Source organism: Brienomyrus brachyistius, chromosome 23, assembly GCF_023856365.1.
Source record: "Brienomyrus brachyistius isolate T26 chromosome 23, BBRACH_0.4, whole genome shotgun sequence".
Lineage (NCBI taxonomy): Eukaryota > Metazoa > Chordata > Actinopteri > Osteoglossiformes > Mormyridae > Brienomyrus > Brienomyrus brachyistius.
The window spans coordinates 19,872,088-20,013,179 of NC_064555.1; the positions used below are offsets into that span (position 1 = coordinate 19,872,088).

Below are 141,092 nucleotides of genomic sequence, written 5' to 3' on the forward strand. Positions count from 1 at the left end.
ACATTGCCCTGCTTCACGTAGTCATGCATTGAACGAGAACATGATCTATGATTGTTGCTCTAATTTAATTTTAAATTATAGCTCTTCTTCTTGGTCTTCCTCCCCGTCAACCACCTCTGACACGCACGCTTCTTACTCTTCTGTTGTAGCGCTCCGCTGTTGAATTCACTCACATCACTCACATTCGGCTTGGCTTATATCCTGTTTATTGATTGGGTTCCACACATCACAGAATGGACACGTGGTTAGAGTAGTAGTGTGTTAATGATGAAACCTGGGTGTTTGTGCGTAAATCGAGTCAGAGGTACAGAGCCATTTGGTTCCAAGTGCACCCCACTGCTTAAACGTGTTATGTGAATGAGAATGTGTTTAGAGAGTTTTGCTAGATGAGAGATTCAGATTTGCAAATTGTCTAACCAGATGAAGTGTTTAAGGTTTTGCCAACTGTGAGATTGATTTGATGGAGGAGTACTGATAGACAGATTAATTTTTAAAATGGGGTCTAGTGTTTTAGAAATTCAGAAAAACTGCAAGCAAGGAGACCAGTATTGTGTGTGTTTTGAGGTCATATAAATCTCTTAAAAAGCAGATGCTGTTAAATAAATTAGCATATATTTTGGCCTGTTAATCTAATATCTATCTGCTTGGAGACCAATAACAGGGAATCACAGCTGTTGGCCTTGTTACTGCGAAATGTCACTAATCGTGAATGTAGAAAGTTGGGGGAGGTATGTGACTGCTGTGCCTGTAATCAGAAGGCTTTCGGTTTCAACCCTGTGGTCGGCAGAATAATGTCAATGGACCCCTGAACACAGCTTTTAATCTCAAATGCCCCAGGGGCTGGTTGACCTTGCTGAGCCCCATGAAACAAGCAACACTTTCCCTGTATTCTTTAACAATGATGCCCTGGCTGGCTCTGTAGGCTAAAGCTATACGGCCAAATAAAGTTATGCAACAATTCACTGTCAAACTGGACTTTTCATTGGCGGTAATATTTTTTTTTTTATTACACAAATCGTTGTTGGGCAGACCAACATACAAAAAGAACAGGACTGAAGATGTGTCACCCATTATTTAACATGAAACATCGATTGTACAGATTAAACCAACACCAAATGTGACCATCGTGTGAAGGTTTCTGCATTCAACAAAAGTTACAAATGTGTATTACAACTCCAGGCAAACAATACACAAAACAATTTACATATAGCAAAAAACATCAGGTCTACACACAGAGCATGGTACCTGGCTATAGAGCTTAAATTAAACCAATACATCCAACTTGAAATACATCAGACCTTAACTGTGGACCAGCCTAAAGGCCCCGTGTGAATACTGTCTCATTCTGTCTCTTTGTGACTGAGGTTAAAAGTAAATGTTAAACCTACAGTTAACCAAAAGACACAAACAGTAATTTGGATTTCCACTGCGTAAGGTTCTGAGGTACCATCAGCTGAAGTGCCTTATCTCAAGGTGTACGGCAAACATAGGCTTCCGACAATGGGTCCCTGTGAGTTGTGCTGGATCACCTTTGCCTACCTCCTATAGGACTGGTTAGATTTCTACGGGTACCTCTTGCTGAAGAGTGATTGTCTGTGCCATGAGAAGGCGGGTCACAGTATCCCGGGAATAGGACCCATATAAATCTGTAACAGTTGTCAGAAGCTGGAGAACAGAAAGGAAGAGGATGCGACATCTACAGCTGCGGAGGTGGGCAAGGCGTCACCCAACAGCATGTTCAACAATGTCCAGTTTCAACATACACTGCATGTGGAATATTCATCAATTATTCAGCAGGACAAAAAAAAAAAATAAAGCTTGAGGTGTTACCATAGGGACACGTTTCAGCACCGATTTCCTTTTTTTAAATAAAAAATTTGGGAGGGAACAACACAACATCTCTAGAACTGTATATCAAGTTATTTCATAAGTACGGGGGGACACATTTTCAGGAACTCCCTTACAGACTAATATACGGCTTAAAAGGCACTATATAAATATTTACAAACACATGCATACTCAACTCACGGCAATACACAAGAGTACGTAGGGCACAGAGTACACATTCTTAATGATGAAGCTGCTTGTATGTATGCCAAAATTCACCACGTTGCTCCAGGCTGTCTCTCTGATTATCAGTCTTGGGGTCTTTCCACTGGTCACAGTCCAACAGTGGCTGCTGCATGAACCTCTGACCACAAATGTATTGCACAATAAGACTAGATTTTATGCGTCTTACCACCTTGTTCCTTACAAGCATATGCCAATGTATGGGGTTCCAGTATACAAGTGTCCACTCTGAAATATGGCCATTCCAGTATGAAGAGTTCCCAGTCATCTCCCCCCCCCCACCCCCGGACACATGAATGACTATTTTCACTAATAGACATACATTTTAAAAGGGTCCAGAACAGAAGGAGCATAAAAAAAAACACAACATGCATTCAAATGTCATGCGTAATCTCAGACAGTATCGGAGGAGACTCCGGGAAAAAAAAAATCACAGTCAGGGCTTAAATGCTGCAGTGTCACGTCCTGCCCGAACCAGAAAACCATTTGGTCACAAATCCAGTTCTCTAATTACCACACCACCTACTGCCTTGCTAACACAGTGCAACATGGTACTAAGCTGTATACATGGACCTGCTTTAGAACCAGGCATTATGGAAATGATTCATAACACCTGGCTAATGATCTGGCAGAAATGAAGATTTAAAAAAGAAAAAGCGTTCACATTCATCATCAATGTACTTCTCATAAAGTCTGTAAAAAAAAATGCATACATCCACCCATCCATATAGATATGATGGCACGCTTTACAAATGGCAGCCTTAAGCACGCCCATCAGTATTTCATGACCTGAAGCGCACGGTAGAACACTGCCGTACCCGGTCAGTGTGAAACTTTGGTCAATCCCCAGCACGTGGCGGATCACAGCGAGTGTGATCCACCACCAGCCCGCATCAGGGCCATGCCGCCAGTAAGAAGCTTCCGTCAGGCAAGTGTCCAGCCTCCTCCAGTTCAGTCCCAGTCGTACAGTCTGCCTGTGTCAGTCAGCGCGGGGGCCTGAAGGGGACTGTCATGGTGCTGCCCCTACAGGAAGTCCAACTCCAGGGCTTGGTAAAGGGAGATGAGGTCCCCATGGGCAGAGATGCGCCAGAAAGGCATGTTATGCTGCAACAACACAAGAGAAACATGCAGGAAACCAAAAAGGGGAGCCATCAGTCAATGGCTGAAAGCAAACCTAACAGGCACATGCTCCCTGGTGGCACACGCAGCACACCTCACCTGCTTGGCAGCCAGCTCTTCATCACGCCCATCTCCGATCACCACATAAGTGACCTTCTTCCCAAAGCGAGACACGATGCGCTCAAAGCAGCTCTCCTTCCCTGTAGGGTGGGGAGTGGCCCCAGCAGGGCGTAAAGGTACTTTACTCAAATGAAGCCATGACAAACAGCATCATATAGGGAAAAAAATAGGAAGGCAAACTAGCTTCCTGTAACTGAATAAGAAACATTCATTAGACTCATTAATAAGAGCAAGTTCACTGCATCTATGTTTAGCAAGCTTAAATTTAGAACAGCTCCTTCCTAAATGAAAAGATGAAGGTTAGAGACTATGCTGGAGGGGGTGGGCGCTCACCTATCTTGGTGGCACTGTAGATGTTCTCGATGGGGAAGATCTCTCCAAGACCATACAGCAGCACCTTGGCCAGGGCAGGGACCAGCTGTGTGGTTGTGACCAGCACGTTCATGCAACGACCCCTGGACACAAACGCAAAGGGACAGGCACATCGTTATGGGTCGCCGCGTCCACACGGGCTGCCTCTGCACGTTCGCCATCCTCCCACACGCACCGGGACTGAATGAGCAGCAGCGACTTGAGGGCCGTGCTCATCCAAGCATCGGTCACTCTCTCAATGTCGGTCTGGAGCCTCAGTAGAAGCTCCCTCTTCATGGGGCTCAGCAGGCCTGGGTGGGGGGAGAGAGAGAGGGTCTGAGCATTGCCTGTGCACCCCCACACTCATATTAATATGTGGCTGTCACTCACTCACCCCCCACATTGCCCTTGTAACTGTTGTAGATTTCCCGCAGCCTCCGGTACCGGAACGCGAGCTTGCGCATCCACTCTACCCCACCCTGCACACTGCCAGAACCTGGACCTGCACCACTGCCATGGCCTGCGAAGCTGTCTGCCAGGAAGTTGTAGTTGCTGTGGAAACGCAAAAATCCAGAGTGGCACAATGGTGGGATGGCCTCAGGGCCCCATGCGGTAGCAGGTTACTAACAGTTTCCTATAGACCAACATAAACCCCCATCACACGGCCCAACTTAAGAAGCTTGGAGAGCGACTGACATACATGGAGGATGCGATGTGCACAGGTGCCATGGAGCTGAGACCGACTTACCTCAGGTCCTGCCCACTGTCATCCGAGGCAACGTCTTCCACATGGACTTGATCACACTCCTGGGGAGGTAAACAGTAAGGCCAACCAGACAACAATCCAGACCCTTCATCCCATCGGGTCAGTCAAGACCACCACCCTATGATGAGAACTCAAGCTGAAAAATCAGCACGTGCAGGTCAGGCTGACCACACCACAGGCAATGAGGATGTGACACTGTCTGTATTTCTGTAGGAAACATTTGTCATTTGTCTGTATTTTGGAGAAGTTGCGCAATTTGCTCAATTTTCAGTTTTGTGACATTACAAACATCAAAGAAAGATGCATGAGTCTTGACTTTTAAGAGCCGGGTCACAGATTCTCAGATTCTTGCCCAACTGAACAAATCTATTCTGCCTTTTATTTGCAGCAACAGATTCCCTATTTAAATTCCAAACTTCCTTAAGGTGATGTCTGCGTGTCTCCCAATAGATGCTAATGTTCTTCCCAGTTTCATCGCCACAGACTCCCCCACATAAATAAATGACAGATTTTTAAATATGTTTACAACAGGCTACAATTATCACTGCGGATACAACATCTTTATTCGTCTCTACAACTGGGCACAACTGATGCTAACCTCCAGGTCATTAAAGAATAGATGTGTGTCAGCCAACTCGAAGATCAGCTCCTCCATCTGCAGGCCCAGGTTCAGCACCACAGTTGGGTCCTGGAAGGGGAAGGTATAATGAAACGACTGAACAAAAATATGAATGTAGGGAGTGCATTTTCACCAGTGAGCTCTTAGATGACCTTGCCAAACTTCTGAGCATAGGAGCCAGTGAGTAATGAATGGAAGATGATGATAGTTTCATCCAGGTCCCACAGAAAGATGCGCTGCAACAAGGGGGATAAAAATTCTCATTAGGACAGAAGTTCCTATAATATGGATGCACACACGTCATAGAAACACATACCTCCAGGTCACTGTCGGTCGAGTGCGAGTTCTCAGACTTCCGGCCCTTGCCTTTCGCCTTGCCTGTACTGTTCCTGCATCCTCCCTCCTCACGCTCCTGGCCACCTGCAGGGGGTGCCACAGCCACTGGGGAATCTGCAGGAGAGAACACAAAATATATAGCGTATTGTCCATTCAGCTCATCCCTCTTCTGTGAATATGTATTAAGCCGATTAATTTTACAAGGCACACAGCCCCAAAGTTCAGGCACCTTACTCATCTTGATATTTCTCTCCAAATAAGATTACAGGCAGCCCCTGAGTTAAATGTCCAAATTATGAATAACTTGTACTCATGAATGGACTTCCATAAAGAATCAAAAATTTGACTTAAATACAATGGTTTTTAATAATTAACACACATACTACTTTGTGACACAACTCATAAAAACACTGCGAGACTTCAGCGGATTCAAGGTACAGTACAGTACCGAATGTACTTTCATAATTACTGTGTTAGTGCTATACAGATGTTCCTCTACTTAATAACGACATACAAACATTTCAAGTTACGAACGGCCGTTTGGAATGTCGTTATTCAACATCATCTTAAGGGTATATGCAAGTACAAAGAACTAGGATGCTGGGAGCAGGCACGCTGCGCCGCTGGGAGCAGGCACGCTGCGCCGCTGGGAGCAGGCACGCTGCGCCGCTGGGAGCAGGCACGCTGCGCCGCTGGGAGCAGGCACGCTGCGCCGCTGGGAGCACGCACGCTGCGCCGCTGGGAGCACGCACGCTGCGCCGCTGGGAGCACGCACGCTACCCTGCTGTGCTCGGGGAGCCTAATGAACACAATCTGGACTTACAGTGCTCTTTGTTCGTATGTCTGAAAGTTTGTAAGTTGAAAGTTCATAAGTAGAGGAGCGCCTGTATTATTGTTCCGACTTACCTACAAATTTGACTTAAAGACTGACTTAAGGAACAGATCTTGTTCATAACCTGGGGACGGTCTATTTTTAGATAAATGTCCTTGGCCATTAACCATCTTGCTGTAATCCACAGAATGCAGACATCAAGCAGGATGGCTAGAGAGTGCAGCTGGTTGCATTATAGAATCTAAACATCCTTGGCTGAGGTTTCAAATCCCATGCCTGCTCTGTGTGTTTGGATACATGTTCCATCACTGCGTATTTCTGCCCACTGTGCCCCATGACGAACTGACATCCCATCAAGACAGCATTTTGCTTTATTAAAAGCCAGGTGGATATGACTAAGAGGAATGGCCATAACAAGGCTGATATATGTCCATTATGGAACAATGTTTGTTAGTCACGAGATAAAGTATAATTTCTACAATTTTACCCCTTTTGCATTAACACGGCACTGGTACCGGTGCCGGTGCCAAGCCAGTGTTTGGAACTGGTTCCACGCTTCCCACTATCAAAAAGAATGCATGCCTGAAAAACTGGCTCCAGTTCAGCTCCAGAGAACTACCAATCTGAAACTGCAAACCCGTGACATCAGCATGTGGGGAGGGGCCACAATACACTAACTTGTAATACAGCAACTTCTGCATACTTGTCATACTTGTTATAAACAGCGTTTGATGTTTTGTTTGATTTTAGTGTTTGCTGAAAATGTGCTGAAATTAAAGCAGCGCAATTCTTCATAGTACGAAGCAAATTATTAAATTTTACAAAGTACAAAAGACTACTGAAAAATGTTTTGAATAATCCCAACTTAAACAGTGCTGAAGTCAGCATTAGCCTAAACATTCTCCATAAAAAAATTATTATTTAATGAACTCAAAAATGTTACATGTCTGTCGTCAGATGAGTAAATCACCATCAGTTACAAATGTTGTTCTTAACCAGTGGAAATGCGGGCTGGTGCTCTGGTCATGCCAGCTGAGCACCACCTGAGAACCAGCTCCTAGTTGGCACCAGCACAACTCTAAAGAGGTATTTATGGGGCCAAAGGAAGTCCTTTGGTTTTGATTTGCAACTATAGCATACCACAGAAATCAAATATTGATATATAGAAATTTCCCATAAAGGCAGCAATTTTAAAGGGTTTCCCAACACAATGTCTTGCATAAACTAGTTCAGACGCACAAAGACAGACAACTGGGTGCTTAGTGTGGAGACCACACCTTCAGAATAAAACCTTAGCCCCTACAGATTCCTATGCTTGAATGCATGAGGCTCACAGGATTTAACATGATTGGTGAAGCTATCCTGTATTTGACATTTGATTGGTGAATCCAGGCCATCAGCCCCTTCCGATTGGCTAAGTGAGTGAACCTGTGTTGTTGGGCAGTCTGGCTGCGGTGGTACCCTCGGTCTTGTCTCCGGTGTATCCAGTCACAGCCACGCTCTCACCATCTCTACCGCTACTGGGAAGGCTGGCTGGCGTGTAGCTGGGGGGTGGAGTATAAAACTGGGGGAACTGGCTCTGGCCCAGTGTGCTGTAAGTAGAGAATTCCTGTAAAATGGAAGGGGAGGTGGGGGGTAACAATGCAACAGGGGAGAGAAGGGCCCAATTAGGTTGGGCAGCAGGGAAATGGCTCACACAACTATGCCAAGCGACCAGCCCCCCCCCACCTCCCCACCTGAGGTGCCACAGTGACGGAGGCAGTGGAGGGGGCTGTGACCGCAGGGATGTTGGCATACACACTGGAAGTGGTGAAACTGGACCCTGAGGAAAGAAAAAAACTTCCTGTTAGCACACAATTCTCAGGGGACATGTCACCACATGCCCCCCTACCCTTCAAATGCTCATGGAATTCGGGAGAATTTGACAAAGGCAGGTGAGACTATCATTTGATAGATAAGATCTATAAAAAAACATTTAACTGTAGACAATCACGGTACTATTGTCACCCTCATCTGCCACGTTTATGTGGCATCGAGCTTGCCTAGTGCCACATGCCTTGACTGGGGTAGGAGTAGTGCATCTGGCCAGGCTGAGATGAAGCATAGGATGTGCTGAAGCTGAGGAAACCAGTTTGACCAACAGGGGGTGCCTCAGACAAACTAGTCTCCGTTTTTATACCAGGCCACATGCTACCTAGAGTGGAGACAGAGAGAGGTAGGAACAAGGGAAGAATCAGGGAAAAAGAAGAATGTATTCAACAAACTGCTTTGGAAAACTGGACGCACGCCGCAGTAATCAACGGTAAATGTGCACAGTTTTGTCTTATACAAGCAATCACTCCATGAGACACGCACAGAAAACAGCCCAGAAACTGTCACTTCACATTTAAATATGCATGAAGCAACTGGGCAGGCTGTGCCACGATTGGTCAATCTACCAGGCAGAGTTGTGAGTTAGGGTGCGCTGTGACTGGTCAACTCAGCAGAATGGCACATAGCGGGACAAACCAAAGGGTGGGAGGCCGTAACCCTGGGCAACTGGGGGGAAGGCAGAGTAAGCGGGCTGCTGCGTCAGGGTGGGGAAGGGAGTGACAGCCGGGCTGGCAGTCGGAGTGGTGGCCTGAGGGTAGGACCTGTAAATCAAACATCAGTCAGTCAACCTTACTGGACGCACACAACATCCATGCGACCAGTGCAACTAGCACACAGAACCTAGAGCCGGTATCTATCTTTCTAATTTACAGAGTGTAATAGAGCATAATTGTCCCTGAAGTGCATCTCTAAAGTTGGGAGTCAAAAATTCATGGCACTTTACTCACTTGGTTCCATGGTATGCCTGGGTAGTGTAGTCATTGGCTGTGGTGGGGGTGAGGCCCTCGCAGGTGACCTCTGGGGAAAAAAATGTATAAAGTGCATAGGGGGTTTACATGATTGTACTGATGATCAGTGCGTTGTCCATGTCTGTTCATTCGTTGTGTAAACAAACATGAGCTTTGTGCACACGGACGTTCACGGCAACATACCACTGTGGCGGTAAGAGTTGAGGGTCTCACTTGACACCTGGTTCTCTGACGCAGTGTCTGTAGTCTGCGGATCACTGTTCTCTGGTGGGAAAAAAAGAACTGAGGCTATAAGACCCAGGCCTTGAACATAAAATACAGTTGACATACAAGTCTTAGGGTGAGGATACACAGGGCTTTTTAAGCAATAGTGCCGGATAGTGTTGTTGACCAATACTGCTTGGGTACTCTCCCATTGATATTGGGCAACAAATTTCTATTTGGAAAAACTTCGATCAGCAGTGAGCAACTTTTCACAATCATCCAGATCCATGAGTGGCCCTGTGTCTCACCTGATCGGCAACTGCCCAGCAACATGCTGCCACCTACTGGAAATGCCTAATAAATTACTTATTCCTCTAGGCATAAAAATCTGGGCTACATGCACACCAACCAGTCATCTGCAGTGAAATTCATGTCAAGTTCCCTTGTCTGCAGCCGAAAGCACATGCGGAAAAGTATCAATTGGCCTTAAGTGGCACTGCCACCCAGTCTTGTCCACAGTTGCCGTCTCCACTTTTGGTTCAAGTTGTGCTTGATGGTACCAGAATTAATAGTAATTTTGTCTCTTAGGGACATATCATAACTGGACTGGACACAAAGCGATGCCGTTTCCTACCATAGAAACTGCTTGTATCTTTTGGACTCACTAACCTTTACTGAGCTGGGGTTCCGGAGGTGGGGGGTAAGAATTGGTGTCACCCCCTGGTGGCGGGCTGCTGTCATTTGCCACCCCAACTTGCCTGACACACAATAAACTGATGATGAAACAAAACAAACTACAGAAGTCGCTTTAAATGCATGTAAATGAATCTCAGCACTCTGCTGGCCCCAGGGCCTCAGAAGCACAGCATCTCAGGGATGCGAGCTAGTTGTCATGAAGTAGGACCAGAGTAACTGAGCAAGGGTTTTCAACAACATTACTCATTTTTCATAGGCTTTGTTAGCACATCCAAATAACCTGTAATCAGATTTTAAGATGCGACAGAAGAGTGACTGACCTTGGCTCCTTCTCCTGGACAACATCCAAATCATGCCGAGCTTTCTTTGTCTGCAATGAGAGAGACATTTATCGATACCAGCTAATAAGCGTCAGATGCTGGCACCCGCTAAGGTAAAGGCTAAGCCTCAGAGGCTGGTACATGCTAAAGAACGGGAGGGTGATATGGCCAAAATGTTATCATACGATTTATTTGGATATACATATTACGATCCAAGATATGGATTATGATTTTTTGGAAAGTATGTAGAAATGTTAATTAACCAGCAACCACTTTACTGTTAGGATACCCTCGCTGGTTAACTTAATAATTATGTTTATTCTGTATTTGTGTGTGTGTGTATATATATATATATATATTATATATATATATATATATATATAAAAAATTGGACTTTGTAGCAGAAGTGCTTTTCAATTTAATATTAACATTTTAAAAATTGTGTACAAATGAACATTTATCAATTTTTTATCAATAACCGCAATCTTCTGAACTTTACAATCAAATACAAACAAATAAAGGAGAAAAAAAATAGATTTTGAACTTTTGTGCCAATAAGAACATTTTGCTTGTTTGACTGCTGCAGAACATGTGGGAGACGCTGTGGCTCAGAACGATGCGCAGACGCATAGCCAAACATTCCGTGTGTTTTGGCACTAATGTTTCAGGTGGTTAAAAAGTGTTGCTGTGTTGCCACCTGTTATTTAAACAGTATCTTTGCAAAGTTTGCAAGCACAATCAAAACAGATCCTGTTTTGGAACCTCATCAGCCATGCCAAACACGTTTTGACAGCATAGCTGACCTACCTATGGATCGTAGCTTACTGGTTAAAAAAAAAAAAATCAATTAAGTTTTTTTGAGTCAAGATCTAATCACTAAGATCTATCTAGTATAAGCTTATATATCTATAAGCTTTGCTTCATGTTGGACTGTTTTTGTAGTACTCTTGTAGCCTCTGAAAGTGCAGGCATTGTATGACAGGCGCTTGCAGGTCTGTTCTGTAGTTATAACAGTAGTGCTAAGTGCATTTGTAACTAGGCCTTTATTGGAAGCTCAGCTTAGTCGACTCCTCAATAGCACATAATGTACCCTTTGCCTTACTATGTATATAACTTTCGACAAGTGCCTACCAAATTAAAGTTAATCTGCTGTACAGTGGTTCTTGCAGCAAATGGTATTGTGGATACGATTGTAACAGAGTATGATAAAATATCGCCAAACTAAGGTAAATAAACCTTTCAGGCTGATACTCGCTAAGGCTGTCCTGGATAATTATATTCTGTGGAGGGTCAAATCTGAGCTTCACCATGCCAGCAGGCGCTTTTTAATAACTAAAATTAAAGCTACAGTATAGAGTTGCACGATATCACATTGCGATGTGAAATGTCCACAACTAATATTGCAATACATACCTCATAAAACAAAAAATGACCCAAAATAAACTATAGCCAGATACAACTTAAGCTGTGTTCACACTATCACGCTAAAGTGACTCAAATCTGATTTTTTTTTTTTTTTGCCCGAATGTGACTCAAATCTGATTTTCATCAGGATTGTGTGGACATACAAATCCAATATTTTCAAATGTGTGGCACCAGACTGGATACGTATCCGATTTGTGACCATGTGACATGGTTGTGAATGCTCAGGTCAGAATTCATGTCGTTTCTTGCATGCGGTGAACATTTCTTTGTTGTTTGTGATGCAGATGCCTTGTGCAAAAATGTATCGATGTGCAAATGAGAACCGTTTCGGAGGAGAGATGGATTCACATTGTGATAATGCTGGAACGATATATTGTGCAGCCCTACAACAGAAGCTTTTTGGAGAGACTAAATTTGCATGTCAGTGTTGAAGTAACAGTTGTATTCGTGATTATGCAATAATTAAAACATATATGTTTTTTTCCCCCATTGTAATGATCAAATGGGCCAGCTTTTACCCAGGTCTGTGTTGAGATAAAGTGGAGTCAATGTGCATTGCACACTGACACCTGCTAACGCAAAGGAGTTTCATGACTATTCCTACTGCCATTTGGAGCTATAGAAGCAGAGAGAAGCTAATCAGGGCTAGAAGTCACATGAATATTGTTACATATCTGTTAATGGGTTTGTATATGAGGCACACGTTGAAACTCACCGGTAGTTGGGCCACGTCCTGTGATTCGTCCATACTTGGAGGGAGCGACTGGGCCCGTTTCCACGGAGCTGGAGACCTACAGGTCTATTCTCTCTGTCTGTAGATACACAGCACCCAGCTTTAAGCACGTTCATCGGGTCCACATCACAACCTAGTACCACCACACTGGCCCATGAAAGAAGCATGCCACAGGAAGCAGTATCCTTGACGAGCCTCCTAACATACATTCTGTGAGCATTAATCCAGATATTCCTCCCTCATTGAATGAAGGCTTCATAGCCTGAGGTACAAACAATTATTTCAATAGATCCTATAAGGCAGGGGTGGTCCTAAGCAAAGTGGTCTATGTGAGCATCACCGCTGGAAGACCCCCCCATCTGTGGCAAAGGGAAACTGGCTGGCAAGTCAGCATCCCCACAAAAGTTCATGTCCAAGGGGGCCGCCCACAGGATTGACCGCTGTAAGAATAAGATGCTATGGACCCTCAAACATTTATGTAACAGCACTATCACAAAAGGGGAAAACGGTTCAGAACATTAAAACATAAAAACACTGACAATAATAAACGCGAAGACAATATACCAACCTATTTTTCAACTGCTTATCCAGTACAGGATGACAAGGTAGATTGTAACATCTTATATTTATTGTATTAGCCATTATTGGACCTTATAAGACTGTTTTCAACTGGAAACCAAGGTTGTCACAGCAAAGTGAGCAACCTAATTTATCTGAACAGGAGGGAACTACAAGTCATGTTAATATCTTTTAATGAATTTATAGAACAGTAGGGAGCACAGACACTAAGGAAGTGGATTTATGATGGAGTTTCCAGTCCCAGAAGAGCTCAGCTGAAGCCTTTTTGAGAGACTTAACCTGAATTGATTTAGTAATTTGTTCTAAATGGATGAAGTACAAAATGTTAAGATATGGGTTTCTGAACTGAGTCTATTTGACAGATATTATTATGATTATAATGATAAAATAATTAAAATAAACCAGTACATGAACAACAACTCTGCATTATCATCATAGTACCTGCAATTTTACGTAAATAGTTTCAGACATTAAAATGATAAGTTTCCCTGAATGCCTACATCTCTAATGTCTCAAAGTTCATTCACGATTGCTCATCCTCTGCTCTGAATCCATACTATCAGCATCGCATGGACATTGACAAACACCTGCTGCTAGGTCTCCTAGCAACTCCATCTACCCGGAAGTGTGAAGCAAAAAATAAAAAATAAAAAAAACGTATGCAGAGAGACCCAAACGGCCTATAGCTTGTGGCAGTATATAATCCTGTCTGCAAGCATGGGCACGTTTGTGTGGACTACTGAAGGCTTCCCACACCTTACACATCTCATATCAGCCAGATACACATTTGAGAATAGCATGACATAATAATCACATTTTCCACTGTTGTCCAATAAACACCACAACTTCTAGTATTACCGTGCTGCCCTGATTATTGTTATTTATCGGTTTGGACAAACGTAGCTGAAGAAATGAATCATGACTGGATAGCCCTATAAAGGCTGACAAGACTGCTACAAGCAGATTCATTCCAGATTCAGATTCATCCCGTTTGGAGAGCAAAAACAAAGGCTACGAAAAAGATAATTATTGAATAGTTACATCTGTAATAATGGCCGATTATAAATACAACTGAGCTGTTTAATTCCTGCTAATCAGGCAGATTTGCTCGTGCAATGTCATGCTCATGCCACTTATTTGTATAATATATTGTTTCTGACGTCATAAAATACCTATATTTGTATTGTGCTGTTATGTTAGTCGGAAAAAAAATACATTGTCAAATAAACTATAAAATGCAATGTCTAAAAAATCTTTACACATATGAACAACTCATTACAAAGATCTTACAATAAACCGATATCTGATTTTATAAACGAATTCAATCTGAGAATATGGGTTAAGTAACAGAGATACAGACACGTTTCAAACCGCTTCAGCAAGGGACAAGCTGCGGATTTCTCTCAAAACCAAACGTCCGATTGTCCAAAATATGAAAGCACACTTCACCTAAACACACGTACACCAGCAGGAACTTGGAAAGCAAAGGCGTGTTATAGACCATCAGAGAGCCGTACTTCTGCGCTGCCGGCTGGCGGCCAACAGTGAAGTCGGACGTGCAAGCAGGGATTCAAGGACGGGGAGTGAAGGTGAAACCCGCCGACCTCGCCGGTCCGGACCGGACCCAATTTGCTTTAGCCTTCTTTTTATGTCAATAATTCAGCTCGGCTTACTTTATCATCCGTTATTCACGACTAGCCACAAAGATTATAGGAATAAACTTTTAGCGTTTAGCGTACTCGGCCAGACTCATTGAGGCGGGTTAAAAGGCAAGACGTCGTCATACAGCAGTACGGAGGCACGAATACACTCAGCTAGCTAGTTAGTAAGCGATTTGCGACCACATATCAATCCGGCCAACGTACTGGGTTGCATTTGTATTGGCATGTATTCTTTGGACTGACGCGGCATTCATTTATTTATATAAATGCAACAATACATATATGCAGTTACAGAAACAAATGTGCCCCCCAATTATTAAAATGAGCATAACCGGGGAGAAAAAAAACTTTCCACTGTAGATCTAGCATGACAGCAAGCTTGCTAATGTTACCCTAGCAAGCCGACACACTCTCCCAGTTAATACAAAGCGGTCTGGCCTTGCACCTAATTAATTAATAAGGACTCGTATGAAATTTTTTATATGTGCGGAATATCAGATAAACTAAAGGAGAACTTACCATTAGTATACGAGGTTTTATTTAGGGTCAGCGCGCTCCGGTTTTTCGTAGTAATTCACTCCACTCGCCTCAGTCTGTTGTTAAGGAGCACTATTTAGCAGGAAGTGCCGACGGCGCGCCGCTCACCGCGCATGCGTATGCACAAGCGCTACGGGTGTCCGTCAGCTAGCTTCAGTTGAAGTCGACGTATTTCTCCGAAGTATGGAAGTGCCTGCGACAAACAGTGAATCATTTCTATACGAAAACAACAATAACTGTATGGAGTATTCCGTAAAATGTACATTAGTGTGCATAGTTTGGAAATGGGATATTCAGCGCCTTTCACCTCCACACACTTTCTACATTTAAAATGAACGATAAGTTGAGTATAGATTGGTATTTTAAAATTATGGTATTATATCCAAAAATATCCGTCCATCTTCCATATGCTTATCCAGTACAGGGTTGCAAGCAACTAAAATATACCTGCGGTAACAGACAAAATGACATGTGCAGACATCCACTGCAAAAAAAATATATATTTCAGGGAGGTGGATGGGGGACAACCAGGAGAGGGAGGGTGCAGGCTAGGCCTGGGCAGTATTACAGTAAGCCCCCCCCTTCCAGCCACAGATCCGTCGGTAAACTGGGAGGTTTTATTGCATCTTATGTTGGTCCCACAAAGATCACAACTTTTCACTCTGTATTTTATAATTTTATTGTTCTTGGCAATTGCTTTAAAAGCAGCATTTATAATAACAAATTTAACATGTTAGTTGACATGATAAAAATACAAAAGCAGATTGAAACATCTCCATATATTTCACTATGGAGGCTCTTCCTCAGCCTGAGCTTATGGGCACAAAAGTGTTTTTTTTTAACTACTAGACTGAGGAATCAAGCTAAAAAAAAAATAAACCAAGAGGTATATTGAGGCTTTGAAAAGCCACATTGAAATAATACATGTCCCTCTTAAATAAATCCCATTGGTTTAAACAACCAGACAGCACAGTCTTATTGTTCCACCAGAGAAAGTCGCACGAACAGAAAGCCTCAGTGAGTTATAGTGCTCTGGCTGTGAAAAGGTCGCTGGTTCGGATTCTGTGGCCAGCAGAGAAACATCACCACTGGCCCCCTGAACAAGGCTTTTAAACACAGCTGATCCAAGGATACTGACTGACCGTCACATTTCTGTCAGTTTGGACAAAAGCATCTAAATGCATCCGAGGGCTTGTCATTTCTAAATCAAAGTGTGCAGATGACAGTTATTATGGATTTGACCTCAATCACTTAGCTTCATTTAAGTTATGTTATTGCTTAATCTCTTGTCGATTCTCCTTCAGAAAAAAAGTTAATCAGCATTTTTTTTACAGCACTATACAGTAGCATGTGTGTATTTATCAGGGTTGTAGTAATGTCACCGTAAGTCAGGAGTGCCTGAGTAGTGAGTCTGAATCATTATATACAAAACTGTGTTTGTCATATACACATTATACACAGTTATTATACAGAAATGCGCAAACTCAGACATATGTAATGTACAACATAGGAGTGTACTGGTTTTATTAAAAGAATTTGTACAATAAAATAGATTTTAGTATTATAGTATCTAGTGTTAATCAGAAATATGATACCTAGCAAAGAACTATTTGTATGCATGAAATGTGAACCATTTCATGCATAAGCATTAATGGTAGGAGACCCCCCTAATGTGATATACCCATATTTGTTTGTCGGGTCTATCAGTAACTCTGGAAGTAGGGGTGCTGAGAGTGCCCCCCCCCCCCCCCCCCTTCTGGCGAAATTCTCTTTACGCCTCCATCAACTTGCTCAGTGTGGGTGAGAGCAAGCTGGTTGTGAAGGGCAGCCACCTATTGCAGCACCCAGGGAGCTGGGGGGTTAAGGGCCTCGCGGGAAGGAGCCTCAGATATACTGAGAGCAGGCTTGAACCAGTAAGCTTCTGATCACAGGCACAGAGACACTGAGCCACACACAGCCCCTAATACTATACTGCACTGTACTCAGTACCCTCACAACTGAGTATTGTAGAGCAGTGTGCCCATGTCTATAGTTTTTGTCAAAGAAAACATTTGTGTACACAGTTTTAATAATAATTTCAAAACAAATTCCGTTTTCCTGCTGTTCCGAATTTCCGAACCATGAAGCCAGCAGACAGCCATGCTCATGTTTAGGTGTCTGTTTACACAATAGAATCCAAAATGATCCCAAACTGAAGTCTCTAAAGACACTTTGTTATTGATGATAGTACTGTGTCAAACTCGCACATATCAGTCACTTAACAAAAGCGGGCAGTGTGCAACTGGGCAAATATATTAGTAATATGTGAACAGCATAATCACAGTAACTTACATTTAATGTGATACTTAAAAATTAATATTTCTCTCACGGGAATCTAATACTTGCCGCCGTGAAGAATTGCGATTTGTACCTGAATCCTTTTCTCCCCATACCCCTAATAAGCACTGGTAGACACATTTAGTAGGATAGTAGAATTTCATGTTTTAAAATGAACTATTAATGTATATTGCAGGCCTTAGATGTCTTTTTATAATTACAAATCACAGTGTCAAAAGCAACTGAGTCTAAGTGCAAGTCTGAGTCCCATATGACTCAAGTCCAAGTCACACAAAAATGCAACTCAAGTTGGACTCAGATCCTGGACTTGAATAACACAATCCTGATACATATATACACACACAAAATACGGTTGGTCCATAGTTCATACATAATCATAATCTTAGTCAAGCATTTCATTGTGCGAACACATTTAATGCAGCCAGGCTTGCTGAAACTCCAGTAAAGACAGACACTCAAGCTGCACCAAATGCAACTCAAAAGGGAGGATGTGAGATCCAGGACGTGAGAGGGAGAGGAGAACATCATTGTGATCTAGAATATGGAGAAAGCATGTTCTGTGTTACCATTGCCTTTAAAAATCAGCCATGGCCACCTTACTGTGTGTAATACATGAAATGTGTCTAAAATTGCTAAACTTCTATAGAGTGCATTAGCAATGAGTTTACATGACATTTTATATAATATATATTTTGCAATACAATTTCACAAAACAAATTTGGAGTCAAAAACAGGTCGTGTGAATGGGCATACCCTGGGTGAGGGTAGTTACAGTGACGTACACGGGCTTGTACTCTGGCCCTGGAAATCTCACATCCTCTGTTCACACATTCCTGGTCCACTGACCACAAACACATCAGAGAGGTCGCACTTCAAACTCTGTTGCTGTTTAGACATGAAGGTGCCGTCGACCAAACCACCCAGCAGACTGGGAAAGAGGTAGGTCCCCCCCTAATCTAAGGCCTGGTCAATTGAAGATCCATATGAGAACCCGGGAAAAGCACCGGCCGCCTCCCGCATGCTGCTGGTCACTGTGCTGCTGTCAGGGTTGCACAGGGAACCAGGCACTGGGAGGTGGGTGAACTCAGGGTCAAAATGCCTCAAATCGGTAGGCCCAGCCTGTGGGGCAATGGTAGGGGATAACATGGTACAACGTGTCAACACAGATTCTTTCAACTTTGGTAACCTAAATTAGTACACACCTCAGCTGGGCTACTCACCAATGGAGGGACAAAAGGAGGCTGGGTCTTCTTGGCCATCAAGTCATCCCAGTTGATGGGTGAGAAGAAGGCGTGGCTTCTGACCTCCATCTATAGGGGATAAGACACACGGATGCACCTCAGCCCACACCTCTGGAATTGCCGTTAAACCCAACCTGATGCTGTGCAGAAGGCCAGATGAGTACACAAGCCTTAGCAGAATGCATTAGTGTGTGTGTGTGTGTGTGTGTGTGTGTGTGTGTGTGTGTGCACAGTACTCACAAAGTCATTGCGTGCCCCCATTCTCTGAGTTCGGTCTTTATGCAGCAGAGCCTCCAGCAATGCTCGACCAGCATTAGACACATTTGGCTTGAGAACTGGGTCCTTGTTCAGGATGTTGTTGTACATTTCATCTGTATTGCTACTGTAAAACGGAGGCTGTAGCAAATCGAAAGAGTGACAATCCTGTGTTAGCCTTCTCCATAGCACGCATGACGACGAGTAACCAGCTTTCAGACTAAGCTTGTGCCACAAACATTCTATGATCCTCTCTTCTCAATTTTTGTTTATAAACACAATTCAACGGCTAAAAAGTGTGGATAAAGTGTCTCCCACAATTAACCTCTTATATGAATCTATAAAATCAGGGCACCTGGGGCAGTGGTGGCCTAATGGTTAGAGAAATGCACTTGTGATTGAATGGCTGCTGATTTGAATCCCCAACCAGGACGATACTTCCCCCAAAGGCACTGAATTAGCTGCCTACTTCAGCCATCTGTACACATAATAATCACCTCTTAAGAATGTAGTCACGTATCAGTACTGATATATTTTTTAGTGACAACTATACGGTGTCAGGTGGAACTAGAAGTCTCAGAATGCAGAGCTTGGCTGTGTGGGAAGACGAGCTCTCTGCTCACCAGGCCGTATAGCATCTCATACAAAACAGCCCCCAGGCACCACCAGTCCACTGTGCGGTCATACGCCTGCTTCTGCAGCACCTCAGGAGCCAGGTACTGAGGAAGGGAACACATGACGCTAATCAGTCATGGGAGGTCTTTTTTTGAGGATGGTTAAATTGATGGTAGTTGGACTTACTTCTGGGGTCCCACAAAATGTAAAGGTGACATCATCGTGCTCCAGACTTTCCTTGCAAAGGCCGAAGTCCGTCAGCATGATGTGGCCCTGTGAGTCCAGCAGGATGTTCTCTGGCTTCAGGTCCCTTTAAGGGGGAACAGAGAGCTGCCTATCACTGGACCATGTCCCCGAATGTATAACATTGCGCTTTGCTCGTTGCTCATTGCTCTGTCAGATGCTCACAAACAGAGTAGAGATGTAGCCAACAATGTTCTTTTCCATCCATCCATCCATCCATCCATATTCCATAACCGCTTATCCAGTAGAAGATTACAGGGAGCCAGGAGCCTATCCTGGGTAGTACATGGCGCAAGGCAGGGGATGCCCTGGACGAGATGCCAGTCCATTGCAGGGCGTACACTCACACTCATGGTCACACACTTTAGGGAATTTTGAAACACCGATTCACCTAACTGCATGTTTTAGGACTGTGGAAGGAAAGAGGAGTACGTGGAGGAAACCCACACAAATATGAAGAGAACACGTAAAGTTCACAAACGGCAACCATGTCCTTTTCTAAACTGAAGTACAAGCAACGCAAGTTGAGGCCACCAGGGGGAGCTCTGATATGACCGCATGACGTACCTGTATATGATGTGTATGCTGTGCAGATAGCCTAATGCACCAGCTATCTCTGCTGCATAAAACCGGGCACGGGGTTCCAGGAACACCCGCTCACGCTGGAGGTGGCAAAATAGCTTGAGAGAGGGGATACACAGCTTTAATAGACACCCACTCACACACAGACAGCCAGCCATGTTCAGGCAGGGCTCATCAGAGCAGGTGCTCACCTCTCCACCGTTGGCATAATCCAGCACGAAGTAGAGCTTATCAAAAGTCTGGAAGGAGTAGTGCAGGCCCACCAGGAAGGGGTGCTGTAGGTTCTTCAGGAGAACGCTGCGCTCGGCCATGATGTGCTTTTGCTGAAGGGGAACGACAGTACTGAGAGATGCATTTGCTAGAAAAATGTCTCCCCCTCTATGATATGGCCAAACTCTGTTCCCATGCACCCCAGACACCCATTTATTTTAGCCAAAGCTTAACTTATTCAAAATACCTCAAACAATAAGCTCCAAAATATTACTTTCTTGCGGGTGATCGTACCCCTACTATCCCAGGCCCATAATGAGTAGTGTTTCTTCACCTCTTTCTTCTTCAGTACAATCCTCTTCTGAAGGACCTTCACAGCATAATAATGGGAAGTTTCTTTGTGTCTGGCCAAAAGAACCTGGTTGGGCAGAGAGGCATTGTGGTATGTTAGCCAGACACCCTGACTAACATTCAGCTATGAAGACTGATAGCATCTGTCAGCTCACCTTGCCAAAGCTTCCTTTGCCAATGACCTTGAGGTAGTCAAAGTCACATGGTCTGACTCTGGAGAAAAGAGAGAAAACGGGGTTAGCCTGGGCAAGGAAGGAAAGGCAAGAGGTAAGAGAGCAAAATTGGTGAATGTTTAATACTTACTGGCTGTCCTCAGCCAGGGACGGCTAGAGGAAAAAGGGAGAAAATATTTATTTTATTACATATTTAAAGGACTGTAACTCATATCAGCGTAAGTGGTTAAGAGATGAATGTGTGGATGGATGGATATTTATTGCGGGGTAAACTGAAATGAAACGCTCTCATTATCTTCTAAGGACCTCACCGAATTTACTTTGAATCCTCCTTCAGTCTCCTTATTATGGTTCTCGTGAATCTTTAGGTACGTTCTGAAATACGACCTGGAGACACAGAGACAGAAATAGCTTAAAATAGTTATGCACCGCTCGTGTTTACCACTAGGGGGCAATATCATGCTTATTTTCCCCTCAGAAGAACACCGAGAACCATAATTTTACAGTGAGAGCAACTTCTACAAAGAAAATAATATGGGGAGCTATGTGTTTGGTAAAAGGTATAAACGAGATGGGGTGTACACGCAGAAGTTTAAAAAATTAAATTGATTTTTGATCCTATTTCTAAAAACTCGTGGTAGCTATTTATTGGATTGCGAAGGATGCATTAATTTGCGACCACAGGATCCAAGTATGACCTGAATGCTGGGTTTCACCAGGAGTCTTGGACGCAGTAATGTGTTCATATAGCATTTTATGGTTATCCCTGGTCTTGAAGGAATTAGCACCATCTTGCTAATAAGTCAGTACAGCTACTTCTGTTCTGGTGTCTGCAAGTGGACTAAGACGGTTCCACAGGACCAGAACTGTCATTCGCAACCCCCGTCTGGAGCTCACAGTTAATTGGATTAGGAAAGGTATCCTGAGCTTAGCCTGCGACTCAAGACTTGGGGCATTGGGTCATGGTAGGGTTATGAATGAACAGGCGCCAAGACCTTCTAAAAGGACATGTGTACACTAACAACTAATCCACAGATTATACGGGCAGGATGTACCTTTCCATTATTACTGCGTTTAAGGGGCTTAAAACTGTACATGTTCAGGCATTAGACAGCACATGGATATGAGAATTAGAAAAAGAGAGCATGGGCCTAATTGATATTTCCTTGCAATATGTGACAGTTAAGTGATGTCATCGTTTTTCCATCCGTCACTTACCGCGGATATAAACCGGAAGTCAAAATTAGCTTCTGAATTAATTCGTTCCAACCAAGTTTTCGCTCCTTGATGAAACCTTTGATAAAATGGAAATGAATAAAGTAAAAAACATTATAAATAAACCCTTAATTCGTTCACGTGTAGTTGACATTTTCAACCAGTGAAATCTTTACATCTGTGTTAATGCATTTGGTGTTCCCTGTCAGTAAGTTCAATAAATGAATTTATATGAATATATGATTAGAGTATCTATTATTAAAAGGTATTATAGAAATTGGAATGGATTGTGCAAAACATCTCCAACGGATAAACATCTAATGTACATTAATTACAGCGATGGAATATAACCAATAGCATATATATTTTTAGAAGTCAATATTCTGCTAACCCAGCCGGCTTCCAGAGCTAATTATAGTGACTAAACTTCATACGTCACTCGTTTTGAATTTGCCAGATTTAACACTGAGCATTTTGCTTAACACGTCAATAACGCAAACAGACATTTTTTTAAATTGAATATTTAATACCGTTGTACTCATGACAATATTATGCGAATTGCAACTCGAGTCAAAAGACAAATTTAAAATATGTATGTTATACAAAATATGTAATTTGATCGATGATGTACAATTTGAGGTATTACATTACTTTACAATTTTAAACTGTTTTCAATTACAGATAACAATAAAAAAACAAGCAATACGGATTAATGATAGAACCCATGCAGGTTTAACTATAATGTTTCAATTGCTATAACAGATTTAATATAAATTCCATTACATGTTGCACAGCAGTACTGCACACCAAATGGCAATGACATTAAATGTAGATAACCTACCGGCAAGAATTGATACAATCCCTCTCATTTTTGAATATGTAAAGTCATATCTAGCTTCAGTAAAAGCCATCATATAATTTACAGAAAAGACGACGAAACTGGCAAAACGTTGCAGACACTCCGGAGCACGTTTAAAACTGTGGGAAAATCTGCTTTCAGCGCCCACTACGTTGAGCAAAGCCTGCGAGCGCACCCCTTAACTTGGCTCTCGTACAGGACACGTGCTTCGAAGGGGCTGCACCTCAACGTCACTGCAGTTACCATGGCTACCGCCGTAATAGACACGTAATTATCATGGGACATAGCTTTGAAAAGTTATAATGTGCCCTCCCCTATGCAACCAGGGTGGCAGCATCCTCGAATGGAAACGCCTCACCCTGAGCTGCCCAGGGTTGCCAAAATAAGAGGCACATGGCAGCATTATTGAAATATCTTGAAAAATCAGGCTTTAATTTAGATTCAGGACTATGTTCCACTTTGGTAGAATACAGGGGTGGGTCATACGAGACATTTGGCCTACATGTTGATGGGTCAGCTGAAGTAAGGGGCGAGGCTGTTGTTTGCAACTGACCCCCCAGTGTCCTAGACTGCCCCCCCCCCCCCATGTCCCAGAGTGCCCTTTTGACTCCCCTTCAGATGGTAAAAATAAATGATTTAGGTTGCCCCTTTACGCAATGATTTATTAAGATGTGCCCTCTAGGGCAAGAGAATTTGATAATGTGTCATAATGTGTGCCCTTCTAGCAATGTCGAGTGGGGGGGGGGGGGGGGGGGGGAGAGAGCACTGGTGGACTCGGGAGGGAGCAACCTGTCCTTTTTAATGGCCGGAACAAACTCTAGATGACCCTGAATAAGATAAGTTGTGGCCGCATGGCTAAGAAAATATTACTAAAGTGCCCTTTAGAGTGGCAAGAACACCGCTACTGGGTGCCCTTCGCATCTTTAGTGCCATCTGTGGTGCCCCTTTCAGGTGAGATGATGTGTCCCATACATGATACAGCAAGAGAATGTGATGAAATACAGTGGATACAAAACAGTGGACATAAAAAGTGTACACATCCCTGTTAATATGTTATGGCTTTGTGATAATGTAAAAAATAATGAGTACGATAAATTATTTTGATACTTTTCTACATTTAGTGTGATCTATAACCTGTACAATTCAATTCTGTATAATACAATTGTCACGATCCCGCTGCGATCGCTGGTTACGCGGGTGAGCATACAGGAAGGCAGACGGAATACGGGGAAAAACTGGGGGTTTATTCAGGTACGGGCAGGACGGAAAGGAACGGAACGGAACGGAAGCTCGACCATCAATGACATCAACTAACTTCAATGACAGACCACAAACTAAGGTAAGACATGGACTGAAATAGACAGGACTGGGTGAAAATAAGTGGACACAGCTGGGCAAGATCAGGGAAGCACACGTGGGTAATCAGGGGGCGTGGTACACACGAGGATCGGACGAGCCGGGCATGACAACAATGCTGTACAATACAAAGCCGTTGAATTAATTGCAAAAAAATTAATTACAGTCTATGAGCTTAAAATTTATATCTGTTCTTAGAGCAATGAATTTTGTTTAACTGCTTAATAAAATTAATAACATTGAACAATACTTTTTTACTGTGGGTAGATGGATGGATGAATTAAATACATTTTAATTACAAATCACAAATAACTATTGACTATGTTTATATAATGTAAGATTCCACACTTTAAAAACGATTTATTTTGATTAATTCAGATTTTATTTAATGCATACAACAAAATGACCAGAAGGTAATTATAAAATTTCCTGATATTAAAAATATGATTGGTAAGGCTTTTAGGTGCCTTGCAAGGCTTTTTGGTCCCTTTTAGGTCCCTTGTAAGGCATTTAGGTAACTTGTAAGGCTTTTAAGTCTCTTGCTTAGACTTAGGCTTGGCCAATATTACTGTAGCAAAATTAGCTGCCACCCAGGCCTACTTAGACGGCTTGTGTACTTGTCATGGATCGTGTTGCACTTACTTTTTTCCCTTGTGTGTGTTTTACAATATACAGTGATGTACAATATTTTGCCAGTATTTTGAAACAATATGTTGATTCCTTGTTAACATGCTAGCCTATGTGTGCCTATTTATTTCATGCAAATTTAAGATGTTCTACAGCCTAACTAGAGAAAACTGTAGGGTTTGGTTGTAAATGTGTTACATCACAAAAGTAATGTAATTAAAATAGGTGCATTACAGTTTTATATTGCTTGCATGTACTAGGCTAATACCGGAGTGGCTAATCGAGATATAGATGGAGCCCCCCACACTCGACATATCAAATTCACCCTATCATACTCCTTAATATATTTTATGGCCTAACTGAAGACTGAAGTTGCCCGTCCCTGGTGTTGTGTAACTCAGGTCAGTGCAGTGCTGGAGAGTATCATTTGTTTCAGCTAAATGATGCAACCAGGCTTCCTATCATGTATCAGTGAGAAAAAAAACAACCGTGTTGATCTCTTAGAGGGAGGCCTTGCCAGGTCTCCCTACTGTAACCCTACAGCAAAGAATGTACAGCTCAGCGCCTTCCTGCAGCCTGGGCCCGGCCTAGGGGCTCTAAAAAGGAAGGGGTGTGTCGGAGTCATGCTCAAACAGTCAGCCATAAAAAGTCAAGTGCTGCTAAGAACCAGTTTTTGTATTTTTTACATTTTCTCCTGTCCATAAATTATGCACAAGTTCTGAATTTCAGTCATTCAAGTTGCTGCAATAAATGTTACAGTGGTCAGCTTTGATTTTAGCTGTCAGGCATGTGTCTGACTTTGACATCTGATGTTATAATGTAACCATTCCCAAAATGCAAAAAAAAAAAAAAAAATAGCCAATTAAACATGATCCCCCATGGGGTCAAGCACCTAAACAGTTAACAGTGAAATGCAATAACAGCAATGTCTTTTTCCAGATTTCTCAAAATCATTTTCCATTGTTTTGCTCAGATAAGACTGTCTGCTGAAATAAAACTACAGCAATGAGAAAAGACTGTACTGTAAGCCTGCATGTGACTGGCCTGCTAACAGCATAAATCCATCAGTGTGGAGTTGATGCAGATAAGACAGCTCACTTACAGAATAAACCCTGTGATGCAAACTCAGTAGCACTGATCCACTCTCAGGAGTTGAACTTTTGCCTGCTTCTCAGAGATGCAGAAGTCACCTAAAATGGATCACAATGCCACGCTGATGCACGATGCACTTTGTTGAACAATGCAGTAATAATGATGATGATGACAATAGTAATTATTCATAATAATAAAGGCTATAAGACCATCACCAAGCAGCTTCATGTTTCTGTGACCAAAGTCGCCAAAATTATTAAAAAGTATAAGGTTCATGAAGGACTGTAGCCAACCTCCCAGGACATGGACACAAGAGGAAATACAACCCCAGGTTGACCAGAAGGATGGTGCAGATGATAGAAAAAGAGTCAAGGAAACCATCCAAAACCATTCAAGCTGAGCTCCAGGGTCAAGGTATGTTACTTTCTGATCGCACCATCCGTCACATTTTGAACAATTATGGGTTCCATGGATGAAGACCCTGGAGGGTTTTACTTTCATAAAAACATAAAAAAGCCGAAGTGGAATTCGTCAAAATGCATGTTGACAAGCCCCAACGTTCCTGGGAGAATGTCCTTTGGGCTGATGAGACAAAACTGGAGCTTTTGGCCAGTCACATCAGCGCTATGTTTGCAAAAGGAAAAATTAACCTTTAAAAGAACACCATAATTACTATGTAAAGAAATGTTTGAATACGCCCATTGTGACTCATATGAACAAGAGCACATGTCTGGGTAGTGTTTACACTGATGGGCTCCAACATGGCACATGCATACTGTACTTCTCTGCGGCTGAAGCTTTGCCCCAGGTTCAGGAAAGACTTGCACTGGAGAGCGACAAAAACAGCAACTTCTCCTCGGATGAAAACAGTGAGGACAGCGAGGAAGAACGTTGCCACTTTGAGCAACGAATCGATACCGTAAATTTGTGATACCGTAAAAATTTCCAGGTATTCGGGTACCTGAAGTCCTTGTGACACAATAGGAATGGACAGCTATGAAAAAAATACCAGTTAGCACACTAAGCATCTCAGTAAACACACGGAGGTATATGAATGCATAAAAAAGAACAAATATTACGCAACACAGAAACACGTAAATTATTACACTGCAACAGAAACACAATAAAAAAATCTCTTTGAGAATTGTCTTTTATAGCCACGTGACGTACAACACCGCGCATTTGGATGATAATTTTCTGGAAAAGACTGATTTTTAAGAGATGTAAATATACACATCAGGAGTCATCAAGTTGATTTAACTAGGAATAAAGTTCTTTCGCTAGCTAACTAATTAATACTCAAAACTGAACATAAGGCTCATGGAAATTTCTGACTTTCGGAATTGCCTGATTTTCATTGTCTATCGAAAGCAGCTTTTTACATTGATTTTTACGTACAGACATTGACAGTATTTACGCACACACACACGTACTGTGTTATGCAAATCCTTATGGACCTGTAAGTGCATTTCTGTAAAAACCTTATAGGCACATTATGTTCTGCCTTTTATATGCAACGATATTTAATCTTTCTTGATTTTTTTCTCTCCATTTATCTTTAACCAATCCCCAGTATTTCTTAAACGATTTATGGCACTATTTTATAGCGTTAGTTTTTAAGCGTGTCTTATATATTAAGTTAAATATCGAATTTGATTTACTATCCTCATCGATTACGTTATGTTATGTTGTTTTGTAGTGCAATGAACTTACAACTCCAATCGTATGACTGACTTGCATATGACAACTGATTTGCGTCTCATACCTACAAAGCGCATGCGCTTAAAATGGTTTAAAGTGTGCTGAAAATATGACGTCGTTCTCAGTCGACCGACGGATGGGGTTGAGTAGTGTGGTTTGTGTGTTAGTCGAAATGTTAGTCTCAAGAAAATCTAGTGTTAAAAAGTGGTATATGTACACTTCGATTCCACCGTAACGTTCGCGACTTTTCAACGGTAAGAGCGCGTATTACCTTATGTTTTGTATAGTTCGCGTTCTTAAAGGAAATAAAAAGTCATGCTTTATATTAGTTATTGATTCTAGCAAATTTTGTTACATTTTGTACTTAAAGTTATTAGTAGAACTCAATTATGAGGAACTTTATAGCCGTATGAATAAGATGTAACCAACAAGCCCTTATGCTGTTTATTGTTTGTCACGTGTTTGTCACAGGCCCATAGCCGTAAATGAATGCCGAGGGGGTCCCGGCCACTTTCGGGGATTTTACCACGTGCCTGTTACGAACTCATACTATTACATTTGTAAGCCAGTACATTATTATGGTCACACCCGTAAGTTCTCTATGTTAAGTATAGCGTCTTATTGTAACAATGTGCTGCGCTCCACTCTTTTAGATGCGTGTTGTTGTAATGGCCGCCTACGCGGACGATAGAGGATATCTAGTTTATGTGCTCTGTACTTGAGTTTAATTAAATTTACTGTATTATCCGTTGATTTTTGCACATGATGCAGGTTTATCCAGCGAGGCAGAACCAACAGTGGCCCTGTCCTTTCCTGTATTGCCTGCTAGAATCACGTGGGGTGGTTTGAGGCCTTGCCGTGCTCTGTCCATGGCAAGGTTATAGAGACCTCAGACAATTCTAAGTCAGACAAAGTCTTTGAATTGACCCCCCCCCACCCCATTTATTGGCTATATGAGGTTGGAAATTATATAATATTTCGAACTTGTGGGATGTGCATTGCTTTTCAGGTGAAATGCCTGTGACGAATGAAGTGTCTCCTGCAATCACATGATCAAAGCCAGGATAAACGCCCCAGAGCAGCCCTGGTCCCTAAACTGGTGGTGGACTGTCGGAGAACCACTGCTTAGCAGACCATACAGGTACAGAAGTCTGCTGTAAGACAGTGCAGGCCTATCCAGCAAGGCAGAACCAATGGTGGCTCTGTCCTTTCCTGTGGATCCTGCTAGAATCACGTGAGGTGGTTTGAGGCCCTGCCATGCTCTGTCCATGGCAAGGTTATAGAGACTTCAGACACTCGTTACACTTTGTGCCCATACTGCATGCATGACACACAATGAACATTGTGGTGTCATTTCAGTTATGTAACTCGCTATAAATTGTTCTTGCTCACCTGTTTTGATTTTGTTTTGTCTGCGCATTGCGGTGTCTGGCTATTTTATTTGAAAATATTGACTGATCTCTTTCAATAATTGCAGATATGTTGTTGTAAGGTGAAGATCTGGACATGATAAAATTTCAGAACGCATCGCCCAGAAATTGAATCGCCGCTGCCAAGTAACTGCAAAGAGATGGATGAGTTGATAACGGGTAGCGACGTCTAAATGAAGCTTTCTGAAGCTAAGGCTTCCTTTCCAAATGTTATAAAAGGGTTCATTACTCGAAGTATCACTGCACAGTGCACAGTAGCGGCATCTGGTGGTCAAGGCGAAGCATCTTAACTTGTGGATGCTGCGTCTGATACCTAATTCGACTTGCATCTTACAAAACTTTTTATGAATAAATGCCATTAGAAACACTCAATGTGGTGCATGAGCTTTTTATATGAATAAGTTGTGTATCAATGAAGCTATTTTAATTTATCCATTTCCCCATCAATCACGTGCATTTCAGTGGCATATTAGGGCCATTTGTAGATGTTAAAACTGGCGGGGGGAGTAATATGAACTAAGGAGGGGTAAAACAAAAATTCTGAGATGAAAGGCATACATTTATGTGAGAGGACATTCTCTTAATCTTTTTTTATTTTTTTTTTGAGGAGTTGAGCAGATGGAATATGCCCAGCTGTGTGCTCCATCTTGAACTGTTGCACTCCTTACAAGGGGTTTCTCTCTTATTCACAGGGAAGAGCTTTTGTGTTTGCGTCCTTGTTCTGTGTTTTCACAATGCAGCAGGTATAAGCAATGAGTTTTGCATTGTCTAAATCAGGAGCAGGCTCTTACTGCAGTGCTGGTTTACCAAGGTGTCACATCCATTGCATATAAGAATAAAATCATATATATGCATTTTTAATGGATGTTGCAGTTTGATTATATTACATAGGCAGAAGTTGCATGTGTTCCTCAAGCCCATGGGGAAGAAAGCAATGTAATCTTAGGCAGGTTCTGATTTTTTTTAAATTAAACTTATGACTACAGCCTTAGAGAATATGGGTTTTTTTTCCTCATGAAGTGAGATTGGGACAAAAAACATTGGAGTCCAGGTGTTCGCCTACGAAAGCAGGTCCACAACTCGCAGGTCACACCTTTACCAGAGCTGATCCATACATCCTGTAATGAATTATGTCCAGTGTTATAATTTCTATTCACCTTAAGTCTTTTTCACTGCGGGATACTTTTTCATATATTTATGGGGTCACAACATCTGGTGGCAGCTATCAGAAGGCCTAGAATACACTTCCAAATAATTCCAGTGAACCACTTCAACAGGTGCACAACACAAGTGCACACTGCATCTACACCACAGCCACGGGGCAGTGCAGAGCACTCTAGCAGCTCAGGGCTGTGCGCTCGGCCCCCTCGTCTACTCCCTCTTCACACACAACTGCAAACCCACCCATGATTCTAACATCATTGTTAAGGTTTCAGACGATACAACTGCGATAGGTCTGATCTCGAACAACGAGTCAGCCTACAGGTAAGAGGTCCAGAGCCTGGAGCACTGGAGCCAGGGCGCCAACCTTGCTCTGAACTGAAAAAGACAAAGGAACTGATCCTGGACATTAGGAGACGGGAGCATGTGGGCCACCACCCCATCAGCATCGGTGGTGAGAAGGTGGAGATGGTTCCTCTGCGTTCAAATCAGCTGTGATCTGTCATGAACCACAAACACATAACTTAGCAAAGGACGGAGGCTCCACTTCCTGTGGAGCATGAAGAAAGCACAACTTCCACAGCAGCTCCTGGTGAACTTCTACAGGTGCACCATAGAGTCAGTGATTACAACTGCGTGGTACATTACTCTGGATGCACCTCGGAGAACAGGAAGACCCTGCAGCGCATCATCAAGGCAGCCCAGCTTCCATCACTGGGAGAAATACATCATACCCGGTGCAGCCGCAGAGCTGAAAAATAATCAAGGACCAACCCACCCTGGACACAAACTTTTTAATAATAATAATAATCCATTTTATTTATAATGCCCTTTACATCCCAGAATCTCAAAGGGCTACAAGTTAAAATAAAAAGAGACAAAATAAATAGTTTAAAAGTAAACAAATTTAAAACCTCTAAGTGGAGGAACCAAAGGTTTTGTTAAAAAGAAAAGTCTTTAGATGCTTTTTAAAACAGTCAGTGGGTTGTGGTGCCCTCAGGAAGTCAGGGAGGGCATTCCATAGGCGTGGAGCAGCAGCACAGAAAGCCCTATCTCCCACCTCTGACATCTGGTAGATGCTATAGAACCCTGTATGTTCGCACAACCTGGCTGAGCAACAGTTTTTACCTCACATCCATCATGCTTCTGCACTCACAGCACTTATCTGGAACACTGATACAATACCCTAACATATTCAATATCCATATTTATGTGTATTTAAACCACTTGATAAACTCTACCTCTGTGAAATTGCTCACCCACCAATATATATATAGTGTGTATACATAGTATGTGTACATATTTTATTCTCGGATTCTATTTAATTGTAAGATTTACTATGCATCTGCTAGCACGTTCCAAACTAAATCTCATTGTACTTACAATGACAATAAAATATCTTTTTGCTCTGGGTCCCGGTCCCCCTCTGGTCTTTTATTCTAGCATCTGGTTTGTCGTTTTTCCCCTGGTCTGAGTTTCCCTCATCTGTCTGCCTAGTACAGTTCCCCTCTCCAGCCGACCTCGTGTTCCCCGGAGTACATGCGTTGGGGAGGGTTCTGTGACACCCCGCAGTCCTTGCCTCTCGTTTCAGCCCCAGTGTGGATGATTGCAGGTGCCTCTCGTTTGCTCCCTCATCTGTGATGTATTTAAGTGCCTCCTCGTCCTGAATTCCCCAGTCTGGTCATTGTATTGTTATCTTATGTTGTTGCTGCCTATGTGAGCTCCCTGGTCTGCCCTGTGTTACAGTTTGATCACGCGTACCGCGTTTTTGGCCCCCTGTGGTCCCTTTCCTTTCGCCTTACCTGCCGTCTTGTCTACATTTAGAATTTAGTGATTAATTGTCATTGTTGACACACCACAACAAAATGTGTTCTCTGTATTTAACCCATATGTGCCATAGCAGGGGGCAGCTAATTCAGCGCCAGGGTAGCAGTGCTTGGGGGCGCTATCTTGCACTTGGGGGATTCGAACCTGCAATCTTTTAATTACAAGTGCGCTTCCCTAACCATCAAGCCCCTTTTGATTTTCCTGATGTTGGCCTTCACTTCCTTTCTTCCCACTATGTGACAATCTCTCTGCTGACCACAGGATCTGAATCGGTGACCTTCTGATCATGAGCACAGAATCATAACCCACTGTACCATTGTACCTGATAACAGTACCATCAGGCAACACATTAACAAGAAATCTTTTTACCTCCTGTACCAGCTGCTTAAAGTCTATTCAGAAATTGAATTTATAGCAAGACTTCTGTATGATTAATACATCCAGACTCAAACCTCAGTTTCATTATTTTTAAAAGCTAAGAATGCATTCACTTAGAGGGCATTAACTTTACTAACTTAATATTATGTGTTCACAACGTCAGTCATAACTGTATAAATCTAAATCTGTCAATCAAAAGTCTAAACTCTGAATATCTAAAATGCAAAAAAGACGTGTATATAGGGTATCCACAATGACTTCCTTTAGTTTTAGATGTAATTAAACCATCAAAAGGTTATTTTACTTTTTAAAACTACATTTAAGACATAGAAATACAACACTCATTACTAATATGGGGAACAACCTATCTGGATCACAAAAGATTATTATGATTTATTTTTAAATAATGCACGCAAATATATAGCGCATCACGGGCCGTTGCCATGGATACAGCTGCGGGATTTGAACTACAACTGTAGCGAAAAGCAACGTGGAGACAGCAATTACCTGCACAGACAGCATTTATCTGCACAGACACTGAGAAAGAACGACATTTCAGCGAAATAACACAGACAAGAAGAAGATACAGACTGGTAAGGTAGGGCGGGATTCTCTGTGATCACCGGAAGGTACAGTGATCATCCCTGAAACCGCCCCTCTTCGCTGGGATCAGCTCTAACAACTGGGACGGTTTGGATCCTACCGCCTGCGTGGTGCCCGTTTTCGTTATTTTGCTATTTTTTTATTTAGTGTAAAGAGTAAAATGTTTAAAAGTTTTATTAAACAGAAATTAGTTGTCATTTATTTTAAAAATGACTCCAATTATAAAGTTGTCAAAGTTTTCACGTCATTTTTTTACTTCAAGAAAGAACATCAGGAAGAAGACACCTGAACATTCTTTAACAACAATCTCCTTGCAGTTAAAGTAAGCTTTACACAATGTGTTCTTTATGTCATATCATTATATTGATCTAAAGGTTGAGCTTAATGAGCGCGAAATTCGAGGTTTACTATGTATCTTGCTAAGCTATAGAATTATGTTTTGTCCGCGCGGGGGAAAATCCCAATATATTTGTCTCATATTTAAATATAAAAAATTTAAAGACGGGATGTTAGCCAGTTAGCTCCGCCATGTGACTCGCCTGCATTGAAACCCAAGCTAGCATTAGAACACAAGCCGGCTAACGCCTTGTCAGTGCGCATTACAACTAACGCCTTGTCAGTGCGCCCCCTAGCGGAGTTACCCCACTGCCTCCGCTCTGCTCCGCAGGGATGGTGAGGCACGCGCACTTCAGGCGCCGGTACCTCAGTCAACAGGAGGCAGAAGATCCGTCCGGACAGGACTTCAGCGGCAGGGAGCAGCAAGAGGAATCCCTGATCATCATGGATCAGCAGGAAATGGCTGCTTTCTTCGCACTGCTGGGTGGGTTAGATTAGTTCCAGCGTAAGGAAGAGCTTTAAATTATCTTTTAAATCTGCTTTTTTTCTAATGACAATATAACATCAAAATAAAATGCATTTCATTACAAGAACAGTATGTGCCTGCTTTCTGTATACTGGACGAATTCAAATGTCGAAAAAAAGAGTATGTAGTACTAAAAATATTTCATGATGCCCTCAGATGATGATCTGATCCAGCATTTCCTCTGTATGGACTCCTGCTACATGGTGACCGACAAGGTAACTGTCATGCATTGGTGTTGCTGCTTTAATCACTCTAAGCAAAGCAGAGACTACTTTTTCCATCACTTTGCTCTTCATTTCAGTATCTACTGGCGATCACCTTCATCTACTTCAAAAGAGCTCACTTCACGGCCAATGAGCACACAAGGATGAACTTCTTCATCGCCCTGTAAGTGACGGCATGCTCTGGTGGACAATATAGATGAATGTTAATATAATAACAAAAACAATTTCCTCCATCAGCATGAGAATAAGTCTTGGATGAAATTGCTGGAGATCAGCAAAGCCAATGGATCTCGGAATAGTGAATTCTTCCTCTCCCCAGATATCTCGCGAACATGATGGAGGAAGAAGAGACGGGGAACAGATTTGAGATCTTTCCCTGGGCCTTGGGAGGAAACTGGAGACGTCAGTTTCCCTCCTTCATCAAGAAGAAGGACCAGCTCTGGGCCCGGATGGAGTACAGGACTGCTGTCAGCCGCCACTGCTGTGAGGAGGTACAGTATGTTGTCTCATCTTTAATACAAGTAAATTACATTAATGTTCAGCCACCATAAGGCTTGAAATGTCTCAGAGCAGAGGGAAGCGTTTCTCATCATTAATGACCTTTTCTGTCTTACTGTAACTTAAGCTAAGCTAAGGGCTGTTTGCTCACTGACGCCTTTGGGGGCAGATACCAAATGACTGTTATCATAAGTGGTGCTGCTGGTGTCACAGTGAGTCACGTTCTGTCATCTGATCCATGTATGTCCGTGTCCCCATGCAGGTGATGGCCATCGTACCCTCCCACTCTCTGTGGAATCGGGAGCGCCCCGAACATCACAGCGGGGCCCAGCGGCACTACAGCGGGGAGGGCTTTCAGTGGCCCCGGGGCCCATCCTCTGTACCCGTCGCCTGCACGCTCTGCAGCATGACCGTCCGGACCCAGGAACCCCGTGCTTCTGACCACTCAGGGAGCCCAGAGTGTAAGTATGAGCTCTAAGTGCCAGTTTTTCTGTAGCCTGTCAGTTTCTATGCACTGGAACTTGATCTAGTATATTTATTTTAAATTTACATTAGTCTTCCCAGAATTGTTGTCACTGATCACTTTTCTGAAATATTCTTAAAAAGTTTAATCTTATATTCATTGTACATTTTGCAATCCATCTATTGATTCATTGAGATTTTCCGCAGTTCCTTGTTCGCTGTCTTGTGTGACCTCTCAGCCATTAATGAGCCTATTACTGTACATTCTACTGAAACATAGAATGCAGAGCTACAGGTCAAAGTCTTAGCTCAGTCTAGCAGGCCTAGAGAGACACTTACCCTCAGTATTTACTACTGTCTGCTACGTTTTTCAGCCAGCGCACAAGACAGCGAAGCGGAACAGGATGGACCCCTGATCCGGATCAAAGAGGAGTAGGTTCTTCTTGGGTAGAATGATAAGCTGCACACACAGCCTAATCGCGTACTTTAATTCATTATTCCTACAGATGTGCTATACTGAGTATTTCAGGTATTTCGTGGTTGTTTAAGCCTGTGTCACATGTATTCTATTCCAGCACATTAACTGTAAATCACAAGACCTTGTCTGGAAATGATGGTCTTTGACACCAATTATGGCAACATCAAGACATCTATGCCATTAAGAGCAGAAACTTCTGGCTATTAATGGTGATCCTTCTCTTTCAGAAGAAGAGGCTCAAAGCGAACATGGGATGGACAGCTGAAGGATCACAGTCGCTGTCCAGATCCACAAGAAGGTCCAAGTCATTCTGATCCTGTTGCAAGACCTCAGGACCTTGGATCTCCCTCTGTGGGTAAGATGTCATATAAAAAGTTTAATAAAGTGGTTAAGATGGATGGATGAAATTGACTGAAGTTGCAGGTTGCAAAAGCGACAGGAAGTTAAATGTACACATCGAATGTATGCTAATGGTTGCCTTCCTGTAAATGCTAATGGCAGGCGTGCTGAAAGTGAGGAAGGTCACCGAGGCGACGGGCCTGCCTATCGGATCTGCACCACACGTTGGAGCCCTAGTTCCAAGCTGCATCATTTTGTAGCCGGGAACTTTTTATACAGGTGAGGCAGAAAAGTACAACGTTTTCAGTAGGACTTTGATACTTATTAGTGTGTGATATAAAAAATTGATAGTTTCACTTATTGCCCAGGAAACCTCATTTGTAATTAATTATACTTTTATTGTCATGTTTCTGGGTTTCTCTGTGAGTTTCCTCGTTTCTGTGTTGCAGCCCCATTTCTGGTTCCCTGCTTCCTGGTCTGGGATCTCATCCAGTCAGCGGCCCAAGACCCATTGGTCCCCTGTTGCCACGCCTCCCCCTTGTAAGAATTCCAGCACCCGCCTTGCTTTCAGTAAAAACACAGATAGACCTCACATTCAGTGTGAGGTATTGTAATCTACCCTGCGTGCTCCAGTCTCAGCTCATCTACCCCTGATTCTTGTTCCATATCCACTCCAGTGCCGAGTCCTCGTCTGTGTAGGATTGACCCTTCCGACTTCAAGAACATCCTGCTCCTCATCCCCGACTATGTTTATTCCTTTCTGTTTTGATCTTGGTTGCCCACATCTATATTTAAACACAATGTACTGTTGTATGGGCAGCGTTTCTCAAACTATGGCCCGCGGACCGGTGCCGGTCCGTGAGAGGGTTCCTGCCGGTCTGCGGAAGCTCGCTTCTGCACCGATCAAAATTCAGTCAGATCAGGCATAATAATAATAACAGTAATAGTAATAGTGTTTATCTATGGTAATAATATCTATCTATCTATGCGGATACGCATCCGCGGGGGGGGGGGTGTTTGGGGGGGTCGTTTATGCAGGGCCCTGCAGCCCCAAAGCCTGACATGAGTTTGAGCAACGCTGTAGTAATGGATTTTGGGCAACCACTGAATGTAATGTAATGGAATTTTGGTAAAGTGTCTTTAATGGTAAAAAGTCTTATAATAGTGCATATTGTACAATATATAGAGCTGTTTTCTTTGTTTGTTTTAGGTTCTGTATATGTATAATATTTAAGAAAATATAATTTGTAATAAAGTGTGTGTTATGAACAATAAATGTTTCATTTATAAAAAACATGGCAGGCCTGTCTCAATAGCTGTGAAAATGATCCTCTGTCATGGCCTGTTAGGGGTTGGGCTTATTGCTAGTCATGGAAAGTATGGCTTTGACACCCTTGAAGTGGGATAACCCCTACTGTCAATCAAACATACGATCAACAGCACACTATGTGGTTATGCACTTTCAAATTTCTTTGTGACTATAGTTTTCTCATATTTTCCCCCAGGAAAATCCCAAGTGTCTTTTTTGCAGAATGGACTTGTGTGAATATAATAGAGAAACGACCCTGCATAACCTCAGGAGAGCCAGCCTCTACATCATTGCACATCTATCTAGACAGTGTTTTCAGCCAAATTTGCCTGCCGAATTGGAGGGATGTGAGTGTGACCTCAGCAAGCCAGACTAAATGGATGTGAATCATACAGGAAAAGAATATATACATGAGAATCAGCTTTTATTGCCATTCAAAGCACTTGACATAAGAACGAAACACATTTTCTCAGGTCTAAACAATAAATAGAAAAAAAACAATAATGGAATAAAATGTCTAAACTGGATAAAAATAGAATGAACTAAAATAAAATCTCTGAAGTAAAAAAGTAATGTACAATATTGCACAATTGTATGGCAGAACAGCAGGAACTTAAAGTGATCAGCGCAGGTTGCAAGGGTAAGTGAGAGAGTGACATCAAGGCATGTTATTACAGAAACTCCCGTCTCTTTTACTTCCAAAAAACAAAACTTTATTAAGACTTTTCAACGTCGCCTTAGCTCACAGGTGCCACCATTCGGTCATCAACACAAACTTATTTACATATATACTGTTGACAATTGAGAGAATATTTTTCATTTCTAACAGACTTCCATGTTTTTTTATAAATGAAACATTTATTGTTTATAACACACTTTATTACAAATGATATTTTCTTAAATATTATACATATACAGAAGCTAAAACAAACAAAAACAGCTCTATATATTGTACAATTTGCACTATTACAAGACTGCCCTTTCTCCAATCTGCATCTTTCAGCCTGAAGTTATTCTCATTCACATCTAAATGTTTTGGGGTAGATAAAGACTTTTTATTATGCAAACTGGGTAATATGGGAAATCTGGGAAAGTTTTTCATCTTCAGCCGCATTATTCATGGGTTATATGCAGAGATGAAATGGAGGTCTTGTTATAGTGCAAGAAAACAGAGGTAAACATATATTAACAATATTTAAACCCTTTCAATCAGACAGTTATAACCCTAATGCCAACTATAACAAACCTTAACCATAAGCTACAAAAAAAATCAACATTTCAACATCAAATCAAAATCACAAGTTTTTTATTGCAGTCATATATTTTTATAAAATTGAATTTCCCACTGTGGGAACCAAAAAAATGGTCCCCAGAATGTGAAATAACAGGTTTTTATCACATTTCGGGGACATTTGGTTCCCACAACATAATATATACCTGGACCACACAGACTCTCAGACACCAAGTCTCACTGCAGGTGATTGAAGCTTAAAAACAGCTTTTCCCCCCCAAGTATTCGTACTGTTGAAGAGTCTGGTCCTTCCCAATCTAAGACTGAATTTTCTAAATGAGATAACATTCCCTCTGTATTGGAATCATAACTGCAATAAACCTGTGATTAACAAAAATTCATTGCTGCACAATCAGCACTTTACCAAAATTCCATTACATCACATTCAGTGGTTGCCCAAAATCCATTACTACAGCGTTGCTCAAACTCATGTCAGGCTTTGGGGCTGCAGGGCCCTGCATAAACGACCCCCCCAAACACCCCCCCTGCGGATGCGTATCCGCATAGATAGATAGATATTATTACTATAGATAAACAGTATTACTATTACTATTACTGTTATTATTATACCTGATCTGCTGAATTTTAATCGGTGCAGAAGCGAGCTTCCGCAGACCGGCAGGAACCCTCTCACGGACCGGCACCGGTCCGCGGGCCATAGTTTGAGAAACGCTGCCCATACAACAGTACATTGTGTTTAAATATAGATGTGGGCAACCAAGATCAAAACAGAAAGGAATAAACATAGTCGGGGATGAGGAGCAGGATGTTCTGGAAGTCGGAAGGGTCAATCCTACACAGACGAGGACTCGGCACTGGAGTGGATATGGAACAAGAATCAGGGGGAGATGAGCTGAGACTGGAGCACGCAGGGTAGATTACAATACCTCACACTGAATGTGAGGTCTATCTGTGTTTTTACTGAAAGCAAGGCGGGTGCTGGAATTCTTACAAGGGGGAGGCGTGGCAACAGGGCAACTGTATTTAACCCATATGTGCCATAGCAGGGGGCAGCTAATTCAGCGCCAGGGTAGCAGTGCTTGGGGGCGCTATCTTGCACTTGGGGGATTCGAACCTGCAATCTTTTAATTACAAGTGCGCTTCCCTAACCATCAAGCCCCTTTTGATTTTCCTGATGTTGGCCTTCACTTCCTTTCTTCCCACTATGTGACAATCTCTCTGCTGACCACAGGATCTGAATCGGTGACCTTCTGATCATGAGCACAGAATCATAACCCACTGTACCATTGTACCTGATAACAGTACCATCAGGCAACACATTAACAAGAAATATTTTTACCTCCTGTACCAGCTGCTTAAAGTCTATTCAGAAATTGAATTTATAGCAAGACTTCTGTATGATTAATACATCCAGACTCAAACCTCAGTTTCATTATTTTTAAAAGCTAAGAATGCATTCACTTAGAGGGCATTAACTTTACTAACTTAATATTATGTGTTCACAACGTCAGTCATAACTGTATAAATCTAAATCTGTCAATCAAAAGTCTAAACTCTGAATATCTAAAATGCAAAAAAGACGTGTATATAGGGTATCCACAATGACTTCCTTTAGTTTTAGATGTAATTAAACCATCAAAAGGTTATTTTACTTTTTAAAACTACATTTAAGACATAGAAATACAACACTCATTACTAATATGGGGAACAACCTATCTGGATCACAAAAGATTATTATGATTTATTTTTAAATAATGCACGCAAATATATAGCGCATCACGGGCCGTTGCCATGGATACAGCTGCGGGATTTGAACTACAACTGTAGCGAAAAGCAACGTGGAGACAGCAATTACCTGCACAGACAGCATTTATCTGCACAGACACTGAGAAAGAACGACATTTCAGCGAAATAACACAGACAAGAAGAAGATACAGACTGGTAAGGTAGGGCGGGATTCTCTGTGATCACCGGAAGGTACAGTGATCATCCCTGAAACCGCCCCTCTTCGCTGGGATCAGCTCTAACAACTGGGACGGTTTGGATCCTACCGCCTGCGTGGTGCCCGTTTTCGTTATTTTGCTATTTTTTTATTTAGTGTAAAGAGTAAAATGTTTAAAAGTTTTATTAAACAGAAATTAGTTGTCATTTATTTTAAAAATGACTCCAATTATAAAGTTGTCAAAGTTTTCACGTCATTTTTTTACTTCAAGAAAGAACATCAGGAAGAAGACACCTGAACATTCTTTAACAACAATCTCCTTGCAGTTAAAGTAAGCTTTACACAATGTGTTCTTTATGTCATATCATTATATTGATCTAAAGGTTGAGCTTAATGAGCGCGAAATTCGAGGTTTACTATGTATCTTGCTAAGCTATAGAATTATGTTTTGTCCGCGCGGGGGAAAATCCCAATATATTTGTCTCATATTTAAATATAAAAAATTTAAAGACGGGATGTTAGCCAGTTAGCTCCGCCATGTGACTCGCCTGCATTGAAACCCAAGCTAGCATTAGAACACAAGCCGGCTAACGCCTTGTCAGTGCGCATTACAACTAACGCCTTGTCAGTGCGCCCCCTAGCGGAGTTACCCCACTGCCTCCGCTCTGCTCCGCAGGGATGGTGAGGCACGCGCACTTCAGGCGCCGGTACCTCAGTCAACAGGAGGCAGAAGATCCGTCCGGACAGGACTTCAGCGGCAGGGAGCAGCAAGAGGAATCCCTGATCATCATGGATCAGCAGGAAATGGCTGCTTTCTTCGCACTGCTGGGTGGGTTAGATTAGTTCCAGCGTAAGGAAGAGCTTTAAATTATCTTTTAAATCTGCTTTTTTTCTAATGACAATATAACATCAAAATAAAATGCATTTCATTACAAGAACAGTATGTGCCTGCTTTCTGTATACTGGACGAATTCAAATGTCGAAAAAAAGAGTATGTAGTACTAAAAATATTTCATGATGCCCTCAGATGATGATCTGATCCAGCATTTCCTCTGTATGGACTCCTGCTACATGGTGACCGACAAGGTAACTGTCATGCATTGGTGTTGCTGCTTTAATCACTCTAAGCAAAGCAGAGACTACTTTTTCCATCACTTTGCTCTTCATTTCAGTATCTACTGGCGATCACCTTCATCTACTTCAAAAGAGCTCACTTCACGGCCAATGAGCACACAAGGATGAACTTCTTCATCGCCCTGTAAGTGACGGCATGCTCTGGTGGACAATATAGATGAATGTTAATATAATAACAAAAACAATTTCCTCCATCAGCATGAGAATAAGTCTTGGATGAAATTGCTGGAGATCAGCAAAGCCAATGGATCTCGGAATAGTGAATTCTTCCTCTCCCCAGATATCTCGCGAACATGATGGAGGAAGAAGAGACGGGGAACAGATTTGAGATCTTTCCCTGGGCCTTGGGAGGAAACTGGAGACGTCAGTTTCCCTCCTTCATCAAGAAGAAGGACCAGCTCTGGGCCCGGATGGAGTACAGGACTGCTGTCAGCCGCCACTGCTGTGAGGAGGTACAGTATGTTGTCTCATCTTTAATACAAGTAAATTACATTAATGTTCAGCCACCATAAGGCTTGAAATGTCTCAGAGCAGAGGGAAGCGTTTCTCATCATTAATGACCTTTTCTGTCTTACTGTAACTTAAGCTAAGCTAAGGGCTGTTTGCTCACTGACGTCTTTGGGGGCAGATACCAAATGACTGTTATCATAAGTGGTGCTGCTGGTGTCACAGTGAGTCACGTTCTGTCATCTGATCCATGTATGTCCGTGTCCCCATGCAGGTGATGGCCATCGTACCCTCCCACTCTCTGTGGAATCGGGAGCGCCCCGAACATCACAGCGGGGCCCAGCGGCACTACAGCGGGGAGGGCTTTCAGTGGCCCCGGGGCCCATCCTCTGTACCCGTCGCCTGCACGCTCTGCAGCATGACCGTCCGGACCCAGGAACCCCGTGCTTCTGACCACTCAGGGAGCCCAGAGTGTAAGTATGAGCTCTAAGTGCCAGTTTTTCTGTAGCCTGTCAGTTTCTATGCACTGGAACTTGATCTAGTATATTTATTTTAAATTTACATTAGTCTTCCCAGAATTGTTGTCACTGATCACTTTTCTGAAATATTCTTAAAAAGTTTAATCTTATATTCATTGTACATTTTGCAATCCATCTATTGATTCATTGAGATTTTCCCCAGTTCCTTGTTCGCTGTCTTGTGTGACCTCTCAGCCATTAATGAGCCTATTACTGTACATTCTACTGAAACATAGAGTGCAGAGCTACAGGTCAAAGTCTTAGCTCAATCTAGCAGGCCTAGAGAGACACTTACCCTCAGTATTTACTACTGTCTGCTACGTTTTTCAGCCAGCGCACAAGACAGCGAAGCGGAACAGGATGGACCCCTGATCCGGATCAAAGAGGAGTAGGTTCTTCTTGGGTAGAATGATAAGCTGCACACACAGCCTAATCGCATACTTTAATTCATTATTCCTACAGATGTGCTATACTGAGTATTTCAGGTATTTCGTGGTTGTTTAAGCCTGTGTCACATGTATTCTATTCCAGCACATTAACTGTAAATCACAAGACCTTGTCTGGAAATGATGGTCTTTGACACCAATTATGGCAACATCAAGACATCTATGCCATTAAGAGCAGAAACTTCTGGCTATTAATGGTGATCCTTCTCTTTCAGAAGAAGAGGCTCAAAGCGAACATGGGATGGACAGCTGAAGGATCACAGTCGCTGTCCAGATCCACAAGAAGGTCCAAGTCATTCTGATCCTGTTGCAAGACCTCAGGACCTTGGATCTCCCTCTGTGGGTAAGATGTCATATAAAAAGTTTAATAAAGTGGTTAAGATGGATGGATGAAATTGACTGAAGTTGCAGGTTGCAAAAGCGACAGGAAGTTAAATGTACACATCGAATGTATGCTAATGGTTGCCTTCCTGTAAATGCTAATGCCAGGCGTGCTGAAAGTGAGGAAGGTCACCGAGGCGACGGGCCTGCCTATCGGATCTGCACCACACGTTGGAGCCCTAGTTCCAAGCTGCATCATTTTGTAGCCGGGAACTTTTTATACAGGTGAGGCAGAAAAGTACAACGTTTTCAGTAGGACTTTGATACTTATTAGTGTGTGATATAAAAAATTGATAGTTTCACTTATTGCCCAGGAAACCTCATTTGTAATTAATTATACTTTTATTGTCATGTTTCTGGGTTTCTCTGTGAGTTTCCTGGTTTCTGTGTTGCAGCCCCATTTCTGGTTCCCTGCTTCCTGGTCTGGGATCTCATCCAGTCAGCGGCCCAAGACCCATTGGTCCCCTGTTGCCACGCCTCCCCCTTGTAAGAATTCCAGCACCCGCCTTGCTTTCAGTAAAAACACAGATAGACCTCACATTCAGTGTGAGGTATTGTAATCTACCCTGCGTGCTCCAGTCTCAGCTCATCTACCCCTGATTCTTGTTCCATGTCCACTCCAGTGCCGAGTCCTCGTCTGTGTAGGATTGACCCTTCCGACTTCAAGAACATCCTGCTCCTCATCCCCGACTATGTTTATTCCTTTCTGTTTTGATCTTGGTTGCCCACATCTATATTTAAACACAATGTACTGTTGTATGGGCAGCGTTTCTCAAACTATGGCCCGCGGACCGGTGCCGGTCCGTGAGAGGGTTCCTGCCGGTCTGCGGAAGCTCGCTTCTGCACCGATCAAAATTCAGTCAGATCAGGCATAATAATAATAACAGTAATAGTAATAGTGTTTATCTATGGTAATAATATCTATCTATCTATGCGGATACGCATCCGCGGGGGGGGGGTGTTTGGGGGGGTCGTTTATGCAGGGCCCTGCAGCCCCAAAGCCTGACATGAGTTTGAGCAACGCTGTAGTAATGGATTTTGGGCAACCACTGAATGTAATGTAATGGAATTTTGGTAAAGTGTCTTTAATGGTAAAAAGTCTTATAATAGTGCATATTGTACAATATATAGAGCTGTTTTCTTTGTTTGTTTTAGGTTCTGTATATGTATAATATTTAAGAAAATATAATTTGTAATAAAGTGTGTGTTATGAACAATAAATGTTTCATTTATAAAAAACATGGCAGGCCTGTCTCAATAGCTGTGAAAATGATCCTCTGTCATGGCCTGTTAGGGGTTGGGCTTATTGCTAGTTATGGAAAGTATGGCTTTGACACCCTTGAAGTGGGATAACCCCTACTGTCAATCAAACATACGATCAACAGCACACTATGTGGTTATGCACTTTCAAATTTCTTTGTGACTATAGTTTTCTCATATTTTCCCCCAGGAAAATCCCAAGTGTCTTTTTTGCAGAATGGACTTGTGTGAATATAGTAGAGAAACGACCCTGCATAACCTCAGGAGAGCCAGCCTCTACATCATTGCACATCTATCTAGACAGTGTTTTCAGCCAAATTTGCCTGCCGAATTGGAGGGATGTGAGTGTGACCTCAGCAAGCCAGACTAAATGGATGTGAATCATACAGGAAAAGAATATATACATGAGAATCAGCTTTTATTGCCATTCAAAGCACTTGACATAAGAACGAAACACATTTTCTCAGGTCTAAACAATAAATAGAAAAAAAACAATAATGGAATAAAATGTCTAAACTGGATAAAAATAGAATGAACTAAAATAAAATCTCTGAAGTAAAAAAGTAATGTACAATATTGCACAATTGTATGGCAGAACAGCAGGAACTTAAAGTGATCAGCGCAGGTTGCAAAGGTAAGTGAGAGAGTGACATCAAGGCATGTTATTACAGAAACTCCCGTCTCTTTTACTTCCAAAAAACAAAACTTTATTAAGACTTTTCAACGTCGCCTTAGCTCACAGGTGCCACCATTCGGTCATCAACACAAACTTATTTACATATATACAGTTGACAATTGAGAGAATATTTTTCATTTCTAACAGACTTCCATGTTTTTTTATAAATGAAACATTTATTGTTTATAACACACTTTATTACAAATGATATTTTCTTAAATATTATACATATACAGAAGCTAAAACAAACAAAAACAGCTCTATATATTGTACAATTTGCACTATTACAAGACTGCCCTTTCTCCAATCTGCATCTTTCAGCCTGAAGTTATTCTCATTCACATCTAAATGTTTTGGGGTAGATAAAGACTTTTTATTATGCAAACTGGGTAATATGGGAAATCTGGGAAAGTTTTTCATCTTCAGCCGCATTATTCATGGGTTATATGCAGAGATGAAATGGAGGTCTTGTTATAGTGCAAGAAAACAGAGGTAAACATATATTAACAATATTTAAACCCTTTCAATCAGACAGTTATAACCCTAATGCCAACTATAACAAACCTTAACTATAAGCTACAAAAAATCAACATTTCAACATCAAATCAAAATCACAAGTTTTTTATTGCAGTCATATATTTTTATAAAATTGAATTTCCCACTGTGGGAACCAAAAAAATGGTCCCCAGAATGTGAAATAACAGGTTTTTATCACATTTCGGGGACATTTGGTTCCCACAACATAATATATACCTGGACCACACAGACTCTCAGACACCAAGTCTCACTGCAGGTGATTGAAGCTTAAAAACAGCTTTTCCCCCCAAGTATTCGTACTGTTGAAGAGTCTGGTCCTTCCCAATCTAAGACTGAATTTTCTAAATGAGATAACATTCCCTCTGTATTGGAATCATAACTGCAATAAACCTGTGATTAACAAAAATTCATTGCTGCACAATCAGCACTTTACCAAAATTCCATTACATCACATTCAGTGGTTGCCCAAAATCCATTACTACAGCGTTGCTCAAACTCATGTCAGGTTTTGGGGCTGCAGGGCCCTGCATAAACAACCCCCCCAAACACCCCACCCCACGGATGCGTATCCGCATAGATAGATAGATATTATTACTATAGATAAACAGTATTACTATTACTATTACTGTTATTATTATACCTGATCTGCTGAATTTTAATCGGTGCAGAAGCGAGCTTCCGCAGACCGGCAGGAACACTCTCACGGACCGGCACCGGTCCGCGGGCCATAGTTTGAGAAACGCTGCCCATACAACAGCACATTGTGTTTAAATATAGATGTGGGCAACCAAGATCAAAACAGAAAGGAATAAACATAGTCGGGGATGAGGAGCAGGATGTTCTTGAAGTCGGAAGGGTCAATCCTACACAGACGAGGACTCGGCACTGGAGTGGACATGGAACAAGAATCAGGGGTAGATGAGCTGAGACTGGAGCACGCAGGGTAGATTACAATACCTCACACTGAATGTGAGGTCTATCTGTGTTTTTACTGAAAGCAAGGCGGGTGCTGGAATTCTTACAAGGGGGAGGCGTGGCAACAGGGCAACTGTATTTAACCCATATGTGCCATAGCAGGGGGCAGCTAATTCAGCGCCAGGGTAGCAGTGCTTGGGGGCGCTATCTTGCACTTGGGGGATTCGAACCTGCAATCTTTTAATTACAAGTGCGCTTCCCTAACCATCAAGCCCCTTTTGATTTTCCTGGTCTTTGCCTTCACTTCCTTTCTTACCACTATGTGACAATCTCTCTGCTGACCACAGAATCTGAATCGGTGACCTTCTGATCATGAGCACAGAATCATAACCCACTGTACCATTGTACCTGATAACAGTACCATCAGGCAACACATTAACAAGAAATCTTTTTACCTCCTGTACCAGCTGCTTAAAGTCTATTCAGAAATTGAATTTATAGCAAGACTTTTGTATAATTAATACATCCAGACTCAAACCTCAGTTTCATTATTTTTAAAAGCTAAGAATTTATTCACTTAGAGGGCATTAACTTTACTACTAACTTAATATTTTGTGTTCACAACGTCAGTCATAACTGTATAAATCTAAATCTGTCAATCAAAAGTCTAAACTCTGAATATCTATAATGCAAAAAAGACGTGTACATAGGGTATCTACAATGACTTCCTTTAGTGTTAGATGTAATTAAACTACGTCAGTGGAGACGTCAGTTTCCCTCCTTCATCAAGAAGAAGGACCAGCTCTGGGCCCGGATGGAGTACAGGACTGCTGTCAGCCGCCACTGCTGTGAGGAGGTACAGTATGTTGTCTCATCTTTAATACAAGTAAATTACATTAATGTTCAGCCACCATAAGGCTTGAAATGTCTCAGAGCAGAGGGAAGCGTTTCTCATCATTAATGACCTTTTCTGTCTTACTGTAACTTAAGCTAAGCTAAGGGCTGTTTGCTCACTGATGTCTTTGGGGGCAGATACCAAATGACTGTTATCATAAGTGGTGTCACAGTGAGTCACGTTCTGTCATCTGATCCATGTATGTCCGTGTCCCCATGCAGGTGATGGCCATCGTACCCTCCCACTCTCTGTGGAAGCGGGAGCGCCCCGAACATCACAGCGGGGCCCAGCGGCACTACAGCGGGGAGGGCTTTCAGTGGCCCCGGGGCCCATCCTCTGTACCCGTCGCCTGCACGCTCTGCAGCATGACCGTCCGGACCCAGGAACCCCGTGCTTCTGACCACTCAGGGAGCCCAGAGTGTAAGTATGAGCTCTAAGTGCCAGTTTTTCTGTAGCCTGTCAGTTTCTATGCACTGGAACTTGATCTAGTATATTTATTTTAAATTTACATTAGTCTTCCCAGAATTGTTGTCACTGATCACTTTTCTGAAATATTCTTAAAAAGTTTAATCTTATATTCATTGTACATTTTGCAATCCATCTATTGATTCATTGAGATTTTCCGCAGTTCCTTGTTCGCTGTCTTGTGTGACCTCTCAGCCATTAATGAGCCTATTACTGTACATTCTACTGAAACATAGAATGCAGAGCTACAGGTCAAAGTCTTAGCTCAGTCTAGCAGGCCTAGAGAGACACTTACCCTCAGTATTTACTGCTGTCTACTATGTTTTTCAGCCAGCGCACAAGACAGCGAAGCAGAACAGGATGGACCCCTGATCCGGATCAAAGAGGAGTAGGTTCTTCTTGGGTAGAATGATAAGCTGCACACACAGCCTAATCGCGTACTTTAATTCATTATTCCTACAGATGTGCTATACTGAGTATTTCAGGTATTTCGTGGTTGTTTAAGCCTGTGTGACATGTATTCTATTCCAGCACATTAACTGTAAATCACAAGACCTTGTCTGGAAATGATGGTCTTTGACACCAATTATGGCAACATCAAGACATCTATGCCATTAAGAGCAGAAACTTCTGGCTATTAATGGTGATCCTTCTCTCTCAGAAGACGAGGCTCAAAGCGAACTTTTGATGGACAGCTGAAGGATCACAGTCGCTGCCCAGATCCACAAGAAGGTCCAAGTCATTCTGATCCTGTTGGAAGACCTCAGGACCTTGGATCTCCCTCTGTGGGTAAGATGTCATATAAAAATTTTAGTATAGTGGTTAAGATGGATGGATGAAATTGACTGAAGGTGCGGGTTGCAAAAGCGACAGGAAGTTAAATGTACACATGGAATGTATGCTAATGGTTGCCTTCCTGTAAATGCTAATGCCAGGCGTGCTGAAAGTGAGGAAGGTCACCGAGACGACGGGCCTGCCTATCGGATCTGCACCACACGTTGGAGCCCTAGTTCCAAGCTACATCATTTTGTACCCGGGAACTTTTTATACAGGTGAGGCAGAAAAGTACAACGTTTTCAGTAGGACATTGATACTTATTAATGTGTGATATAAAAAGCGGATAGTTTCACTTATTCCCCAGGAAACCTCATTTGTAATTAATTATACTTTTATTGTCATGTTTCTGGGTTTCTCTGTGAGTTTCCTGGTTTCTGTGTTGCAGCCCCATTTCTGGTTCCCTGCTTCCTGGTCTGGGATCTCATCCAGTCAGCGGCCCAAGACCCATTGGTCCCCTGTTGCCACGCCTCCCCCTTGTAAGAATTCCAGCACCCGCCTTGCTTTCAGTAAAAACACAGATAGACCTCACATTCAGTGTGAGGTATTGTAATCTACCCTGCGTGCTCCAGTCTCAGCTCATCTACCCCTGATTCTTGTTCCATGTCCACTCCAGTGCCGAGTCCTCGTCTGTGTAGGATTGACCCTTCCGACTTCCAGAACATCCTGCTCCTCATCCCCGACTATGTTTATTCCTTTCTGTTTTGATCTTGGTTGCCCACATCTATATTTAAACACAATGTACTGTTGTATGGGCAGCGTTTCTCAAACTATGGCCCGCGGACCGGTGCCGGTCCGTGAGAGGGTTCCTGCCGGTCTGCAGAAGCTCGCTTCTGCACCGATCAAAATTCAGTCAGATCAGGCATAATAATAATAACAGTAATAGTAATAGTGTTTATCTATGGTAATAATATCTATCTATCTATGCGGATACGCATCCGTGGGGGGGGGTGTTTGGGGGGGTCGTTTATGCAGGGCCCTGCAGCCCCAAAGCCTGACATGAGTTTGAGCAACGCTGTAGTAATGGATTTTGGGCAACCACTGAATATAATGTAATGGAATTTTGGTAAAGTGTCTTTAATGGTAAAAAGTCTTATAATAGTGCATATTGTACAATATATAGAGCTGTTTTCTTTGTTTGTTTTAGGTTCTGTATATGTATAATATTTAAGAAAATATAATTTGTAATAAAGTGTGTGTTATGAACAATAAATGTTTCATTTATAAAAAACATGGCAGGCCTGTCTCAATAGCTGTGAAAATGATCCTCTGTCATGGCCTGTTAGGGGTTGGGCTTATTGCTAGTTATGGAAAGTATGGCTTTGACACCCTTGAAGTGGGATAACCCCTACTGTCAATCAAACATACGATCAACGGCACACTATGTGGTTATGCACTTTCAAATTTCTTTGTGACTATAGTTTTCTCATATTTTCCCCCAGGAAAATCCCAAGTGTCTTTTTTGCAGAATGGACTTGTGTGAATATAATAGAGAAACGACCCTGCATAACCTCAGGAGAGCCAGCCTACATCATTGCACATCTATCTAGACAGTGTTTTCAGCCAAATTTGCCTGCCGAATTGGAGGGATGTGAGTGTGACCTCAGCAAGCCAGACTAAATGGATGTGAATCATACAGGAAAAGAATATATACATGAGAATCAGCTTTTATTGCCATTCAAAGCACTTGACATAAGAACGAAACACATTTTCTCAGGTCTAAACAATTAATAGATAGAAATACAATAATAGGGTAGACTTCCGGTTATGGCGGCCACCTGAGAAGATGTGTCTCACACTGCTCTGTCTTCCATCCATCCATTTTCCAAACCGCTTATCCTATTGGGTCGCGGGGGGTCCGGAGCCTATCCCGGAAGCAATGGGCACGAGGCAGGGAACAACCCAGGATGGGGGGGCCAGCCCATCTCAGGGCACACTCACACACCATTCACTCACACATTCACACCTATGGGCAATTTAGCGACTCCAATTAGCCTCAGCATGTTTTTGGACTGTGGGGGGAAACCGGAGTACCCGGAGGAAACCCCACGACGACATGGGGAGAACATGCAAACTCCGCACACATGTGACCCAGGCGGAGACTCGAACCCAGGTCCCAGAGGTGTGAGGCAACAGTGCTAACCACTGCACCACCATGCCGCCCCCCTGCTCTGTCTTAATTACTATAATTTGCTACGAAGAATACTGCCATTTGCAACAAAACGTGGTAGCATAGTGTTGATGTTAATAATATAATGTCGAAGTCTGGCAAAGTAAGTAAAGAAAATAGCAAAGCGACAAAGCAGCCGAAGTTAACTGTTTACCGCGTTTGCGGTGAGACACAGAAAGGTAACGAAGATATGGCGGAGGACGGGACCAGTGGTGAAGGAGTGAAGGCGGATGAAATATTAGCTGCCATAAACTCCATGAAAACTGAATTTTCATCCAGATTTGATGGAATTATGACGGCGATAGAAAGTATGAAGAAGGAAATGATCGACTGCAATGAACGAGTGTCGCAGGCGGAATTGAGGATATCAAACGCGGAGGACGGCGTTGCTCACTTGCAAGCTAAAGTAAGTAAGTTGGAGTCAAAAAACAAGTCTCTGGAGGATAAACTCGTGGACTTGGAAACCAGATCCCGCTTGAATAACTTAAGAATGGTGGGTCTTCCGGAAGGTGCCGAGGGACGAGATGCATGCTCCTTTTTGGAGAAGTGGATCCCAGAGGTGTTGGATGCTGTGACGTTACAGTCCTCAGGTATTATCGAAAGGGCGCACAGAATTGGACCCATGAAGGACTCCACGGCGCCGCCGAGGACGCTAATAATGAGGTTTCTGAACTACAAGGATAAACAGGTGGTCATCGCAGCTGCACGGGCTAAAAAAGACATTCGGTACAAGAACCGACAAATTCGGTTTTATGCTGACTTGGCCACTGGAATACACCAATTGAGGAAACAGTTTGACCCAATCCGCCAGGAACTGCGCGACTTGGGAATCCGACACGGAGTGGTTCACCCAGCCAGACTGTTGGTAACTTACAATGAACAGACCCGTAGCTTTAATACACCAATTGAAGCGCGGGAGTTTATCAAGAAAATTCAGGAGGACACTGGCGCGAGTTAAAATGAACGTAGAACATTGGCATAGTATAGCACTTTGAAAGTGTATTAGCGTTCAGAAGCCAGACTCTGGTACAAAAAAAATATATATATATTTTCAAATATACACGTTATGATTTGGCTATATCAGACATTATATTTAAGTTAATAATAAGAAATTTGTGGTATAGATTTAAAGTAAACGTGTTGCAGATGTTGCAGATGAATGTTATAAGATAGAGCAGCAGTGAGTGTTCAGTTAAAAGGATAACAAAGGGTGGTTTGACTGATCCTCACTAGGTGTGGAACAGTCTTTAGTGATACTGGAAGTCAGGGTGGTTTTAGGGGGGATCTCACGGGAGTGGGAAAGGTGTAGTTCATGTTCAATGTGTTGGATGTGGGTTCAAGCATCCAGGTTTGCCATGTTTCCCTGTATTTCTCTATTGCAAGGTAATCTATCTTTATCATTTCTTAGTATCTCTTAATTTTGTTTCTTGGAACTGCAGAGGTCTACAACAACTCAGAAAAGTTAAACAAGTCATGAATAAATTAAAGGAAATGGATTCCAAAATTGTGTTTTTACAAGAAACACACCTATTAGAAAAGGATGTTATAAAGATAAGGAGGAGATGGCAGGGTAGTGTATTCTCAGCATCATTCTCATCACAGGCCAGAGGAGTTATAACCCTTGTTCATGGTACAGTCCCATTTCAAGTGAAACAAGTACTCAAAGATAAGTTTGGGAGATATTTAATAATTCAAGGTTTTCTGTTATCAGAAAATTTAAATTTAGTAAACCTGTATGGCCCAAATACAGATGATCCTAAGTTTTTTGTAGATTTGTTTCTTACTCTTTCAACATTAGCAGGGTTATACATAATAGCAGGGGATTTCAACTGTACACTGGATCCCTGTATGGATAGATCCACAGGATTGGATCAGTCACATAATAAATCTAGAACAGCTATTCTTCGTTTAATCAGTGAATTTAGACTGTTGGATATTTGGAGAGAATTGAAACCACATGCTAAAGCTTATTCTTGCTACTCAAATGTATTTAAGACATTCTCGAATAGACTATTTTTTAATTTCTTCAGAATTACGATCTAAAATTCATAATAGCTTCTACGATAACATCGTGATCTCAGATCACGCCCCATGTTGTATAGAATATGTAGATAGAAAATTAACAAAAGACCTGGCTAAATGGCACTTTCAGCACAAATGGTTACAAGATGAAGAATTCGTGAAATATATAGAAAAACAGATAGAAGAGTTTTTTTAAATTAATACTACACAGACTTCTGCATGTACAAAATGGGAAGCATTTAAAGCTTTCCTCAGAGGACATATTATTAGTTACACAGGCTCAAAATCAAAAAAGGCACGTGAGGAGAGAATACAGTTGGAACATAAAATAAAGACTCTTCAGGAAAAAGTTTATGAGAGTAGTGATCCACAAATACAAAGTGAGTTACTAATTTTAAGGGCTGAATATGATAAACTGTCTGCATTCAGAGCCGCCTCCAGTCTTATGAGATTAAAACAATCTTTCTTTGAACAAGGAGATAAATCAGGTAAATTACTAGCATGGCAGATAAAACAATTGGAGGTAAAAACACCCATCACAACTGTTATAACAAATGGAGAGGTTGTAGTGGATCCTACAGAAATTAATGGTGCCTTTAGAGGTTACTATAAAGAATTATATGATGCAAAAAATGAGACTAATATGCTAAATTTAAATAGGTTTTTAGATGAACTATCCATATCTCATCTCCCAGATGAACATAAAGAAGACCTGGAGATGGAAATTAACAAAGAAGAAATAGGGAAGGCTATCGATAGTATGAAGTCAGGAAAAAGAGCAGGACCAGATGGTCTCCCAATAGATGTGTATAAAAAATTTAAAAATAAACTGCTAACTCCTCTTCTGGAAATGTTTCTGGAGGCATTTCAGGAAGGTAGTTTCCCACCCTCTATGAATAGTGCTCTAACTATCTTATTGCCAAAACCAGGTAAACCCTCTAACAAATGTGAAAATATGAGACCCATAAGTTTGTTAAATTCCGACCTTAAGATAATATGTAAACTTTTGGCAAAAAGGTTACAAAAATTATTGCCAAACATTATTAATAAAGATCAAAATGGATTTATAATGGGAAGACAGGGATTCCATAATGTAAGAAGGGTATTAAACATTATTCACACTAATAAAGAGATGTCAGATACAGCACTCCTATCATTAGATGCCGAAAAGGCCTTTGATAGGGTCGAATGGCCTTACCCTTTCAGTGTTTTAGAAAGATTTGGACTTGGAGATAGCTTCATAAAATGGGTTAAAGTAATATACAAAAATTCAACCGCAGAAATTTTGACTAATAGAAATATTTCAAAACCAATAAAAATTTATAAAGGTTGCCGACAGGGTTGCCCACTCTCTCCTTTGTTGTTTACGCTAGCAATTGAACCTCTTGCAATTGGAATACGTTCAAATCAGCAAATTTGTGGAATAACAATAGGACAGACAGAACACAGAATATCCTTGTATGCTGACGATGTCATTCTATTCATGTCAAAACTAAGTAAATCAGTTCCGGCTGTGCTGCAGCTAATTAAAACATTTGGTGATATCTCTGGTTATAGGGTAAACAACACAAAATCTTCTATATTACTGCTAAATTCAAATGAAAGAAGAAATCCAATTTTAGAGGTAACTCAGTTTAATGTTGTTGAGCAGTTTAAATACTTGGGAGTACAAATTTTGCCAAGATTGGAAAATATTGTTGATGCCAACTATGAACCTTTAATGGAAGAATTTAATGAATCAATAAATAGATGGATGCCACTACCAGTATCTGTAATTGGGAGAATTAATATTTTAAAAATGAACATACTACCCAAACTACTTTATTTATTTCAAAATATACCCTTACCGCCTCCTTCAGGTTTGTTTTCAAAAGTCAAAACCATGTTTGTCAGATTTATATGGAACAATAGGAAGGCAAGACTTCGTTTATCTTTGTTGTATTTACCATTTGACAGAGGAGGTTTAAAATGTCCAAATATATTGTGGTACTACTGGGCAGCACAACTGAGGTCTATTATGTTCTATTTTTCAGCAAATGAGTCTCCGCATTGGATAGAAATGGAATCTCATAATCTAACCCTACCTCTTCCCTCATATTTATATTCGGACACAGCAAAAAATTTACGGAAAAGAACTAAAAATTCAATTGTAAGACATATGTTAAAGATATGGTATGATGTACAAAATTATTTAAAAGACTCTCATTCGTTATCTCAATATAGTCCAATATGGGGGAATCAGTTCTTTGTACCAGGAAGAGCGGATGCAACGTTCAAACTGTTGGAATCGAAGGGACTTAAAATGATCCAAGATCTCTATTTGACGGACTCTGATATTATGTTGTCTTTTGAGGAGTTGAAGTTTAAATTTAATCTTAATAGGAAACATTTTTTCAAATACCTCCAGCTGAGAAGCTTCGTTAAAGTAAGTCAAGACAATGCTCTTAGTAGGCCTCCACTTTCATCTTTAGAAAAAATTATGATAAAGGATAATCTGAGAAAAGGTATTATATCTGAATTTTATGAATTGCTAACAGCTTACTCACCTGAGAATTCACAATATAAGTTGAATGCATGGAAGGAAGATTTGCAATTAGAAGTTTCAGAAGAAGATTGGAAAGAAGCTTGTACTAAAGTTCATACAATGTCTATAAACACACGGCTTAAACTTATACAGTATAAATGGGTAATGCGGATGTATGTAACACCGGTTGAATTAAACAGATATAATAAAGACATACCAGACATATGCACAAAATGTAAGGAAGTTAGAGGAAGTTTGTTTCACTGTATTTGGCAATGCAAAAATATTCAATTATTTTGGGAAGAGGTAAAAGTCATAATTGAAAAGATAATTTTAAAACAAATTGTACTGGACCCTAAGCTTTTTCTGCTGGGATTATACCCAGAGAAACATAATTATAGTAGAAGTGAACAAGCATTTATAGACCTCAGTGTGCTTTATGCCAAAAAATGTATAGCTCTGTTATGGACTAAGATGCACAGACCAAGTACTAATCAGTGGATAAGACAGATGTTGTCGAGTCTTCCATTAGAAAAGATAACGTACATATTAAAGGCCAAACAGTATGTATTTGAAAGTATATGGAGTCCTTTCATTAACTATATTAAAGATTTGGATTTAATGGATAAAGAAGTGGATGACTAATCTTTACGGACAAAAGCAGTTCCGACCTCATAGATTGATAAAATCTTTAACATATTTGTTTCATTTAGTACTCAGTAGGATTATAAAAGCCAACTTTGAATAGATTACCATGGGCTGAAACAGGAGTAACATTCTTGTTTAGTGTTGTTTTGTTTTTCTCTTTTCTCTTTTTTTTTTCTATCCCTCTAGAGTAAATGCAGCAATCTTATGTTTGTATGATATTTGGAAAACTGCACAATTGTAAAAGGCTGTATTTCAAAGTGTTTAAAAAATGAAAATAAAATAAAAAAATATTGTGGAAGAAATACAATAATAGAATAAAAAGTCTAAACTGAGTAAAAATAGAATGAACTAAAATAAAACCTCTGAAGTAAAAAAGTAATGTACAATATTGCACAATTGTATGGCAGAACAGCAGGAACTTAAAGTGATCAGCGCAGGTTGTAAGGGTAAGTGAGGGAGTGACATCAAGGCATGTTATTACAGAAACTCCCGTCTCTTTTACTTCCAAAAAACAAAACTTTATTAAGACTTTTCAACGTCGCCTTAGCTCACAGCTGCCACCATTCGGTCATCAACACAAACTTATTTACATATATACAGTTGACAATTGAGAAAGAAATGAAAAATGTAAACAGACTTCCATGTTTTTTATAAATGAAACATTTATTGTTTATAACACACTTTATTACAAATGATATTTTCTTAAATATTATACATATACAGAAGCTAAAACAAACAAAAACAGCTCTATATATTGTACAATTTGCACTATTACAAGACTGCCCTTTCTCCAATCTGCATCTTTCAGCCTGAAGTTATTCTCATTCACATCTAAATGTTTTGGGGTAGATAAAGACTTTTTATTATGCAAACTGGGTAATATGGGAAATCTGGGAAAGTTTTTCATCTTCAGCTGTATTATTCATGGGTTATATGCAGACATGAAATGGAGGTCTTGTTATAGTGCAAGAAAACAGAGGTAAACAGAATATTAACAATATTTAAACCCTTTCAATCAGACAGTTATAACCCTAATGCCAACTATAACAAACCTTAACCCCTACCCAGCCCAAACATTAACCATAAGCTACAAAAAAAATCAACATTTCAACATCAAATCAAAATCACAAGTTTTTTATTGCAGTCATATATTTTTAGAAAATTGAATTTCCCACTGCGGGAACCAAAAAATGGTCCCCAGAATGTGAAATAACAGGTTTTTATCACATTTCGGGGACATTTGGTTCCCACAACATAATATATACCTGGACCACACAGACTCTCAGACACCAAGTCTCACTGCAGGTGATTGAAGCTTAAAAACAGCTTTTTCCCCCCAAGTAAGAGTCTGGTCCTTCCCAATCTAAGACTGAATTTTCTAAATGAGATAACATTCCCTCTGTATTGGAATCATAACTGCAATAAACCTGTAATTAACAAAAATTCATTGCTACACATTCAGCACTTTACCAAAATTCCATTACATCACATTCAGTGGTTGCCCAAACTCCATAACTCATGTCAGGCTTTGGGGCTGCAGGGCCCTGCATAAACAACCCCCCCAAACAACCCCCCGCGGATGCATATCCGCATAGATAGATAGATATTATTACCATAAATAAACACTATTACTATTATTGTTATTATTATTATACCTGATCTGACTGAATTTTGATTGGTGCAGAAGCGAGCTTCCGCAGACCGGCAGGGACCCTCTCACGGACCGGCACCGGTCCGCGGGCCATAGTTTGAGAAACGCTGCCCATACAACAGTACATTGTGTTTAAATATAGATGTGGGCAACCAAGATCAAAACAGAAAGGAATAAACATAGTCGGGGATGAGGAGCAGGATGATCTGGAAGTCGGAAGGGTCAATCCTACACAGACGAGGACTCGGCACTGGAGTGGACATGGAACAAGAATCAGGGGTAGATGAGCTGAGACTGGAGCACGCAGGGTAGATTACAATACCTCACACTGAATGTGAGGTCTATCTGTGTTTTTACTGAAAGCAAGGCGGGTGCTGGAATTCTTACAAGGGGGAGGCGTGGCAACAGGGGACCAATGGGTCTTGGGCCGCTGACTGGATGAGATCCCAGACCAGGAAGCAGGGAACCAGAAATGGGGCTGCAACACAGAAACCAGGAAACTCACAGAGAAACCCAGAAACATGACAATAAAAGTATAATTAATTACAAATGAGGTTTCCTGGGCAATAAGTGAAACTATCGATTTTTTATATCACACACTAATAAGTATCAAAGTCCTACTGAAAACGTTGTACTTTTCTGCCTCACCTGTATAAAAAGTTCCCGGCTACAAAATGATGCAGCTTGGAACAAGGGCTCCAACGTGTGGTGCCGATCTGAAAGGCAGGCCCGTCGCCTCGGTGACCTTCCTCACTTTCAGCACGCCTGGCATTAGCATTTACAGGAAGGCAACCATTAGCATACATTCGATGTGTACATTTAACTTCCTGTCGTTTTTGCAACCCGCACCTTCAGTCAATTTCATCCATCCATCTTAACCACTTTACTAAAATTTTTATATGACACCTTACCCATAGAGGGAGATCCAAGGTCCTGAGGTCTTCCAACAGGATCAGAATGACTTGGACCTTTTTTTGGATCTGGACAGCGACTGTGATCCTTCAGCTGTCCATCCCATGTTCGCTTTGAGCCTCGTCTTCTGAGAGAGAAGGATCACCATTAATAGCCAGAAGTTTCTGCTCTTAATTGCATAGATGTCTTGATGTTGCCATAATTGGTGTCAAAGACCATCATTTCCAGACAAGGTCTTGTGATTTACAGTTAATGTGCTGGAATAGAATACATGTGACACAGGCTTAAACAACCACGAAATACCTGAAATACTCAGTATAGCACATCTGTAGGAATAATGAATTAAAGTACGCGATTAGGCTGTGTGTGCAGCTTATCATTCTACCCAAGAAGAACCTACTCCTCTTTGATCCGGATCAGGGGTCCATCCTGTTCCGCTTCGCTGTCTTGTGTGCTGGCTGAAAAACATAGCAGACAGCAGTAAATACTGAGGGTAAGTGTCTCTCTAGGCCTGCTAGACTGAGCTAAGACTTTGACCTGTAGCTCTGCGCTCTGTGTTTCAGTAGAATGTACAGTAATAGGCTCATTAATGGCTGAGAGGTCACACAAGACAGCGAACAAGGAACTGGGGAAAATCTCAATGAATCAATAGATGGATTGCAAAATGTACAATGAATATAAGATTAAACTTTTTAAGAATATTTCAGAAAAGTGATCAGTGACAACAATTCTGGGAAGACTAATGTAAATTTAAAATAAATATACTAGATCAAGTTCCAGTGCATAGAAACTGACAGGCTACAGAAAAACTGGCACTTAGAGCTCATACTTACACTCTGGGCTCCCTGAGTGGTCAGAAGCACGGGGTTCCTGGGTCCGGACGGTCATGCTGCAGAGCGTGCAGGCGACGGGTACAGAGGATGGGCCCCGGGGCCACTGAAAGCCCTCCCCGCTGTAGTGCCGCTGGGCCCCGCTGTGATGTTCGGGGCGCTCCCGCTTCCACAGAGAGTGGGAGGGTACGATGGCCATCACCTGCATGGGGACACGGACATACATGGATCAGATGACAGAACGTGACTCACTGTGACACCACTTATGATAACAGTCATTTGGTATCTGCCCCCAAAGACATCAGTGAGCAAACAGCCCTTAGCTTAGCTTAAGTTACAGTAAGACAGAAAAGGTCATTAATGATGAGAAACGCTTCCCTCTGCTCTGAGACATTTCAAGCCTTATGGTGGCTGAACATTAATGTAATTTACTTGTATTAAAGATGAGACAACATACTGTACCTCCTCACAGCAGTGGCGGCTGACAGCAGTCCTGTACTCCATCCGGGCCCAGAGCTGGTCCTTCTTCTTGATGAAGGAGGGAAACTGACGTCTCCAGTTTCCTCCCAAGGCCCAGGGGAAGATCTCAAATCTGTTCCCCGTCTCTTCTTCCTCCATCATGTTCGCGAGATATCTGGGGAGAGGAAGAATTCACTATTCCGAGATCCATTGGCTTCGCTGATCTCCAGCAATTTCATCCAAGACTTATTCTCATGCTGATGGAGGAAATTGTTTTTGTTATTATTTTAACATTCATCTATATTGTCCACCAGAGCATGCCGTCACTTACAGGGCGATGAAGAAGTTCATCCTCGTGTGCTCACTGGCCGTGAAGTGAGCTCTTTTGAAGTAGATGAAGGTGATCGCCAGTAGGTACTGAAATGAAGAGCAAAGTGATGGAAAAAGTAGTCTCTGCTTTGCTTAGAGTGATTAAAGCAGCAACACCAATGCATGACAGTTACCTTGTCGGTCACCATGTAGCAGGAGTCCATGCAGAGGAAATGCTGGATCAGATCATCATCTGAGGGCATCATGAAATATTTTTAGTACTACATACTTTTTTTCTAATACTTGAATTCGTCCAGTATACAGAATGCAGGCACATACTGTTCTTGTAATGAAATGCTTTTTATTTTGATGTTATATTTTCATTATAAAAAAGCAGATTTAAAAGATAATTTAAAGCTCTTCCTCACGCTGGAACTAATCTAACCCACCCAGCAGTGCGAAGAAAGCAGCCATTTCCTGCTGATCCATGATGATCAGGGATTCCTCTTGCTGCTCCCTGCCGCTGAAGTCCTGTCCGGATGGACCTTCTGCCTCCTGTTGGTACCGGCGCCGGAAGTGCGCGTGCCTCACCATCCCTGCGGAGCAGAGCGGAGGCAGTGGGGTAACTCCGCTAGGGGGCGCACTGACAAGGCGTTAGTTGTAATGCGCACTGACAAGGCGTTAGCCGGCTTGTGTTCTAATGTCGGCTTGGATTGTAAAGCAGGCGAGTCACGTGGCGCAGCTAACTGGCTAACATACTCTCTTCAAATTTTTATGTTTAAATATGAGACAAATATATTGGGTTATTTTCCCGCGCTGACTAAACATAATAATATGGCTTAGCAAGATACGTAGTAAACCTCGAATTTCGCGCTCATTAAGCTCATATGACATAAAGAACACATTCTTGAAAGCTTACTTTAACTGCAAGCAGCTTGTTGTTGCAGAATGTTCTTTCTGATGTTCTTTCTTGAAGTAAGAAAAAATGACATGAAAACTTTGACAGAACTTTATAAATGGAGTCATTTTTTAATTATACACTCGATTTGGACACTCTTTACACTATATATATTTTTTTAAATAGCAAAATAACGAAGACGGGCACCACGCAGGCGGTAGGATCCAAACCGTCCCAGTTCCTAGAGCTGATCCCAGCGAAGCGGGTCGGTTTCAGGGATGATCACGGTACCTTCCGGTGATCACGGGGAATCCCGCCCTACCTTACCAGTCTGTATCTTCTTCTTGTCTGTGTTATTTCGCTGAAATATCGTTCTCTCACAATGTCCGCGCAGGTAATTGCTGTCTCCACGTTGCTTTTCGCTATAGTTGTGGTTCAAATCCCGCAGCTGTATCCATGGCAACGGCCCGTGATGCGCTATATATTTGCGTGCATTATTTAAAAATAAATCATAATAATCGTTTGTGATCCCGATAGGTTGTTCCCCATATTAGTAATGAGTGTTGTATTTCTATGTCTTAAATGTAGTTTTAAAAATTAAAATAACCTTTTGATAGTTTAATTACATCTAACACTAAAGGAAGTCATTGTAGATACCCTATGTACACGTCTTTTTTGCATTATAGATATTCAGAGTTTAGACTTTTGATTGACAGATTTAGATTTATACAGTTATGACTGACGTTGTGAACACAAAATATTAAGTTAGTAGTAAAGTTAATGCCCTCTAAGTGAATAAATTCTTAGCTTTTAAAAATAATGAAACTGAGGTTTGAGTCTGGATGTATTAATTATACAAAAGTCTTGCTATAAATTCAATTTCTGAATAGACTTTAAGCAGCTGGTACAGGAGGTAAAAAGATTTCTTGTTAATGTGTTGCCTGATGGTACTGTTATCAGGTACAATGGTACAGTGGGTTATGATTCTGTGCTCATGATCAGAAGGTCACCGATTCAGATTCTGTGGTCAGCAGAGAGATTGTCACATAGTGGGAAGAAAGGAAGTGAAGGCAAAGACCAGGAAAATCAAAAGGGGCTTGATGGTTAGGGAAGCGTACTTGTAATTAAAAGATTGCAAAAGGTTCGAATCCCCACGAGCAAGGTACCGCCCCTAAGCACTGCTACCCTGGCGCTGAATTAGCTGCCCCCTGCTATGTCACATATGGGTTAAATGCAGAGAACACATTTTGTTGTTGTGTGCTGTGGTGTGTCAACAATGACAATTAATCACTAAATTCTAAATGTAGACAAGAAGGCAGGTAAGGCGAAAGGAAAAGGACCACAGGGGCCCAAAAACGAGGTACGCGTGATCAAACCGTAACACAGAGCAGACCAGGGAGCTCACACAGGCAGCAACAACATAAGATAACAATACAATGACCAGACTGGGGAGTTCAGGACGAGGAGGCACTTAAATACATCACAGATGAGGGAGTAAACGAGAGGCACCTGCAATCATCCACACTGGGGCTGAAACGAGAGGCAAGGACTGCGGGGTGTCACAGAACCCTCCCCAACGCATGTACTCCGGGCACGAGAGGTCGGCCGGAGAGGGGAACTGTACTAGGCAGACAGATGAGGGAAACTCAGACCAGGGGAAAAACGACAGACCAGATGCTAGAATAAAAAACCAGAGGGGGACCGGGAGCCAGAGTAAAAAGATATTTTATTGTCATTTTAAGTACAATATTGATTGTAAATCAATAAATATTTGTAAATAAATATTGATATTGCACGTTAGGGCAGGGGTCACCAACCGAGGGCTACCTTAAGATTGCCAAATGGCTCGAGGGCTCCCAGCTCAAAACTATATATATATACACACACACACAATGTCACGCCCAGCTCGTACGATCCTCGTGTGTGCCATGCCACCCTGAATATTCACGTGTGCTTCCCTGATCGTACCCAGCTGTGTCTAGTTATTTTACTCCGTCTTGTGTATTTAAGTCCGCGTCTTGCCCTGGTTCCTGGTCTGTCATTGACGTTAGTCTTTGTCTGATGTTTCCTACTCCCCGTCTACCCAATAAATCCCCGTTCTTCCCCATATCCTGCCTGCCGTGCCTGTTCCCTGCCCGTCTGCCCACCTGTTCGCCGCACCCGTTAACCGGCGATCCTAACAGAATGACGGACCCTAAAGGAAGAGCAGCTTCCGTCACTGAGGAGGACTACAGCAGTTACGTTGACCAGCTGCTATTTTGGATAGCCCAGCCCGGCATCCGGGAGGATCCCCTGGCATGGGGTTTCATTAGCCGGAGCTGGGATATTCTGTACCGGCTCTCCCTGGAAGAGGACACGCACCTCGCGGAGGAAGTGTGCACGAACTTCCAGCGAGTGGCTGAGCTCCGGACCGAGTGGTACATTGCGCCTAGCGAACCCAGGATTATCCTCCCGCCGTCTGCCTTTACAGACATAGTGCCGCCTCCCGCCACCGCCGTGCGCCGGAGGAGGGGGAAGCACCCTCATCCCCGTTTCTCTTCCTGGAGGTGATCGGGAGTGCATTCCGATTACCACGGAAGTCCCCAGCGCTGCTAAGCTGTCTCCCTGGGCAGCTTCCCCCGTCCGGAGAACACGCCGGGCCGCTGCACAGCGCCTCCGCTGCACCCGCCTGGCCTGAGGAGTTCCCTCCGCTCCTACCGCCTGCGCAGCCCGAGCAGCCGCCCTTGCCTGCGGCTCCAGCGCCCGTGTAGCCGCCTCTCCCTGCGGCTCCAGCGCCCGTGCCGCCGCCTCTGCCTGCGGCTCCAGCGCCCATGCAGCCGCCTCTGCCTGCGGCTAGAGCGCCCATGCAGGCGCTCCCTCCGCCTGCGGCTCCCGCGCCCACAGCGCTCCCTCCGCCTGCGGCTCCCGCGCCCGAGGCGCTCCCTGTGCCAGCAGCTCCCACGCCCGAGGCGCTCCCTCCACCTCAAATGACTATGCCCCCTGTAGCTCCTGTTCCTCACCCCATTCCTGTCCCTTCGGCCCCAGTCCCCGAGGAGGTCCTGGACAATCTAACCACCGCTCCTCCCTCCTTGGAGGTAGAGGAGCTTGAGTGGGACCCCTTGGGGACCTCCCTGATGACTCCTTCGCCCTCACCCCGGCGAGCTGGACCCCGGCCAAGGACTCCCATGTCTGTGTCCCGCAAGGGGAGAGGACACAGACGTAGGGCTGGGGTCCCTCCCACCCTGCCCCCTGGCTCGCCCTCCCTCGCCTGCTCTGGGGCTCGGTCGGCGCCTGTGGGTCCTGGCCCTCCGGGTCGGCTGTTGCCTTGCGGGTCCCCCTCCACAGCCTCGTCGCCCTGTCTCGCTCCCTGCTCCGGTGCCTCGTTGGTCGCCTGCGGACTCCCCTGCTGCGGCTCCTCAGTCACCTGCGGGTCCCCCCGCTCTGGCGCGCCGGAGGACGTCGCCGCCTGCTGTGGCTCCCCCCCTCCCCTTGCCCTCGCCAGGGTCCCCTCCAGCTACCTCATCCCCTTCCCTGGGTCTCCCTCCGCCTCCCTCCTCGGCCCCTCCGTCTGTCCCTCGCCCTGCCTCCTCTGCTGTTCTGAGGTCCCCTCCTGCTCCGGTCTCCCGGCCGCCTGCAGCCCCTCCGGCTGCCACCCCTCGCCCACTGGGGCTCCCTCGGACTGCCCTTTATTCCCCTGCCTTCTCTCCTTACTCCCCTGCCTGTCTCCCTCCTTCCTTTGCTCCTCCTCCTGGCTTGGTCCCTCCTGTCTCAATTCCTAGTCCCTTTGTTCCTCCTCCGTTCACCCCTGGCCCTTTTGTCCCGCCTGTTCCCATTGTGTCCCCTTTCATGATCTGTCTGTCTGCTTTCCCTATCCTCTGTCAGGTTTTGTCTTACTTCCTGTCTTTGTGCCTGTTCTGTCTCATTCCTGTTTCCGGTGTCTCGTTAAAGGTTTTTTTCTTATCTTCCAGATCCTGGTTCCCCGGTCTCGTCTTATCCGTCGCCTCCCCTGAGGTGCGCCCGGAGAGCGCGCCTTTGGGGGGGGGGGTGGTTCTGTCACGGCCAGCTCGTACGATCCTCGTGTGAGCCACGCCCCCCTGATTATCCATGTGTGCTTCCCTGATCGTACCCAGCTGTGTCTAGTTATTTTACTCCGTCTTGTGTATTTGAGTCCGTGTCTTGCCCTGGTTCCTGGTCTGTCATTGACGTTAGTCTTTGTCTGATGTTTCCTGCTCCCTGCCTACCCAATAAATCCCCGTTCTTCCCCGTATCCTGCCTGCCGTGCCTGTTTCCTGCCCGTCTGCCCACCTGTTCGCCGCACCCGTTAACCGGCGATCCTAACACACACACACACACACATATATATATTTTTTTTTATTCCAAAAAGTGTACAATATTATTCACATTTTTTACAATGAACTGCATTCATAACTTTTTGCCAATTATTTGTAAATGAGAATATTTATATTTCATTGTCAAAGTGACATTTATTTTGTACAAATAAACATGTCACAATTTCATTCAACAAAAAACAGAGGTCAACTGTGTTTTTCCCCAATACATGAGATTGTGTCAACTCCAACTTTGAATCTGACTTAATCAGTGAGTAATGATCAATTGACCAGGTAACATGGTGTTTTACTAAAACACTGTTAAGTCTTATCTGCCAGTTAGTGAGAAAGCTGGCATTCCATATTGTCCACTAGTTTGCTGTATTCTATGTATAGTTTGACATTGCCGCTCTCAGTGACTCCTGCAGATGTGTATCAGGCGTGTTCTGTGTTTATTTTTTATGAACTTCATATTCGAAAAGGCTGATTCACAGAGAGAGGTCGATCCGAAAAGACAAGCAACCTTCATAGAGCTCTGCTGTGCAGACAGCTTTGTACTTTTCTGTGTCCACTAGGTTCCAAAAGTTTGGGCTGCTCAGGTGTGCTTTGAGGTGCAGGTCATTTTGCAAGTTAATATTTCAATTTCTACCTGCCCTGCATCTAAGGTGAAGGTTGTACTTAGGTTCTCAGCTGTGCCTGTAATGTCCACTGACATAAAAGCATTTGAAATGAATGACACACATGGCGCAAGTTGATCAAAATCACAAAATCTGTTCTCAAACTCTTGCATCAGTCTGTTAATCACTTGGCGGTATTTTCTACAGCTTCATCAAAAGCCACAGATGCATAAGCATTGTCACTTAGAACTTTTTGCACAGAGGAAAAGTGCACGACACTTTTTCTTTGTAAATGTGCAGAGAAAATTTTCATTTTAGCTTTAAAAGCTTTTACAGCACGTATCATGCTTGTGACAGTCTTACCTGTGCCTTGCAGCTCACAATTCAAATTGTTCAGTTTTTCTGCGATGTCTGTTAAAAAGGCAAGATCAAGCAAACCACTCAATGTCGTCCAATAGGGAGGTGTCCTCTTCTCTGCTCTGCATGAACTCCTTTATTTCACCCAAAAGTGTCAAGAAACGTTTCAAAATCCACCCTTTGCTGAGTCATCGGATCTCTGTATGTAGCAACACGTCTCCATATTCCGCGGACAGCTCCTCCAAAAGGACCTTGAATGTCCTGTGTTGCTTGGTTTTGGCGCGAATGCTGTTGATGATTTTTACAACGGGCGCCATTACATGGTCAGACCCGGTCACTTTCGCGCATATCGTCTGCTGGTCAATGATACAGATGTAGTGTAAGAAAGGTGGGAAGTCTTGGTCATTCTTGCAATGCGCAATGAAGCCCGCACGGTATCCCACCGATGCCGGTGCGCCATCGGTAGTTACCGACGCATCCTTCTCCAGCGGCACTTTTTTCTCCACAAAGAAAGTTTTTACCGCGCTGTAGATGAGTGGTTTGATCGTGTCTTTCCACATTGTGCCGCTTTGAAATCGTCACCATAGCTCCACAAATGAGACACACACTCTTATCTCGTATTGATGTAAAAAAGAACTCTTCTTCCCAGTATTTGTTAAAAATATATGTTTTCTTTCTCTTCTCAGCCATGCTTTTTAGCGCGGTGTAATCATGGATGTATTAGCAAAACCAGGGTTAATTAATTGTCATGACAGGTAAACTATGAACTCGAAACATATGAATACATTGTTTTTATATGTATATTTTTATTTCGATTACCACCATAAAATTTTCATGTGTGAAACTTTCACAAAAATTTACACAAGGCGCAGCATTAAAAAAATATGTACTTATATTTTTGGTGAACCACAAAGGCAACTTGCTATTTTTAGCACAAGTCCGCGGGCGACTGAGATGAAGCCAACGGGCCACCGGGTGCCCGCGGACATAGGGTTGGTGACCCCTGTGTTAGGCTAATGCATCAGAGTGTTCGAGATCAGTGCTGTGAGTTCAGAAGCGTGATGGATGTGAGGTAAAAACTGTTGTTCAGCCAGGTTGTGCGAGCATACAAGGTTCTGTAGATGGTCCATCCCATGTTCGCTTTGAGCCTCGTCTTCTGAGAGAGAAGGATCACCATTAATAGCCAGAAGTTTCTGCCATTAATTGCATAGATGTCTTGATGTTACCATAATTGGTGTCAAACACCATCATTGATGTCATGATGTGAATCATACAGGAAAAGAATATATACATGAGAATCAGCTTTTATTGCCATTCAAAGCACTTGACATGATAAGAACGAAACACATTTTCTCAGGTCTAAACAATTAATAGATAAAAAAAACAATTATTGAATAAAATGTGTAAACTGGATAAAAATAGAATGAACTAAAATAAAACCTCTGAAGTAAAAAAGTAATGTACAATATTGCACAATTGTATGGCAGAACAGCAGGAACTTAAAGTGATCAGTGCAGGTTGCAAGGGTAAGTGAGAGAGTGACATCAAGGCATGTTATTACAGAAACTCCCGTCTCTTTTACTTCCAAAAAACAAAACTTTATTAAGACTTTTCAACGTCGCCTTAGCTCACAGGTGCCACCATTCGGTCATCAACACAAACTTATTTACATATATACAGTTGACAATTGAGAGAATATTTTTCATTTCTAACAGACTTCCATGTTTTTTTATAAATGAAACATTTATTGTTTATAACACACTTTATTACAAATGATATTTTCTTAAATATTATACATATGCAGAAACTAAAACAAACAAAAACAGCTCTATATATTGTACAATTTGCACTATTACAAGACTGCCCTTTCTCCAATCTGCATCTTTCAGCCTGAAGTTATTCTCATTCACATCTAAATGTTTTGGGGTAGATAAAGACTTTTTATTATGCAAACTGGTTATTATGGGAAATCTGGGAAAGTTTTTCATCTTCAGCCGCATAATTCATGGGTTATATGCAGAGATGAAATGGAGGTCTTGTTATAGTGCAAGAAAACAGAGGTAAACAGAATATTAACAATATTTAAACCCTTTCAATCAGACAGTTATAACCCTAATGCCAACTATAACAAACCTTAACCCCTACCCAGCCCAAACATTAACCATAAACTACAAAAAATCAACATTTCAACATCAAATCAAAATCACAAGTTTTTTATTGCAGTCATATATTTTTATAAAATTGAATTTCCCACTGTGGGAACCAAAAAAATGGTCCCCAGAATGTGAAATAACAGGTTTTTATCACATTTCGGGGACATTTGGTTCCCACAACATAATATATACCTGGACCACACAGACTCTCAGACACCAAGTCTCACTGCAGGTGATTGAAGCTTAAAAACAGCTTTTCCCCCCCAAGTATTCGTACTGTTGAAGAGTCTGGTCCTTCCCAATCTAAGACTGAATTTTCTAAATGAGATAACATTCCCTCTGTATTGGAATCATAACTGCAATAAACCTGCAATTAACAAAAATTCATTGCTGCACAATCAGCACTTTACCAAAATTCCATTACATCACATTCAGTGGTTGCCCAAAATCCATTACTACAGCGTTGCTCAAACTCATATCAGGCTTTGGGGCTGCAGGGCCCTGCATAAACAACCCCCCCAAACACCCCCCCCCACGGATGCGTATCCGCATATAGATATCCGCATAATAGATATTATTACTATAGATAAACAGTATTACTATTACTATTATTGTTATTATTATTATACCTGATCTGACTGAATTTTGATCGGTGCAGAAGCGAGCTTCCGCAGACCGGCAGGAACCCTCTCACGGACCGGCACCGGTCCGCGGGCCATAGTTTGAGAAACGCTGCCCATACAACAGTACATTGTGTTTAAATATAGATGTGGGCAACCAAGATCAAAACCGAAAGCAATAAGCATAGTCGGGGATGAGGAACAGGATGTTCTGGAAGTCGGAAGGGTCAATCCTACACAGACGAGGACTCGGCACTGGAGTGGACATGGAACAAGAATCAGGGGTAGATGAGCTGAGACTGGAGCACGCAGGGTAGATTACAATACCTCACACTGAATGTGAGGTCTATCTGTGTTTTTACTGAAAGCAATGCGGGTGCTGGAATTCTTACAAGAGGGAGGCGTGGCAACAGGGGACCAATGGGTCTTGGGCCGCTGACTGGATGAGATCCCAGACCAGGAAGCAGGGAACCAGAAATGGGGCTGCAACACAGAAACCAGGAAACTCACAGAGAAACCCAGAAACATGACAATAAAAGTATAATTAATTACAAATGAGGTTTCCTGGGCAATAAGTGAAACTATAAATTTTTTATATCACACACTAATAAGTATCAAAGTCCTACTGAAAACGTTGTACTTTTCTGCCTCACCTGTATAAAAAGTTCCCGGCTACAAAATGATGCAGCTTGGAACAAGGGCTCCAACGTGTGGTGCCGATCCGAAAGGCAGGCCCGTCGTCTCGGTGACCTTCCTCACTTTCAGCACGCCTGGCATTAGCATTTACAGGAAGGCAACCATTAGCATACATTCGATGTGTACATTTAACTTCCTGTCGCTTTTGCAACCTGCACCTTCAGTCAATTTCATCCATCCATCTTAACCAATTTATTAAAATTTTTATATGACATCTTACCCACAGAGGGAGATCCAAGGTCCTGAGGTCCTCCAACAGGATCAGAATGACTTGGACCTTTTTTTGGATCTGGACAGCCACTGTGATCCTTCAGCTGTCCATCCCACGTTCGCTTTGAGCCTCGTCTTCTGAGAGAGAAGGATCACCATTAATAGCCAGAAGTTTCTGCTCTTAATGGCATAGATGTCTTGATGTTGCCATAATTGGTGTCAAAGACCATCATTTCCAGACAAGGTCTTGTGATTTACAGTTAATGTGCTGGAATAGAATACATGTCACACAGGCTTAAACAACCACGAAATACCTGAAATACTCAGTATAGCACATCTGTAGGAATAATAAATTAAAGTACGCGATTAGGCTGTGTGTGCAGCTTATCATTCTACCCAAGAAGAACCTACTCCTCTTTGATCCGGATCAGGGGTCCATCCTGTTCCACTTCGCTGTCTTGTACGCTGGCTGAAAAACGTAGCAGACAGCAGTAAATACTAAGGGTAAGTGTCTCTCTAGGCCTGCTAGACTGAGCTAAGACTTTGACCTGTAGCTCTGCACTCTATGTTTCAGTAGAATGTACAGTAATAGGCTCATTAATGGCTGAGAGGTCACACAAAACAGCGAACAAGGAACTGCGGAAAATCTCAATGAATCAATAGATGGATTGCAAAATGTACAATGAATATAAGATTAAACATTTTAAGAATATTTAAGAAAAGTGCTCAGTGACAACAATTCTGGGAAGACTAATGTAAATTTAAAATAAATAAACTAGATCAAGTTCCAGTGCATAGAAACTGACAGGCTACAGAAAAACTGGCACTTAGAGCTCATACTTACACTCTGGGCTCCCTGCGTGGTCAGAAGCACGGGGTTCCTGGGTCCGGATGGTCATGCTGCAGAGCGTGCAGGCAAAGGGTACAGAGGATGGGCCCTGGGGCCACTGAAAGCCCTCCCCGCTGTAGTGCCGCTGGGCCCCGCTGTGATGTTCGGGGCGCTCCCGCTTCCACAGAGAGTGGGAGGGTACGATGGCCATCACCTGCATGGGGACACGGACATACATGGATCAAATGACAGAACGTGACTCACTGTGACACCAGCAACACCACTTATGATAACAGTCATTTGGTATCTGCCCCCAAAGACGTCAGTGAGCAAACAGCCCTTAGCTTAGCTTAAGTTATAGTAAGACAGAAAAGGTCATTAATGATGAGAAACCCTTCCCTCTGCTCTGAGACATTTCAAGCCTCATGGTGGCTGAACATTAATGTAATTTACTTGTATTAAAGATGAGACAACATACTGTACCTCCTCACAGCAGTGGCGGCTGACAGCAGTCCTGTACTCCATCCGGGCCCAGAGCTGGTCCTTCTTCTTGATGAAGGAGGGAAACTGACGTCTCCAGTTTCCTCCCAAGGCCCAGGGGAAGATCTCAAATCTGTTCCCCGTCTCTTCTTCCTCCATCATGTTCGCGAGATATCTGGGGAGAGGAAGAATTCACTATTCCGAGATCCATTGGCTTTGCTGATCTCCAGCAATTTCATCCAAGACTTATTCTCATGCTGATGGAGGAAATTGTTTTTGTTATTATTTTAACATTCATCTATATTGTCCACCAGAGCATGCCGTCACTTACAGGGCGATGAAGAAGTTCATCCTCGTGTGCTCACTGGCCGTGAAGTGAGCTCTTTTAAAGTAGACAAAGGTGATCGCCAGAAGGTACTGAAATGAAGAGCAAAGGGATGGAAAAAGTAGTCTCTGCTTTGCTTAGAGTGATTAAAGCAGCAACACCAATGCATGACAGTTACCTTGTCGGTCACCATGTAGCTGGAGTCCATGCAGAGGAAATGCTGGATCAGATCATCATCTGAGGGCATCATGAAATATTTTTAGTACTACATACTTTTTTTTTGACATTTGAATTCGTCCAGTATACAGAAAGCAGGCACATACTGTTCTTGTAATGAAATGCATTTTATTTTGATGTTATATTTTCATTAGAAAAAAAGCAGATTTAAAAGATAATTTAAAGCTCTTCCTCACGCTGGAACTAATCTAACCCACCCAGCAGTGCGAAGAAAGCAGCCATTTCCTGCTGATCCATGATGATCAGGGATTCATCTTGCTGCTCCCTGCCGGTGAAGTCCTGTCCGGACGGATCTTCTGCCTCCTGTTGACTGAGGTACCGGCGCCGGAAGTGCGCGTGCCTCACCATCCCTGCGGAGCAGAGCGGAGGCAGTGGGGTAACTCCGCTAGGGGGCGCACTGACAAGGCGTTAGTTGTAATGCGCACTGACAAGGCGTTAGCCGGCTTGTGTTCTAATGTCGGCTTGGATTGTAAAGCAGGCCAGTCACGTGGCGCAGCTAACTGGCTAACATACTCTCTTCAAATTTTTTATGTTTAAATATGAGACAAATATATTGGGTTATTTTCCCGCACTGACTAAACATAATAATATGGCTTAGCAAGATACGTAGTAAACCTCGAATTTCGTGCTCATTAAGCTCAACCTTTAGATCAATATAATGATATGACATAAAGAACACATTGTGTAAAGCTTACTTTAACTGCAAGGAGATTGTTGTTAAAGAATGTTCAGGTGTCTTCTTCCTGATGTTCTTTCTTGAAGTAAAAAAATGACGTGAAAACTTTGACAACTTTATAAATGGAGTCATTTTTAAATTAAATGACAACTAATTTCTGTTTAATAAAACTTTTAAACATTTTACTCTTTACACTAAATTAAAAAATAGCAAAATAACGAAGACGGGCACCACGCAGGCAGTAGGAACCAAACCGTCCCAGTTTTTAGAGCTGATCTCAGCGAAGCGGGGCAGTTTCAGAGATGATCACTGTACCTTCTGGTGATCAACAGTGGAAGAAAATTCTTTGAGCGAGAACCAGTTCTGCTCCCCCAGCCATGCTCACATGAACTTGGGCCACAGCCTCCAGCATCGTCACGTGGATCTGTCTGCAGTACATGATTAACAACTTCTGCCATTTGACTCGACAGTGCAATGGGGTTATGCTCTCATGATAGAATGTCACCAGAATTCAGAACAGACAGTGATGACAGTGGCACTGGTGCCTCAGGGACTGGAGACTGTCACTGGAACTGTCACAAGTACACTTTCATTCAACAGACATGCATGGTACAGTGTCACTGGGGTGTGGGATTCCTCCACCTCTTGAAGCCAGTTTAGATATGGCATGAATTTAGTGATGGTATGGATGACATCACAGTTTGGGCAGGAGGCCATCATCATCAGTGATGACGAGGACACCGTTTTCTTGATTATGTTAGACCTGCCCTATAGCCAGGGAAGGATCGACGCGGTAGGACTTTGCCGGCATTCACAGGGCCTGTTAATACAACATCCCTGTCACCATGTTGGTTGGGCTACTCCAGGCTGTGTTATCTAGCCCCTGATCACTGTTCCCTGTACCCAGGCTCTACTGGATTTGCAGAGATGAGCTACTGCCCTCACCACTGAGTGCATGATCCAGCCGCTACCCACAGGAATATGAGACAAATGTGTGAGTTCGGAATCCCACCCCTCCATGAGGGGCTTTTTTTATCGATCGGTGATTAAAGGCAGGCCTGTCTCAATAGCTGTGAAAATGGCCTGTTAGGGGTTGGGCGTATTGCTAGTGATGGAAAGTATGGCTTTGACACCCTTGAAGTGGGATAACCCCTACTGTCAATCAAACATACGATCAACAGCACACTGTGTGGTTATGCACTTTCAAATTTCTTTGTGACTATTGTTTTCTCATATTTTCCCCCAGGAAAATCCCAAGTGTCTTTTTTGCAGAATGGACTTGTGTGAATATAGTAGAGAAACGACCCTGCATAACCTCAGGAGAGCCAGCCTCTACATCATTGCACATCTATCTAGACAGTGTTTTCAGCCAAATTTGCCTGCCGAATTGGAGGGATGTGAGTGTGACCTCAGCAAGCCAGACTAAATGGATGTGAATCATACAGGAAAAGAATATATACATGAGAATCAGCTTTTATTGCCATTCAAAGCACTTGACATAAGAACGAAACACATTTTCTCAGGTCTAAACAATAAATAGAAAAAAAACAATAATGGAATAAAATGTCTAAACTGGATAAAAATAGAATGAACTAAAATAAAACCTCTGAAGTAAAAAAGTAATGTACAATATTGCACAATTGTATGGCAGAACAGCAGGAACTTAAAGTGATCAGCGCAGGTTGCAAAGGTAAGTGAGAGAGTGACATCAAGGCATGTTATTACAGAAACTCCCGTCTCTTTTACTTCCAAAAAACAAAACTTTATTAAGACTTTTCAACGTCGCCTTAGCTCACAGCTGCCACCATTCGGTCATCAACACAAACTTATTTACATATATACAGTTGACAATTGAGAAAGAAATGAAAAATGTTAAAAGACTTCCATGTTTTTGTATAAATGAAACATTTATTATTCATAACACACACTTTAATACAAATTATATTTTCTTAAATATTATACATATACAGAAACTAAAACAAACAAAAACAGCTCTATATATTGTACAATTTGCACTATTACAAGACTGCCCTTTCTCCAATCTGCATCTTTCAGCCTGAAGTTATTCTCATTCACATCTAAATGTTTTGGGGTAGATAAAGACTTTTTATTATGCAAACTGGTTATTATGGGAAATCTGGAAAAGTTTTTCATCTTCAGCCACATTATTCATGGGTTATATGCAGAGATGAAATGGAGGTCTTGTTATAGTGCAAGAAAACAGAGGTAAACAGAATATTAACAATATTTAAACCCTTTCAATCAGACAGTTATAACCCTAATGCCAACTATAACAAACCTTAACCATAAGCTACAAAAAAATCAACATTTCAACATCAAATCAAAATCACAAGTTTTTTATTGCAGTCATATATTTTTATAAAATTGAATTTCCCACTGTGGGAACCAAAAAAATGGTATCCAGAATGTGAAATAACAGGTTTTTATCACATTTTGGGGACATTTGGTTCCCACAACATAATATATACCTGGACCACACAGACTCTCAGACACCAAGTTTCACTGCAGGTGATTGAAGCTTAAAAACAGCTTTTCCCCCCCAAGTATTCGTACTGTTGAAGAGTCTGGTCCTTCCCAATCTAAGACTGAATTTTCTAAATGAGATAACATTCCCTCTGTATTGGAATCATAACTGCAATAAACCTGTGATTAACAAAAATTCATTGCTGCAGAATCAGCACTTTACCAAAATTCCATTATATCACATTCAATGGTTGCCCAAAATCCATTACTACAGCGTTGCTCAAACTCATGTCAGGCTTTGGGGCTGCAGGGCCCTGCATAAACGACCCCCCCAAACAACCTCCCCCCCCGCGGATGCATATCCGCATAAATAGATATTATTACTATAGATAAACACTATTACTATTATTGTTATTATTATTATGCCTGATCTGACTGAATTTTGATCGGTGCAGAAGCGAGCTTCCGCAGACCGGCAGGAACCCTCTCACGGACCGGCACCGGTCCGCGGGCCATAGTTTGAGAAACGCTGCCCATACAACAGTACATTGTGTTTAAATATAGATGTGGGCAACCAAGATCAAAACAGAAAGGAATAAACATAGTCGGGGATGAGGAGCAGGATGTTCTGGATGTCGGAAGGGTCAATCCTACACAGACGAGGACTCGGCACTGGAGTGGATATGGAACAAGAATCAGGGGTAGATGAGCTGAGACTGGAGCACGCAGGGTAGATTACAATACCTCACACTGAATGTGAGGTCTATCTGTGTTTTTACTGAAAGCAAGGCGGGTGCTGGAATTCTTACAAGGGGAAGGCGTGGCAACAGGGGACCAATGGGTCTTGGGCCGCTGACTGGATGAGATCCCAGACCAGGAAGCAGGGAACCAGAAATGGGGCTGCAACACAGAAACCAGGAAACTCACAGAGAAACCCAGAAACATGACAATAAAAGTATAATTAATTACAAATGAGGTTTCCTGGGCAATAAGTGAAACTATCCATTTTTTATATCACACATTAATAAATATAAGTCCTACTGAAAACGTTGTACTTTTCTGCCTCACCTGTATAAAAAGTTCCCGGCTACAAAATGATGCAGCTTGGAACAAGGGCTCCAACGTGTGGTGCCGATCTGAAAGGCAGGCCCGTCGTCTCGGTGACCTTCCTCACTTTCAGAACGCCTGGCATTAGCATTTACAGGAAGGCAACCATTAGCATACATTCGATGTGTACATTTAACTTCCAGTCGTTTTTGCAACCCGCACCTTCAGTCAATTTCATCCATCCATCTTAACCACTTTACTAAAATTTTTATATGACATCTTACCCACAGAGGGAGATCCAAGGTCCTGAGGTCTTCCAACAGGATCAGAATGACTTGGACCTTTTTCTGGATCTGGACAGCGACTGTGATCCTTCAGCTGTCCATCCCATGTTCGCTTTGAGCCTCGTCTTCTGAGAGAGAAGGATCACCATTAATAGCCAGAAGTTTCTGCTCTTAATTGCATAGATGTCTTGATGTTACCATAATTGGTGTCAAAGACCATCATTTCCAAACAAGGTCTTGTGATTTACAGTTAATGTGCTGGAATAGAATACATGTGACACAGACTTAAACAACCACGAAATCCCTGAAATACTCAGTATAGCACATCTGTTGGAATAATGAATTAAAGTACGCGATTAGGCTGTGTGTGCAGCTTATCATTCTACCCAAGAAGAACCTACTCCTCTTTGATCCGGATCAGGGGTCCATCCTGTTCTGCTTCGCTGTCTTGTGCGCTGGCTGAAAAACATAGCAGACAGCAGTAAATACTGAGGGTAAGTGTATCTCTAGGCCTGCTAGACTGAGCTAAGACTTTGACCTGTAGCTCTGCACTCTATGTTTCAGTAGAATGTACAGTAATAGGCTCATTAATGGCTGAGAGGTCACACAAGACAGCGAACAAGGAACTGGGGAAAATCTCAATGAATCAATAGATGGATTGCAAAATGTACAATGAATATAAGATTAAACTTTTTAAGAATATTTAAGAAAAGTGCTCAGTGACAACAATTCGGGGAAGACTAATGTCAATTTAAAATAAATAAACTAGATCAAGTTCCAGTGCATAGAAACTGACAGGCTACAGAAAAACTGGCACTTAGAGCTCATACTTACACTCTGGGCTCCCTGAGTGGTCAGAAGCACGGGGTTCCTGGGTCCGGACGGTCATGCTGCAGAGCGTGCAGGCGACGGGTACAGAGGATGGGCCCCGGGGCCACTGAAAGCCCTCCCCGCTGTAGTGCCGCTGGGCCCCGCTGTGATGTTCGGGGCGCTCCCGATTCCACAGAGAGTGGGAGGGTACGATGGCCATCACCTGCATGGGGACACGGACATACATGGATCAGATGACAGAACGTGACTCACTGTGACACCAGCAACACCACTTATGATAACAGTCATTTGGTATCTGCCCCCAAAGACATCAGTGAGCAAATAGCCCTTAGCTTAGCTTAAGTTACAGTAAGACAGAAAAGGTCATTAATGATGAGAAACCCTTCCCTCTGCTCTGAGACATTTCAAGCTTTATGGTGGCTGAACATTAATGTAATTTACTTGTATTAAAGATGAGACAACATACTGTACCTCCTCACAGCAGTGGCGGCTGACAGCAGTCCTGTACTCCATCCGGGCCCAGAGCTGGTCCTTCTTCTTGATGAAGGAGGGAAACTGACGTCTCCAGTTTCCTCCCAAGGCCCAGGGAAAGATCTTAAATCTGTTCCCCGTCTCTTCTTCCTCCATCATGTTCGCGAGATATCTGGGGAGAGGAAGAATTCACTATTCTGAGATCCATTGGCTTCGCTGATCTCCAGCAATTTCATCCAAGACTTATTCTCATGCTGATGGAGGAAATTGTTTTTGTTATTATTTTTACATTCATCTATATTGTCCACCATAGCATGCTGTCACTTACAGGGCGATGAAGAAGTTCATCCTCGTGTGCTCACTGGCCGTGAAGTGAGCTCTTTTGAAGTAGATAAAGGTGATCGCCAGTAGGTACTGAAATGAAGAGCAAAGGGATGGGAAAAGTAGTCTCTGCTTTGCTTAGAGTGATTAAAGCAGCAACACCAATGCATGACAGTTACCTTGTCGGTCACCATGTAGCAGGAGTCCATGCAGAGGAAATGCTGGATCAGATCATCATCTGAGGGCATCATGAAATATTTTTAGTACTACATACTTTTTTTTTGACATTTGAATTCGTCCAGTATACAGAAAGCAGGCACATACTGTTCTTGTAATGAAATGCATTTTATTTTGATGTTATATTGTCATTAGAAAAAAAGCAGATTTAAAAGATAATTTAAAGCTCTTCCTCACGCTGGAACTAATCTAACCCACCCAGCAGTGCGAAGAAAGCAGCCATTTCCTGCTGATCCATGATGATCAGGGATTCCTCTTGCTGCTCCCTGCCGCTGAAGTCCTGTCCGGATGGACCTTCTGCCTCCTGTTGGCTGAGGTACCGGCGCCGGAAGTGCGCGTGCCTCACCATCCCTGCGGAGCAGAGCGGAGGCAGTGGGGTAACTCCGCTAGGGGGCGCACTGACAAGGCGTTAGTTGTAATGCGCACTGACAAGGCGTTAGCCGGCTTGTGTTCTAATGTCGACTTGGATTGTAAAGCAGGCGAGTCACGTGGCGCAGCTAACTGGCTAACATACTCTCTTCAAATTTTTTATGTTTAAATATGAGACAAATATATTGTGTTATTTTCCCGCGCTGACTAAACATAATAATATGGTATACGTAGTAAACCTCGAATTTTGCGCTCATTAAGCTCAACCTTTTGAATAATATCATGATATGACATAAAGAACACATTGTCTAAAGCTTACTTTAACTGCAAGGAGCTTGTTGTTACAGAATGTAACTGCTGTTCTGATGTTCTTTCTTGAAGTAAAAAAAAAATGAAATTAAACTGATTAAATTGAGTCATTTTTAAATTATACACTCGATTTGGACACTTTACACTTTTTTTTAAATAGCAAAATAACGAAGACGGGCACGACGCAGGCGGTAGGATCCAAACCGTCCCAGTTGTTAGAGCTGAACCCAGCGAAGAGGGGCGGTTTCAGGGATGATCACTGTACCTTCCGATGATCACAGGGAATCCCGCCCTACCTTACCAGTCTGTATCTTCTTCTTGTCTGTGTTATTTCGCTGAAATGTCGTTCTTTCTCAGTGTCTGTGCAGATAAATGCTGTCTGTGCAGGTAATTGCTGTCTCCACGTTGCTTTTCGCTACAGTTGAGGTTCAAATCCCGCAGCTGTGTCCATGGCAACGGCCCGTGATGCGCTATATATTTCCGTGCATTATTTAAAAATAAATCATAATAATCGTTTGTGATCCAGATAGGTTGTTCCCCATATTAGTAATGAGTGTTGTATTTATATGTCTTAAATGTAGTTTTAAAAATTAAAATAACCTTTTGATAGTTTACATCTAACACTAAAGCAAGTCATTGTGGATACCCTATGTACACGTCTTTTTTGCATTTTAGATATTCTATATATTTAGATATAGAGTTTAGACGTTTGATTGACAGATTTAGATTCATACAGTTATGTCTGACGTTGTGAACACAAAATATTAAGTTAGTAGTAAAGTTAATGCCCTCTAAGTGAATGCATTCTTAGCTTTTAAAAATAATGAAACTGAGGTTTGAGTCTGGATGTATTAATTATACAAAAGTCTTGCTATAAATTCAATCTCTGAATAGACTTTAAACAGCTTGTACAGGAGGTAAAAAGATTTCTTGTTAATGTGTTGCCTGATGGTACTGTTATCAGGTACAATGGTACAGTGGGTTATGATCAGAAGGTCACCGATTCAGATCCTGTGGTCAGCAGAGAGATTGTCACATAGTGGGAAGAAAGGAAGTGAAGGCCAACATCAGGAAAATCAAAAGGGGCTTGATGGTTAGAGAAGCGCACTTGTAATTAAAAGATTGCAGGTTCGAATCCCCCACGAGCAAGGTACTGCCCCCAAGCACTGCTACCTAGGCGCTGAATTAGCTGCCCCCTGCTATGTCACATATGGGTTAAATACAGAGAACACATTTTGTTGTTGTGTGCTGTGGTGTGTCAACAATGACAATTAATCACTAAATTCTAAATGTAGACAAGACGGCAGGTAAGGCGAAAGGAAAGGGACCACAGGGGGCCAAAAACGAGGTACGCGTGATCAAACCGTAACACAGAGCAGACCAGGGAGCTCACACAGGCAGCAACAACATAAGATAACAATACAATGACCAGACTGGGGAGTTCAGGATGAGGAGGCACTTAAATACATCACAGATGAGGGAGTAAACGAGAGGCACCTGCGATCATCCACACAGGGGCTGAAACGAGAGGCAAGGACTGCGGGGTGTCACAGAACCCTCCCCAACGCATGTACTCCGGGCACACGAGGTCGGCCGGAGAGGGGAACTGTACTAGGCAGACAGATGAGGGAAACTCAGACCAGGGAAAAACGACAGACCAGATGCTAGAATAAAAGACCAGAGGGGGACCGGGACCCAGAGCAAAAAGATATTTTATTGTCATTGTAAGTACAATGAGATTTAGTTTGGAACGTGCTAGCAGATGCATAGTAAATCTTACAATCAAATAGAATCCGAGAATAAAATATGTACATGTAACCTCATGTGTCTGCGTTGTGGTTTTCACTCAAAGAACGAGTGGACATGGGACCATGCTGCGATTTTATTCACCTGGCACAAACAACACAAAGTTGGGATTCCGTGGGGCAGCACAGCTTGGAATACATAGGCAATGCTAATATGCGGAAAACGTGTGCTTTCAAAACTTCGACAAAATTCCAATCAAAACTACATAAACAACACAAAGTATACTGACATCATCTACAAGGAGGGAGATGTATTTCTATCAATCAGTGTTGATTTGGAACGTTCACTGAAGTATGAATAATTAAATACATTGGAGCGCTGTTCATATAAAACTTACCGCTGGCTTAATCGTCAAAACTGATAGAGAGCCAAGCAGTTCTACCTATGATACCCCTAGAGGTCAGTATTTAACCACTATTCCATTAGAATATGCGAAAAGCTGGAGTATAAGTGAAAACAAGAAAACGTCCCCTGTTACATACACATACTATGTATACACGCTATATATATATTGGTGGGTGAGCAATTTCACAGAGGTAGAGTTTATCAAGTGGTTTAAATACACATAAATATGGATATTGCACATGTTAGGATAATGCATCAGAGCATTTGAGATCAGTGCTGTGAGTTCAGAAGCGTGATGGATGTGAGGTAAAAACTGTTGCTCAGCCGGGTTGTGCGAGCATACAAGGTTCTAAGGCATCTACCAGATGGCAGAGGTGTAAAAAGCTTGTGTTCAGGGTGGTTTGGTCCTTGATTATTTTTTCAGCTCTGCGGCTGCACCGGGTGTGATGGATTTCTCCCAGTGATGGAAGCTGGGCTGCCTTGATGATGCGCTGCAGGGTCTTCCTGTTCTCCGAGGTGCATCCAGAGTAATGTACCACGCAGTTGTAATCACTGACTCTATGGTGCACCTGTAGAAGTTCACCAGGAGCTGCTGTGGAAGTTGTGCTTTCTTCATGCTCCACAGGAAGTGGAGCCTCTGTCCTTTGCTAAGAGTTATGCGTTTGTGGTTCATGACAGATCACAGCTGATTTGAACGCAGAGGAACCATCTCCACCTTCTCACCACCGATGCTGATGGGGTGGTGGCCCACATGCTCCCGTCTCCTAAAGTCCAGGATCAGTTCCTTTGTCTTTTTCAGTTCAGAGCAAGGTTGGTGCCCTGGCTCCAGTGCTCCAGGCTCTGGGCCTCTTACCTGTAGGCTGACTCGTTGTTCGAGATGAAAAAGTTTTCCAGTCACTTCTCAGCAAATGAGCTCTCAGTATATAGTATAAGTATATAGTGAGGTATAGAAGTCCCTAACATGGTAACTGGTACTGAAAGCTAGTACTGGTGTGTGTTTTCTGATTGGTGCCATTATCACCACTGAGCTGCACTGGAGCTCCCATAGAAAGAGGGGATTTAATCAGACAGAAGCAGAGGGAGGGACCAATACAAATCATGGGTCATTTGAAATTCTGCTTAAATGTACAAGCTCGTTAATCCTGTTAAGTTGATCTGCAGTGTTGGATTGTCAGCTGCAAACCTGGGCTAGCAGTGCTTTGTACTGCTGAAGGTCTATTCTTCACAAGCGCCTTGCTGCCACCTACTGGTTCATGTTAAATATTTGTTTATTAATTAGTGAAAGTAATGTTGAATCTTATACTGCTTACTAATTCTGAAATATATATTATACTGCTCTGATTCAAAAAAATTATCGAAACATTGACAGTTTACTGTACATTTTGTATTTTTCTGTAAACGGTCATTATTAAAAATAATGAATATTTCAATCTAAAAACAGATGGTATGTTGTTTTTTGGCCATGCCTCCCTGTCAGAGAGCACCAATCAGTAACAGTCTCAGAGTGTGATGTACACTAATCCAGGACCGCCCACTTTTCACTCTGCAGTAAAAACACACCAGTTTCTCTCAGCTGACAGCATCTCCCTTTTGTGACATATCACATAAGGGGGAAAAGGGGACATGTCAAAAGAAAACAAAGATCACATACATATTTGTCTGCTTCAAATGAAACATATCCCTATGTAATCTGTTTCAGGTTTAACCCCCATTAAATAACTGTACTTTGAGTTGCTGTCCATGGTGCTGAAAACCTGAATCAGCAAATTCTACTTTCAATTTCTTTCTCTGATTTAACTTTAACTGTATTTTGTTGGCAATGATGGTTTGTAAAGTGTACAGAGGCAGAGATAGAAAGGAGTACGTAGCATACATGTGGTTTAGATGAAGCATTTATTTAACAACCTAAAGGCTTTAGACAATCAGTTCAGCTTTGGGCAAACACGCTCCACAGAACATTCTCTCTCTCTCTCTGGTTATATCTATACCTGTTGGTGCAGCTACTGACCCTCACTGACTGATATACCGCAGGTGGCGATGATTGGTAGCTGCACCTCCAACAGCCTCATCCTTAACACTGGATCCCCACAAGGTTTCGGGGTCACTGCTGTCCAACTCTGCCCTTTGTGTCTCCTGCCCGTTTGGCCAGCAGGTGTTGTTGACCATCCTGTCCTCCTCCCTGTCTCTTGTCCTTCAGCCCCAGTGTGCCTAGGTCCTGTTATGAGCCCCAGTCTAGGGTTGGGGCGTAACAGAGTCAAAGGGAAAGGGGAAGTGGAATAAGGGAAGAACAGGCTGTGGTGGACAAGGGAACGTGGACACGTGGGGTATTTATATTTTTTCTGTTTTTATTTACATGCCAGGGACACAGAACAAATAAACCCAGTGCAAAGGAACTCAGGAGTGACTATAGCCAAAGCAATAAACAAAACCCAATGCTAACTTACCTAAGTGCAAAGAAATCAAAACGAGAAATTCTACGCCTCACTCCCTACCCAAACAACAGCATACAACATATGTCCACAAAACAAAATGGCAGTCACTCCCTTCGCACCTGGCACACACACAGAACATACACACTGATGAAAGGCGCAAAAGTTCGAGGGGCGCGCGAAGATGCTAACCAAAAACCAGGAGAGAGATCGAAACCAAATAGCTAATAATCCAAAGCGAAAGTGCAGACAAGGGCAAAGTGAAAAGTCAGAAATTCAAAGAGCCAAACCAATCATACACAGTGAATCAATCTAAGAAAAACAAACAATAGCAAGATATGAGCTGAGCTCCTGAAGGGTCTTGCTTGCGGTTCTTCACTTCAAGGGGACGGAAGTGCATGCGGCGATAGTGGGCGGGATCTGGACAGGAAGATGAAGCGAACGACGAATGGAGTCAAACACGTGATCTTTAAGGACGTAAATTGGAGCTCCGGTTAGGGTTAAGGTTTATTTGCTGTAGCGCAGAGTTGCGGTCACGTGTTTCCCATGGAGATGACGTATTTCCAGTGGAGTTCCATTCTACAGGCATCTGTAGCTAGACCCTTCTCAATGGAGTGGAGAATGGCTGTGGGCGGAGCTGACCTTACAGCAGCACGTCCCTTCTATGTTTATATTCCATTTCTTTTCCTGTCGAAGGTTTATCATGCTTGTGTCCTGTTCTCTTGTAGTCTTGTTTGTAATTTTGCTCCTTCTTATCTTAGTGCAGTCCTCCCAGTATGTGTTTTCTAGGTTCAGTGCTTGTAAATTCTTCCATCTGTTGCTTATTGTCCTGTGGCCTCGGTCACTGGTTGACTGTCTGATGTTCCACACCCGCCCCCCCCATCCTGGTTACCTATTGCCTTAAACTGTCTGCCCCTGTGCAGTTCTTTACTCTGCCATTGAGTACTAAGTAGCTGTTTGTTGTTGCTCTGTTTAGTTTCTAGGTTTGCTCACTGTGTTACCTGGTTCCCAGTCTTTGCTTGTTCCTTAGTTGTGTTTAGTTCCTTTGTTTTCATTTAATTCCTTATTTTTCCCCTCGTGGTCTGTTTTTTTAATATATATTTTTCCTGGTGTGTTTTTAGTTGTATTAAATAAACGCTTACTGTCTCAGAGCCAGGGGCGGCACGGTGGTGCAGTGGTTAGCACTGTTGCCTCACACCTCTGACCCGGGTTCGAATCTCCGCCTGGGTCACATGTGTGTGGAGTTTGCATGTTCTCCCCATGTCATCGTGGGGTTTCCTCCGGGTACTCTGGTTTCCCCCCACAGTCCAAAAACGTGCTGAGGCTGATTGGACTTGCTGAATTGCCCGTAGGAATGCATGTGAGAGTGAATGGTGTGTGAGTGTGCCCTGCGATGGGCTGGCCCCCCATCCTGGGTTGTTCCCAGCCTCGTGCCCATTGCTTCCGGGATAGGCTCCGGACCCCCCGCGACCCAATAGGATAAGCGGTTTGGAAAATGGATGGATGGATGTCTCAGAGCCATAAGTGGATCGTCCCGGCCTTGTTCCTGCTTACACTATGCCTGTGTCCATGACACAAGCCCCCTGCATTACTCCCTGCACACACACATGACTGTACACATACACCATCATGAAATTCTCTGCTTGCCAAAGTATACTGGAGTTAGAAATGGGTAAGAACTGGTAGGACAATATCACGTAGCAAATGTAATAATTTTTCATAATTATTGATAATCATAATTAGCATGAATGTACTATTAACCTCTGTGGGGGGGATATCTTTAAATTTTTGGAAGGTGCAGTATTGGTGATTGCAGTATTGATGATCTTCGACACAATCTTTGGACCTGTCACAGTAGGCATCAACATTTAAAAACATTTACATTTCCACTGTGTGCAAAAACAAAATATACCTTATTGATAGAGTGTGACACTACTCTTTGCAAGGATTTGTAATTACTTTTTCACAGATGAACACTAGAAGATTCCTTTCCCAGACGGTAATGGGGACAAAGCCACCTTCCACTGATAATCCTTATCCATGCACAAAATTTTATTCATGTTTGTTTTTCCATTTTACTCATCATGAATAATCATTAAATCCTATTATAATCCTCCCACCCCCCACTCTACCAAGATTCATATAATTCGGCACTTGGAAGAGAAAGATTTTTGCTCATTTACATTCATACCACAATGCAGGTGCCCTGTCAGTGGGTTTTGTTGTATATAAATCAGGAAATCCAGTCCCATCCACCCAGAGAAAGAATGAAATTTTACTAAATCTCTAGTATACAATCCAGATTGCATTTCAAATAGTTTGCTTTAACATTATAGTCAACCACTCCTTTAACTGGGCACAAATGGCTTTCATTTATTTAAAGAAAACTTCACTTAAAGTCGACTCACAACTGCGATCCACAGTAAAACTGCAAAGGCAAATAGCAAAGACAAAGGCCATTCATTATGATCTTTACGCTTTAGTGTTTCTCCTTTTCTCCAGAGGTCCTGCAGGTCCTGCATTTATTAGGTGATCTGTGATGTAGGAGATCCTGAGAATGGATTGCTGCTTCATGGATGAGTGACAGGTGGCTTTTGCCAGGAACAGCAGGCTGGAGATGTTTGGGACCTGGAGTGAAGATAGAAGCAGAGGAAGGGAACATGCAAAGGGTTTGGGAGGGACAAGCAGAGGGCGGGGGGGGGGGGGGGGGGGGGGACACGATTTCAGGACCAAGTATTTATGGGAACACAGGTGACAGACATGCCCTTGGTGAGGGATCCTGTGTTTAAAAAAAACAATAAATTAAACTGAGATATATAATAAAGCTAATCTTTTTTGTGCGTCTAGTGTTTAAAGGAAATGAAATCAATTAACTTACCTGTTAACTTACCTGTCAGACTCTAGAGAAAATACAAATTTTACTCTTGATAAACATCATTAAACATATCAAAATTCATCATATTCAATTAATACTCCTTGATGCAGATTTAATTATTTTATTTTCCCAAAACACACTAACCAGCAGCAGTGGCAGAAGAACCACAATTTCATCTTTTTCAGGGTGTCTGCAGATTTCCACTCGTTAAATTTAAGACCTTTTGAAAACCATTATAAATGCAATTCAAGACATATTTTATGTCCATAAGCAGGAACTGGAGCAGGGATCAGGATTTCGGGGGCTGGAGCAGGAACCTCCGGGACAGGAACCACAGGGGCTGGAGCAGGAACTACCGGAACAGGAACCACGGGAGCCGGAGCAGGAACCATGGGCACTTTTGGGAAATTGGGGACCCGTGGGATGGCATCCCCAACAGACCTGGCCCCCTTTAAGGCCTGGCGCGTCCCCAGTAATGGATGTGCTGCGGGCACAGGCAGTGAAGCAGCGGTCAGATGAGGAGTGGCTGCAGGTAGCAAAGAGGCGAACAAAAGCTTGGGGTAAGCGGCAACTGCGACAGGCGCGACCCCCAACAGGGGAAGCAGCAGAGACCGAAACAGAATCAATTACACCCATGATGTACTGCTGCCCTCTTCCCTGGAGAACTTCATCTACATAACAGGAAAAGCCCTTCCTTGCTGGGTGATGCAGGACGAATCCTCAGTGTGACCCATTTGTATACGCTGACGTCGAAATCCAAGTCATCTATGGTACTTGCGCTCTCATCCGACACATATTTTATGTTCTAGTCACTCTTTTGATTCTACTCATGTTTAGAAACATCTGTCAACAGTTTTGAGTCATTATGTTTGAATAATCGCTACTGTGTGCTGACAGTGCTTAACTTTTGTGTTTTTTATTTCAAATCAAAGTTAACTACGGTGTAAAATGTGCTTTGATGAATTAGAATGTGTTTAGACTTTTGCAAAAAAGGGTGGACTCAGTTCTGCAAATTGTGTCTAACTAGGTGAGCAGTGTTTAAAGTTTCGCGAAACAAGTGACTGATATAATAAATAAGTTATGGCAATTTGCAGTTTTGTTCCAAAAATGAGGTATAGGGTTTTAGCAATTCAAACACAATGACTCAGAACTGTTCACGCATGTTTCTAAACATGATAAGAAACCAAAGACTGACTAGAACATAGAATGTAAGCTGGATGAGAGTGCAAGAGCCACAGGTGAGTTGAATTTCAACGTCAAGGTACAAATGGGTCACACAGAGGATTCTTCTAGCAAGGGAGAGCATTTCCTGTGATGTAGAGGAAGTTCCCTGTCCTGACCCAGCCCTGAGACATGGTGATGAGGCAGTATGAATGTTCTTCCTTGTGTCTGGGTTGTCGTTTGCACAATATTTTACTGTAAAATGCCTTTTTTTTTTTATTTTGTCCTTTACAGTAACTTTTTTGGAGTATTGAATACTGCAGACATTACATATCGGTTTAGTATAATCGTATACAAACATTTTTGGTAGACAGCATTTTTTTTTTTGCTATAGTCTTTCAGTTTCCAATTTTGCAGCTCATCATGCAAAAACCACATCCACAGTAAGCATTTCTCTACATGGGAGCAACAATTTGACTGGTAGTGTTTTCAATTTTTTGCTATACTGTGTAATGACCGCTCTGTACTATTTATTTACCAACTGGCTTGATGCGTGATCTGAAAGCAGTGTTTACTTTTGAGCAGAAATAATACAAATTTGAGAAGATTGCTTGATTTTGCAAGTGGAGTCAAAGGTTTTCTGGATGTAGCTTCAACTTTAGGGTCCGTGCTTAGTGTTTTGAGAAAAGGAGAGAAGTTTTTAGGAACTGTGTTTTAGCAATTCAGAAAAACTGTAATTTGAGTAAATATTATAGGATGGTATTGTGAAAGTAGGTAGACTTTAACTTTAAAATTTAAATGTATTTAAAATATTTTCTAAAATTGGGTATACTTTACTAAAAAATAATGGTTTAATTTCAACCCAAAAAGGTTTAAATTCAACCAAAAAAAAAAAATAGTGCAAATTGTTACCTCATTTTATTTGAGTAAATTCTACAGGTTTTTTCATGTGCTGTATTACAGTACATTGCAGTATATGGGAAACGGCAAGGTGTTCGTACTGTAAATATTGCCCAGAATGCATTTTTTCCACAATATTATACCGTTTTTCCAGGGGCGTCAGAAGCATTTTGAATGTGGGGGGAGGACACACTGGCATAAAACTAATATTTTATGTTACATGTGGGGGGTCCAAACTAATAATTATGAAATGTGAGGGGGACACGTCCCCCTCACATTTAATGGCGGCGACGCCCATGGCATTTTGTTACAATATATGTCAAGTGAAGCAGTTCATAGTTATTATGTACGTGGATTATTTAACCAGCACTACAGTATTGCAGTCTAGGTCCATCTGATACAATGTGCTGAGAAACGTAAAATCGTGCAGCTCGGCTGTAAGAATTGTACATTATGTCCTAAAATGGTTTAAAATTATGTTTCTCATTTCTCCCGGGAGCTGGCGCGATAGAGGCCATTTCAGGACACCGACGCTGAATGTCTGTTAATTAATCCCGTCTAATGAAGCAACTGTCAAATCCACCGCGGAACTCTTCAGCTCAGTTATGAACAATAAGACAGGACAAGTCAATTAAATTTGCAATTATCTGGCATTACGTAGGCTATTTATAATTATATATCCGTTATTATGTCGTGCATGTTTTCATCGAGCAGCAGCACGAATTATGTATAGGCGTGTATATTATGCAAATTATCATTTAAATCTCGCAATTAAATCGGCGAATTTTGCTTATATTGCAAATCGAGTGGCCCAGTGAAAACTGATACTTTTTGGCATTAATGGCGCATAATTTTAATTAATAATTACGTGTTTAATTAAGAAGTGGAGAGAGAAAAACTAATTTTGGGAAAACTTAGATTCCCTAGTTTAATAGCCCCTGTAACAGATGGTATAGGGTGCGGCTTCTTTCCGTTTACTGCAGAGTACATGCGCGTATTAATTTGACGGACACACGTATAGGAATTGAAGAGCGCCTGGGACTGTACTTCGTGCCCTTATACGGGCCTGTCGAAATGATTTATATGGCTACTTCCGAGAGCAAACGTGCCCTGCGTTCGCCGTGCGATCACTGCCACAAGCTGGGCGTATTTGTAATGCCTGACGGCGCTTGCGGGCGGAGCCAGGCCAGCCTGAGAGTACCAGTCTCCTCGCCTCAGCCGCATTTCCGATCCCGGGATCTGAGCATCGCTAGCATCGCTTGGTAGGAAAATACGGGCGAAAGGGAGCGCCGAGCTCATTTTTGCCAGCGTATAGGGAAAGTCAGGGAGACATTACTCCACTCAAAAACGGAGAAATGGTTATTTATGAAAATCATATAGATATTTGATTTAATCGTTTTTAATATTTTTGTGACCGCAGCGCAGTATATTTAGTCTCAAAATGGCCGAGATAACCAACATTAGGCCAGCGTATGGTAAGTATGCGCATCTTTTAACACGAAATTTATTATAGGGAAAAATGTCTTTTACTGGTCATTACGGTTTATGTAATATTTAGGCAGATATATGTTAATTAAGTATTGTTATACATACTCATTGCGAATTTCTAAGTATTGTTCTACAATCTACATGGACACCAGACAGCGTGTTTGATTAATTTCGAAGTAGTTTCACATGTCTTGAAATAATGTGCGACGAAGATTTATCGGGAATTTAACTCTTGGTTGAAATCATGTATTCCAAAAGGGTGATATTAATTTAGAATCCCGGCATAGAATACCCAGGGACATTATGTCCTGCCCCTGCCCTACAGTGGTTTATGGGATATGGCTGTTTGCGAGAAGGACAACCTTGCAATGTGTATAAAAAATGATCACATACAGCTTTTTGACATATGGGTGTATTGCCGATTGTATATCGTACGGTCTTGTGTGTCACGATGTCTTTTCTTCGTCATTTGCCCTAATAAATGTAATGATGAAATTATGCGTAGGTAATTAAAAAAGATAATTGTAAGAAAACACATAATTTAGTTGTTGACGGAATGCATGCGAATAATTTGGGATCGCCAGAATCATAGATGGCGAGAAGGACGGCCTGGGCGTATTTTTTAGTCATTGGCTGCCTTCTTTTTTCATGGCGTTGGTGGTGCTTCTGGGCTGGGTGGAGGTTGGGGAGGGGGCGGTTGCGATGACGTTATGTCTATTACAAGGGCCAGGCATCGCCTGTCCCCGTTTATCCATTGTTTTTGCTTAACAACCTGGGCTAAACCGCACTGCCTGCTCCGTATCCATCAGACAAGTTAATTACAGTTATGGTCACGGGGAGAATTAAATACTGCATGAGTAACAAATTCTAAATGCGTTAAAAATATATATTAATTTGCTTTTAATGATTGTTGTTAATGTGGGATATATACTTAGGGCCTTGTTTATACCTCAGTGGTATGACATGGATTAGGGCTGCGTGTGTTCACTGCTGTAACATCTGCAGAGCTCAGATTTGATCACTTGGTTTAGTCCAACCCTATAAAATATAAAAGGATGCAGATTTCATACAGGTGAGATCAGAGTGTGCCTTTCAACAACAAATGTCTTGCAGTTTGTGCAAATACAGTTACCTCCAGTAAACTACCCCCTCTCTCACTGTCTATGTAAATGGTCTTAGAAGCCTCCAGCCAGCAGGAGGCGTTGTGGTTAATGACATTGAGGTCCTGCTTTTGTACTCGTTAGCCAGGTACTCAAACTGAACTGTTCTGATGGAATATGCAGTGGGTGAAAATTGCCAGTATCTTTGGATAACAGCAAAATCTTAACATGAAAAGTAACATTTCATATCATGGCTTATCTAATTCAGTGCCCTAATTCAGTTTCATCATGCTTGTTTCACCAAACACATTACATTATGAATTTCAAATAATGAGCCCAATGATGTGTGTTACATTTACATTCGTAACACAGCTATGCTGGAGTATATGAGATACAGATTTACCACTTGGTCAGTAATCCTTCACTCAGTCTCACATTTGACAATGTGAACATTTGAGAGTATAAATCTCGCGGTGTGTGCACATCGTAAAGTGGTGAGATATTGACATGGTTCAAGCTGCAGCTGACAAAAGTGAGCAGAGAAATGACCTGGAGAAGTAATCTGGAGGTGTGTATGGGTCTGCTGACAGTCCTGTGTAGTGCACTGCAAAATAAAAAAGTAAAAAAAAAATAGTAATCTACGTAAGACGTGGAGTTTGTGAGGCCATGTAGTGTAAAACACCGTGTGGGTGTATGGATAGTGTATAAGATGACTAGCATATGGACTGCTCTGCTTAATTCTCATCTGTGCCATAATTTCCCCCAGAACACCGGCAGTATGTGTTGGGAGTAGCTCGGTCACACCTTTTGAACACCGTGAGAGTGCATGGATTGCCTGCGCTTTGTTTTGTTTAGAGGTTTCCTGATCGAATCAGTGCCCGTGGTGAATGGTGGGCAGCTCTGTGTCGCATGCAGGATTCCCCATTTCGACACGCACAGTGTCCAAGTGGCCGTTTCCTAATCTCCCACAAATGACTTTTTTTTCCCATTTTGTACTCCTGTACATGTAGAATATCCACGTTCACTGTCATGTGATGTTTTTTTTTTACGTTACGCCCACTATCACATTTATGCTGCCTTTACAACGGTATTGATTTTATTATGATTATTTATTTAATTTTTTTTTTTTTGCGAAAGTGGGATTATTGATGATACTCCACAGATAGGTGAAGTTGACTTGACTTTGGCATCAAACTGAGTTTATAGTTGGCAGCACAATGGCTGCTAGCACACAAAATGAATCTTTTGTTTAGTGTTAATATGGAAAGAGGTCCTTTGAGTGCTGAACTTTTTGCCCTAGCAAGTTTGCCAGATAGCTCTGAGAAAAACCTTCTCTAATAAAATTTTATGGAATCTATGTTGCACTGCTAAAAGAGCTTCCCTACCCTCGTAATAAATTAATTCAATATTTTGTGTACAGCTATTGAGCCTGTTTAATATAATATGCACTTTTAATACAAAAAGGAGGCTGCAGAAGTATGGACACACAGGGCACTGGCGGGATCTTCCATCAACACATAATGGGGGAAAATATCTTGACTGCTGAACCACCCATTACTGTGTTTGAAGCAGGTATCTATCCCTGCCCGCTGGTTTGAGGTTCTGTGAGCTCTGTCCCTACAAGAGGCGCTGGTCCATGACTTGTGTTCCAGTGTGGTAACAAAACACCATCATATGAAGTCTAGCTCTTTTATTGGCCATGGAAGAACCTCTTCTTAGCGGAGCCAACTATAGTCTGACCATAAATTTAATGGCTTGTTAATAGCTTTCTTTAGTGCCTATAGCGGTGTATTCTAGGAGTGCAGGGCAATGTTCCCATGACCTAAGAGGGCAGAACAGAAGACTGACTCTCATTTTTAAGGTCACAGCTGGCTTCTGAACTGGGGGAGACTGTTGTGCAAGGGGGAGTTTAAGCTACGGGAGCGGAGGGATGCCGCATGCTTCTCTGAGCCATTGGCACGGGCATCTCTGGTGCCACCTGCCACTCTGCTAGAGCTTCTTAATCCACCGGCTTGGCATAGGCTGCGTTTCTGACTGGGCTGGGACTGTCGTGACAGACACTGACACAGAAAGCGCACACGCACACAGCACAGACATTGACAAATAGGGAGAGGCACACGCCCAAACTGACAATGAGACAGAACAACAGACATTTGTTCACATATCATTTCGGGGACCAAACAGTGACTGTCAGTGTACCATTCATAATTTCGTCCCAGATGTAACAGCAAGCGTGATGCATATGCATCGGTAAAGAGAAACTGTATCTTGTTTTCCAGGGATTACTGTCCTTAAGATTTTTTTTAAGTTTATGTGCGTATAGTCCTTATCAGCCGTAGGTCAAGGGGATATATGCTTCTCATTTAGATCTCACTTCTGGGATGAACATGACTGAGGATCACAGTTAACAACCACAGCCGTCCGTGACTGATATATAGTAGATACCACTTGAAGTATAATTTTTTGCTGAACACGAGCAATGCTTTACATTTGCATATCAATTCAGTTATCAAATTGTTACGGTACTGACGTTGTGGCTCCTTTGATTGCTTTATCTGTGAGCATTTTAAAATATTACAATGGAATATTTATTCAATCATGGCGTTCAGTGTCACTAGTACTATGTGATAATATCAGAATAAAATTTAATTAGGCACTGAACAGGTAGGACTGCAGGACCTTTTCTGGTGGTCCGGTTGTGGGGCTTGGATGGTCTGGGTGCCCGGAAATGGAGATTCAGAAGCTGTGCCCACTTAGGCAGATGGAGGTTGTTCCTTTTTCCTGGGCGTCGGAGGTGGCCGCAAACCCCCCCACCCCATGTCAGCGATGTCACCGTGCAGCTTCGGCCCCTGGCTCCAGTCGCCTTCCCGAGTCTGACATCAGCCCCCAGCCAATTTCCCAGCGGGACTCCAGGGCCGGTTCTTTGGTGAGGAGATCTGAGGGACTGGGCAGGGAGAAATGGGCCAGCAGAACCACCAATACAATGCTGCTGGTTTTTGTTTAGTAAAAGTCATTCATGTTGAGGAACCCCGCTTTAGATGAAGTTCCAGTGTTTAGAGCTTGTCACATGACCTAATTCTAACATGTCACATGGTTATTGCCATGGGCAGGAATGACCTGCTGTAAAGATCCTTATGGCATCATAACTGAAGGAGTCTCTGATTGAAAGCGCTCTGCTGTCCGGCCAGTCGGTTGTGTATGGTGGTGCGGAGTATTTTCCATAATGTTGAGCATTTATCTCTCCACAACCAACTCTAGGGGCCCAAGAACGGTCCCCAGCACAGCGCCAGCCTTCTTTATCAGTTTGTTCAGCTTCTCCGAGTCGCCAGATCTGAAAACAACACTTTCCATGTCGGACTGATAGAAGATAATCAAGGTGCTGCACACATTAAGGACCTACACTTCCTCAAGAAGTAGAGTCTACTCTGCCTTCCTGTAGCCAACCTCAGTGTTGCATTTCCAGTCCACTCTGTTGTGCCGGTGGATGTCCAGGTGTCTGTAGCCCTCCACCAGCTCCATGTCTTCTCCCAGGAAGGAAATCGTGTTTAGCTTAGTCCCGGTTCTCATAAAATCCACAACCATCTCCTTCATCTTGGCCTCATTTAAGAAGACCTGGTTGTTCCCACACCATGCCGCAAAGCGATCCCTAGTTTTTATTAAGCTTATTCATTTTATTAATCTCTTAAGATGTTTTCATGAAATTAAATGTATATACCACTGTTCTCAACCTACAGATGGTGCAGTGCTTGGTACAAAGAAAGTGAATAGCAGTATTGATTTCCCAAGCTGACAGTGTTAAAGGGGATAGTCCACGGTTCTGCAAACTGTCCCAATACTGCTATATTACTTTTGGTTTGCTGTAAGAACTTCCCCTCGCCGTCACATCTACCTGGTGTGCAGGCTCTCCATTGGTCCATACTGTCGCTAGCAACAGCTTTCAGTTCCCTCACATACAGAGACTGCTGAGCCCAGGTCTCTCTGTGTCAATTTCCTTCCGCTGGTTTCCTCACATTGTCAGTGTTCTCTGCAGCCTTTGTGCCTCTCCACTGTGGAGAGCCTGCTTGGTATGCAGGTCACCGAGTCTTACGGCTCTCAGTTCCCCCAGAGGAGGGACAGACCTCCCAACTTTCCCTCTCCGGGCCTTAGAAATCAACAGCCCAGTCTGATAGGATGTTGTTTTACATTTCATATTCCATTCGATGATGATTGTAGATGATGCACCACAGAAATGAACACGCTGTGTTTACTGAGGATATTTATGATGCCAGGGCGCCCAGACGCCTTTATCTCGACAGATTTCTGGCTGCAAAAACTGAATTAATTAAGTAGTTAATTATGGGGCCTTTTTTCTTCTCTATTCCAAGTCATGAAGGGGGCGTTGAAGCCATCAGAGACACAGTTAGTATTTGGTCAGGTATTCTGCTGTCCGTCACCTGACATTTTTTACGAGACACAGAGATGGTTCAAGATGTTTGCACACTGTTTAAGAATTCAAACAAAAATGATCTTCTGAGATCTTAAGTTGAGTGTCGTGTGGTTTTGTGAGACAGCCAGTAATTAGAGCTTTTTCACCACACTACCACACCACCCAGCATGCCCTTCTCAGAGCTAACTGGGAGGGGGGGGGCACTTTATCCACTTGCATGTCCATCAGCAGGATGCTGTCTCACCTATTCTCAGCTCTCCCTTGGCACCAATCTTACATCCTGTTCGGCACCCAGCTCTCAAATCCCTTCCAGGGTTCCTCCACAAATCTGTGGTCAGGTCAGAACTAAGCACCTCTGCATTGAGGGACAGGTTGGCATGTATGGGAATGTGCTGAGCAGGATGTGGTGCTCGCCTGTGTCCCCTGAATCCTCCCTGGGATCTCCAGAACCCTCTGGAGGTCCCCGTCATCAAGACAAGCATGTTGTTGCACCATTAATAGGCCACAAAGAGAAGACAAATAATGCCTGGCTTTGTTCATCAGCTAGTGGGAGGGGCACCTTCAAGTTTTATTACACACACTTGTGGATAGTAATTAAAACGGCAGGATCCCGGTGCAGACCGCATTATTGCTTAGAGCCTTGGGGTGGCGGGGGTGGGTTGTGATCCCCGGCAGCCCAGGTCAAGGCACTTTTGTGGCTGCGGCAGATGCCCCCCCCCCGTAAGAGCAGTATTAGGATCATTCCTCACTTCCTACTCTGGCCTTGATCCACCTCCTCTTTCATTTGCTCCAGTCTGTGGTCATTAGGAAATCCACTCTTTTCCCTTATATTACTCCATCTCTCTCTTCCTTCGTTCCTCTGCTTTTCTTTCCCCTTTGTTTCATCTTCTCCCCATCTCCTTTTCTTCTCTCTGACCCTTTCCTCTCAGTCGCTGTCTTAATTCCCCTCTTCCTCTGACTCTCCCATTTCTTCCCCACACGCCTCACCTTCCCCATTTAGCTATGCTGACACATACAGAAGCTGAAGTCCTGTCACACTCAGCTGCCAGTACACGGCCCTTTGCTGAGCCGTCCCAGAACAACACTACCAGCGGCCCCCTCTCCCCCTTCCTCCCTCTCTTCCGTTTCTCTCATCGTCAGCAAAATCCAAAAAAGTCAGTCAGACGGGGTCACGTCGCTTGCTGTGAAATATCGCCGGTAGTTCGCTGCCATCAGTGGTTTATAGCCATAAAAAGTCTCTCATCCCAGAAGAACTCGCTGGGGTTCACTTGTCAGAATCCAGCGACATTTTCTTTGCTTGTGATTGTAAGTGTCAGGATGCACCTTGTGTAGTTTGAGTTCCACTGCCTTAGCTTGAGGTGACCGAGTTGACGGTGACGCTGTAACAGAAAGAGACTAGTGGGACACGTAGATTAACTCTATAAAAGACTGGAGCCATAAACTCCGCTAAGCTGGAAACCACTTGATTTGAAAATGGCCGCTCTGGAAGTCTTGAAGTTCATTCTTTGTTTTAATGAAGCCTGACAGAAAGGCCATTTCATCAAGTTTAATTTCATCATATTTTGCCCTGGCAGTGAACGCAAGTTGGTGTCTACTCTTCTTTTGTAGAGGAGCCTCATGACTCCTAATTGCAGGGGGGGGGGGGGTATTATCTGCTCCTGATGACGTGCTGTATGTGTAACCTGTTTGAGTCAAACATAATTCAGCGCACTATTGAGCTAGTTTGCACACAGTGCCCGATTCTGCTTTTCATGTTAAATCAGGTTTATAGTTGCTCTCTCTCACCCGCATTCGCAGATGTGTCCCCCGTGCTGGCGGGCTTCCTGGGAGCAGGGGTCCTGGTGGTGTCAGTGACAGTGGCTGTCTTCCTGTGGACGTGCTGCCAGCGTCGCTACAGGCAGCTGACGGGCGCCTACAAGCTGGGCGGTGAACCCGGCGACCCGCCGTACCGCTTCATACACATGCTGAAGGGCGTCAGCATTTACCCCGAGACGCTCAGCAGCAGCAAGAAAATCGTGCGGGTGGCACGGCGGCCCGGGCCGCGTGGGCGGGGCCCCTGGGACACGGGCCGGGCCGGGCCGGCGCTGTTGGTAGATGCAGCGGAGAACGGACTGCTCAGAGGGACAGAGCGCGAATCCGCTGTCCCGCCTGAGGGTGGCAGCCCAGGATCAAGTGACACCAGTGGGTGTAGCAGCAACACCAGCAAGGCGGCCTCCCCGTTCAGCCCGGCAGAAGACCGCCCCCTGGGAACACTCAGCCTGGCTGTGGACTATAACTTCCCCAAGAAGGCCCTGGTGGTGACCATCGTGGGGGCACAAGGCCTACCGGTGGTGGACGAGCAGTCGGGCAGCTCAGACCCCTACGTTAAGATGACCATCCTGCCGGAGAAGAAGCACCGCGTCAAGACCCGTGTGATGCGCAAGACCCTGGAGCCTGCCTTCGACGAGACGTTCACCTTCTACGGCGTGCCCTACAGCAGCCTTCCCGAACTGGTGCTGCACTTCCTGGTGCTCAGCTTCGATCGCTTCTCCCGCGATGACGTCATCGGTGAGGTAGTGGTGCCGCTGGCCGGCATAGACCCCAGCACTGGACGGATCCTGATCACGCAGCAGATCTGCAAGAGAAACATACAGGTGTGTGACTTTCTGCGCGCATGCTTGACTTAATCTGTGTGCGTGCGAGACAGAGGGAAGAAGCCAACATATGATGTCATATTTACCCTGTTTACCCTTATTTACCATGTTTGCCTGTATTCTCATCCATCATTGTGAGCAATCCTCAATTTAAACACAAAAGGGGGTTGATTCTCCATAGGTTGGGGCATGTAATGTGGTGTGTCACTCTCTGATGTCATGCACGTGACATCATACAGAGGTATCCCAGCAACATCAGATTAAAATGTAGTGCTTTGAAACATAAAAGAGTATCAGTGATGAAAGGAAACAAGCGGGCTCAGGGTGGAGCACGAGATTGCAGTCTTTGATGTTCGTGCGCTGTCTGCCTGCATGGTTGTAAAGGACAAATGATGCATTCTGCATAATTTAACACGACAAAAATGGGAAGCCATATTGGGAAGAGCTATCACTGTTCATGTTCAGGATTTGATGGCAGCAGCCAATGACACTGCAATCCCAGAAACAGTAACGGCAACAACAATAATAAAAATGATAATACTAATAAGAAGAATAGTTGTTATTTGCTGTAATTCAAAAGCTTGGCATTTATGTCGACCCTTGCCCCATTTCAAATGTACATGCAGGTAGACAAAAGTAGAGAGAACTAAAGACCCCTGTTGTGTCCAGCGATTAGTAGAAGCTGACCTCAGGAACTGAGGACCCACACACTGTTACGGACAGTGGACAGTTTCCCAAGAGCCATTTAAGCCCTAAGGATTTAATTCTGCGTTTTCAGGGGATGTTTACCTGTTTACTTGTCTCTGCTGCCACAGGAGTGCAGGCATTACCACATTCACAGACATCAGCTTCATCCACGCTGGCTGTACCTAATAGCATATTTGTGTGTTTTTATATTTATATGCACTATGGACTGTGTTTTGCTGGTGCTGGAATCCCATTAGTTACTGGGATCGTTGAGCATGCTGGAAAGAGAGAGAGATGGAGAGAGAAAACGAAAGAGGGGTCTTGGGAGATGTAAAACACGGGGCTATAAAAAGATGACCGTCTACACAAATGGGCGCAGTCCCGACCTCCATTAACATTTTAATAGGAGTAGAGAGAGGGGAGGCTTTCATTATTCAGACCAGAGTTTTTTTTAAGGAGGTAATCAGAATTATGACAGTGATTTATACATCTATTTAATGTCTGAAAAATCTTTTTTCCGTTTCCATTAAACGGAATATGTCTTCCACCATATAATGTTATTATCTGTACATTAATATACAGAATATAATAAAGTATATGCCTCACGCTCCTAGTGCGTCAGCATCTAATGAGATTCAGTTTATTTCCATTTGCTTTTTCTTTCTCAAATTAGTGTGTAAAGTATCACTACTTTGTTGCTAAACCAATTAAAAGACAGAAAATTAATGACAATTAATTTTAAGAGGACAATTTAAAATGAAAAAGGTTTTTAAGATAAAAAAACAAATGACCTTTATATATTATTCCCTCCATCTGTGAAGCGTGACACGAATGTCCATACTTGTTAGTTGTTTTGGTATCTTCTCATGTAATATTCTTCAGTTTTTGATAATATATGAAAGACACATGGGCATTAATTGTGGCTGGAAATCAGAGTGTCTTCTGATTGCTGGGAAGTGTTACTGTCTAGCTATTTCTGACGGAGAAAACTGCAGAGATAAACCGTTTGTTTGCGCAGGCAAACGCTCTGCAGCATGTCCCCCGGGAGACCGTCTCAGGAGGCCGAGGCCTCCCACTCTCAGACCTTCTCCAAAGCTCACCCTGGCCTTCTAGTTGCTATGGAGACTCTCAACGGCAGCTCTGCAATCTGCAGAAAGAGAAAAGCATGAGCGGGAAAAAGGAGGAGGGCAGGGAGTCTGCAGAGCTGAGAGGGATATGGAGAGAGTGCAGGCTAACGCTAGTGGAAAATCACAGCAGTCCTGCACCTGCGTGTGTTAATCTGTGAGAACGTGGCCCATATTGGTAAACTTTGTGAGTTGTGGTGACATACGTGTCTCTGTCATTGTGTGAGTGTGTAGGTTTATATTGCATCGTGGGGACCAAATGTCCCCCACAATGTGATGATAACCTGATAATTTGACATTGTGGAGACCATTTTTCAGGTGTCCACAAAGATCTGTGAATGTAATCAAAAAAGTAAAAATGCCAAAAGTCTCGTACTTTGTTTGGTTACTTATGGTTAAGGTTAGGGCTGGGTGGGGGTTAAGGTCGTCATGTCGGGATCAGAGTTTTCTCCATAGAAATGAATGTGTGTGTGTATGTGTGAGGGAATGTAATGGCATACATATGTTCTGCCTTGCAGTGTGTGAGCCGTGGGGAGCTATTGGTGTCTCTGTCCTACCAACCTGTCACTCACCGGCTGAGTGTTGCAGTGATGAAAGCCAAGCACCTGCCCAAGATGGACATCACCGGCCTGTCTGGCAGTGAGTACCTGCCCGAGACCCGATGCTAATGAAGCTCACCGTTCAGCTGTGGCGCATTTGGGCAGTTTTCTTGAAGGTTTTAGGATATTTTATGGAGGCAAACAGAAGAGAATGTATTAAGGTTACTCCCTTACACGATCATAAAAGTAGCTGTCAGACCTTAACTAGTATTCAGTCCCAGTTTAGAGCATGTTTCTCTTTCGGGTCACACAGTAGATAGTTGGAACAATGAAATGCTCATCTCTCTATGACTCCTCCTCTCATCGAGTCCTTGTCCTTTTTCCATTTCCACCCTCCTAGACCCGTACGTGAAGGTCAATGTGTTTTACGGCCGAAAGCGCATCGCCAAAAAGAAGACGCACGTGAAGAAGTGCACGCTCAACCCCGTGTTCAACGAGTCCTTCGTCTTCGACGTGCCTCCCGAGCTGCTGCACGATGTCTCTGTGGAGTTCCAGGTCTTGGACTTTGACCGCACCACCAAAAACGAGGTGGTGGGCCGGCTGGTGCTGGGCGCACATAGCTCTGGTTCCTCTGCTGCTGCCCAGTGGCAGGAAGTCATCGAGAACCCCCGCAGGCAGGTCACCAAGTGGCAGACCCTGAGTGAGCATTAGCCCCCCCCACGCCCAGTGCTCAGTAGCTGAGAGGAGTAGGGGGCCCTGAGCTCCCAAGTCATATTTCTCCCCTCTAGGGGCTTTGTACAGTGAACTCTCCGTGTCATTGATGGTCATTACGATAATGGGGGGAATTTAACTCCTAACAGACTCTTGGTAATTACGATCAGAGCTTCATCAGTCATGCTGAGTGAACGACAGACTGAACAGAAGTCGAAACGGCCTTGTAAATCAGTTTGGTTGTACTGTATGGTACTATATGGGGGGACACCCAGTGCAAGATGGAGACCTATTACCTAAACAACATGGGGGGGGAGGGGAGGGGGGGCGTCAGTTGTTGAGAATTTGATTCTCCTTTCTCTGTTGCGTATTGGGAAGTGTATAGAGCCCATTCAGTTTATTGCATGCCCAAACAATGACAAGGTAAACGACAAAATAAAGGAAAATAAAAAACAGAGGCAGTTAGGCACATATTATTGGACCTTGGAATGTACAATTACGCAATCCCTTGTCGCCTTTGAAGGCTTGCAGTGTGAGAGGATGGGGGCCCAGTTCTGTTCTCTGGAAATGTGGGTGAACCTCCATTCGTAAGCCCCAGTAGATGTACGGTCATTCCATATTGAGACTTCTCCATGCATTGCCGCCATGACACACGATTCACACACGAGACACATAAAACATGAAAAAATGATATAAACAAACCATAGGAAACATCTCTACATAATAGACAGCTTTGAATTATGGCAATAGTTTTATAAGCCTTATACATTTTCTTCTTAAGCATGACTATGGCTTGGATATGATCCGGAAGCACCACTGGTAGATCTATAGAACATGTGTCACATGTCCAGAGTTCACAGTGGCACAGAAAGACCTGAAAAATAGACAACCGATTAAACCTAGAAGAGACTCAGCAGGATGAAGGGGCGATTATGTCCTTGAATAATTTGCTTATACCCCAATCTCATCTTTTACAGGTATCGTGATTTTTTTTGTATTTTATGCGGTTTCATATGAGCTGAAGCTCACGAAAGATGTCGCCTGATATTTTTACAGTTCGCACTTACAAATGTCCCGTTTCTTCATATTAAACTTGTCAAGGTTTATTTTGGGGAACGGCAGTCTCCAGGTCCCCATCTGAAGGCTGCCCCCTCCTTGCAGAGGAGATCATGTGACAGTGGACTGTGACGTGTGTCATACTGAGCGTTTGCTTTGACGGGCGTCGCAAAGCTTAATGCTAAAAGCATAATTGACGACTGAAAATACTGAAAATGCTTCTGCTAAAGCGTTGCCCAGTCACCTTAATGCCTGGTCTTGTATTTTTCATTCTGTCTTTGGAGAACAGTGTACCCCCCCCCCATTCCCCCAACCTCATACATAATACCATCATCCAGTGTCCAGTGACAGCATCTTAATGAAGCCCATGCCTCAGAACAGGATCCCTGTGTTCTTCTCTGACCGTTCCTATGAAGACTTCTTTAGTGTGCCGCCGTCTGGCGTTACTCGTTATCTGTCGTTCGTTAGCGCTCACAGCGGAGGAATCCCAGTACCGGAGTTGCCTTGGAAAGTTGGGAACGATGAGGTGGTCTCTTCTTGGGCTGAGCGAGTCTCTCCTCCCTTTACTTAGTGTCAGTTTGAGCCGCTCACCTGTAAGTGTCCTTACAGAAAAAAACAATGTGTTAAAATATTAAATGCAAAACATATTCCATTTTGATATATGCCAAAATATTCAGGATATGCTAGAAATCTGTGCATACATTGCAAAATGTATTCCAGTTTCTAATATTGCAAAATGCACGTTATTCTGTATTAAATACTAAGGCAGGACATTAGACTTTGTAATATATGTTGCTTATTTTTACCATATATTAACATGTATACGTTATGGTCCCTTCCAGACTTCTTGTGAACTGGGCCATTGGTGGCATTCCTTCCTTGGAGTACCATTTCAGCATGGTAAAATTCCCTGGTCCAGAGTGTGATATCGACATCACTGGTGACCTGCTGGCCGTTACTTGCCACAAACGCAGAATTCAGTAGCGTAATCTGTTGTGCCAGGGGCCTGCTGTCTGAAATCACGCTGTGATTGTGCTTCAAAGGTGCATTGTTTGGACGTAGAGCCCAGGCTATCATAGGACAGAGCCCCTTGGGCATGGATGTACCTCCACATGGACCAACCTCATATATATAATACAGGGCTGGTGTATCACTGCCCTACCCCTCATTCTAGGGCACAGAAGTAGAGATTTTGTACTGCCGAGGTTCAGGTTCAGAAAGTACAAATCCGGGCCAAAATTTTGTTTCAACTGAGCAGTTGAGTATAAAGAGTCACATTCATGGAGTACTCGGAGTACTCGCAGTACTCAACTGGGTATTTGAAACAAAATCTTGGTTTCGATTTGTACTTTCTGGGCATGAACTTTCCTCCTCTGGTGCTGCCCTTCATTTCCAAGTATGTTTCTGTTTTCGATGCTTCTGCAGCTGCTTCACTATCTGGTACATCATTATCGGCTTTCCTTATTGCTCCTGTGGGGAGAGGGGGGGGGAATCTCTACATAGTGAAAAAACATATATATATATATATATATATATATATATATATATATATATATATATATTTTTTTTTTTTTATTAGATTTTTTTCCCATTATAATTTCACATGTATGTATAAACTTGCTGATTTGCCAGTTTACTTGTTCTGGCATCAGTGATGGAAAAAAATGGAACTTAACATAGTGGTGGGAACCTTATCTCCGTTCAGGGGTAAAGTTTTCAGGGGACGGTCATGGGAAGGCGAGGTGGGTCCAGGGAATGGACTGGATTCAGGTGCCAGGGGCAGTAAATTCTAAAATAGCATCTAAAAAGTGTAGAATGGGGAAATATCAGATGTTTGATTTGGAGGGTCTGCTGCCTCCATCTTGTAAATGTCACTTTCTGAGGCTGGTATGACACACAGGATTCCGAAAGTTTGTTCCGATTCAGCTGAGCGCCATGAAAAAACGACAGCTGTGCTCTGGGTAGTGTTCACTGGTCCTGTGATCTGGGTAGTGTTCACTGCTCCTGTGCTCTGGGTAGTGTTCACTGCCCCTGTGCTCTGGGTAGTGTTCACTGCCCCTGTGATCTGGGTAGTGTTCACTGCTCCTGTGATCTGGGTAGTGTTCACTGCTCCTGTGATCTGGGTAGTGTTCACTGCTCCTGTGATCTGGGTAGTGTTCACTGCTCCTGTGATCTGGGTAGTGTTCACTGCTCCTGTGATCTGGGTAGTGTTCACTGCCCCTGTGATCTGGGTAGTGTTCACTGCCCCTGTGATCTGGGTAGTGTTCACTGCCCCTGTGCTCTGGGTAGTGTTCACTGCCCCTGTGATCTGGGTAGTGTTCACTGCCCCTGTGCTCTGGGTAGTGTTCACTGCTCCTGTGATTTGGGTAGTGTTCACTGGTCCTGTGATCTGGGTAGTGTTCACTGCTCCTGTGCTCTGGGTAGTGTTTACTGCCCCTGTGATCTGGGTAGTGTTCAGTGCCCCTGTGATCTGGGTAGTGTTCACTGCTCCTGTGATCTGGGTAGTGTTCACTGCTCCTGTGCTCTGGGTAGTGTTCACTGGTCCTGTGATCTGGGTAGTGTTCACTGCTCCTGTGCTCTGGGTAGTGTTCAGTGCCCCTGTGATCTGGGTAGTGTTCACTGCCCCTGTGATCTGGGTAGTGTTCACTGCCCCTGTGATCTGGGTAGTGTTCACTGCCCCTGTGATCTGGGTAGTGTTCACTGCTCCTGTGATATGGGTAGTGTTCACTGCCCCTGTGATCTGGGTAGTGTTCACTGGCCCTGTGATCTGGGTAGTGTTCACTGGTCCTGTGATCTGGGTAGTGTTCACTGCTCCTGTGATATGGGTAGTGTTCACTGCCCCTGTGATCTGGGTAGTGTTCACTGCTCCTGTGATCTGGGTTTTTACAGTCAGTTGTTTGCGCCTTTAAATTGCAGAAAAAAATAATCCGGATTAGCACCTGGACTGGGATTTCAAACAAGCACCGGCCCCTGCTTCAAACATGGCTGCTTCTGTCGTTTTTTTTTCCAGTCACTATTTCCATTTACTTGAACCACAGCAAGGGAAAATGAAGCGGCATCCTCATATTTCTGCCACAGGGTTACCAGTGACTGTAGGCAGGTTCATTTTCAAAGTGCTGTGACTGAAGGGTCATGCGGGGAGCATGACAGCACCAGGCCGGGTATCAGACTCCACACAGTGACTCACCAGTGACACGGCAGGGACGCGATGCGAAGGAATAGAAAGGGTGTGCCAGTGATTAATATGGCTGCCTGGGGCTGGGCGGGGGGGTGCAGGCATGAGGAGAGCGGGGGTGTGTCACGAGGATTCTCCCATGCGGTCCAGTCAGCTTTATTCTGTTCTGCTCCTTCATCTGCTCGCCTGTTCCCTCCTTTCCTTCGTCTTCTCCACTCATTCTTTTCACCCGCCTAATTTTTTCGTGCCTCCTTTTTAAACTATTATACATCATCCATCTTTGCCAGCCGGCTGTGGGGAGGGCGTCCTTTTATGGAAGGTGCGCCCTCTGAGTGTGCCCTCTGGCTGCAGGTGACAGGTGGTGCAGTTACGCGGTGGGGGGGGGGGATTGGCAATGTGGACGCACTTGAGTTGCTTTGTTGCTGCTGGACAGATGGACAGGGGAAGCAGAAGTGGGGATTTTCAGCATGCGAGTTAAGTGGTGCTCTAATTTAGATCAGTGGGGGGGGGGGGCTCTTACACAACATATTCGCTATTAGTCACACCTTATTATACACGATTCGGATGACCGTTCAAAGTGAGGTTTCCCATATGATAAAAAAATCACAGTACATGTTGTATATTATGCTAACAGAGAAGTCACATTAAATCCCATAAAGATTATGGTAAAAGCATACGCAATGTGAAGCAGTCAGTTTGACGGTGATGGTTCTCTTCCATGTGGGATACTTGTCTTCCTGTGTAGATGTATGCTCACAGCAGATGTAACACTGAAGAGTGTGCTGGGGGCTGCAAATGCTCGTGATTCATCCTGTTTGCTCCTGCCACAAAGCGGTCAGGATGTGTGCATGAGGCCTGAAACTGCCCAGTTCCGACTTCTGTGTGGTTCACTATGAGCTTCTCTTCTCTACCCCCCCGAATGTCTTTCTGGGCAGTGCAGAGAGCACACTATTGACAGGGTGGGGGGTGTGATGTTTAGTGTGACCCCTCCCTTTACGCTTTGCTGCTTTGCCCCTTATATTTGCTGCAGTTTGGCAATGGACTGTTTTGATAGTGACCTGTTGGCAGAAAGACCCCCCCCCTGCACGCAGAGTTCCCCTGCAATGGCACCGGACTTCGTAAATGTATTTTTTTGGGTGCCTCGCCCTGATTGCTATCCCAGCACCCCCCCCACCCTATGCCAACTTGCCCACCCCCTTCAATGTTTGGTCTCTTGTATTGAGTTGGGGTAAAATACAAAAAAAAAAGAAAAGCATTAATTGTAATAACCATAATGACATTGAAATGCCAGTAATGGTTTAAGGTAAATGACTTTTTATGTGGGGAAATGCAAATAAAACAGTAACATTGAACTGTGTTTAAAACTACATAATGCCATAAGTCTATGCTAAATATATCACACTGATGCTAACTTGTATGTTGAATTTAACACAATGAACGTGCAAATAAAAATTGATACACCATTTCTGTGGAACTTATTGACTGTTGACCCACTGCCCTCTGCCAGATCTCATTTCCCCTCCGGCACACCCACTGTGCGCCAGTTCCGGCCAGCCTTGGTTTTCGCGGCTGCCAGCATCTCTGAACATTTGTGATGATACATAATTCGAAAGTGAGACGGAATGACAAATATGTTGTAGGTTGGATGTTGAGGCACCCGGAAGGCAGTTTGGCCTGTGGGAGGCCAGTGTGGGAGCGAAAAAAAATGCAACATGATTTATTGACATACATATTAGAGCTTGCCGGGATGATGTCTATCCCCATTCCCATATATCCACACAAACATCTGAAATGAAACGAAAATCATCCCCACCCCTTCCCCGTGTGCACCAAAACCACCCCCCTGTATGCCAAAACAGTCCCCACCCTGTCCCCTCCAAGTGTCAACTCACTGGACAGCGTCCACATCTCGCAGCCATACAGCGAGACAGGTAGCATCAGGACTCTAAAAACTTGGACCTTCATCCTCTTGCAAAGATATCGGGAGCCACACACCCCTTTCCAGTGACCTCATGACCCCCCATGCACTTGCAATCCGTCTACTGACTTCAATTCAGTGTTCAGTTTATTGCAGTTTAGTTGCCATACATTTTATTTCCATCCCTGCGGGAATACAGTATAGATCATCTCCATTCTTGCTGTTACCACTGGAATATAATTTTCTTCTCCTCATTCCTGTAGATTACTGGGGATATCTGCGGTATTACTGCTTTGCCCATTTCTGTGCAGCTCTCTGATGCATGTAATGGGGAAAATCTAAACAAAATTATGAAATTATTCAAAGGTTATGCAAATAAGTCAATTAAAGGCACCTGTGTTCCATTTGGATTTTGGGTTGAAGGACACCCAAGAGTTATGCAAGTTTGATAATAAAGAGCTCACTGATTTACGAGGTACTTGTTCCCTGCCGGATTTGCTTATCATGCAAATATATGGCAAATCCAATATGCATGGTGTAATATAAGCTAAATGCTTACATTCATGTACCCTGCAGGACGGGTGGCATGTATCAAAGTAGCTTCTGCACTGAAATGCTGCACGGCCATTTGAATATCTAGTGCAAGCATAAGAATTGTGATAAACCCATAGGCAGAGTACTATCTGTAAGCATCCGTCTAATGGGGTTTCAGACTGAAAAATGGCTTTGAATACTCACACGCAGGCGAATACATTTACACTCACGCAGGACATTTAAATGTCATAGGCCAAATTTTAGTAGAATGCTGTTGAGAGCCAAAGGCTACAAGAAAGTAATATGGTAACTATGCAAATGAGCGGGTACAGCCCTAGAGAGAAGCCAGAGAGGAAACACAGAACAACAGATTTTGCATTCATGTGATGCATAGCTAATAGAAAACCAGAAGAACAGGTTGCCTGTCCTATAATTAGACTTATGACTAAGAAAAATCCTCCTAATTTATACAACATATCAAAATAACAGTTTCTTATTCCAAAGTAAGATAAACTGTTTAGGAGGATCAGTCCATTTCGAAATTGAATTTAGAGATTTTTCTAATGTTTTTTGTCGGCCATCATTGATTAATAAAGTAATTGTTTCCCAAGTGGCATGTTAAATAGCAGATGAATTGGTCAGGTTGGATTAGTATAAAGCCATGCACTGCACAGACACCCAGCACAAGGGGTCTTTGCTGCTGAATATTAGTCATTTTGCCCATGTTTCTTGAGCCTGATCTCAGCCTCTGTCACAGCCAAGCTGCTCCCTGTGGCTGTACGTCATCAACACATCACCGAATGTCAACATCTGTGTTCAGCAGGCCTTGGTTTCATAACCATTACCTGGTGGTGGGATTTGATTGCATAATGGTTTAGTAGATCCTCCCATATGATGTGTTGTCACGCTGCTAGCCTTCTTCCGGTCTCGTGCTAGTCATCCCACTTCATATGGTGACCTTCGCTTCAGCGCCGCTAAATTGCTATGCTATGCGATCAAATGGCCAAGGGCTGCACCGCAGAAGGTGTCACTGTGTTGCGTGTTGTACACTGTTATCCTGCATCCCCAGTAGCCCTTTATTGTGAGTGTATAGCCACAAAGGGACCCATCAAACGCTAAAGGCCAAATGCTAAATTATGCAAACATCAGCGCTAATGCTACTTTTGCATGCTTGTGGTGCTATGAAAGATGGGTTCCTTCAGTGGGTTCGTGCATCTGTAAATATTTCGAACCAAAGGAGATTTGGCCCATTTGCAGTGGAAGAACAAAACTCAGGTGGGCTCCAAAATGTCCGCAGCTGTGATTCTGAGCTGGTTGCCGGGATTGTTTCTTCCACAGCCTGTTACTCTGGAGGTCTTGCTGAGCTGTGTGTTTTTACCAAAGTATCTTTGTCAGCTTCAGATATATTACGCATGGGGTCACACTAAGGTGTCATATCGTTCACGTTGGTCATAGTGCAAATGAGAAATTATAAATACAATATAAATACTGTACATTCGGTATTTTTTCAAAGGTTTCCGCCTTATGCTAAAATCAATCAGAATCCAGATAACACAGCCGGGGACCTGTATCATGAAGCAGGATTTCTTGTGTAACTGAATAACTTGCTGGATTTCAGGCAGCCTGCGCTAAATGTAAGTGAATTATGATAAAGTCCATTTTAACTGGTGTAACCTGAACTAACAGTCCGGAACAAAGATTGTGCAAATTGAAATGGAAGCGGAATTTAAAGTACATGACTAGGTGTGAGTCTTAGACTGAGAGGGGATGGACTGGTCAGCATTCATATAGTCTTTTAAGCCTAACTGTTCTGGCTTTGATGCTGCAGAACCTCCTACCAGACAGCAGAGCACCAAGGAGGTCGTGAGCGGGGTGTGATGGGACCCCGATGATGCAAGGAATCTGTATCCGAGTATTTCGACACGACGATGTCAAAGTAAATTGACAATCATTCACACAAATCAGGCATTCACCACTATCTTTTTTGTTAATCTACATGGGACCACAGGTTCTCATTATCATCATGACTTTTGTCCTCATCTGCACGGTTAATTGCGAAAAATGTGTCATGTTGTGTTAATCACTCCTGCTACTGCTGTGCTACTCATGCTCACGTTGTTCTGGACAACAGTGTCTGCGGTGATTGTGTATGAGGTGATAGTGCAGCAAATATAGACTTATGTAGCTCATGCGATAAGATATTCCAGCGAGCATTTGCTATATTTCCATGCTGTTCAGACTAATTGAATCTCTGGACAGTTACATTCATGTCATTGTATTTATCATTTTCTCTCTATATATACTCAGTAGTGTAACGCAACATGAAGAGTTGTGCACGTGACGAGTTGAAAAATTTGCACGAGTGGATGGCAAACTACGCATAGGACACTGGAACAGGCATTAGGAAATATTTTAATTTGCAGTATGGAGCCACAGAATTAATCAGGGTGGGTGTGAAGACACAAAGAAAACAGGAAGGGGGGGAAAAGCTAAATGAATATGGGCAGGATGACGGTGAAGTCGCCAAGCAACAACAGAGAATACAGGTGCAAGTGGGTGTTAGCATCGGGTTTGTGAGCCATCAGAGGAAGAGAGCAACACATACATAATGAGTGTATTATAAGAGAAACAGGTGGTTTGAATCAACACAATGCTAATCACGCTCAGCATGGCTAAGCCCCCTCCCCTATCTTACATATAATGCCTTTGTTTGATTAAAAATCTGATATGAGCCTTAGAGGATTCTGTACTTATGGGGCTCAAAACTCTGGTTGTTTTTAGCCTATTTTTACAGGTCAAAACCAGCGGAAGAATATCACCATGACAACTGAGAAGACTCCCAGCGTCATCGGCCCATGACGTCACTATGCCCACCATCAGCGAGAGAGCAGGCGGAATGTGAGCGTGCGGCTGCATGACTTCAGCTACCCAGCTGCTGTCTGCAGTTTCACGCACCACATGACGCATGCCAGTGTCACTGCATGTGTATAATCTGCTACTTTAATAAAACTAGATGCACCAAAGCCTTAGGTTTATTATTGTGAGAGCAACGCAATAATGTACAGAACCACATGATCAGCACACTTGACAGGAAGCCGTGGGTGTAAATGGATCATTTTCCCTTTCAGAGTATCAGCGAAAAACAGAAATAAATGTAAAAAGCAAGACACCAGTGTCCTGACAGACGAAATATGAAACCAAACCTGTGATAAGATATTTGAGAGGCAAAGTGGGTGCTAAAATGGACCAGTAGTGGTTATGAGTTTTGTGAGCTGGGGATATGAAGAACAGAATAATCTAAAAAATAAAAGAGGGGGGAAGATAGATCAACATCTACCTGACTGTAAAGTTCCATTCTAAATCACCTGTAGATCCAGGTCTCCATGAACACGGAGGTGACCAGCCAGCACATGTGAGAAAGATAAACAGGCGTCCAATATTGTATCAGAAGAGCCTAAGAGCCAAACTATTTTCTTACCCTAACCTCACCCTCCCCGTCCCCCTTTTCAAATTTCAAATCTATCTGATATTTCAGTTCAGTTTCAGTCACTACAATGGCTTTGTCAGTTTCAGTTCAGTTTCAGTCACTGCAATGGCTTTGTCAGTTTCAGTTCAGTTTCAGTCACTGCAATGGCTTTGTCAGTTTCAGTTCAGTTTCAGTCACTGCAATGGCTTTGTCAGTTTCAGTTCAGTTTCAGTCACTGCAATGGCTTTGTCAGTTTCAGTTCAGTTTCAGTCACTGCAATGGCTTTGTCAGTTTCAGTTCAGTTTCAGTCACTGCAATGGCTTTGTCAATTTCAGTTCCGTTTTTATTTCATGGGCACATTTCCATTTTGTTTTTATATTTTAGTTTTAGTAATTCTACTTCAGTTACAATTTACGGATTAATACTTAAAATTGGACGACATGCAATGCAAAAATTTGGCATGCACCACCCCTCCTCCATACTCTCATGCAGCCGCTGCTGGTCCCCTATTCCAAAAACACCAGCCGATAAGTTTCCTGTCCCAAAGTCTGTGATCCCAATATATGGGGGAAACCTAAGATTCTGTATGTTGCAGTGCAGCGTGGGAAATTGAGTCACCTCAAAAGGCTCCCAAACTGCCACTTTACAGCCATCGTCGAGTCTTCCAGGCTGGAGTGAGCAGCCAGATCAATGCTGAGGAGGACCCACTCCAGTAGCACCAGAGGGATTGCTCATGGCTTCCCACTTCTTCAACCAACGTAGCACTCGGCAGAGCTAGGCAGGAATGAGCCGGAGCAGGTGGAACAGACGGGAGCAGGAACATGCGGTGGATGGAAAAAATTATCTTTTATTTATGTCTTTAAAAAGACATTCGGACATTCGCACCTCTGTCTTTCTTGCAGGCTTAGTCACAGGCTGAGCGTCTCACACCTTTCCCAGCTCACAGTCAACTCATGCCAGGGCACTTACAGTATCGTGGTGGCGCTCACTGCATGGGAAGGGGTCAGGTTACCCAATCCTGTAGCAGGTCCAATATCATGTCGCCGTGTGGATCAATTAACCTTGTCAGAGTGGGCGCCCTGATTTTAGTTTATCAGCTGGGCAGGCTACCTCTCAAAAGGATGAGATGGGGAGCGTTGACCTCAGATCACTCCAAGGGAAGTTTGAGGTGAGGGGAGCAGGGGAATCTGTCAGGTACTTCTAACTTTGTATAGTTCCAAGTTTCTTAATAGGAATGACAAAGTGTCTAATGGTGTTTTTTTTCTGTCATATCAGTCATGATTGGGAAGGCTGGTGGCATCAAAGATAACCAATCAGAGAAATACACCATTTCCGATTCAGTCAAACTCCCCTCCATCCCAATCAAACTCTCCCACACAAACAGCTATTATCATTCCCATATTCCACAATTCTCTCTTACATCAACTGTCCTTTTGTTACTACCACATGATTATTTCCATTCACACAGTGGCTTTGGAAGGAATGTGACATTGGAGAAGGAGACCAGATTTGAGAGGGGGAAAAGTGGAACACTCAGTATGTGAGGTAAGAAGGATTTTAAAATAATAAAGATTTCATCATTTAAATAAGCTTTTGAAAGTAACTCCTCCATATCTACCATATTGGAATTACCATTTGCTTCTGTGTTAGGGTGGAGTGGTGGCTTTGAGGCTAGGGATCTGTACTAGCAACCAGAAGGTTGCTGGTTCAAATCCCATGAATGGCAGGAGTGATCCAATTCCGTTGGGCCCTTGAGCAAGGCCCTTAACCAGCAATTGCTTTGTTCTGGGTATGATATTAATCTACACCCAAGCCTACAAAGAGGTCCTCCAACTTACAGGGAAAATATGGGATTTGGTGGTAGGAATGGCACCCTAACTGCTGGGGAAAAACACACACAAATGTCTAAGGGTGTCCTCTCCCTCAAATAAGCCAAGAATAGACCACTTTATCCAAACTTAGGAAAAGCCACATGGAAATTGGTCTTCCAAAGAAGGTTCAGTTTAAGTGTGCAAAGCTGTACAACAAACATTTACATAACCTAGGTTACAGTGAAGGACAAAACACAAATGGCTGTGTGCATCTTCTTCACCTCATCCTGAACACACTGAAGAGCCTTGATAACCATTTCATCTCACTGTGATAGAGCAGCTGAACATGTGCTGAATCCAAACCCTCGCATGCAAAATGCTCCTGCAGTTTCACGGCATTCTTCTTTTTGAAGTTTACTGGGTTTTTTTTTTTCAAACTTTTTTTTTTTTTACTATAGTCTTTTGGTTTATAATTTTGCAGCTCAATGTGCAAAATACCACATCCACAGTAAACATTTCTCTACATGCTAATAACAGTTTTGACTGGTAGTGCTTAAAATTTTTTGTTATAGTGTACATCACAGTAATGGAACTTTAGGGAGCATTACATTACTTAAAAGCAAATAATAGGTGACTTCTGAATTATGTCGTATTTGTGTGCCTCTGTATTTATTAACAGTGTTTCAATTCTTTCCAGACAACAATTTATAGTCTAATACTCAGTCGTGAAATATTTCAGACCACGTTTTATGACCATGCAAAAGTACTTATGCATTTACTCGATCGGCAATACGTTGCTAACAAGCCTGCCTGCTTTTGTTGGCTGCATTGGTATTTCTTTGTAGCGTTAATTTAAATTCCTCATAACTATGGCGTTAAATTAGTGCCAAAAGTCGTACGTATAAAAACCACGCGCGCATGCGCTTGCGAGCAGAAAATCCATGCTCTCTACGAGCTCGCGATTGCACAGCACTTACTCGCTCGGCGTTAAATTAGTGCCAAAAGTATGGTGTTAAATTAGTGCCAAAAGTCGCGCTCATAAAAACCACGCGCGTGTGTGCGCTCGCTTGCTGAAAACCCATCCCCTCTACGCGCGCCTTCGCTGGACCCTATCTACACGCTCGCGTCTGCACAGCGCTCGCTCGCTCTACAGGAAGAATTTTGACACTTTGGAGGCGGGAACAGTGGCTAATGGCTCGGCTTCTTTGATTGTTTTTTTTTTAAATATTGACTACGATTTGCTATTTGCTTTGGTAGAAGATAAAGATAATTGACCAATGGATATGGAATTGACACTGTCATGGTGTCGGAGCAAGTAAGTCTTACACTGAGTTCACATCTTTTAGAGATTCTGTTTTCATATTCCACGTTAAGGATTGGAATCGCGTGTGTCTTAATTAAAGTAGAGCTTGAAATTCAATGCGGTATAGCTGGTATCTCGTGCAATATTATTTATTCACAGTCTGCTATCATAATTTGGGAATTTCCCGATTCGTCTTACCATATATAAAAGAATGGGCCAATGTACATTCATATTCACATTGCATTGTGAATAACATTTCTTAATACAACATCACAAAGCCAATTTAATAAATTCAAATCCTGGGAAGCGAGCTCCTCAGATATTAGTTCACGGGTTAGTGTTAGCAGACTATAGGCGAAACCACCTTAAGTGCTATCTGTTAATGTTTATTAAATTAGCATTAGAATGGAGAGGTTTTTAATATCTTTTGTCCTTGTATCTGCTAAATACACTCATTATTAAAGCCATAAAGTTGTCTGCCTGCTGCATTGGAATCTCCACTGAGTAAGTGTTTTTGGTGGATTTTATTTAACTTTATATAAAATGTATCATCATACATGAACAAGCACCCCACAAAACAAAAACATTTAATTTTCATAATTAAAACTTTTGAATGGTAGGCCTAGTGTGGATCAGAGACAAGATCTTGACACCTCATTAACTATAATTTGTTCTGTGAACAGCTCAGATACCACCTTCTCGAAAGTCTTCTGCATAAAATAGAAATGGGATTCAGCGCAACTACACTAAATTTGGATTACCTGGAGTTCCTTTGTCATCAGGAGCTGTATCTTCTGCAGGCCCTGTCTAATCACATTGAAGTACCTCCTGCTATCACCCTGGCTTTGCAAGAGCTCTTTGACCTTGTGAGGGCACATCTGGAACATCCAGCCCCATGTGTCACACAAGAAGTCACTGCCACCAAAGGACGACCCAAGATTTTGATTGAAGAACAACGTTTGAAAGAAATGCTCCATACACAACTTCCTGTGCCTTGCATTGCCACACTGATGGGTGTTTCAAGAAGAACAATCTTAAAAAGAATGAAAGAGTATGAGCTCTATGTTAGGGACACATATAATTCCATCAGTGATGAGGAACTTGACAATTTGGTCATAAATATAAGTTGCCAGTGTTGATCGGCAGGAAATCTTCTCCAAAGCCCCACCATCTTCTGTCAAGAATGATCTACCAAATGCAGGCTACAAGATAGTCAGAGGGAGGCTGCAGTCAATGGGCTACAGGGTTCGGTGGAGAAGAGTTGCAGCCTCCATGCATAGGGTTGATTCCATGGGCATCATATCAAGGTTGTCAAGTCTTGGCTGTGCTGTACGCAGAATGTACTCTGTACCAGGGCCCTTGTCTCTGGTACACGTGGACACAAACCACAAGTTGATCCAGTTTGTATTAACATCAAATTTATTTGAAGTTTGTTCATCTACAGCCCTGGGTGGATTGGTGTGAGGTGGTGGTGGGGCTTTGGAGAAGATTTCCTGCCGATCAACACTGGCAACTTATATCTATGTGTCATGGAGGTCTCGGGACTCACAGATATTCAGAGACATGTGGTTAGTTTACCAGTGTTTTCAGCAGGAAATAGTTATTACTACAAATTGTCACCCCCCCCCACAGAAACTGGATCTGACTATAGTGGGAAAATCTTTGTTTTTTTATTATTTGTGAGAACTTGAAAGCCCTTAAATTGCTTTCAGCAAAGTAAACAAATCTTGGAAAAAATATATGCTCATTCACCAGCAGTTTCTAATCTGGGGTCTAAAGTGGTCAGGCTTGCTAGTGTATTTGGTTATTTGTCTATCCTAGCCTGTTGCAGTGTATATTTCCTGTATATTTTGCATGTAAAATGTTGTTTGTTATGTCAGTGCTTAATATTATCATGTAGTCTTCATGAACTTTGTTTTAACCCGACTTAATGGCTTTCTTCATCTTGGCCAGGGACTGCATTTGAAAAGTAGCCACTTGACTAAAATTGGCACATTCTCAGAAATGCCAGCAACAATACTGATAATGAACACCCCTCTAACTGACTCTCAGTTGGTTTAGAAAAAAGACTTTTAAGAGAAAAGAAAGCCTTCCTTTGGTTTTGCATTTTTCTCTTTTTTGTTAGCTGTGCACAACATATCAGAAGAATACATTACAATTAAATTAGTTAAGAAATAACAGATTGCGTATATACAATATTAAGGTGATAACAACCCTCACTGTTTCTAGGTGCTGGTTCAGACAGGGCATTCTGCAGCAGGGACACCACCCGTCGTGCAGCATCCTGCAAATCTCCCTATCACAACAGCCCACATAACAGAATAGCATTCGTGTATGATTCAGTAGGGCTAGTCCAGGTCTGGAAAGTAGTTGGGCCAGATTTTCAAACCAAGAACTTCAGCTGGGCCAGACATTTTCAGCGGCCCAGTAAGCAGCAGGTAATGGCATTTTAAACAAACACAAATCAAGGTACATTATTTTAAAAAGATACAACTGAACAGAATCTGAGAGCAATATTTTTTTTCCACTTCTGCAATAAGAAAAATATTTTGGTCGTATCTGACCTAGACACATCTCAAAGTGCATAAAAAGAAAAAAAATGCCTATTAGATGGTAAACTGCCAGACATAAAGAAAAAGGGAAAAATCGGCTATAATCATCATCTGCTTATACTGTAGTGATCCATTTCACCCACACAGGCATGATCACCATAAGCGGTTTCCCCATTATTGTCGAGGTGACTATTCACTTTACCTCTGCTTTCTCCGACATCTTCCTGATTCTGCCGCCAACAAGGGACGCATAGGGTGGAGACTGAGGGTGTTAAACAGACCAATCTTACTTTTGTCCCTGAATGCAACAAATAATGTTGTATTTATCTGTCAAAAGTCCAGCACCAAGAAAAGCAACAGAGCGACAATAGAAACTGCAATAATAATGGAAGTGCGCCGCCCTACAGGGAAGGAGGAGTGATGGGAGTCCAGGTGGTGGCTAAGCGCGCGTGGGGAGAGGCGTCGTACTGTGAGGCTTTATGAACTTCCGATGGGGCAGTGCTGTCATATAGCCGGGAGCCTGAGAGGGGCACTGTGGCCGGGTGCGAGAGCCCTGGGTAATGAGTTGTAGAGCTGTGCAGGAACTGAGAGCCCAAGTTGTTGGACATTCCACTGGACTGGGAGACTGGAGTGAGCGAGGAGGAGCTCATTGACCACAAACCGGGATACTGGCTGTGTGTGATCAATGGGGTGGAGATTAAGGAAAGATGTTAAATCAGCATGCAGTGTTGCCTGGAAAAAACAACAAATAGTGTCACTGTACTAAAACAATATCAAAATAATGCCTATTTTTTATTCATTTTACTTGTAGAGTGCAAAGTACAAAGGAAAACAAAGAGTAACTATGCTGAAATAAATCAAAGCATGTCCCAGAATGCAGTGAAGGGCCTGAATGGATCAGGACAGAAGAAGGTGAAAGACCTGTTAACGAGGAGAGACGATGCAGACACAGGCCAGGATGTGGGTATAGGCGAGAACAAGAGGGAAGACGGGGGCCCGAGACTCAGCATGGGGGCAGGTGGGGGAGGGGAGGCATGGGCTCACCTGGAGCTGCTCCCGGAGGTGCCACTATGACTCATGGGTAACATGCCGGAATGGGACGGCACCTGTAGGCTGGACCAGTTGTCATGGGACGGCAACATGGACAGACAGGTAGACGAGCTGTCTGAATAAGCAGCTGCAAGTATAACACAATAAATGAAGCAGGTATGTGGTGGGCAGTGTTACAGCGTCCTTAATATGGTCAATACAGAAAAGGCATGTCATCATGTTATGTATATACTACCTCCAGTTACTTAATGCCTAACTTTAATACAGTGATTGATTTGTTCACTGCTGTAGCCTGTGTCAACTTTCCTTTCAGACAGATGTAAAGTCCTTTCTGTTTTTGTTCTGCGGAGTTTTTTTTGAACAGCATATGGCTGAATTCTGTTAAACCTCAGACTGAAGAAAATTGTGTTAATTGAAAAGCAAATATCAAAAACTCAGTCCGCAGGAATGTTTTTCAGAAGATTTCTGTGGACTTTTGGAAATTTCACAAAATTCCATCGCTCGATTACATAAACACTGAGTGAGATTTCATTGCCATTACTGCAACGTATGAAGAGGATTATGACTTATTACTTTAGGTTATCGGACTGAGTGAGTTTTGGAAATTTGCTCTTCAATCGATAACTGAAGCAGGGCTGTCAATGCAGAGGTTATATACGTCGCATATCAACAGAACTGTATGTATATGTCTTGTCTTAATTATTTTTATTAAATGTCTTACTATTCTCAGTATGTGTGAACATACTTGGCCAAATAAAGCTGATTCTGATTCAGTCAGAGGGTAATCGTCGGTGTGCTGTACTATCGTGGTGACCCACACAGAGAGCTTAGGACCATGATTTCAGTGTGCGCTTGTGTGAGGGGACAGGCAGGGCGGCTGCTGACTGGGTGATGCACTCCTGTGGGTATAGGGGCTGGGATAGGGTGCGGAGCGGTTACTCCTCAAGGAGGAGTAACAGTCACAGCCGTGGGGGGAGGAGAGGGAGAGGGTGCTCCCAAACTGGGAGTGTGGGTTTGATGAAGAGCAGAGAGACCATGAGCCTGGGATGAACCAGCTGCCTACTGAAACAAAAGTGGATAAAGACAGAAACTAGAACCTCAAACTAAACAACACAAACAACAATATCAAGTTATATTCAATCATTAAACAGTTATATATTTAATCTAAACAATAGTAATTAATATCGCTCTGGGGAATTTAGCAACTCCAATTAGCCTCAGCATGTTTTTGGACTGTGGGGGGAAACCGGAGTACCCGGAGGAAACCCCACAACGACATGGGGAGAACATGCAAACTCCACACCCATGTGACCCAGGCGGAGACTCGAACCTGGGTCCCAGAGGTGTGAGGCAACAGTGCTAACCACTGCACCACCATGCCGCCCCCTATATGCTATTTCATTGTATAAAAAGAAACTTACTGTACTGTACAATAAAGTATTTCACCACTGCTTCTTCCTCAACTCCCACTGTTTGCTAGCACATGCATCTTTTGATTTCTTATTGCAATCTGTGCTTTATTTTTTTCGTGAAATGTAAGTGCAGTATCTGTTTATTAAGTGCTGTGGTTTAATATGTACATTATTATTTCAGTACTGTGTATACTGTCGTTAATGTCTTGCCTCTCTTGTATAACTTGAGATATGCCCAAATTGACTTGCAACAAGTGGTCCTGGTTCAAAATGCGGAAGTCGATGGATACCTGTATTTTATATGCTGTAGTGTGCTGGGTGTCAGACATTGCAATGCACCTTGCTTTGATTTTGACCCGTTAGATCAGAGGGAGGTAATCTTATCCAGAAAGGGCCGCTGTGTATAATGATTTTCACTGCAACTCTCTGAACAGCGAACCTAACGGTTATCCCAATACCTTGATCTTGCTAGCATATTTAAATGTGTACCTATTCAGGAATAGAGTGGTGAAGGCATTCAGAGGAGGACTGATGATTATCAGAGGGAACAAAGGGGCTGGGTACTTGTCAGTATCCAGTAGAACCACCAGACTCCTACACTGAATGGTTCTGGATGTGACACAGACGCTAATCCCTCTGTATTAGGGGATCTGTCTACAGTTTGTACTCTTCTAGTTGATAGGTAGATTATCAGACAGATTTTCACCCTAGTCCAGTACTCATTGGCAGCCTAATACACTGTGTTTCAGTTTCTCTTGATAGTCAATACATGTCACAGGATGTACATTACTCTGATGGGCAGGCCCTCTTACATATGATGGAAACACTACAACAACTTAAGAATAAGGGTCAGAAGAGTGAAATATATATAATGAGTGTGTAGCTCAGCAGACTAAGACTCTGTGGCTGTGATCAGAAGGTCGACGGTTCGTGCTCGGAATTGGCAGAATAGCCACATGTCCACAGGCTTTTGAACAAGACCTGAAAACCCTGGGGGCCTCAAGGTAGCAGTCTCTTCACTGTGACCCCCAAGCTTGTTCTTGCCTTTATGGAGAGTAAGATGGGGCAAATTATTAATCCCATGTGGTCTCAGCAGAATTACAAACCAGTACAAGGAAAATAGTTGTTAATTTTACATACTACCTTCTGCTGGCCTTATGAGAATATTCAGATTATCATTTTTCCCCATAATTGCAATTTTAACATTAAATTGATGATTTTCCCCGCGGTCCTGTGGCCGCTTTATATGGTAATTATTGATGAAAACTTTTTTGTAAAGTGAAACAATATTAAAATTGCTTTATTGCGTAAAAAAAACTGTTTTTGTTTAGTAAAATAATGTTTTTTCGCTCTTTAAAATTTAAGTACTGCAGTTTGAAAATAATTAAATGATTTCTTCCGCGAAATTGCAGTACCTACGTTTGGCCACGAGATGGCAGCAAGAAAATAGAAAAATTATTTTCCCACGGTCTATTAGCAGCTTTGTGTGGTAATTGTTTGTATTAAAAATACATTGGACCAAGTCAAATTATTTTAATGAAGAATTAACATCTAAAAGTTGCTAGTAAACCGTGGGAAAATAATTTTTCTATTTTCTTGCTGCCATCTCGTGGCCAAAAGTAGGTACTGCAGTGTGAAAACTAATGATTTCTTGCCGAAATTGCAATACCTACTTTTGACCACGAGATGGCAGCAAGAAAATAGAAAAATTATTTTCCCACGGTTTATTAGCAGCTTTGTGTGGTAATTGTTTGTATGAAAAATACATTGGACCAAGTCAAATTATTTTAATGAAGAATTAACATCTAAAAGCTGCTAGTAAACCGTGGGAAAATAATTTTTCTATTTTCTTGCTGCCATCTCGTGGCCAAAAGTAGGTACTGCAGTGTGAAAACTAATGATTTCTTGCCGAAATTGCAATACCTACTTTTGGCCACGAGATGGCAGCAAGAAAATAGAAAAATTATTTTCCCACGGTCTACTAGCAGCTTTGTGTGGTAATTGTTTGTGTTAAAAATACATTGGACCAAGTCAAATTATTTTAATGAAGAATTAACATCTAAAAGCTGCTAGTAGACCGTGGGAAAATAAATTTTCTATTTTCTTGCTGCCATCTCGTGGCCAAAAGTAGGTACTGCAGTGTGAAAACTAATAATTTCTTGCCGAAATTGCAATACCTACTTTTGACCACGAGATGGCAGCAAGAAAATAGAAAAATTATTTTCCCACGGTCTACTAGCAGCATTTAGATGTTAATTCTTCATTAAAATAATTTGACTTGGTCCAATGTATTTTTAACACAAATAATTACCACACAAAGCTGCTAGTATCTTACTCTCCATAAAGGCAAGAACAAGCTTGGGGGTCACAGTGAAGAGACTGCTACCTTGAGGCCCCCAGGGTTTTCAGGTCTTGTTCAAAAGCCTGTGGACATGTGGCTATTCTGCCAATTCTGAGCATGAACTGTCGACCTTCTGATCACAGCCACAGAGTCTTAGTCTGCTGAGCTACACACTACACACTGCTGAGCTACAAATACCTGTCTGTCCATGTTGCCGTCCCATGACAACTGGTCCAGCCTACAGGTGCCGTCCCATTCCGGCATGTTACCCATGAGTCATAGCGGCACCTCCGGGAGCAGCTCCAGGTGAGCCCGTGCCTCCCCTCCCTCACCTGCCCCCATACTGAGTCTCGGGCCCCCGTCTTCCCTCTTGTTCTCGCCTATACCCACATCCTGGCCTGTGTCTGCATTGTCTCGCCTCGTTAACAGGTCTTTCACCTTCTTCTGTCCTGATCCATTCAGGCCCTTCACTGCATTCTGGGACATGCTTTGATTTATTTCGCCATAGTTACTCTTTGTTTTCCTTTGTACTTTGCACTCTACAAGTAAAATGAATAAAAAATAGGCATTATTTTGATATTGTTTTAGTACAGTGACACTATTTGTTGTTTTTTCCAGGCAACACTGCATGCTGATTTAACGTCTTTCCTTAATCTCCACCCCATTGATCACACACAGCCAGTATCCCGGTTTGTGGTCAATGAGCTCCTCCTCGCTCACTCCAGTCTCCCAGTCCAGTGGAATGTCCAACAGCTTGGGCTCTCAGTTCCTGCGCAGCTCTACAACTCATTACCCAGGGCTCTCGCACCCGGCCACAGTGCCCCTCTCAGGCTCCCGGCTGTATGACAGCACTGCCCCATCGGAAGTTCACGAAGCCTCACAGTACGACGCCTCTCCCCACGCGCGCTTAGCCACCACCTGGACTCCCATCACTCCTCCTTCCCTGTAGGGCGGCGCACTTCCATTATTATTGCAGTTTCTATTGTCGCTCTGTTGCTTTTCCTGATCGCAGATAGTTTAGGTAGGTTTCAGGAAGAGAGAACAAGCCCCGAATGTGCTATGCGTGATAAAGGTGTAGGTGGTTTGATCTGAAGCAGATAGGAACATTGTTTGTCTTTGGTTGAATCCTCATGATTTAAATCCATGGCATCAGGACATTGCACAACTGGTTCGCCTGAACAATGAGTTTCTGTGATATATATGAAGCATATGTAGATTCACAATGGGTACCCATCCATTTATTCACAGCAAATATGTTTCAAATATCAGCTACGCCCGCAACCTCTTTGAATCAAGGTTAAGCTAGCTGGCAGTATGCTCCAGCCCTTCTTGGAGATCAGCCGGAATGGGGGTTGGGCTGTGGTTGACGTAGGAGTAGGACCATAGGATAGCAAGAGCATCTGCTTGGCCATTCTGCACATGCACAAGTTGTATCTTGCGTTTGCCCCCAGCCAAAGCCTGCTTGACCAAGTGACCGTCTTGAGGTGTCTTTTGGATGCTCTCCATCTCAGAGCGACAAGGGAGAAGAGGGTGAGTTCATGTAAATAACAGACAATACACTTTAACAACACACTCAGCTGTGGTGGTTCGGGCATCTATCTGGGATGGAGGTACTTCAGGCATGTCCAACTGTGATACACATGAAGAGCCCATATGGGAGGAGTTTTATAATCATTTCCATTGTTTCAACGAACAGCTCTCTTGTTGGGGCCGTGTTTCGTGTAAATCAGTCAGGTGCAACAGCTCGTTGAGGTCTGCAAGCACTCTTAGCTGCAGACTAATTTCTATAATTAGTTTAGTGCAGGCATTTGTTACAAAAATGCAAATTGCAGGGTGATTCCACAATTTTTTCCTTAACATTGAGTGATTGCAAATGGGAAATTTTAATGGATTTGAATGAAATTGTTGAGATTGTTATGTCACACAGCTTCTTGGAAGAAATTTGTGTTGCTTGTCTTTCAAATTTACTGATCATTGCTCACTATTTACTAACACTTTGGCTGTCTTTGATGTTTAAAGGCCAAAGCAGCATTTCATCAAACGAAAACCCTCACAAAATGTTTTGGGCCTTTTTAGAGGAAATGAGAAAATGATCTTTGCTGAATTTTAACTTTAAAATTTTATCTGAATTTTAACTTTAATCTAGAGCAATGCACCAGTTAACTAACCACTGGCTGCTTGAATAAAATTAAAAGCTGTGGTGTATGTGGAAGCAGTAATTACCTGAGTAATTACCTAAGTAATTACCTGAGTAATTACCTGTTCCTTCATGAAAAGTGCAGGCCATCTTTCAAGAACATCTGCCACCACTGAAGATCTAAGTGCCCCATCCTCTTTTATGGTTCTCAGCTCTTGCTGCATCTTCTTTGTAGGTAAAACTCCTAAAGTAAAGTTTCACTGTGACTGCTTGGGAATTCTGGGATTCCTATGTACGGTCCAAAGCGGGAGCGAGGCACATGGAGAGGGACTGGGTGAGCAAGAAAGGACAGGCCTGTCTGGCCTCTAAACAAGATTTGTGAAATGTTTCAATACTGAGCTTCTGTTGCACGTTTCACCCCTGAAAAGGAAAAACATCCATATCTTATCTGTATCACTTGCTAAGGTGAGACTGACTCCATTGTCCCCTGATTTTGGGAATCTTGCCCACATTGTCTGTGCTCTGCACCTGGACACTGAGGCATGCTGGGGAGGGATGGGGGGTGGAGGGGAGGGGCATTACCCTGTGGGTGTTTATCTGTATGTGGGTCTGGCTGTTTTTGTCATGGTTATGGCTTATCGCTGTAAAAAGAACAGCTAACCTGCTACATGCAGCTCATCCTAAATGTACTTTACCTTTAACTGATCTGTTTTGGCATATGGGGGGGGCGTCATTTTTAATATTAATAACTTTATGAAGTGTACCCATCGGCAAGGAATAAGAAATGTTCTGCACTTTCATCCAGAATGTTCCGTCTCTCCACTGTCTCCGGTCACATGTCTGTCTTGGCCTAAGTGCCTGGTGTCACGTACCACCCCCCCCCCCCACTGTGTCACAGTGGCTGCATCACCACGGGGGACCTCGCTGCAGGTTCTGGCCTTCAGCTGTTCACCTACATATCTCAGCAGGGAGGTTGAATAAAACCATTAATGTTAGAGGACATATACCCCCCCCATATGAGGGATCATATACGGGCAGAAACTTTTATCTACAGCACCAGTAAAATATTTGGATACACCCACCCAAAGAAAGGTTTATTAGTACTATTGTCTACATTTTAGAATAATTATAGACATCAAAGCTATAAAATGACATATGGGATTAGGCACTGGCCAAAAAATAATAATAATTGAATGATAAATAAATAAATAATAATAATTAAAGAATAATTTGTTGGGGGGGGGGGGTAATGCTGTGGGCTGAGACTCAGAAGGTTGCTGGTTCAAATCTCTGGGTCAGCAGTGCGATCCCACCTTTGGGCCTTTTAGCACGGCCCTTAATCCCAATTGTTCCAAGGACTGATTGAATCTACTGTCTTCTCTATGCCGTTTTATGAAGTGGCCTCCTGAGATGCTGAAGGAGGTCCTACATACATGCTGACCTCTCATTGGCTGGGACTCTCTGGTCACACTCTGTACTGGGTTTAGGGCAGGAGGCCAGATCATGCGTTGCAACATGCCTCCTTTGTAGGCAGCTTGGTGTGTCCAAACCTTTGGCTTGTAATGTACGTGTAAAGGCTGGTTACCAGCCTCATGGCTGCAGAACTCGGAGATGTCACTGGAGTCGAAAAATGACATTGCCAGCTGTCAGTTTGTAATGACAGTGACAGTCCTGGAGAAGCAGGGCCTTAGTAGTCTTAATACATGGAAAAACATTCAAGAATAGAGGCCGCACAAACTAGGAGTCCCATGTCATCTACTCACCTTCGCCAATCTAAGTAGTCTTGTTTTCTTTGCTTTTATTTTGCTCCGGAAGCTATGCATCCCACACCCCAGCTCTCGGAATAACTGCAGATTAAAGGATAGCCAAAACAAGCAAATACCACCCCCGAAAAAAAAATCAAAAATAAATTGAAGAAAACAGCAAGGAGGCATGATAAGGGGGACCTGAAGGAACATCCTGTCCCTTAAGAAACCGTTTCTCTGCTCCAAAACATTTTTCAATGTGCCAGGGGGTTGTGGCAGCGCAGTAGTGCTCTCTCAGGAAGGATCCCAGACCCAGGAAGGAGCATGCGGCATGCGGCATGCGGCATGCGGCCCAGAGGGCAGGCCCTGGGTGCGGCAGAAGAAGAGGGAGCACTACGGTCAACTGTACTCATAGTACCAGTGTATAAATGCATGGCAGTACGACACGCACACAAGTTCACTACGGGTATATCATGCTGTGCATATGCACATGTGACCCCTGGCGATGTTACTCACAAACGAAGAAGCACGACGAGCCCCATCGATCACACCCTTGACACACTGGCTCCATTTGGTGGAATCTGGTTTCAGCCCCCCCCCTCCTCCAACGGACTCGTACTAACAGGAGTGATGGGAGAAATAACTCAGCCCTAAATAGTTTCTGGCCTACGTGACATATTGGTGGCCCTAAATCAGCCACAAGACAGTGGCCTCTGAGTCTCACATGCCGTCAACTAAGACGGGACGGAACAGGAACCCGGAGGCATATGAGAGACTCAGAGATAAGGGGTTTGGGAGACTGAGAGCGGAGATGGAGAGATAGAGGCTGTGACTAACTCTAGACAAGAGGAGGTAACCATGCTGGTGTTAAGCCACGCAGCCAGGCAGCTGAATGGTCACAGACCAAGCATTTTGTTTGTTTGCGAAAAGTACCCAGAAAGTCTGTCCCAACCACGCCCGCCCCTGTGCCTCTATCCGGCACGGGTACGTACACGCATGTGTGTTTGCAGCTTGGGCCCTGCAGTGGGATGGCCTGCCGTTCCGCTCTGACCCTCCGTGTGTCGATATCTTTTCGTAATGTGCAGAGGCAGCACAAGACGATGACTAAATCTCCGCTTCGTTCCCCTGAGTGCGAGTATTTCGCTGTCGGCGTCAGCACTTTGCAGCGGAAAATCAGCTATTAAATAACATAACCGCACTGGTAAGTCCTCAGCAGTATCTCCCCATCTCCCCAGGGTCAAATGAAAGGAGCATGAATATGATGGGTGGACAAAGCTTCTGTCGAGGGATGATGTCACCTGCTTACCCCTGATTGGTCGAAGCACCAAACAGTCCAGAGCATAAAGTACTGATAACCTATTTCTAAAATCAATTCTACAGCCCAGCCTTCTATCATCTGGGTACATATTCCATTTGTATGGAAATTCACTAGGAAGGACATATACGCTTTATCTTACATTTTATTTTCTAATAATTATGGCCACTTGGATTATCTGTTAATGGTCTCCGGGCTGTACAGTGTGATTTTGATTTGATTTGAGATTTTTATGCGGTGTGATTGTTAGTGCGTACACGCCATCCAGGGGGTCGCCTGCCCTGTGCAGCTGGGGTTATGCCCCACGATTCACTGTGCCTGTAGTGGGTAAGTGGTTAAGGAAAATGAATAGATACATGGATGGATAATGTAGAGTGCTATAAGAGATTGTGTTTCATTTCTTCCTTGCCACTCGCCTAACAGAATTAACCTCTGATTCACGCTGCGTTCTCACATGAATTAGGTTATGAGGTGTAGAATTAACCGGGCAGCTCACACTGGGTAACTATGGTAAATTGAAACAATATGAAACCCAGAATTCTCATTTCGTGCTTCTTGTGCCTCAGCCTCCTGCTCTCTTGTTAATGTAATTACTCTGTCAGCGGGACAGATATCCAGAGCTCATTAGCAGGCTTTAACTAAAACCTGAAATAGCTATGTTATGTTCACATTGTCACATTTTCTCCCTGAGCACTTTCACGATTTATGCCTCAATATACTTACTTTTCAACAAATTCTCTGGCTAATTATACCCAACAGTCTTCTGTGTGACACTGTAACTAAAAGTGAGTTAAACTCTTTGAGGGGGCGTTTCCCAAACGTTTAGTAGCAGTAAGCACTTTGTCATCGCATACGAAGATCATTCGTCATTAGCGAGTGATTCCAAAAACACTTTGTAACAAAAATAGTATAGTATACTATACTATACGGAAAAGAGTGTAAGGCCCCCCCCCCCCATTAGGGATCCAGGCGGATTTGGTGCGAGGCATAGTGCAGGCAGGTAGGAAGGAGGTGGACGACCCACTGGCGGCTCAAAGGACAAACAGGGTTTATTAACTGAACTAAACTAAAAAACACAAGAAACACTGACAAAACAAAGGACCACGAGGGGTCAAAAGTAAATGGGGACAAACAAAGACTAACTACAAAATTAGGCAGGTAGGCAGGTCCAACATACAAACTTTACACATTCAACAAACCACTGGGGAACTGACCTGAGGAAGGGACTTAAATACAGAGGGGAAACAAGACTAACAAAGGGCAGGTGAGATTAATCAACCAGGGTTGGGAAAACAGGCCACAGGTGAAACTAATAATTAACTCAAAGGAACTAAAGAGGGAAACTAAGAACTAACCAAGAAACAGGGAAAACAGAATCTAACACTGGGAGTAACAAAACCAATAAAACACAACTAAGGCACAAAGCAAGAAACCAAAACTGAATACAAAAATCACCAGACACAGGAACTAGAAAAACTCATACAAATGAAACACTAGGGAACAAAATACAAAAACAGAGGAAGCGTGATTCAAACACACAACAGAGAGATTCATAGACAACAAGTTGAGCCATGCAGCCAACAGGGAGCAGGAGAAAACGCAAAGACTGACACCAAGACAAAAAGATGGTCATCTTGCTGGAGAGGCAGGACCTTCCATGCACCTACCCATATGGGCTGCCTCAACCTGGGACCCACGTGCTACCATGCAGCAGGCGATGCCTCAGCACCACACCAGCCTCAATCCCCAACAGGCCTGATCCTATTATAGGGATGAGGCATCCTTGGGCATTTCTCCATCCCCTTCATGGTGCATGCAGCCTTCGTGTGGGCAGCTGAAGCAGAGCTACTCCTGCGGAGAACAGAATGGTGTCGCGCCTGTTTATTTCGAGCTGTTGTGAGCTGTTTTACAGCGGCTGATGTGCCAAACTTGCCACCAACGCCGAAAATTTTCCCTGCAAGTTGGATGACCACTTGCAGGGCCGGATGCAGTTCAACGTCATACCCAGTTTCAACATAGCTTAACAAACATCACTGAAGTTATATGTCTTGCTAGCTATTGGTATGGTAGCTAACATTTTGGTTAGCACTTTGACTAGCTTAGCTAGAGTGACATTAGCAGCATTAGCACTTGGGTTGGGGGTGCAATTCCTGGCAATGACCATCAGGAATCCCCTACAAGGACCCTCCTCCCCTGGTCTGTCTGCACTCTCTGTCAGCACGGGTGAGGGGTGATTTTAGCTCCACCCCTGATCCCACTGCTAATATGAGGCTATTATAGTCCACGCTGCTACGTTTTCATTTCATAAAATATAAATACCTAGAAATTCTGCCCCTCCCGACCAAATTTTATGCATAATTTTACCTATTCAAGGACCCCTGTCAAGTGCTGCCACAAGTACATTGAGGGGGGGTATAGAACCCAACAGGTGTCTTGGCGTGGGATGACTGCCCCCTTGTAATGACGAAGTGTGACAATGGATGGGGAGTGGCTTTGCAATGGGTGGAATGCTGGGGGGGGGGACATGCTGGTCCCCAGGAATGACAGGAATGGCTGTCCCCTAGGTGAGGCCAGGTGACCCTTTCCGGGTTACTACGTGTTTACTCTTTTGCTTTGGAATGTAGGGCTGGGCCATCCCTGCCTGCCCGGCTGTAAGTACACACACTCACACTATTGGAGGGGCGGCTGGTTAATGCTTAGCTACACCATCCCTGTGCCCCCTCAACACACAAACACAAGCACCATGGGGGTGCATTGGGCACAATAACCAAATTCACATCCCGCATTTTATTTCCTTCTCTGCGGAACCAGACAAAAAAAAAAATACTGTTATTCTGATCGTTTCCATCAGTGCATCTGTCAGTGCATCAGGCTTCCTGGAAGAACTTCAGTGAATTAGAGTCAAGGCTCATTAAAATGCACAGAGGTGGGGTGAGTTATTACAACAAATAGAAACCTTTTTGATCCTTGCAGTCCTATGGCCTTATCAGCAAGAGACAAGGCTGAAAGGGAGCATGTAAATACTGCTGGCGTCATTATTTTTTCTTAGAGGGATATAGGTTGAAGTTTGTTCATTTTCAGAATTACTGGGCAAGTCTGGAGGCTTTCTAAGGAAGCGTGGGGCATGAGGTATTGGACAGTGTGAATGAGGCGTCACAACAAGGCCAATATAAAGTAACTGATTTGCCTAAACTGAATATCTAAATTGACAGGAAGCCAGAATATCTGGAAGGAACCAATAATAACATGGAGAGAGTGCCGGTCCACAATGGTACCCACTGAATTACCGGTAAGAATAAAGCACAGTATGAAAATGCACGTTAGAGATTATCTCTGTACAGCCACCTTGACGAGGACCAAGGTTAGTCTCCTTCTGGTCGACGAGGGTCAGTCTCGTCACATTGCACCCTGCACATCCTCAGCTCGTCACCTGTGCCATGTCACCCCCCACGGGGTCAGTCCTTGGAAGGTCACTGATATCCAGACATAAATTGGACAAAAAGTGACATACTGGACTTGCTTATATACATGTGTTTTCTGACATTTGGTGTTACACTGAGCCTGACTGCGTTCTTTCTTTTCGGGAGGCGGGAAGCACATTTCTGAGTGTCTGTGAATATGTACATACAGAAGCAGTTATAGGTGCTTGTATTTCTGTTTTTGTGGGTCTTGTGTGTTTTGTATCTTTCTGTATGAGTCCGTATGTGTCCATTGGTAGGTTCTGTGTGTACAGGTCTAACTGGGTTTTTAGCTGTTTGTATGTCTATGGGGATGCATGTATATGTACGTTTGTCATTTGTCCATTTGCAGGTGCATGTGCATTTCTGAGTGAGAAAAGGGAAACTTATACTATAACTTATAAGTTGTACAGGCTGCCTTGGGGGGGGGGGGGGGGACAGTCATCCACCGGCAGAAGGTGAGAACAGCAAGGGCAGCATTCCTGTTGGTTTGATAGGTTCAATGATTAGCCAGCAAACTACCTCCCAGGGACTCTGCAGGGGTCCAGAACACTGGGGGGGTGGGGGGTACAAAGGAGTTACCAAGGATCTTTTTATTAACAAGCTACCTTCTCAAGCTTTGGCCATGGGCTCATGGAAGCACCAGATGAGTCAGCGAGGGTAAAAAAAGGTTGCATTCCAACAGGGTTTTATGAACGTAACAGGAATGTACAAGGATACTAAACGTATTAACTGGTTTACTTCTTTGAAGACATCAGCCCTGAACTTTGGGTCCTGCACGATGAATTTTACCTGCCTAACTGGAAAATTTGTAGTATGCCAGATGGCCAGTACAGCTCTGGTCTACGGTCAGCTTTTTGGTGGCTGGGCAGGGCGTGTTAAAGCTTGTTTAGCTTTAGTTATAGTTTAATACTGTTAAACACATAAACTACCAATGCAAAGTCCCAAACTTACCAGCCCCCATCTCCGAAAACAGACCCCCCCCCCAGATCAAAGGTGTAGATTTGGGTATAGGTGGTAGGTAGTACCCTGCGTGTTTAGGGGATGGGAGGTTAGGGGTTGATTTGGTCCAAACCTAAACCCTTGCTGCAGAGACTGCAGTGTCAGGAGAGGAGAGTATGAATTAGAATTAGGTGAGCAGTGGTCATTGTTGACACACCAGAGCAACGAAATGCGTCCTCTGCATTTAACCCATATGTGACATCGTGACATAGCAGTTAATTCAGCGCCCGGGGAGCAATTCAATTCAATTTTATTTATATAGCGCTTTTGACAACAGCCATTGTCACAAAGCGCTTTACATTTATCCGACCAGAACCCCACCAAGCAAGCCTGAGGCAACAGTGGCAAGGAAAAACTCCCTCTAGCAGGAAGAAACCTTGAGAGGAACTGAGACTCAGAAGGGGACCCCATCCTCTTCTGGGCGACCGGGACAGTGCCTTGGGGGTGGTACCTTGCTAGTCGGGGATTCGAACCAGCAATCTACCCTAACCATTAAGTCACCACTGGCCACATGTACATGAAATGCTGGCCTCTAACCTGGCCTGGCCTCACCCGCTACTGAGGGTCATAGTATAATGCAGTTGGTCAAAGGAGGAGAGCAATGACTATCTGTTTTCAATAATTGATCATTTAGGAGGTACTCTTGCATTCTGGGATTGGCTACAGGCTTCCACTACCCTGTACTGGATCAATTGTTAGGATAGGAGTCGGCAGTAAAAATGGGAAAAACCACCAAAGCTTCCAGCAGGGCTGCTGTTAAAGAGTTTTGGGCCAGATGAATGCATATGACATTAGCTTTCCAGCCCGGACCAAATCAATTATTTTCTAAATTTTCTAAGGCTCCCTTGGAATTGCCCCCCCCCCCCCCCCCCCCCCCCCCCAACATCCACTCCTAGACTGTTAAAGGAATTTATGTTAAAACTATGATTCTATGTTTGTCAAAGTATCAGCTTAGCTATTTAACAACTGCTGCAAAAGTCGCTCCAGTATTTCCACTTACCATGTAATATACCCTTAATATACCCTTAATATACCCGTGTATTTGTTCAGTTTCCACTAGCACATCATGGTTGACCAATCAATATGTCTTGAATGTAATCAACGGAGTAATTAATTAATTAATTAATTAATTAAATCAGCTTCCATGTCATCTTGGAGTTTGCTCCAGGTTCTCTGGTTTCCCCTCAGTTCAAAAACATGCTAAAGTTAACTGGAGTTACCAGATTGCTTCTAGGTGTGAATGGTGTGCGAGTGAATGGTGTGTGAGTGTGCTCTGACATTGGTTAGCACCTTGTGCGGGATAATTCCCTCCGTAGACCCTACATAGGAGAAGTTGTATACAAGATGAATGAATGAATGAATGAAGTGAGCTGAGGTGACATTTAGGGAATACATGGACCATGTGGAGTGCCAGTCTCTGCAGTGTTTTGGGAAGTTGTGTTCTTCTAGCCATCCATCAGGATATTGGTAACTTTTTGGAGAACAGAAGAAATCGTTGTTGATTTTATTACTGTTCATTTGAGTATATTCTACTGCTGACTAGATAATACACTAACCCTTTGCCAGGAAATACCTCAAGGGCTGGGAGCCCAGCAAAGATATTAACGACCTCTTTACAGATGAGCAGATTATTTAAATTTAGTTGTTCTTTGACATATTTTAGAGAATAATGAAGAGCTCATTTTTATTGTTCTTCTTAAAATATATATATATATATATATATATATATATATATATATATATATATATATATATATATATATATATATATATAAGCCAGGTTTCAGTAAAGACACAGATGGCATGAAGACCACTGCTGCTAGGGGCGTAACCCTAACTGTAACCGAGTCAGTCTCCCATTAAACATTTAGGGCAGTACCATTCGCTGTGGGATTCAGAGATGGGGTCTTGGTTTAGGGTTAATTTCCAAGTAGAAATACTTCCAGATACGAGACAAGACTGAAGCAAAAAAGTGGTATCAAGAGCAAGACTGGGCTTGAGTACTGCAACGCTGCATAGATGTTGCATTAGTGCATGTGGCCACCAACGCATTGACGGCTAGGAACCCACAGGCAGTGTATGTGTTTGAGTTATGCTGCATTCCATTTATCTTGGAGGTCAGAAGTTGGAGCTGGGAATGATGTCACCCCTGAGTTAACCGCGTTCCAGGACAGGTCGGGAAGCCATTTAGCAATATAGGGACCTGTTTCAAAAAGCCGGATTTCCTGCTCAGTCGGACAACTTGTTGGATGTAAGGTACCCTAGTTTAAATGCTCTTTCCCTTCGTTAACTTACAATTAGTGCAGACCTCCTTAAATCCGACCAGCTATACGGCTCAGCAAGAAATCCCGCTTTCTGAAACAGGCCCTAGTTCTAGTCAGGTTCATTATTACCATTGTTACCAATATCAGTTGATAACAATGCATTATGCTGAATTTTGCACATCCAAACATCATAGCCAAATATCCATAGATAGCGGTTGGATGGTACTGTGTGTATTACTGATTTAATGACACAAATAAGACATACATTCTAATAAACAGTATATAACTATGCCCACAGCCATCTTGAATACTGGGATCAGTGTCTCAGAGGTGCCTATGACTTCCCGAGTCAAAATTCTGACGTCAATTTAAATTTCCAATAAAGAAGTTCCGACTTCCCAGTTCGAGTGGAATGCAGCATTATTTATAGGTCTGGATGATGAACGCTGCACTGCAGAATGGACGTGAAAGCGTTAAAAACGTAACCTCCTGTCACGGCCCCAAGCTCCGCCCCTTTCACTTTTACTGTCTCCAGATTTTGTTTATTTTTAGCGGTAGCTCACACTATAAAAAAACTTTGTGGAGACCCCTGATTTAGACACATGATTTTGTTTTTATTGATAGCATGATAGCATAGCAATTTACAGGTTGTATATTTCATAGGCAAACGTGTGTATTATCGTCTCCTATATATGACCAATCACCTATGTCACTGAAAATAATAGAGAAGGGTCAGGTAATCTACTGTAGCTCCCCATCTTCAGTGCATCAAAAATGCAATGTCTCTCATATGGGTATAGAAGAAATTTGGCGCTTTGAAAGAATTTTACATAGGTAGGAATCAGTCTGTGGTTTTCTTTCCAGAGTCACAGGTCATGATAGAAAGGCCGTATTAATCGGTGAGACTTTATCTCATTTGTATATTTAAAATTCACACCAAAAAGGTTTCAAAAATTAGCTATTTGGCAATATAAATTAGTTGACATCTGACATTGTGACAAATCTATGTAGCAATGTTTCAGTATGATACAAATTTTTTTTTTGACAACAAAATTGGCATAAGAATTATAGGCTACTACTGCCACAAAATTAGCATAGCACTCTACTTATTGTAGACATGATCACAGATTCATAAGCGATGACCATCCGAAGGCCCCTCCATCGGCTTCAGTACCTACTGTGCGTTCCTTGAACAACTATGGCAGGTGCTATAACTTACAGGATATCAGAGAATTTAGAGTTTGGGTACGGATTAAAAAGTCAAGGAAATGGGAGGAAAGGATCAGTTTCTTTTATGCAATAGCTTCAAGGTTCCCCATACATTCAACAGAATGTTAGAGTCAATAGTGTAGTGTAGTCAATAGTGTGAAAATGTTTAGTGTCACATACATCAAGAGCAGGGATTTTAGACTTAAATTAGGCTTTATTTTAAAAATACATTTGATAATTTAGTTCAGTAATATGTACACATACAAAATTATGGTACACAACCAAGTATTAAGGCACAAAACCCAGCTAGTCTGTGCTGCAGATGGAATGCAGCATCTGAAACAGCCTACTATTCACATTTATGGCTTTTATTAAGACCCCCCACACACACACATTAATGTATTCAACACATTTTTTGCCAGACACTGAAAATTCAGTCCAATTTTGTGCAGCACTTAATCTTCAGTATAAAATTATATATACCCTGTCTAATGACAAACACTACACAGTAGTTACCTTACAAAATGCTGCCTGCACAACAATGGAAATGAGGCTACAACTGAAACAGGTAAAAGGCAGAATTAAACTGAAGTACAGGTAGGAAAAATCCTGTCTACTAAGGCGATGTTGCCCGGGAAAGCTATACATATTATTACCAAGTCATCCAGCTTCTTGCTGAAAAGATAACTGTGGCGTAACGAGATTATGCCAGAGATAGAGGTGAATCATTTATCAGCCTGGCATAAAACGTAATTAGTTGCTTCTGTTCCACGAAAGGAGTAAAATTAACCGAATCTGAAAAACCAGGATTCCACTCACATGTCATATGGACTGATAACAGATAAAAGTCGCAACCTTATAGCTAATAAAACCAGCATTAAGTCGAAATCCTAAAAAAAATTATTCAGTTCTTCTCCGTCCAAAGACAGCAGACATGGTCCTGACGATGCCCTTGATCCCATGCGTCCCCTTTTTAATGGCACGCGCCTCGCGGATCAGATCCAGCAGTTCGTGGAAGACCAGAAGAGCGCCGTGGTACGTCTCGGCGGCGGAGATCTCAAAAAAGACGCACCCCACGGAAAGGGCGAGCAGTCTACCCTCTTCGCTGGAAACTGTGCGCCGATGCTGCAGATCGCGCTTGTTGCCGACGATTATTACAGGTACGGTCCCTGGTATCTTACTCTTGCAGTGCCTGATGTGTTGCAGCTGCTGGCGCACCACGTTGAAGCTGGAACGATCACAAATGCTGTAGACCAAAATGAAACCATCCGCCCACTGTAGCTGCTTCTCGGTGATGAGTCCAGATGCCCCCGGGCTCTGAATCAGAGAAGGTTACACTGTCGTGATCAGGTTATTGATACACTCATGTGTACTAACATGCAAGCAACGAATGAGAATTTACGGCCAAGTGTAGAGTACAAGTGTTAATTAGCTCACTGAACACCGGGAAATATGTTTAATAATTCAGTGTTTAGTTTTCCACAACTGAATAAAAAAATATTCCAAAGAATCCACATCTTACCCGTGCATATATCGAATCCCAGATATTGAAAGAAATTTCCCGTCCATCAATTCTGTCACTATGATAGTAGATCCAATCTGAGGATTGAGAAAGAACAGCACTAAACTTAGTGTCAACAGTACTTATAGTGACTGATTCCACCTTAACCATTTCAAATACGTACCTATATCGCCATATTCACCGATGAACCTTCTGGTGATAAATCGCACCGTTAACGCTGAAAACAGGAGAACTCAGATTACTTTTTCATTAAGGATTGGAAGTTATCTTAACTCTGGATAACGTTAGCAATAAATGCACGTCAATTCTGGTTTTATTACGGAAATAATGGTACGAGGACAAAAGAACGTCCTATGGGTTTCAAAAAGTAGCTCAACAACTTAAATCATACACAAAAATAAATGAACAGTAAGAGGCGTCTATACTTACCGGTTTTCCCGACATTTTCAGCTCCAACTAATAAAATATTGACGTCCACTTTTTGTTGGCTTGCGTCCATTACTTTCCCGTTGTAGTGAGACCGGGAATGAACCTCAGCAATCATGTGCAGCTCACCGCTGCCGTACACAGTTCACTCTGGATAGTATGGAGTGGCTGACTCGCAGTAGCTTATTTATAGAAGATGGGCGGACGCCGCTTCGGCGGAAGCTCAGGTGATCCAACTGGATGAATTACATTTTATAAAGTAAATAACACGTCAATTTAACTTTAAGGCAGAATCTCTTCAATGAGACTGAATGGCCGAGGCTTCTCTCATAATGGGTAATAAATGAACGGTACACGCCAGATTTTTGTAACTTCATAAGGCATAACAGCGACTTGAAGTAGCACTCAAGCTTCAACATTTTTTAAACGATTAAACCTTTTACACGCCGTTTAAAGAAACGGTAGGCATTATACCTTATAAAATGAACAATATATTTTTTCATAAACCTTTTGAATACATTGTAAGTATGCTACAGGTCAAAGTACTGTAGCCTACATAATTTCAAAGATAATTGTACGCCAACTCCCAAGCAGCTGGACTGGCACGAAATCATTCGTAAATAAAAGGGACTATTTGAGCACATTAGCACCCTCCAGTGTTTAATCTACCTAATAACAGGGAAAAATATATTCGTGTACTTGCCCGTTATTTTACGAACACTTGTGTTTATGACTCTAAAATCTATTTTGTTCCATGTGAATAATGTTAAATTGTAAATTTTATACCTGGCGCCAAATAAACCAAATAACCATGGGATTTAAATAGTACTGTTAAATGCACGGTTGAGTCCATAGCAATTCATTTTAAATACATTTTCACGTTAACGTTTAGCATTTGTAGTCAGATCTCGATAACTGACTGCATTCTTTGAATACTTGGGCAAATTGTGTTATATACTCAACATAGCCATTTCAGTGAACTGGGTTCTTTGCTTTGAATCGTAATTGATGCGTGATATTTCTGCCCAGGAAATTAATGACACTGGTCTCTTTTTTCCGTGAAATAATGTCTAGTAGATTCATAGGTAGGGGTGACAGATGCTCTCATTCCCGGCCAGGATTAATGTACATGGGCGTCACATCATCTGCCAAATGCAGATCCCACATGACATTGGTCCAGAATCCCATTCCAGGATGCAAATGGCAAAAAGCGAAACGCTGGACAGGATGCCAGTACATACCACTTATTTGCCATACATAGCAAAAACGTATGACTGCGTGATCATAATGAGGAAAAGAGTGACTGTATCAAATTGACCAAGCACTTAGTGTTATTTTTTTAAAATTCTTTTCTCCCAAGTGTTCTAAAGGTGATTAACCTACTGAAAAAATGTGGATAGTCAGTGCGATACATAACATCCAAATCCTGCTTCAAAATATCAAATCAAACATTAAAATGCATAGCACTTTTATTGTAAAAATGTACTAATTTTAAAGTAAAAAAAACAAACATGGAAATGTCAGTTCACAGGAAATGTGGTGAATACTTTTCCCATCAGTCGACTGTTCTAGCAATCCTTATGGCGTTTCGTGGGTGGCTCAGATGGATTCTTCCTTAGGAACTCTCTCATCCTCTTCAGCGTCTCGCTGTGTCTTGGGCTTGCCGCTTCTACCCTTTCCCTAGCCTCTGGCTCCTTTTGGAATGCATTCTTCGGGAAGTCGTCGGCGCTCTTCCCGAAAACGTCGCAAAGGGTCTTCTCAAAACAGCTCTGCAGCTTGCCGATTTTGCTGGATTCCTGACAGGCAGAGTTGCAGTACGGTATAGGGGAGGTAATCACCTTCATGCACCACAAACAGGAGGAGAAGCGCAGGCCAATGGGGTCGTACCTTTGAGCTTTTCAGGATGTCAAACAGGAGCCGGACGTCAGACACGAACTGAGAGGGAGTGTGGTAAAGAGGCGTCAGGTCCCGTGACAGACGGCCTTGTATGCTCATGATGCTGATGCTCCGCGAGGAGCGAGATGATGACTGAAATTGAAAATAAGACACAAAATCCAGTTAATCGCCTACATCAGTGCACAGACAAACCCTGCGACAATGAATGCTCTGCCGAGGCAAACCACACATCAAAAATCGCACCTCTACTGGCTGGTACAGGGCCGAGCTGTATGTCTCACACAACAGCACAAGTAGCACGTGTTCACATTTCTGTCAACGGGGGGAGACAAGAGAGGAGAAAGCTGAGTCAGTCTTATAACAAGCTTCCTAGTTAACCTACTTCTATACAGAACTTCCCTGCTTAGATAAATATCTATACAGTATTTATGTATATCAGTTATGTTATATTTAGAATATCAAGGGCTGTAACTTACGAAAGCAATACATTTGCAACATTTTTGCAGAATTAAGCAAGCACCCCAAGACTGTCAGCACTGCATGCCATGGCAATATTGCACTTTCAGTGATTTATACAACTGTTCTCTGTGACTGAATGAGATTAACGTACAGCTTCAGTGCAAAAAAGATCACAAATTTAGTGCAAGTTTTAATATACAGTAGGTTTTTTTTTAAACCATCAGTGTCGAAATTATATATCTGAATGTTTTCATTCCAACCCACACTGCATTCAACCTGCCACACTCAATATTAGCCTATTAAGGACCATATAAAGCTGATGAAGGCAGGGTTGGAATGAAGACATTCTGGCAGGGGGAGCGCCAGTAACAGGACTGAGAACCACTGATTCACAAAACCAGGAGGAAGAAGAATGTGCTGGGTGTGAAATGGAGGGCAATCTTAAAGCGAGGCTTACCCTCTGCTCCAGGAGGCTGAGAGACGGCTGCCCATCCACACTACTGCAGTACTGATCCCCCACATCGGAGAAGTCCCTGCACAGCATGCACTGCCAGTCGGCACTGCTGGACAATGACAGAGGAACTAGAGAATAAGCTTAAGGTTCCATGACTGAAAGGACCATCCAAAGCATAGATGCTTACACTCAATACAGCAACACTGGATCCAACTGCAATATTTCAAAATACTTAAACTGTACTTGGATTTCAGTGGTTGCACACAGCTAACCAAAAAATTAAGTTCGATACCAGCTAATCCACAAACTTCATTTGTTAATTTAGCTTCAGTTTGGTTTTTGGCTATGAAACCCTTAAAACATACCTAGAGCAGAAATTTTAGTATATTGTAGCTTAGACATATACATTTTCAAAAAGGTACAGCATTTATACAATTTAATTATCAATTGAAACTACAAAATTACTTTACAGTCAACAATCAAGGCAAGTAAATCACATAAAACGTTTATGCTGATGCATGATGGGAATCCAAGCAGACAATTCATAGTTGTTGTGGTCTGCATTCCTGCAATGCAGTTAAAACTTCAAGGGAGCTGCACATCGGGCTAGGTGTAGGATATGTGGCTGTGCTGTACCTACGGCATCGATGCGATGCAGAAGTATAAACTGGCCTTTAAGACTGTGAGGACTTAACTCAGCTGAACTGCAGAGGTACACTACACCGCTGAGCCGAGTAGACCA

General features: G+C 43.0%; 9 protein-coding genes, 1 long non-coding RNA gene and 2 other non-coding genes across 35 annotated transcripts in view; 6 read left to right on the forward strand and 6 right to left on the reverse strand.

Annotated features, from left to right (window-relative positions):
• Positions 1-1,703: 1,703 nt before the first annotated feature.
• On the reverse strand, positions 1,704-15,332 carry eya3 (EYA transcriptional coactivator and phosphatase 3). Its single transcript, XM_048993437.1, has 19 exons — positions 15,191-15,332; positions 12,414-12,510; positions 10,274-10,323; positions 9,927-10,015; positions 9,237-9,317; positions 9,033-9,102; positions 8,722-8,846; positions 8,270-8,407; positions 7,950-8,035; positions 7,642-7,822; positions 5,362-5,495; positions 5,198-5,281; positions 5,025-5,114; positions 4,409-4,467; positions 4,055-4,212; positions 3,857-3,971; positions 3,643-3,764; positions 3,289-3,389; positions 1,704-3,174 (listed from the first exon to the last, which is right to left on the reverse strand). Exons 2-19 carry the CDS (start codon positions 12,444-12,446, stop codon positions 3,094-3,096), a joined length of 1,797 nt encoding a protein of 598 aa, XP_048849394.1. The 5' UTR covers positions 12,447-12,510; positions 15,191-15,332; the 3' UTR covers positions 1,704-3,093.
• An 886-nt stretch (positions 15,333-16,218) lies between these two features.
• LOC125719029 (serine/threonine-protein kinase Sgk1-like) lies at positions 16,219-23,472 on the reverse strand. Of its 2 annotated transcripts, XM_048993440.1 has the most exons (13): positions 23,272-23,472; positions 22,434-22,509; positions 21,527-21,602; positions 21,346-21,368; positions 21,198-21,255; positions 21,026-21,109; positions 20,673-20,804; positions 20,467-20,579; positions 19,843-19,966; positions 19,665-19,760; positions 19,027-19,182; positions 18,766-18,855; positions 16,219-18,664 (listed from the first exon to the last, which is right to left on the reverse strand). In XM_048993440.1, exons 1-13 carry the CDS (start codon positions 23,342-23,344, stop codon positions 18,497-18,499), a joined length of 1,269 nt encoding a protein of 422 aa, XP_048849397.1. In that variant the 5' UTR covers positions 23,345-23,472; the 3' UTR covers positions 16,219-18,496. The 2 variants fall into 2 exon arrangements, with proteins under 2 accessions (XP_048849397.1, XP_048849395.1); XM_048993438.1 differs by having other exon boundaries at positions 20,467-20,804.
• A 4,696-nt stretch (positions 23,473-28,168) lies between these two features.
• LOC125719436 (uncharacterized) lies at positions 28,169-29,867 on the forward strand. The gene is made up of 3 exons (XR_007385088.1): positions 28,169-28,319; positions 29,075-29,206; positions 29,543-29,867. It is a non-coding gene; the product is annotated as an uncharacterized LOC125719436 (long non-coding RNA).
• On the forward strand, positions 28,831-28,964 carry LOC125719677 (small nucleolar RNA SNORA9). Its single transcript, XR_007385172.1, has one exon. It is a non-coding gene; the product is annotated as a small nucleolar RNA SNORA9 (small nucleolar RNA).
• Positions 29,230-29,363, forward strand: LOC125719678 (small nucleolar RNA SNORA9). The gene has a single exon (XR_007385173.1). It is a non-coding gene; the product is annotated as a small nucleolar RNA SNORA9 (small nucleolar RNA).
• A 3,454-nt stretch (positions 29,868-33,321) lies between the features above and the next one.
• On the forward strand, positions 33,322-50,094 carry LOC125719444 (speedy protein A-like). Of its 7 annotated transcripts, none has more exons than XM_048994215.1 (12): positions 33,322-33,459; positions 33,727-33,786; positions 41,507-41,659; positions 41,858-41,916; positions 42,003-42,088; positions 42,245-42,416; positions 42,686-42,884; positions 43,260-43,317; positions 43,591-43,718; positions 49,440-49,556; positions 49,727-49,817; positions 49,955-50,094. In XM_048994215.1, the coding sequence occupies exons 3-12, from the start codon at positions 41,509-41,511 to the stop codon at positions 49,974-49,976; spliced, it is 1,083 nt and encodes a 360-aa protein (XP_048850172.1). In that variant the 5' UTR covers positions 33,322-33,459; positions 33,727-33,786; positions 41,507-41,508; the 3' UTR covers positions 49,977-50,094. The 7 variants fall into 7 exon arrangements, with proteins under 7 accessions (XP_048850172.1, XP_048850171.1, XP_048850173.1 ...); XM_048994214.1 differs by lacking the exon at positions 33,727-33,786 and adding an exon at positions 41,102-41,161; XM_048994216.1 differs by having other exon boundaries at positions 33,327-33,454.
• LOC125719446 (speedy protein A-like) lies at positions 33,647-49,998 on the forward strand. Of its 5 annotated transcripts, none has more exons than XM_048994218.1 (11): positions 33,647-33,786; positions 34,132-34,284; positions 34,483-34,541; positions 34,628-34,713; positions 34,870-35,041; positions 35,311-35,509; positions 35,885-35,942; positions 36,216-36,343; positions 36,490-36,606; positions 44,152-44,242; positions 49,955-49,998. In XM_048994218.1, the coding sequence occupies exons 2-9, from the start codon at positions 34,134-34,136 to the stop codon at positions 36,585-36,587; spliced, it is 951 nt and encodes a 316-aa protein (XP_048850175.1). In that variant the 5' UTR covers positions 33,647-33,786; positions 34,132-34,133; the 3' UTR covers positions 36,588-36,606; positions 44,152-44,242; positions 49,955-49,998. The 5 variants fall into 5 exon arrangements, with proteins under 5 accessions (XP_048850175.1, XP_048850178.1, XP_048850176.1 ...); XM_048994221.1 differs by lacking the exons at positions 44,152-44,242; positions 49,955-49,998 and adding exons at positions 36,777-36,867; positions 45,207-45,225; XM_048994219.1 differs by lacking the exons at positions 44,152-44,242; positions 49,955-49,998 and adding exons at positions 36,777-36,867; positions 44,380-44,516.
• Positions 38,140-79,924, reverse strand: LOC125719447 (speedy protein A-like). 8 transcript variants are annotated; one of them, XM_048994224.1, is made up of 12 exons: positions 79,632-79,924; positions 79,142-79,294; positions 78,886-78,944; positions 78,714-78,799; positions 78,386-78,557; positions 77,918-78,116; positions 77,485-77,542; positions 77,084-77,211; positions 76,821-76,937; positions 76,562-76,652; positions 74,873-76,424; positions 38,140-38,190 (listed from the first exon to the last, which is right to left on the reverse strand). In XM_048994224.1, exons 2-9 carry the CDS (start codon positions 79,290-79,292, stop codon positions 76,840-76,842), a joined length of 951 nt encoding a protein of 316 aa, XP_048850181.1. In that variant the 5' UTR covers positions 79,293-79,294; positions 79,632-79,924; the 3' UTR covers positions 38,140-38,190; positions 74,873-76,424; positions 76,562-76,652; positions 76,821-76,839. The 8 variants fall into 8 exon arrangements, with proteins under 8 accessions (XP_048850181.1, XP_048850185.1, XP_048850187.1 ...); XM_048994227.1 differs by lacking the exon at positions 38,140-38,190 and adding an exon at positions 69,206-69,387 and having other exon boundaries at positions 75,758-76,424; XM_048994228.1 differs by lacking the exons at positions 38,140-38,190; positions 74,873-76,424 and adding an exon at positions 39,436-39,742.
• LOC125719448 (speedy protein A-like) lies at positions 58,465-80,034 on the reverse strand. Of its 6 annotated transcripts, none has more exons than XM_048994231.1 (12): positions 79,918-80,034; positions 73,288-73,347; positions 72,790-72,942; positions 61,058-61,116; positions 60,886-60,971; positions 60,558-60,729; positions 60,099-60,297; positions 59,666-59,723; positions 59,265-59,392; positions 59,002-59,118; positions 58,741-58,831; positions 58,465-58,603 (listed from the first exon to the last, which is right to left on the reverse strand). In XM_048994231.1, the coding sequence occupies exons 3-10, from the start codon at positions 72,938-72,940 to the stop codon at positions 59,021-59,023; spliced, it is 951 nt and encodes a 316-aa protein (XP_048850188.1). In that variant the 5' UTR covers positions 72,941-72,942; positions 73,288-73,347; positions 79,918-80,034; the 3' UTR covers positions 58,465-58,603; positions 58,741-58,831; positions 59,002-59,020. The 6 variants fall into 6 exon arrangements, with proteins under 6 accessions (XP_048850188.1, XP_048850190.1, XP_048850194.1 ...); XM_048994233.1 differs by having other exon boundaries at positions 79,923-80,018; XM_048994237.1 differs by lacking the exons at positions 72,790-72,942; positions 73,288-73,347 and adding exons at positions 61,313-61,459; positions 61,783-61,832 and having other exon boundaries at positions 79,918-79,948.
• A 10,178-nt stretch (positions 80,035-90,212) lies between these two features.
• Positions 90,213-104,419, forward strand: LOC125719478 (synaptotagmin-11-like). Its single transcript, XM_048994287.1, has 4 exons — positions 90,213-90,612; positions 97,949-98,784; positions 101,114-101,234; positions 101,535-104,419. The coding sequence occupies exons 1-4, from the start codon at positions 90,579-90,581 to the stop codon at positions 101,843-101,845; spliced, it is 1,302 nt and encodes a 433-aa protein (XP_048850244.1). The 5' UTR covers positions 90,213-90,578; the 3' UTR covers positions 101,846-104,419.
• A 31,229-nt stretch (positions 104,420-135,648) lies between these two features.
• Positions 135,649-137,742, reverse strand: LOC125719554 (ras-related and estrogen-regulated growth inhibitor-like protein). The gene is made up of 4 exons (XM_048994433.1): positions 137,545-137,742; positions 137,279-137,332; positions 137,116-137,192; positions 135,649-136,910 (listed from the first exon to the last, which is right to left on the reverse strand). The coding sequence occupies exons 1-4, from the start codon at positions 137,657-137,659 to the stop codon at positions 136,494-136,496; spliced, it is 663 nt and encodes a 220-aa protein (XP_048850390.1). The 5' UTR covers positions 137,660-137,742; the 3' UTR covers positions 135,649-136,493.
• A 1,231-nt stretch (positions 137,743-138,973) lies between these two features.
• Positions 138,974-141,092, reverse strand: part of LOC125719347 (uncharacterized) — a 14,833-nt gene continuing 12,714 nt past the window's right edge. The window contains exons 17-20 of the mRNA XM_048994029.1: positions 140,354-140,459; positions 139,681-139,749; positions 139,429-139,569; positions 138,974-139,337 (exon numbers count right to left, since the gene is read on the reverse strand). Of these exons, the coding sequence (XP_048849986.1) occupies positions 139,110-139,337; positions 139,429-139,569; positions 139,681-139,749; positions 140,354-140,459 (544 nt within the window). The 3' untranslated portion in view covers positions 138,974-139,109. The remainder of the gene's footprint in view (positions 139,338-139,428; positions 139,570-139,680; positions 139,750-140,353; positions 140,460-141,092) is intronic.

Excerpts from the sequence above, each read along its gene's own strand:
- eya3 (XM_048993437.1), bottom strand. The coding sequence starts at position 12,446 with ATGGACGAATCACAGGACGTGGCCCAACTACCG. Across the intron at positions 8,036-8,269 it reads CTACTCCTACCCCAGTCAAG|GGTCCAGTTTCACCACTTCC; the intron begins GCATGTGGCACT and ends TTCTTTCCTCAG. Across the intron at positions 5,496-7,641 it reads CAGACTGCCCAACAACACAG|ATTCCCCAGTGGCTGTGGCA; the intron begins GTTCACTCACTT and ends TCTCTCCTGCAG.
- LOC125719029 (XM_048993438.1), bottom strand. The coding sequence starts at position 23,344 with ATGATGGCTTTTACTGAAGCTAGATATGACTTTACATATTCAAAAATG. Across the intron at positions 19,761-19,842 it reads CATTTTGTGGGACCCCAGAA|TACCTGGCTCCTGAGGTGCT; the intron begins GTAAGTCCAACT and ends TCCCTTCCTCAG. Across the intron at positions 18,665-18,765 it reads CTCCTTTTGTCCCTCCATTG|GCTGGGCCTACCGATTTGAG; the intron begins GTGAGTAGCCCA and ends ATTGCCCCACAG.
- LOC125719446 (XM_048994218.1), top strand. The coding sequence starts at position 34,134 with ATGGTGAGGCACGCGCACTTCAGGCGCCGGTACCTCAGTCAACAGGAG. Across the intron at positions 34,285-34,482 it reads TGCTTTCTTCGCACTGCTGG|ATGATGATCTGATCCAGCAT; the intron begins GTGGGTTAGATT and ends TGATGCCCTCAG. Across the intron at positions 35,510-35,884 it reads CCACTCAGGGAGCCCAGAGT|CCAGCGCACAAGACAGCGAA; the intron begins GTAAGTATGAGC and ends TACGTTTTTCAG.
- LOC125719444 (XM_048994215.1), top strand. The coding sequence starts at position 41,509 with ATGGTGAGGCACGCGCACTTCAGGCGCCGGTACCTCAGTCAACAGGAG. Across the intron at positions 42,885-43,259 it reads CCACTCAGGGAGCCCAGAGT|CCAGCGCACAAGACAGCGAA; the intron begins GTAAGTATGAGC and ends TACGTTTTTCAG. Across the intron at positions 43,318-43,590 it reads CTGATCCGGATCAAAGAGGA|AAGAAGAGGCTCAAAGCGAA; the intron begins GTAGGTTCTTCT and ends CTTCTCTTTCAG.
- LOC125719448 (XM_048994231.1), bottom strand. The coding sequence starts at position 72,940 with ATGGTGAGGCACGCGCACTTCCGGCGCCGGTACCTCAGTCAACAGGAG. Across the intron at positions 60,972-61,057 it reads GCTACATGGTGACCGACAAG|TACCTACTGGCGATCACCTT; the intron begins GTAACTGTCATG and ends TCTTCATTTCAG. Across the intron at positions 59,119-59,264 it reads CCTTGGATCTCCCTCTATGG|GCGTGCTGAAAGTGAGGAAG; the intron begins GTAAGGTGTCAT and ends TGCTAATGCCAG.
- LOC125719447 (XM_048994224.1), bottom strand. The coding sequence starts at position 79,292 with ATGGTGAGGCACGCGCACTTCCGGCGCCGGTACCTCAGCCAACAGGAG. Across the intron at positions 78,800-78,885 it reads GCTACATGGTGACCGACAAG|TACCTACTGGCGATCACCTT; the intron begins GTAACTGTCATG and ends TCTTCATTTCAG. Across the intron at positions 78,117-78,385 it reads GCCGCCACTGCTGTGAGGAG|GTGATGGCCATCGTACCCTC; the intron begins GTACAGTATGTT and ends GTCCCCATGCAG.
- LOC125719478 (XM_048994287.1), top strand. The coding sequence starts at position 90,579 with ATGGCCGAGATAACCAACATTAGGCCAGCGTATG. Across the intron at positions 90,613-97,948 it reads CAACATTAGGCCAGCGTATG|ATGTGTCCCCCGTGCTGGCG; the intron begins GTAAGTATGCGC and ends CCGCATTCGCAG. Across the intron at positions 98,785-101,113 it reads TCTGCAAGAGAAACATACAG|TGTGTGAGCCGTGGGGAGCT; the intron begins GTGTGTGACTTT and ends TCTGCCTTGCAG.
- LOC125719554 (XM_048994433.1), bottom strand. The coding sequence starts at position 137,659 with ATGATTGCTGAGGTTCATTCCCGGTCTCACTACAACGGGAAAGTAATG. Across the intron at positions 137,333-137,544 it reads TGAAAATGTCGGGAAAACCG|CGTTAACGGTGCGATTTATC; the intron begins GTAAGTATAGAC and ends TCCTGTTTTCAG. Across the intron at positions 136,911-137,115 it reads GGGATTCGATATATGCACGG|AGCCCGGGGGCATCTGGACT; the intron begins GTAAGATGTGGA and ends TCTCTGATTCAG.